General features: G+C 44.1%; 1 protein-coding gene across 2 annotated transcripts; it reads left to right on the top strand.

Annotated features, from left to right (window-relative positions):
• The first annotated feature begins 57176 nt into the window (after positions 1-57176).
• On the top strand, positions 57177-139928 carry NPY (neuropeptide Y). 2 transcript variants are annotated; one of them, XM_073581403.1, is made up of 4 exons: positions 57177-57311; positions 57839-58026; positions 63782-63862; positions 139421-139928. In XM_073581403.1, exons 2-4 carry the CDS (start codon positions 57839-57841, stop codon positions 139443-139445), a joined length of 294 nt encoding a protein of 97 aa, XP_073437504.1. In that variant the 5' UTR covers positions 57177-57311; the 3' UTR covers positions 139446-139928. The 2 variants fall into 2 exon arrangements, with proteins under 2 accessions (XP_073437504.1, XP_073437505.1); XM_073581404.1 differs by lacking the exon at positions 57177-57311 and adding an exon at positions 57366-57384.
• Positions 139929-144179: the final 4251 nt, after the last annotated feature.

The raw sequence follows: 144179 nt of genomic DNA, 5'->3' as shown, positions 1-144179 counted from the left end.
TGTACACTGCCCAGCCATGACTCAGTTTGTCGCTTCAAGTACTCGGCCAGCACCTCGGCGGTGTGTCTGTCGCCCAAACACATCATCTGCAACACAGCCTGCTGACGCTTTCCACTAGCTGCTCGATAGGGGGACACCTCGTGTGCAACAGTGGCAGCTGCAGATGGAGTGCTCGTACGACTGCGCTCTGTGGACGAGCTTTCACTTCTGGAGGAGGAGGAGGAGGGTCGAACGCCTACAGCCAACTGTTTCCTATACCGTGGGCTAGGCAGCACTGTCCCACCACCGCTGTCCCCTGTGGACCCTGCATCCACCACATTAACCCAGTGCGCAGTGATGGACATGTAACGGCCCTGGCCATGCCGACTGGACCATGCATCAGTTGTGAGGTGCACCTTTCCACTCACTGACTGCTTGAGTGCATGGACAATGCGGTCTTTTACATGATGGTGGAGGGCTGGGATGGCTTTGCGAGAGAAGTGGCGACTGGGTAGGTCATAGCGTGGTACTGCATAGGCCATGAGTTCGCGGAAAGCTGCGCTTTCCACCAACCGATAGGGCATCATCTCAAACGAGATTAGTTTGGCAATGTGGGCGTTCAAACCCAGTGTACGCGGATGAGAGACTGAGTACTTTCTTGACCTACTCATTGTGTCTGGGAGGGTGAGCTGGACTTGAGAGCTGCATATGGTGGAAGTAGCGGTGGACAGGGCGGACTGAGAGAGGGTTGATGATGGTGATGGAGTTGGTGTTCTTTCTGATGGCCTATATTCAGTATTTCGTTGATATAACAGTGGGATTCCCTGACTGCTGTGGCCTTGCAACGACACCTCAACATTTGCTGCTGTGCTAACCGGTGGGCTTACAGTGGGGGAAACAATGTAGCGTTGTTGACTACCTTCTTTGTGATCAGTTGCACATGTGGCACTTGAGGTTTGGTGTTGTGTCCACGCTTGCAAGTGCATGCTGGTTAAATGTCTAAGCATGCAACTGGTATTCAAATTTTTCAGATTTTTCCCTCGGCTAAAGGTCTTTGCGCACTTCTTACAGATAACCTTGGCCTGATCATGAGGATTTTGCTCAAAAAAGTGCCACACTGAACTCTTCCTACTTTGGCAGACCCTCTGGACAAGCTGTCCAGCAACTCTTTTGATTTTTGGAACCTGTCTTTGGAGTGCTCCGGGCCTGCCAGATAACAGCTGTTGCGATGTCGATGTCTGTTGTGGATGCTCCTCCTCATCTGAGCTATTGGAAGCAGCACCCTCTTCCCCCAATGGATGCCAATCTGGGTCAACAACTGGGTCATCCATCACCTCCTCTTCAATGTCATGTGCACCTTCCTCTGTGTCACCGTGTATGGTGGTATAGTGTGCGGGAAGGGGCACCTGAGTCTCATCAGGGTCAGAATCTGGCTCTGTACACTGCGAGGACAATGTAGTGCTCTGAGTGAATGTACCAGCAGAATCATCTATCAGCGACTGTGCATCAGTGCACTCCATGTCAGATTCATCTTGGCCTGGGTAATTCACCATTTCACTTTATAATCCAGGCATGGTATGTGAAAACAGCTCCATGGAGTAATCAGTAGTATGGCCTGCGTCATCCTTCAATCTTGGTTGGGGTGAAGGACACAAGGAAAGGTGTGGTTCATGAACATCAGCCTCCAATGACGACTCAGTGCTTTTATTTTTTACAACTTCAGAAGAGGAGGCGATAGAGCTGGAGGCTGAGTCAGCAATGTAAGACAAAACTTTTTCCTGAAGCTCTGGCTTTAAAAGCGGTTTGCCAACTCCTAGAAAACTAAGCCTTCGAGGCCTTGTGGAGCCAGACGATGACGCAGGCTCAACACCTCCTGCATTCGGTGCTATTTTGCTTTTGCCACTACCATCAGATCCACCACCAACACCATCATTACCAGCTGCCAACCCCCGCCCAATTTCACGGCCTCTTCCACCAGCCTTCCTCATTTTTGGTAGAAATGTAGACAAAATCCAACAAACTATATAGTAATGTAAAACAAGGTACAAGGTGTCTATAGGACAGGGGAGATTTTGAATTTCTGCAGACACTTGTGGACACTGGACACTTTTGGATTGTGTGAGGCCCACTGAATATCAGAGCGCTATGTCACAGGCTCGATGGCACAGGTGTGAAAAAAGTGACTACAGGATAAGGGAGATTTTGAATTTCTGCAGACACTAGTGGACACTGGACACTTTTGGATTGTGTGAGGCCCACTGAATATCAGAGCGCTATGTCACAGGCTCGATGGCACAGGTGTGAAAAAAGTGACTACAGGATAAGGGAGATTTTGAATTTCTGCAGACACTAGTGGACACTGGACACTTTTGGATTGTGTGAGGCCCACTGAATATCAGAGCGCTATGTCACAGGCTCGATGGCACAGGTGTGAAAAAAGTGACTACAGGATAAGGAAGATTTTTAATTTCTGCAGACACTAGTGGACACTGGACACTTTTGGATTGTGTGAGGCCCACTGAATATCAGAGCGCTATGTCACAGGCTCGATGGCACAGGTGTGAAAAAAGTGACTACAGGATAAGGGAGATTTTGAATTTCTGCAGACACTAGTGGACACTGGACACTTTTGGATTGTGTGAGGCCCACTGAATATCAGAGCGCTATGTCACAGGCTCGATGGCACAGGTGTGAAAAAAGTGACTACAGGATAAGGGAGATTTTGAATTTCTGCAGACACTAGTGGACACTGGACACTTTTGGATTGTGTGAGGCCCACTGAATATCAGAGCGCTATGTCACAGGCTTGATGGCACAGGTGTGAAAAAAGTGACTACAGGATAAGGGAGATTTTGAATTTCTGCAGACACTAGTGGACACTGGACACTTTTGGATTGTGTGAGGCCCACTGAATATCAGAGCACTATGTCACAGGCTCGATGGCACAGGTGTGAAAAAAGTGACTACAGGATAAGGGAGATTTTGAATTTCTGCAGACACTAGTGGACACTGGACACTTTTGGATTGTTTGAGGCCCACTGAATATCAGAGCGCTATGTCACAGGCTCGATGGCACAGGTGTGAAAAAAGTGACTACAGGATAAGGGAGATTTTGAATTTCTGCAGACACTAGTGGACACTGGACACTTTTGGATTGTGTGAGGCCCACTGAATATCAGAGCGCTATGTCACAGGCTCGATGGCACAGGTGTGAAAAAAGTGACTACAGGATACTGGAGATTTTGAATTTCTGCAGACACTAGTGGACACTGGACACTTTTGGATTGTGTGAGGCCCACTGAATATCAGAGCGCTATGTCACAGGCTCGATGGCACAGGTGTGAAAAAAGTGACTACAGGATAAGGGAGATTTTGAATTTCTGCAGACACTAGTGGACACTGGACACTTTTGGATTGTGTGAGGCCCACTGAATATCAGAGCGCTATGTCACAGGCTCGATGGCACAGGTGTGAAAAAAGTGACTACAGGATAAGGGAGATTTTGAATTTCTGCAGACACTAGTGGACACTGGACACTTTTGGATTGTGTGAGGCCCACTGAATATCAGAGCGCTATGTCACAGGCTCGATGGCACAGGTGTGAAAAAAGTGACTACAGGATAAGTGAGATTTTGAATTTCCGCAGACACTAGTGGACACTGGACACTTTTGGATTGTGTGAGGCCCACTGACGCTGTATGGTGTGAAAAAATGCACGCTCAGTACCTCAGCAGGAAAAAAAAAAAATTGGGATTGCTTTTAAAAAAGCAGTTTGCAGAGCAGTGGGTAAACAGCAATGCAGCTGTCAGGAAGCCTTAGAAGGCAGCCTAACAACCAACACCGCTGACCCACCACAATATAGCCTCCCCTTGCACTGCACACACAGTGACTGGTGTGTTGTACAGGCAAAATCGCTAGCAGCAGAAGCAGTTTTTTTTTCTTCTTCCCTGCCTAACGCTCTCCCTACAGAATCAGCAACCTCTCCCTATGCTAAGATCGGCAGAAGTAAGATGGCGGTCGGCGTGCACGCCCTTTTATAACCCCTGTGACGCCCACCAAAGCAAGCCAATCACTTGCATGCCCTTCTGAAAGATGGTGGCGACCTCTGCCTATGTCATCACGTTTCCCACAGTGTCCGTGGATCCTGATTGGCTGAAAAAGAGCGCAAAACAAACTTTTGAAACGCGACTTTGGCGCGTAAGTCGCCGACCTCGTGGCCGACCTCATCCTAGGGTCGGGTTTCGTTTCATGAAACCCGACTTTGCCAAAAGTCGGCGACTTTTGAAATTTTTCGACCCGTTTCGCTCAACTCTATTCACCACTGTTGTCTTCCATGGACGCCCAGGCCTTTTTGAGTTCCCAAGTTCACCAGTGTGATCTGTTTTTACAGAATGTACCAAACTGCTGATTTAGCCACTCATAACATTTCTGCCATCTCTCTGATGGATTTCTTCTTTTTTCAGCTTAATGATGGTCTGTTTCTCTTCCATTGAGAGCTCCATTGAGCACATGTTATGGGTTCACAGCAATAGCTTCTTAATGCAAATGCCACACATGGGATAAGCTTCAGACCTTTTACCTGCTTAATTGATGATGGATTAATGCGGGAAGAGCCCATGCATCGAATTAAAGAGCTTTGGAGATAATTGCCCAATTAGTTTTGGTTACTTTGTAAAGAGGCAGAAACATATTAAAGAGTTGTAAATCCTAAACCCTTACTCCAATCAGGATGTAAATACCCTCCAATTAAAGCTCAGAGTCTGCACTTTAAGCCCACATTGATTATAAAACTATCTATAAGGGCAGCACGGTGGCTCAGTGGTTAGCGCTACAGCGCTGGAGTCCTGGGTTCAAATCCCACCAAGGACAACATTTGCAAGAAGTTTGTATGTTCTCCCCGTGTTTGCGTGGGTTTCCTCCGGGCACTCCGGTTTCCTCCCACACTCCAAAGACATACTGATAGGGAATATAGATTGTGAGCCCCATCGGGGACAGTGATGAAAAATGTGTGCAAACTGTAAAGCGCTGCGGAATATGTTAGCGCTATATAAAAATAAAGATTATTATTATCTTGAACATGTTTTGATAAATAGCTAAAATTTCAAAACTTGTGTCACTGTCATATCTTTTTGGACCTAAATGTAGATGTGATTCTTCTTAAACTCTTCAGCACAGTACAATGATCTAGCTTTTTGTAAAATGGCATGGAAAAGCATTCCTGGCATAGTGTGTTAAAATCAGTTGGGAGACAGAGGGACTTAAAGCAATATTGAGGAAATATAAAAAAAAATGAAAAAAGTCTCTAAAGTGCCATTTATATGGCTACAAATCAATACTAGTTCAAATAATCCTAGGTGAGTGAGACATTAAGTTACAGGATAGCCTTCTAGAAGGCACTTTAGACATTGCAATCCTCCTGCATAAAACCAGTTCTAACAAAAGAAATCTCAGTCATGCTCCTAGAAACCAATTAGATTTCAAGATTATTTTTTAGGACAGGGCTGGAAATGGAAGATATTATTCTGCCTATACCATCTGCATGGATTGATGACTTTTATGAGTCATAAGGATCTTCCCACTCATTCTAGAGTTGAGAGAAAAAGGAACACTGGGTCACAGAGACCAGGAGAGTTTTAAGTAAGTACTGCTCTGGCAAAAAATTAACAGACCACTTCCAAATGTTCAGATTATCTGATTTTTCTCTTTATTGGTATAGTATTGAGTAAAATGTAAATTGTTCTTTTAGTCTACAAACTTTTGACAACATGTCTCCGAATTTCCAAGCAATAAATTTATTTTTTTTTTCTGAGAAGGAAACATGGTCAAAAGTAAAAACAAAACAGTGCTTTCAGACCTCAAATTATACAAAGAAAACAAGTTTATAATCATTTAGAAACAACAATACTAATGTTTTAACTCAGGAGGAGTTCAGAAGTCAATATTTTGTGGAATAACCGTGATTCTTAAAAACAGCTTTCATGTGTCTTGGCATGCTTGCCAACAGTCTTTCACACTGCTACTAGAGCAAAATTTTAAGCAGTTCTTCTTTGTGTGATGGCTTGTGACTATCCATTATCCTCTTGATTACATTCCAGAGGTTTTCAATGGGGTTCAGGTCTGGAGAATGGGCTGCCCATGACAGGGTTTTGATATGGTGGGCTCTTAATTTTTGCCAGAGCTGTATAGTTATTACTATTAATAATATTATTTATGTTAATTAATATTAATATTGTTGTTATTTCCACTGTAGGCTTTATTTGGAAATATAATGAGAAAATCTTCTAACATAACTGTGCTATAGCAATTGTAGTACTTTTACATGGGCTGCATCAGACAATGAAAAGTAGAAAAGCAAATTAATTGAGGGAATACAACCTCAAGGCATAATAAACATTAACAAATTAGATAGCAACAATGAGTGTGGACAAAAAAAAGAAAAAATATATCAGATTATCATAATAGCAATAATAAAACAGCAGGAAGGAAATAAGTCCATGACCCTTATATGTGACTTTCTTATGCCAACTAGAATATAAATATTTTAATTATAACGGTGAGACCTAAAAATTGCTTACTTAATGTGATCACTTCCTGCACCCTGCTCTTTTTCCACACATAGAAAGTCACCAGACAACAAAAGATGAAAAGAGCAGACTAAAGAAAATAGTAAAAGGCAGCATTATGGCTGGGTTCAAATCCCACCAAAGACCACATTCGCAAGAGGTTTGTATGTTCATTGTATTCAATGGTGGTGCGCACATGTCAGGTTTTTCACATGTACCATGTTTCCGTGTAAAAAACATGCAGACATGTCAGATTTTTTTGCACAGCATGGACAAAATGCGTGCTGCACATGTGCACACTGATGACACATGGATAACATCTGTGTGCCATCAGCGTGACACGTAACAGCATCTGGGAAGAAGCTGTACAGTTTGCTCTGTTCCCTAGCACTGTATGGCTGCTGAAGACAGTGCTCATCATTGTCACCTGGTCCCACTAAGATCAGTGCAGCATCTGTGTCGCCCCTGTACAAATAAAATACTTAAATTTAAAAAATCCAGTGTAAAATTAAGAATTACCATGTATACTTGAGTATAAGTTGCCCTGAGTATAAGCCAAGGCACCTAATTTTGCCACGGAAAACAGGGTAAGCTTATTGACTCGAGTATAAGTTGGGTATGCATTGTCCCCTTATCCCTGTTCTGCTATGCGTGGCTCCCCCTGTCCTGTCCTGGTATGTGGCTCCTCTGTTTTGTCCTGATATGTTCCGGCGCTGGCAGCTCTTCCTGTGCTCATCGGTCATGTGATACCACTCATTAAGATAATGAATATGTGCTCCACGCCTATGGGAGTGGAGACACGTGCATATTCATTACCTTACTGAGCAGTACCTCGTGACCGCTGAGCACAGGAAGAGCTGCCGGCGCCGGGATGGAGATGCAGCAACGGAGATGCAGCGTTGGCACGAGAAGGGTGAGTATGATGTCTTCTGTTAGCCGACAGTTGCAGCTGCAGCTGTCTTTGTGCCACAGTCGCCGGCTCCTGCCGCTGCTCCACCACTCCCCCTCCCCCCGGCTTTCTGGACAATGACTCATGTATAAGCCGAGGGGGCCATTTTCAGCACAAAAAAGTGCTGAAAATCTCAGCTTATACACAACTATATATGGTAAATGAAAAAATGGCGTGTGCTTTGGCATAATTTTCTTAACTAGCAGAGCGAAAGCCCATGGCTGGGGGCTGATGTTAATAATTTGGGACAAGGGACAATACCACAGAAGGTTTCTAGGCTATTAATAACAGTTCACAGCTGTTTGCTTAGCCTTCCCTGGTGAATTTACAGTGAACTCTAGAGAAAAATGACTTGGGGTCCCCCTATAAATTCAAACCAGTAAAGGCTAAACAAACAGCTGTGGGTTGATATTATAAGCTTGGGAAGGGGTCCAATATATTGCCCCCACAAGCTACCAATATCAGCCCTCAGGTGACCCACTGTGGCAGTGGCAACTGGGGTAACACAGTTAGGGTTGATGTCACCTTTGTATTGTTGTTACGGTTCTAAGTAGGAACCAGAGAGTGGACCCTCTGGGTCGTGGCTCCAGAGCCCCCGAGGGCGAGCGGCCCAGGTGATGACCACCCCCTATACAGGGAGTGTTAGGGGCAGGCCCAAGGGGGGTGAGACCACGACAGCCGGAACCAAAGGGACGACCCAGGGAGTGTACAGAGGGAAAGGCCAAAGGATACTGACTAGAGTAGACCCGGAGCAGGAGGGAACAGAACGTAGGGAACCAGGACCGATCAGGATGGAGCCAGAGCAGGAACGCTGGAAGAAAGAAGGAAGGAAGGTTAGGGGGGACTGACCTAGGGGTACAGACGGAACCCTAGCTAAGGGGCTACCGATGACAGCAGCAGGGAAGGACCAGGCGAGGGTCAGGCACGGAGGCAGCAGAGGGAACTGAGCGGGGGTCCAGACGGGGCTATGGAGCGGAGAGCAGAGCGCAGACTAGGAGAGAGGGGGGACCTGAGAGTCGGGGCGACGCTGCGCAGGAACGCTAAGCGCCACAGAGAAAGACAAACAGGCGTCTTACCATTCAAGACGCCAGACAGAAATACCCGGTGGGCGCCGCCATGTTGGGGCGGAGCCACCGGGTCACGTGCTCCCAGGATGCCCCGCGGTCAGAAACGAGCGAGTGCACATGTGCGTGCCTCTGACGCGCCGTGACCCTGCAAAGCCAGACAGGGCACGGCGCGAGGATGAAGGAGGGATGCACCGGGAGGAGGGGGACCCCAGGTGAGCATCGGGGCGCGTAATAGTACCCCCTCTCTTACTCCCCTCCTTCTTCAGGCAGGATAGAAACCTTCTCATGATATGAGGAGCATTGATGTTCTCCTGGGGCTCCCATGACCTTTCCTCAGGACCGAATCCTTCGCAATCTACCAGAAAGAAGGTTCTACCTCGGACGGTCCTCTTTGCCAGGATGTCCCTGACATCAAAGACGTCCCCAGCGGAGCTAGGTTGCGGAGCGTGGGACGAGGCTGGCTGAAAGCGATTAAACACTGTGGGTTTGAGAAGCGAGACATGGAAAGTGTTGGGGATCCGCAGGGAGGCAGGCAATTTTAGTTTATAGGTTACATCATTGATGCGAGTCAAAACCTCAAAGGGGCCAACGTAACGTGGACCTAACTTATAAGAGGGGATTTTAAGTCGGAGGAAGCGCGAGGACAGCCAGACCTTATCGCTTGGATGATAACGAGGGGTGTCCAGGCGCCTCTTGTCAGCGTATCTTTTCATCCGATCGCTAGCTCTCTCAAGGGACCTTTTAGTCTCCTCCCAAATTTTAGAGAATTCTGAGGACAAGGAGTCCGCCGCCAGCACGCCCGAGGTGGGGGACACGGGAAGGGGAATGCCCGGATGCTGCCCAAAAACTACAAAAAAGGGAGATTTGGAAGAGGACTCGTTGGGGTGATTGTTGTGAGCAAATTCCGCCCAGGGAAGCAGTGAGACCCAGTTACTTTGGTGTGCATTAGAAAAATGTCGAAGATAAGTGGTTAACACCTGATTGATCCGCTCCACTTGGCCGTTGGATTGTGGATGATAGGCGGAGGAGAAATCCAGGACTACCCCCATTGAGCTAGAGAGAGCTCTCCAGAAACGAGAGGTGAATTGAACACCACGGTCAGACACGATGTGCTGGGGAAAACCATGAAGACGGAAAACATGATGCACGAAGATCTTCGCCAACTCGGGCGCAGAAGGCAGACCAGGTAGCGGGATGAAATGAGCCATTTTGGAAAAACGGTCTACCACCACCAAAATGACAGAGCAGCCGGAAGATGGAGGTAGATCCGTGACGAAATCCATGGCGATGTGGCTCCAGGGAACTGATGGAACCGGCAAAGGATGTAAGAGACCAGAGGGTAGCTGTCGTGGAATCTTATTCCGGGCGCAGGATGAGCAAGAAGCGGTAAATTCCAGGACGTCCTGGCGGAGTGAAGGCCACCAATAATGGCGGGAGATGAGGGATAGAGTCCTCTTGGCTCCGACATGCCCGGCGACCTTAGAAGAGTGTCCCCAGTGCATAACCCTTACTCTGTCATGGTCCAATACAAAGGTGCCTGGTGGTGGGTTGACCAAACTTAGAGGGGCTAGGGTGACGATCTTTGCTGGATCGATGATGTGAGCGGGGCTCTCCTCTTCATCGGTCGGGAGAAATGATCTTGATAGGGCATCAGCTCTGATGTTCTTATTACCCGGACGAAAGCGGAGCTCGAAATCAAAGCGTCCAAAAAATAGGGACCATCGGGCTTGCCGGGGATTGAGCCTTTGGGCAGACTGAACATAGGCCAAATTCTTGTGGTCGGTAAATATCGTAAAGGGATGGACAGCTCCTTCGAGAAGGTAACGCCATTCCTCTAAAGCCAGTTTGATTGCCAGTAGTTCCTTGTCCCCAATGGAGTAATTGCGTTCGGGGGGAGAAAAGGCTTTAGAAAAGAACCCACAGGTGACAGTCCGGCCAGAGGAGGTTCTTTGCAGGAGAACCGCCCCTGCTCCCACGGAGGATGCGTCGACCTCGAGAATGAAGGGTCTCTCGGCATCAGGACGGTGGAGAACGGGCGCTGTAGCGAATTCTCTCTTCAGAGTTTGAAAGGCGTCTTCTGCCTCGGGAGGCCAGAGGCGGGGATTGGCTCCTTTGCACACGAGAGCAGAGATGGGCTTGGTTATGGTGGAAAAATGAGGAACGAATTGCCTATAATAGTTAGCAAAGCCGAGAAAGCGTTGAATGGCTTTGAGACCAAGGGGACGGGGCCAGGCCAGGATCGTGGACACTTTCTCGGGATCCATCCTCAATCCAGACTTCGAAACGATATACCCAAGGAACGGCAGAGACGGTTGTTCGAAGGCGCATTTCTCCAACTTGGCAAATAGGTGGTTCTCCCTTAGACGCTGCAACACTTGCCGTACATCTCGTCGATGGGTGGAGAGATCTGGAGAGAAGACAAGAATGTCGTCAAGATAAACCACGACACAGGAGTAAAGGAGATCCCGAAAAATATCGTTAACGAGCTCCTGGAATACCGCTGGTGCGTTACAGAGGCCAAACGGCATCACCAGGTATTCATAGTGACCGTCACGGGTGTTGAATGCGGTCTTCCACTCATCCCCAGCGCGAATTCGGACCAAGTTATAGGCTCCTCGAAGATCAAGTTTAGTAAATTTTTGCGCCCCTCTCAGGCGATCAAAGAGTTCGGGGATGAGGGGTAACGGGTACTTGTTCTTAATCGTGATGCTGTTCAGACCTCTGTAATCAATGCACGGGCGGAGCGACCCATCCTTCTCCTTGACAAAAAAGAAGCCTGCGCCCGCAGGAGAGGAAGACTTCCGTATGAAACCCTTGGCTAAGTTCTCTTGAACGTATTCCGACATGGCTTGCGTCTCTGCCGGCGAGAGCGGATAAATCCTACCCCGCGGAGGGGTGGCTCCAGGGACGAGCTCGATGGGGCAATCATAGGGTCGGTGAGGCGGAAGGTTCTCAGCCTCCCTCTTGTCAAAAACATCCGAAAAAGAGCTGTAAGCAATGGGCAACCCGGAGGGTAAGGAGGGGGAAGGAGAACCACCCACGGGACGCACCGGCAGCAGACACCCAGACCTACAGGACTCCCCCCAGCGCAGGATATTACCCTTATGCCAGTCTAAGGTAGGGCCGTGGGCTCGTAACCAGGGAAGGCCTAGAAGAATAGGGTGAGAGATGCTCGCTAGGACATAAAAAGCAATCCTCTCCTTGTGTAGGGCCCCTACCTGGAATTCTACCTCATGGGTGACCAAGGTAATGGTCTCTTGGAGAGGTTTACCGTCCACGGAAGCAAGGATCCGTGGAGTTTCTAAGGTCTTGGCCGGGACCGAAAATTTAAGAACCTCTTTGAGCCTAATAAAATTTCCCGCTGCGCCGGAATCCACATAGGCTGCCAGAGAAAAACGTTTTCCACCAACGTGCAACAAGACAGACAGAGTGAGGGGTAGAGAGGTATCATACACACCTAGGGAGGCCTCTCTTACCTGACCTAGGCGGAGGAGTTTTCCGGACGTTCCGGGCAGGTACGGACCAGATGGGAGTCACTACCACAGTAGAAGCAGAGACCGTGAGTGCGTCTTTCCTCCCGGCGTTGTCCAGATACCTTAAGCCGGTCTACTTGCATGGGTTCAGGCATGGAAGCAGAAGCGGATATTCCGGGCCGGAGACAGGGTAGACTGCGGATGGTTGGGGAAGCACGGGGAAGTCTCCTCTCGCGAGCACGTTCCTGGAACCGAAGGTCGATACGTGTGGCTAGTGAAATGAGATCTTCTAAGGCAGTGGGAGTATCCCGCCCAGCTAACTCATCCTTAATTCGACCCGCGAGGCCTCGCCAAAAGGCCCCTACCAAGGCCTCGTTATTCCATCCCAAATCAGAAGATAAGGTTCGGAATCGGATGTCATACTGACCCATGGTTTGGGACCCTTGGTGGAGGTTAAATAAAGATTCCGTAGTAGAGGCCAGGCGACCCGGCTCGTCGAACACTCGACGAAACGTCTCGAAGAAAGTACTTAGCTGGGAGACTACCGGATCATCACGTTCCCAGAGGGGGTTAACCCACGCTAAAGCGTCTCCCTCAAGATGGGAGACAATAAAAGCCACCTTAGCCCGCTCAGTGGAATATTGCAGGGGCAGGAGTTCGAAATGGAGGCGGCATTGATTCAGGAAACCTCGGCACAGCTTGGGATCCCCGTTATAGCGGGGCGGCTTAGCTAAACGGGGTGGCGAGTGAGGCGCATGGGCTGGAACGGGGGCTGCAGCAGCCGACTGTAAGGAGAGTAGGCGGTCATCTATGGAGGCCATATAACTGAGGATATGGGTCTGGGTATCTCTTTGCTGGGCCAGTTCCTGCTGCAGTCCAGCCAGTTGGGAGGCATTCCCAGGGTCAGAGGACTGGAGCCCGGAAAGACGAGAATCCATGGATTTCATGAAAGCCAAGATATGAGTTTGATTCTCCCGCAAAAACAGCAACTCCTTTTGGGCCGCAGCGGCTCCAGCGGGGTCCATGGCCTGTTTGTTCTGTTACGATTCTAAGTAGGAACCAGAGAGTGGACCCTCTGGGTCGTGGCTCCAGAGCCCCCGAGGGCGAGCGGCCCAGGTGATGACCACCCCCTATACAGGGAGTGTTAGGGGCAGGCCCAAGGGGGGTGAGACCACGACAGCCAGAACCAAAGGGACGACCCAGGGAGTTTACAGAGGGAAAGGCCAAAGGATACTGACTAGAGTCGACCCGGAGCAGGAAGGAACAGAACGTAGGGAACCAGGACCGATCAGGATGGAGCCAGAGCAGGAACGCTGGAAGACAGAAGGAAGGAAGGTTAGGGGGGACTGACCTAGGGGTACAGACGGAACCCTAGCTAAGGGGCTACCGATGACAGCAGCAGGGAAGGACCAGGCAAGGGTCAGGCACGGAGGCAGCAGAGGGAACTGAGCGGGGGTCCAGACGGGGCTATGGAGCGGAGAGCAGAGCGCAGACTAGGAGAGAGGGGGGACCTGAGAGTCGGGGCAACGCTGCGCAGGAACGCTAAGCGCCACAGAGAAAGACAAACAGGCGTCTTACCATTCAAGACGCCAGACAGAAATACCCGGTGGGCGCCGCCATGTTGGGGCGGAGCCACCGGGTCACGTGCTCCCAGGATGCCCCGCGGTCAGAAACGAGCGAGTGCGCATGTGCGTGCCTCTGACGCGCCATGACCCTGCAAAGCCAGACAGGGCACGGCGCGAGGATGAAGGAGGGATGCACCGGGAGGAGGGGGACCCCAGGTGAGCATCGGGGCGCGTAATAATTGTCAGGTGACATCAAGCACAGGGGTTAGTAATGGAGAGGCTTCTATAAGACGCCCCCATTACTAATCCCATAGTAAGTTTGTAAATAAACACACAGCAACAATAAAATCCTTTATTTGAAATAATACAAAGCACCGTTTTACACATTTATCTAAAAATAAAAAACACAGTTATACTCACCTTATGCCCAATCCATTGAAGCACTTGACACCTGTAAAATATTAAAAATAATAAACAACCATATCCTTCACCTGTCCCTGATGTGAAGATAATCTTCTGATGCCCTTGTCATCTGCTGTGCTGCATTTATTTTTGATGTGCTACATATACTCATGTGATGTATAAGGTGTAATTTTTCTACTTTTGCCCTGTGTCACCTGCTTTAGCAGTGTTGTTCTATTATACAGGGAAATTCTTGTACCGCCCTTGTCATCTGTAAAAAAAAAAAAAAGAATAACCATATCCCTCACCTGTCCGACATGAAGATAAGCCATTCCCTCCCACACCGTTATCCATGTCTGCGATATGTGGTTTACAACCTGAATGGTGGCATGATACCACTATCTAGGCTGAAAACCATGAGAAAATGGGGTGCTGTAATAGCAGCAACAGTGACGAGTGGTGACGTTGTAGGGGTCACCACTGGTCATTGAAGCTGCATTCCCACACTTCACTGTGAGCGGCCCAGTGAACTGCAGTGACCTCAATGAAATCACTGCGAGCATCGGTAATTTCTGGACTAGATTACTCATCCATAGAGTATTGCATGCCTTCTGTAACATTTTAGAGGTATGGAACACTCCAAAAAAGTGTTTAAAATTTTTCCTGGGTTGCATTTCTTACCAACACACTATTCTGTGGTCTAGGGTACATTTCTATGATATACAACGGTGCAAAAAAGTTTTTGAAGGGTTAATATATACCAATTAAATGAACTCCAAATAGTAATCAAATCCTGAACTATTTGTCTATGCTTTTTATACATTTTACATGCCACTGTAATGCAACAATAATGGTGTTGCACTGTTTGAATGCATAACAACATTTTGAATTAAAGTACAGTATTTTGAAAGTGTAGTTGATGTACTTATACAGTCACAGGCTTCGCAGGCTTCTCCACATTCCAATCTTACAGTCTACACTTCAGTCCCGCACTCCTACTCCAGTCCATCCTGAGCCACCCCTCTCAGTACCAGCTACCGTGGTACTTGAACCCCTGGGCCTGCTCCTAACGGTCCCTGTATAGGGGTCGGTTCCACCTGGCAGCTTGCCCGGGGCCCCTCTGTGTCACGGTCCAGAGGGTCCACTCCTGGAGATTCTGGCTCCTGACCACCCACGCTAACAATAAATTGATTAAAGTGAGTATGTCAGCAGGTATTTCCTACCTGGTGTTCACTGGAGCGCCTGATGAGACAGACTGGACTGCACGTAGCTGCCAGGTATCACTCCTAGGCAGATCCCGGTTCTGCAACTGGTCAGGTTCATTGACACTGATTAGGGCTATGTTCAGACACACCAGATAGGGATACTGAATAAGGAAGTTGCTGCATACAGAGAGGGGAATAATGTTCAGAAACTGGCCACTCATGGACTGTAGGAAAGCACAGGAACACGGGATGCAGTGATGAGCAGGAGGCAGATCAAGTGTTAAAGGGGATTTATTACAGGGGATACTCCACGCAGCGAGATTTTTGGTGATGAAGGGGGTGAAGGCAGAACGCATACAACAGGGGAAACAATAAAGTTATCTAAGTAACCGGCAAACTTATCAGTCTGAAGTTCACAGAGCGATGCAGGCTTGTTCTTCCACAGTGGCGCCGAAGGAAGCACGTGAAGTCTCTGGCTTGGTCCTGAAGGTAGTCAAGGCACTGTCTTCTGATGAAAGCGGTGTGTCCGGGTTCCCTTGGATGATGTCCTGCAAAGACGGAACAATGTGCGGATCGCGGGGCAGTCTCTAATTCTGCCGGAGTTTCGCAGACTACAGTGACAGAGGCGGGATGCAAGCCAGCTGGCTCCGGCTGATACCACTGTTCAAGGGTAGGCCACGCGCCCATGTTGGTCTGTAGAATGGCACGCGTAGTCAATTCTGTCTCAGAGGTACGTGTAGGCATGCAATCAATGCCATCACGGTCAGAGGAGGTGTGAAGCAGCGTACGGCAGGGAGGAACGGTATCCAGGAGTCGTCTCATGGAGAGAGAGTTAACTGTCTCCTGCTGCGTACTCTGTCTACCTGCCAAGTGTCCCCGATTCCCGCGCACAGCCCCTTTTATCTCAGTCACGCCCCTTCAGTCCAGTGCAAAGGTCAGTTCAGGTCTGAATACCTTACCCCCTGCAACAATGGTGACAGTCCCTTTGGTTCCGGGACCGGCACAAGAGAGGCACCACTGGTCCGGTCCATCTTCCTGCAAAACCAGGAGATGAGGTTCAGGAATCTTGACACACCGGGACCAGGAATTAGGTGTCAGGACTCTGGTCACATCGGGACCAGGGATTTGCATTCAGGACACTGGCCACACCCAGGCCAGGGATTAGGTGTCAGGACTCTAGCCACATCGGGACCAGGGATTAGGGGTCAGGACTCTAGCCACGCTGGAACCTCACAACTTTACTGGTAGAACACCACACTACCTAATGACTAAACATGTTGCTTGGCAACTCCCTTAGGGAGAGGGAGTCTTTCATACAGGATTACTCCCAACAGTAGGCTGAGAGCCATCCAGCAGGTGTACTAATTATACTAAATGCCTCTCAGTAACAATCAGAGGGCATTTACTATAGTCTCTTGCTGCCCCTTTAAGAGGAGAGAAGTGCACACTAGATGCAACACTGGGAATTGTGGCGCGTCAACAGCATTAGACAGGGGCACACCGGGGACCACACCGATGGTCGGGCAGTGAGTAATCCAAGATGTATGCATACAAGACATGGGCTACAAGTGTCGCATTACTTGTGTCAAGCCGCTCATGACCAATAGACAACACCAGAAGCGTCTTACCTGGGCCAAGGAGAAAATGAACTGGACTGTTGCTCAGTTGTCCTAGGTGTTGTTTTCAGATGAAAGTAAATTTTGCATTTCATTTGGAAATCAAGGTACCAGAGTCTGGAGGAAGAGTGGAGAGGCACACAATCCAAGCTGCTTGAGGTCTAGTATGAAGTTTCCACAAAGGTGATGGCTTGAGTAGCCATGTCATCTGCTGGTGTAGGTCCACTGTGTTTTATCAAGACCAAAGTCAGTGCAGCCGTCTACCAGGAATTTTTACAGCACTTCATGCTTCCCTCTGCAGATAAGCTTTTTGGAGATGGAAATTTTATTCTCCAGCAGGACTTTGCATCTGTCCACACTGCCAAAAGTAGCAATACCTGGTTTAAAAACAACAACATCACTGTACTTGATTGGCGAGCAAACTTGCCTGACCTTAACCCCATAGAGAATCTATGTGGTATTGTCAAGAGGAAGATGAGAGACACCAGACCCAACAATGCAGACGAGCTGAAAGCTGCTATCAAAGCAACCTGGGCTTCCATAACACCTCAGCAGTGCCACAGGCTGATCGCCTCCATGCCATGCTGCATTGATGCAGTAATTGATGCAAAAGGAGCCCCGACCAAGTATTGAGTGCATTTACTGAACATACATTTCAGTAGGCCAACATTTTGGATTTTGAAATCATTTTTCAAGCTGGTGTTATAAAGTATTCTAATTTACTGAGATAATGACTTTTGGGTTTTCATTGGCTGTAAGCCATAATCATCGACATTAACAGAAATAAACACTTGAAATAGATCACTCTGTTTGTAATGACTCTATATGCTTTAATATATGGGTTTCACTTATTGTACTGAAGAACTGAAATAAATTAACTTTTTCATGATATTCAAATTTTGTGAGAAGCACCTGTATATCTTGTGTGCATCCTTTGATTCTATCACCTTTGAATCTACTGTAAGCAATATTTAATAAAGCATATATAATGCAGGAGTTTCTCTTTAATTGAAATTCTTTTTTTTTTTGCAAAGCTTTGTAATTATACAGCTAGTGGCAATGGAGCACTGACACATCCCGAATCCCTATATTTTAGCTCCACAGAACTGTGTGTGTTGCTACTCTAAATAGGATTAACAAGCAGACAAAGAAATTAATTATATAACATCAATATCATCAGTATTTGTGGAGCAGCAGGAATAGTAAAATCATTTTTGCCTTTTTATGTCAAACAAAACTCATGTTTAAATGTTATAAAGCATTTCTTTGGTAAGAGATTAGTTTATCTTTGATTTTAATATGACGTTTACGCATATATTTCTCTTTTTGGAGACAATGTAATTAAAATATGTTCTGGAGAGGATATCATGTTATGTAAGAGAATGAAAGGAATATCTCCCCTAGTGCTCTAATTCTGCATAGGAAATAGGCAAATCTAGAGCATGCCACATCTCACTTTTCCATTACCATCAGTTGTCCAATTGTTGAATGAGGGTATTTTCTAGTTTGGGACATGGATCAGTCTGATTAAGCTTTTCTCTTTAAACAGTATAGATAACACAATACCTAATTTTTTTAATTTACTAAGTTGTTTTTATTTTTCTAAAACAATACAAAACACCATGTAACTTGAATATTCCAATGAAAAACAAATAACAGGCAAATTGTAATTCCATTTCAAATAAAGTGTGATTACTCACCGAAAAGCTTTTATAATTCCACTTATTTATAAGCGACATGGACAATTACATAGACTAATTTCTTAGTGTAAACCTACTTTACGAGATGTACCTGAAACATCATTTCTGTCAACTCATTTTGTAAAAAGAGGTACTTTTTTTTAGAACATTTCATGTTCTTAATGATAAAATATATGCTGCATGACTAAAATGCTACTTTCTATGATCTACTACTATATAAATAATTCATTATAATAAGAGAAATTTACACTGCTACTACTGTATAGATGTTTCCTTGGATATCATTTTGTTTCATTTTTTTATTCTAATTAAGAAAAAAAATTCTGTTTTACATAATTTATTTGTATATCTTTAGAATGGTATAACTGGCCTTTTTTTCTTATACACAGCTCCAAGCTCCTTGCATACAAGAAAATGATAAGATAGCATGCTGTCTACCTGTAGTTGCCACTTGGGAGAGCTTAAGACCCCTTACACATTAGACTAAAGGCCCTTTTACATTTAGCGATGCACCAGAGATCCCGACAACGATACGGCCCGGTCAGGATCGCTGGTGCATCTCTAAATGATCGCTAGTGAGCTGCCACACAGGCAGATCTCACAGCGATGTAGCAGCGATACAGCGGACGTTACTTACCTTTCAGACGCGGCGATCCTGACGTCCTCCCGTCCGCGTCCACGCGTAGCTTGTCGGCGCCACAGGATGCCAAGCAGGAAGCGCCCAACGAGAAATGATCCAGGACCTTTTCGCGCGATCAGCGATAACCAGCGGGGGAGCCGGTCACAGGTAAGTATCAGTATTTTGTGCTGCGTCACAAAACCAGTGACGTTACAGCGATATTGCTAGTGATATCGCTATGTGTAACGGGGGCTTAACACCCGGCACTAAGTGCCTGGAGCGGTCACGGACCACTCCCGACACTTTAACCACCAGCACACTGCGAAGAAACATGATTGCAGCATTCCAGGAGCAGGCAGAGGGACTGTCAGCTGTGACAGTCCCTCTGCCTTTGGATTGGAAACCCCGCAGCATGACGCAGGGTCCTGATCACTCCCATGGTAACCCGATGTTGTTATGATGACATCCGGGTTACCAGAGCTCAGAGACTTCCTGTCATGCGCAGTGCATGTCAGGAAGTCTCTGATGTCAGTGTGCACTAAGTGCAGCGTTGACAGCTTATATGGCATGCAGATCTGCATGCCATATAAGCGATCAGCCTGCACAAAATGAGTGTCCCATAGTGGTACACAGTGTAAAAGATAGAATAAAATAAAAAATTTTTTTAAATAATTGTAAAAATATTTAAAAAAATAATAAAAAAAAAAATCAATATTTATTCTATAATTAAATCAATATTTGAATTTAAAAAAATCTAAACTATAAAAGTACACATATTTAGTATCACGGCATACGTAACAACCTGACCTATAAAAATGTCCCTCTAGTTAACCCCTTTAGTGAACACCAACCATTAAAAAAAAACAAGGCAAAAAAATGCTTTATCTTCATACCACCGAACAAAAAGTGGAATAACACACGATCCAAAAGACAGATATAAATATACATGGTACCGCCGAAAACGTCATCTTGTCCTGCAAAAAACAAGCTGCCATACAGCTCTATCACCGGAAAAATAAAAAAGTTATAGCTCTCAGAATAAAGCAATGCAAAAATAATTATTTTTTCTATAAAATAGTTTATATTGTATAAAAGCGGCAAAACATAAAAAAATTATGTAAATGAGGTATCGCTGTCATCATACTGACCCAGAGAATAAAACTGATTAATGTAAAGCAAGGGTCATGGGAAAGGCAGCAGTACATAAAGTTGGCCATATGTGCCAAGCTCCCTACAGCGGCACCCCAGGAGTCTAGTTGCCACAGTGTGATTGCCTCCCGGGGGGGTTATGACATCCCTGGAAGCAGAGTGGAGTTCCCTGATCAGGTAACCTCTACACACAACACTTTTCCTACTCCAGACCAGAAGGGGGAGCTCTGAACCATGTTTTAGGGGAGCTTCCAGCAAGTTCTGGGCCGGGGGAGGGTTTAGTTAGTTGAGTCTGGGAGTGAGAATGAGCAAGAAGCATGAAGGAGCTGCTCCCCAGACTAAAGTAGAGAGAGGAAAGGAGAAAGAGCTAAGGAAACCTGGGGAAGTGGAGTTGTATGGAAGCTCACCCCAGGTCAGTGCTCTGGACACTGGACACCGGAGTCCATGGCTGTCTGAGAACAACAGTCTCAGTAGCTAAATCCGGAGGGCAGGAGACTGCAGGCCTCCTTGCCCCACCAAAACCCTGAAGACACAGCAGCATTCGAGAGCCTGGAGCTGCCACAGATGAAGAGGCTTGAGCTGCCTGCCATAAGAGCAAGTACCAAGGACTGTAGAGAACAGAGGACCGAGTATAGCTTCCAGCTGCAGGGACCTCAGACATTAGCGCAGAAAGGAGGCCTCCAACAACACCTGGTTCAGGGGACCCTGATCTGCTTTCAGGCTGCTGGATCTCCATTTCCATCTGTACCAGTGCTCTGGTCTGCACCTCAAGCCTTCAGTAAAACATAAAAGGAACAGTAACTCTTGTGTCTGCAGTTATTGATCACACATGCAGCCCTGCACTACAGTTATCCACCATCCTGCACTTACAACTGCCCTGGGGTTAAGCTATGCCTGTGGAGAGCTGAACCAACTCTGCTGCATAACCACCAGCCCCAACGGTGTGTACAAGCAGCGTCGGTTAACACCTTTATTGCCGAGTACCACAGGTGGCGTCACAAACTTATCTACAAATAGACTTTATTCCTCATAGAATCATAGAATCGTAGAGTTGGAAGGGACCTCCTGGGCCATCTGGTCCAACCCCCTGCTCAAAGCAGGATTCGCTAAATCATCCCAGACAGATGTCTGTCCACCCTCTGTTTGAAGACTTCCATTGAAGGAAGACTCACCACTTCTTGTGGCAGCCTGTTCCACTCATTGATCATTCTAACTGTCATAAAGTTTTTTCTAATATCTAATCTGTGTCTCCTCCCATTCAGTTTCATCCCATTGCTTCTAGTCTTTCCTTGTGCAAATGAGAATAAAGATGATCCTTCTACAATATGACAGCCCTTGAGATATTTGTAGACAGCTATTAAGTCTCCTCTCAGTCTTCTCTTTTGCAAGCTAAACATTCCCAAATCATGCAACCTTTACTCATAAGACAGGGTTTGCAGACCGGTCACCATTCTGGGCGCTCTTTTTTGAACTTGCTCCAGTTTGTTGATGTCTTTTTTAAAATGTGGCGCCCAAAACTGGACATAGTATTCAAGATGAGGTCTGACCAAAGAGGAGTAGAAGGCAATAATGACTTCACGTGATCTAGACTGTATGCTTCTGTGAATACATCCTAGAATTGCATTTGCCTTTTTTTGCTGCTGCATCACACTGTTGATTCATATTCAGTCTGTGATCTATTAGTATAGCCAAGTCTTTTTCACATGTGCTGTTGCTTAGCCCTATTCCTCCCATTCTGTATATGCTTTTTTTATTTTTATTGCCCAGATGTAGTACTTTGCATTTTCCCTTTTAAAAAACATTCTGTTAGTTGCTGCCCACTTCTCCAGTTTATTTATATCTTTTTGAATCCTCTCTCTCTCTTCTCTAGTATTAGCTATCCCTCCTAGCTTTGTGTCATCAGCAAATTTAATCAGTTTACTCTCAATTCCTTCATCTAAATCATTGATAAAGATGTTGAACAATACAGGGCCCAGGACCTTATTTTTCATGGACACTCAGGGCCACGAACCTGGTCACTGCTGCCGTGACACGTCCCTTTAAGACACCAGCCCAGTACTGACTAACCTACAGCCCTGAGGGGGTACTCCATTTTGGCATCACAAACAGGATTGCAAGCCCGGCATCGCCGGGTACTGTGTGCCAGAGACTTTGTTAAATAGTGAAACCGTCGCCATTGTAATAAAACGCTGTGCGCGGGAAGGGAGGGGTGTGTCATTGTGGGCGGAGCCTGAGAGCAGCGTGTGAAGTAAAGCGTGGGCCACGCTCCGTGATCAGAAGGAAGAAGCAGGAAGCCAGATGGGAGAGGCCGGAAGGAGAATAGTCGCTACTGCAGGTGGAGCAGCCGTGCACCAAGGTAACGACCCGCAGAGCCTGGCTGAGATTCACTAGGGGAGAAGAGGATGTCTAGCACAGATGGAGATGCAGCGGCGGACGCAGCCGCAGGCCCCATAAGCCAGCCAGAAGCAGCGGTAGGTGCAGCCATATCCTCTGTAATACCGCCAGTCACCGCGGCAAGAGCAGCAACAGCCCCCATCAAGCCGCTATTAATGCCCTACATCGCAGGAGCAGCCTGGTTACCACAGTACTCAGGGGAATCACACGCCCTGAAAAATTTCAAGGAGAGACTATGCAGTTTGTTTACAGTATACCCCTGTCTGAGAGTCAAAAAGTCAGCATCCTCAAAGGCCAGTTACAGTTGGGCAAAAAAGTATTTAGTCAGTCAGCAATAGTGCAAGTTCCACCACTTAAAAATATGAGAGGCATCTGTAATTTACATCATAGGTAGACCTCAACTATGGGAGACAAACTGAGAAAAAAAAATCCAGAAAATCACATTGTCTGTTTTTTTTTCATTTTATTTGCATATTATGATGGAAAATTAGTATTTGGTCAGAAACAAGCAATCAAGATTTCTGGCTCTCACAGACCTGTAACTTCTTCTTTAAGAGTCTCCTCTTTCCTCCACTCATTACCTGTAGTAATGGCACCTGTTTAAACTTGTTATCAGTATAAAAAGACACCTGTGCACACCCTCAAACAGTCTGACTCCAAACTCCACTATGGTGAAGACCAAAGAGCTGTCAAAGGACACCAGAAACAAAATTGTAGCCCTGCACCAGGCTGGGAAGACTGAATCTGCAATAGCCAACCAGCTTGGAGTGAAGAAATCAACTGTGGGAGCAATAATTAGAAAATGGAAGACATACAAGACCACTGATAATCTCCCTCAATCTGGTGCTCCACGCAAAATCCCACCCCGTGGGGTCAGAATGATCACAAGAACGGTGAGCAAAAATCCCAGAACCACGCGGGGGGACCTAGTGAATGAACTGCAGAGAGCTGGGACCAATGTAACAAGGCCTACCATAAGTAACACCCTACGCCACCATGGACTCAGATCCTGCAGTGCCAGACGTGTCCCACTGCTTAAGCCTGTACATGTCCGGGCCCGTCTGAAGTTTGCTAGAGAGCATTTGGATGATCCAGAGGAGTTTTGGGAGAATGTCCTATGGTCTGATGAAACCAAACTGGAACTGTTTGGTAGAAACACAACTTGTCGTGTTTGGAGGAAAAAGAATACTGAGTTGCATCCATCAAACACCATACCTACTGTAAAGCATGGTGGTGGAAACATCATGCTTTGGGGCTGTTTCTCTGCAAAGGGGCCAGGACGACTGATCTGGGTACATGAAAGAATGAATGGGGCCATGTATCGTGAGATTTTGAGTGCAAACCTCCTTCCATCAGCAAGGGCATTGAAGATGAAACGTGTCTGGGTCTTTCAACATGATAATGATCCAAAGCACACCGCCAGGGCAACGAAGGAGTGGCTTCGTAAGAAGCATTTCAAGGTCCTGGAGTGGCCTAGCCAGTCTCCAGATCTCAACCCTATAGAAAACCTTTGGAGGGAGTTGAAAGTCCGTGTTGCCAAGCGAAAAGCCAAAAACATCACTGCTCTAGAGGAGATCTGCATGGAGGAATGGGCCAACATACCAACAACAGTGTGTGGCAACCTTGTGAAGACTTACAGAAAACGTTTGACCTCTGTCATTGCCAACAAAGGATATATCACAAAGTATTGAGATGAAATTTTGTTTCTGACCAAATACTTATTTTCCACCATAATATGCAAATAAAATGAAAAAAAAAACAGACAATGTGATTTTCTGGATTTTTTTTTCTCAGTTTGTCTCCCATAGTTGAGGTCTACCTATGATGTAAATTACAGACGCCTCTCATCTTTTTAAGTGGTGGAACTTGCACTATTGCTGACTGACTAAATACTTTTTTGCCCCACTGTAACTGGTGCAGCTCTGAGGGAAGTGAAGTCCTAGCCAGACACTGATAAAAGAACTGTTAAGCAAATATTAATCAGGCTGAAGGACACCTTTGACACCCGCCTGCAGCAAAAATAAAAATGAGATTCTTTGGGTGCAAACAAAGGATGCGGGACAGTATATGGGACTATGCCCTTAACCTACAGGAGGCGCTGTGAGCTGTAAAGCAGGTTGATCCTGACAGTGTGCAAGATGAGGACAGATTGCTAACTGAGCAGTTTATTGAGTGTCTCCTGTCTGACAATCAAAGGACACAACTGCGCATAATGGCCCTCCAAAATCCTCACTTGGACTTTGCCCACTTCAAGGATAGAGCCATCCGGGTGTTGTGTGAAACAAATAGGAGCCTCACAGCGCCCTCTAGATGTCCAGTATTGACATATCGACAAGAGGCAGCGTCCTATTCCCAGAATTCAGTTGGGGTCATCATGCCAACCAAGGAGGATTATTCTTTCATAGACCTACTTTCCACGTCCAGGAGCTGACCAAAAGTGTGGCTGCACTAACCAAAACTGTGCAGTCTATGCAAGTGTCCCGAAAGGAGAAGATTCAGCTTGCTTCCAGTCCAGATGACATCCCGTGGCGACGGCAGAGGAGAATCCCACCTATCAGAGGGAGAGACAGTGATTGCTACAATGAAGACGGACAGCCCATCTGTCGCCGCTGCAGAAAGGCGGGACACATCGCAAGGCGCTGTCATTTAAACGAGCAACCCCTGGGGCGGAGGGCCTCTTCCACACGATCCAGTCTCACCAACGTAAAGTCTGGATCACTTAATCCTCACCCTGATCCTCCTGCCTCCCACCATGTTGAGACCCAGGAGACTAGTGATCCCACACTAGGACACTATGAGGAACTGTTTACCACAACATTTCTTAATTGTGGCCTCTCAATCTGCCTGCTCCCAGAGGGACAGGACGACATGCTGTTTAGTGATGCACAAAACTTAGAGCAGCCATGGCCATGAAAATATGACTGGCATATTTGGGATAAGGTGGAAGCTGATTAATAGACACAGTTGCCGCTAAGTCTTGTTGTTGTTAAGTCACAAAGTGAAGAGGATCAGGGTGCGGTGGTGGAAGACGAGGGGATGGATGACTAAGTTCCCAGCCACACACCCACAAACCCCAATTTTAAACTGGCACATTTCCAGGCTGCTTGCTGTGGAAATTTTGTCTTTTAGGCTGGTAGACACGGAGGATTTCTGTCAAGTCATGGTGGCAGCCGTCCCTTGGTACTCGGTCCACAGCCACCACTTTTCTCCCGGTGTGGCATCTCTGCCTTGTAACAGCAAGTGTCCAGGAACATCACCCATGCCCTTATCAACACACTTACTGGCATTGTCCACTTAATGACCAACAAGAGGACAAGTGCTTGTGGCCCACATTTTTCTGATGGCACCCTGGGTGAACATTGTGTAGGCTGGGGCCACGTCACACGCTGGCACGGCGTATGTGCTCTGGACGCCAAGGACTGCTGGCCCTACTTCTATCAGGGTTTACTCCACCTCCTACAGCAGTTCCTGCACCCTATTCTGCTCCTCCTCATCCTCCATTACCATTGTGTTATCTCAGAGCATGTCATTCACATCAGCCTGAAGCTGGAAGCCCTGCAGCACTGCATCAGCGAAGCGGCAACAGGCTCTGCAGAAGCTAATTTGTCTTGGAGACAAAACACACATCACGGCAGAATTACTTAAAGGAATAACAGGCCAGACAGATCTATGGTTTTTGCCGCTGAACCTCCAACCAGGCATGGTCATGTGTGATAATGGACGAAATCTGGTGGCAACTGTGAAGCTTGGCAAGCTCACACATATACACTCAACTTGGTAGTTCAGCAGTTTCTGAAAACATGCCCAGATTTGCCACAGCTTCTGGTCAAGGTACGCTGCGAAGGCTCCTATTTTATCAAGTCGGTTACAGCTGCCGCGGCTCTGGCAGTACTGTGGCAGCAAATACAAGAAGAGGGCAGTGGTTGAGTACCAGCTCCAACAAGTTCGTAGGTATTCTGGTCAGCCTCTACACATAACGACTGAAGAGGCGGCATGCATGTCTGACATTTGTTTGGTTCTCCAAGACTTTGAGGACTCCACAAACATTGTGAGGGGCAATGACGCCATAGTCAGTGCAACTATGTTGCTTATGTCCTTAAAGATATCCAAAAACATATCATAATGGTTGTAGGGGTTATAAGTTTATATAAATTAGTCTCCCCATCATTAACAAATTGGTAACTGGGTGAGTTACTGACATATACAACCCATAGAAGGATACAAAGTATCTAAACAGCATGACTCAAAATCATATATGGTATTAAGATAAAGTGTGAATTTTGTTACAAATTAATACGTATCAAAAAACATCAAAAAGTTTTTGACTGATACATGTTTGAGGGATCAAAGAAGGAGGTTAATCAAATATGAGAAGAGTTGTAAAGTGAAGTGAGGTCAGACTGTGGGTAAGAATAGCATATTTACAGTATATATAGTGTGGCACCCCTGAGGCTCAGTTGCCACAGAGGTACTGCACCTCCTCCTGAGGTGTGCTATCCCACCATCCAGGTAAGGTGGAGACTCCTGACCATGCTCCAACACCTGCACCCCACACCACAAAGTAGTGTAGCAAAGCACTTTCGGCGGCTCCCTGCTTGGAGTATAGCAAGCACCCCTTGGTGTCTCCCTGCTTGGAACACGAAACGTGCTGGGAGGTGGGTGGAGTTAGATTACATTTCAAGGAGCGGGAAGAGTTTAAGGAGTCAGTCAGTAGTTGGTTGGAGAGAGAAGAAGATCCCTAGAGAGAGGGATAGATGGATGGAAGTGCTGCAGCAGATCCCAGGGACCTGGGTCTGCTGGCATGGGAAAGGAAGAAAGAGAGCAACATAGACTGAAAGCCTGACTCTCCATAGAAAGAAAGGATTAGTATGTAACGTGAGGAGTAAAAGAGAACAGAGGATGTGGGTGAAAAGAGAACCCTTCCTAGAAGTTCTAAGCACAAGGCCGGGGCCCGGTCCCCAAGGTTGTATGGATACTAATGGTCCTGCAGCAGACACCGGAGGAATAGAAGTAGTGACCACTTTATTCCCACATAAGACTTGGGGGCACAATAGCAACTGGATAGTGAGCCGGGGCTCAGTAGCAAGGAGTCCCCGAAGCCGGCTACAGCTGTCTGCCGTACAAGTAGGGTTCATAGGAATATCAGACGAGAGGAACTCCAGTGTAACTCAGTACTAGGAGTACTTCATCTAAAGGCGCTATAAGAGGAGACGTTCAGAAAGGCACAAGTTGGCTGAGTGTTGGAAAGGAGTGCTTCATCTTGCCTGGAGGTTGACTGAGTCCCAGACCCGGAGGACATGGCGCGGAAGCAGGCACCTGTTTGTACAACAGACTGTGAGTAAAGCTTTGGAACAACATGCTCTGGTGTCCTCCACTTATTCCTGCGTCAACCTGCCCGGCACTGCTGCATCCCCTGCGCCTGACACTACACCACCTAAGTGTCACCATACCTACTCTGCCCTGGGACAACAGCCCTGCCTGTGGAGGGCTATACCATCAATGCTGCACTACACCATCTGTCCCAGAGGATCTGTCTGCAGCGTCAGCCTAACATCTACATTGCCGAACACCACAGGTGGCGTCACGACTTATTCATTGACACTGAACATTTACAGTGGGCACCCAGGGCCACGGGCCGGGCCACAGCTACCGTGACAACTCCCATTGAGATCCACAGGGCCCGGTACCGAGCACCCCACAGCCCTGGGTGTGAGGGTGTCCCAAACTTGGCATCACAAACAGGATGACTGTCATGATCCAGGATGGGCTTTGTCTTTGGCCCGTCCTGGTCAGACAGGGGTTAATTGTTTCTGCCTCTCTCTGGCAGAGGGCGGCTATTTAATGCTCACTTGACCTAGGTCCGGTGTCAGTTATACTCCTGCCCACGACTGAGTTAGTTGACCTTGTGCGTACGTATGCCTTGTGCCTGATATCTTGCTTGCTTGTTTGGTTTTGACCCGGTTCTGTCCCTGTTATGAGTTCTGCCTGTCTCTCTTGTACTGCGCTACCTCTCTGTGTATGACCCTCTGCCTGTGACTTGACTATTCTTTGCTCGTCCCTCTGGTACCGCACAGCCCTCTCCGTGTACAAACCCTCGCTTGTCTGACCTGTGTTTTCCTCTCCTCTTCTACAGTTTCCCTGCAGTAGGTACATTATATCATCTGCAGCAGTAGGACGCTAAACCACGCCCCCTGCAGTCACATGATCTAGGTCCTGGGACCCCTTACTATTTTCAGTGCCGCAGGTCCTGTCTGCTTGAACCGTCACTACTGTATTGGACCCCGCGCTCTCCCATAGTGTGAATAAGTCACCCTGCTCGGTGTGGCAGTTTGCCGACACTGACAGGGTCCTGACATTAGAGTCCTGACATTATAACTGACCGTTACCATTTTTTTTTCTCTGCTCCCTTTCTCCTGTGTGTGTGATGGATCCTATGCATGCTCTTTCTGAGCAGGTAAAGCACCTGACTCAGATGTCTCAGAGACTCCTGGGGGAACAACTCGCCCTGGCTCAGTCTCAGCAGTTGATCGCTGACACTGTGCTCGGGGTTTTATCATCGGGGGCTCGGGATGTTATGTTAATTTCCCCTGAGTCTCCGGTTGAGTTACCAGATACCTTTTCTGGAGATAAAAGGGAATTCAAAGTGTTCAAGGAGGGCTGTAAGCTTTTTTTTTCATTGAGACCACACTCTTCTTGGGATGAAAGTCAGAGAGTGGGGGTCATTATGTCTCTGTTAAGGAGAGCTCCCCAGGCTTGGGCTTTCTCCCTTCTGACCACTGCCCCTGAGCGTATGACTGTGGATGCATTTTTTGAGGCCCTGGGGCATATTTATGATGAGCCTGATCGGATGCGTATGGCTGAGGACAGGGTGATGAGTGTGTTCCAGGGGAAGCACTCAGCCGAGTGGTTTTTCTCAGAGTTCAGACGCTGGGCTGCTGAGGTCTGCTGGAATGATGCCACCCTCCGGGGTTTGTTCCGTAGAGGCCTGTCTGAATGTCTGAAGGATGCCTTGGATCTCCACCCTCCGCCTGATTCCCTGGAGGACGCTATGACACAAGCCATCCGAATGGATCGCAGGCTACGGGCCAGGGGAGTGATGCAGATTGAAACCCCGTTATTTTCCCAAGGAAGGGGAGCCAGTCCTACATTGGAAAGCATGGAGATGGGAACCATCGACGTTAAGGAGAAAGAAAAGAGACAACGGCGCTTGGAAAAATGCTGTTTTCACTGTGGTGCTTCCGGACATTGGAAAAAGAATTGCCCCTCCTGTTCACTGACCAGCAAGCGACTGAGCCCGGGTGATTGTCATGGAGGTCACCCAGACTCTCAGGTACCTTTTTCTCCATTTTCAAAAATGTTGTTGCAAGTGGAACTTTGTTGTGGGAGTGCTTCTGCTTTCGTGGATTGCGGATCATCGTTGAACTTTATTGACTCTGACTTGGTGTCCAGGTGTAAGTTAGGGACAGTTAGGCTGGAGACTCCTATCCACGTTGTTGCCATTGACAAAACACCACTGGCTAAGAATGACGTCATATTTCTTACAGAGGAGTTTCTCCTTAAAGTGAGTTCCTTACACCAGGAACATATTTCATGCTTTGTTATGGAAAACCTGCCTGCAGGACTGGTGTTGGGTTTCCCCTGGTTACAATTACATAATCAAGTGATTAATTGGGAATCTCGGGATATTGTTATATGGGATCCCTATTGTTCTGAAAAATGTCTTGCTACTGTGTCTGTGTCATCCGTGGGTCTGGAAGGTATTCCGGAGTACCTAAAAGACTATACGGACGTTTTCTCCAAAAAAGAGGCTCAGGTTTTACCACCACAACGCCCATTTGATTGTGCCATTGACCTGGTTCCAGGTGCTAAATTGCCCAAGGCCCGCTTGTATAACCTTTCGGGTCCCGAACGGGCTGCTATGAAGGAATACATTTCCGAGAGTCTCCGTAAGGGACACATTCGTCCTTCTGTCTCTCCTGTGGCGGCGGGGTTCTTTTTCGTAAAGAAAAAAGACGGTGGTTTACACCCATGCCTCGATTTTCGAGAGTTAAATAGGATAACTGTGAGAAATATGTATCCCCTCCCACTTATTCCTGATTTGTACAACCAGTTGTCCGGAGCTAAGTGGTTTTCGAAATTAGATCTACGGGGAGCGTATAACCTTATCCGAGTCCGGGAAGGAGATGAGTGGAAAACTGCTTTTCTCACTACTGAAGGATTGTTTGAAAATTTGGTCATGCCTTTCAGTCTGACCAATGCTCCAGCAGTCTTCCAAAATCTCATAAATCACGTGTTCTCTGATTTTATTGGACGTTTTATGGTGGTGTATTTGGATGACATATTGATCTACTCTCCTGATAAAGAGGCTCACATTGGTCATATTCGAGCAGTCCTCCAAAGGCTTCGGGAGAACTGTCTCTTTGCTAAACTAGAGAAATGTTTATTTTTTGTACAGGAACTGTCTTTTCTGGGGTTCATTGTGCCTGCTGAGGGATATTGCATGGATCCTAATAAGGTACAGGCCATTGTCGATTGGGTCCAACCTCGTGATTTAAAAGCTCTGCAGCATTTCCTAGGATTCACCAATTATTATCGCAAATTTATAAGGGGGTTCTCACAGGTGGTTAAACCCCTCACAGACATGACTCAAAAGGGGGCGAATATCAAGAATTGGTCAGCCGCAGCGATACGGCGATTCAGTTTTTAAAAAAAGTTTCATGTCTGCTCCGGTTCTTATTCAACCGGACCCGTCTGAACCATTTATTGTTGAGGTGGACCCCTCAGAGGTGGGGGTGGGGGCAGTATTGTCCCAGGGACCTGCCACTTTGACTAATTTGAGACCTTGAGCCTTTTTCTCAAAGAAATTCTCCCCTGCAGAGAGAAACTATGATGTTGGGAATCGAGAACTTCTGGCCGTGAAGTTGGCCTTTGAAGAATGGAGGCATTTTTTGGAGGGGGCTGTCCATCCTATAACCGTAATTACAGACCACAAGAACCTAGCTTACATTGAGTCAGCTAAAAGGTTGACTCCTAGACAGACTAGATGGTCACTTTTTTTTTCCCCGATTCCACTTCTCTATCACTTTTCGGCCAGGATCCAAAAATGTCAGAGCTGATGCCTTGTCACGCAGTCTAGATTCGGTTCCCCCCCGAACCTCCATCCTCCATTCTTCAGCCCGGGGTGGTGGTGGCAGGTATTTCTAATATGTTGGAATTCGGAGATTCGGGAAGCCCAGTCTCTTGCACCTCCGGCTAAGCCGGTGGATAAACTTTACGTACCAGCTTAGTTTCGTCTCAAGGTCCTCCGGGAGTTCCATGACTCAGTTCTGGGTGGACATCCAGGTATCTCGGCTACCCGGAAGGCCATTGCTAGAATATTCTGGTGGTCTTCTTTAGCCTCTGATGTTGGGGAATATGTGTCTGCATGTGATGTTTGTGCCCGTGCGAAAACCCCCATAACTGGCCGGCCGGGGAATTGTTACCACTGCCAACTCCTGAGAGACCATGGACTCATTTGTCCATGGATTTCATCACCAACCTTCCTTCCTCCAAGGGTAATACCGTAGTTTGGGTTATGGTGGACATGTTTAGTAAGCAGGCACATTTTGTACCTTTGGCAGCTCTACCTAATGCGGAAACATTGTCCAGATTGTTCGTTGAGCATGTGGTGCGGTTGCATGGGGTACCCTTGAATGTGGTGTCTGATAGAGGAGTACAATTTGTTTCCAGATTTTGGAGGGCATTTTGTATGAGGTTGGGTATTGGTCTGTTTTTTTCATCAGCTTACCATCCAGAGACTAATGGGCAGACCGAGCGGACCAATCAGTCTCTGGAGCAAATTCTGCATTGCTTGACCTCAGCCCGACAGGATGATTAGTGTACTGCATTACCTTTGGCCGAGTTTGCGTTTAACAACCGCATTAACCTGTCTACGGGAACATCTCCCTTTTTCTGCAACTATGGGTTTCATCCTCATTTCGGAGAGTTTTCCCGTTTGGACTCTGGGTGTCCTGGGGAGGATGAGACTATCCAGCGGTTGGGGGAGGTATGGCGGGAGGTCCAGAGTAACATTACGAAGGCCCAGGATAAATATAAGCTTTTTGCAGACAAAAAATGGTCCGCGGGGCTGGTGTTCCAGATTGGGGATAAGGTATGGTTATCTACCAAGAATATAAGGCTCAAGGTCCCCTCTGCGAAGCTTGGACCTAAGTTTATTGGTCCCTATGAAATTACTGAAGCGGTTAACCCGGTGGCTTTTCGGTTGCGTCTCCCGCCATCTCTACAGATCCCCAATGTTTTCCATAGGGCCCTTTTGAAACCTGTGAGGTCCTGTGGGGAGGGATCATCGTCTTCCCCTCCACCGGTTTTGGTAGACGGTCAGTCTGAGTACGAGGTGGAACGAATTGTTGACTCTAGGTTGGTCCGTCGTGCCCTTCAATATCTTGTATATTGGAAAGGCTATGGTCCTGAAGACCTGTCGTGGGTTCCTGCTCGATCAGTTCATGCGGATCAGTTGGTCCGGGCCTTTCACGCCAAGTATCCTGAGAGACCCAGGGGTCCAGTGGCCCCCCATTGAGAGGAGGGTACTGTCATGATCCAAGATGGGCTTTGTCTTTGGCCCGTCTTGGTCAGACAGGGGTTAATTGTTTCTGCCTCTCTCTGTCAGAGGTCGGCTATTTAATGCTCACTTGACCTAGGTCCGGTGTCAGTTATACTCCTGCCCTCGGCTGAGTTAGTTGACCTCGTGCGTACGTGTGCCTTGTGCCTGATATCTTGCTTGCTTGTTTGGTTTTGACCCGGTTCTGTCCCTGTTACGAGTTCTGCCTGTCTCTCTTGTACTGCGCTACCTCTCTGTGTATGACCCTCTGCCTGTGACTTGACTATTCTCGTCCCTCTGGTACCGCACAACCCTCTTCGTGTATGAACCCTCGCTTGTCTGACCTGCGTTTTTATCATCTGCAGCAGTAGGACGCTAAGCCCTGCCACCTGCAGTCACATGATCTAGGTCCTGGGACTCCTTACTATTTTCAGTGCCGCAGGTCCTGTCTGCTTGAACCGTCACTACTGTATTGGATCCCGCGCTCTCCCATAGTGTGGGTAAGTCACCCTGCTCGGCGTGGCAGTTTGCCGACGCCGACAGGGTCCTGACATTAGAGTCCTGACAATGACAAGACCTGATGCCATCAGGTTCTGTGTGCCTACAATTTATTGAACTTAAGAGTTTGCGGAGATGTGCAGAAGACCCAATTTGATAGACTGCAAAATGAACGCTAAAAATGACCGCTGGTGCGGTGAAGAAGGGCGTGACAAAATGGGTGGTCCTAAGAAAAGACCGCGAACTGTCCTGAGACTCCCCTGTCTGAACTTCTATGCAACTTCAACATGGCCCACCCCCCGAGGGGTTCGTATACTGGCTTGGTATGGAGGAGTAGGAAAAAGACGCCACCCTCAGAAGGAGGGGCGAAGGCCAGTGGTGGGAAAAGAGCTCAGGCAGGAAGAAGAACGCCAGAACACCATCTTGGAAGGAGCAGGGAGGAGGCCTGTAGAGCACTCGGAGGTTGAGTTGGATCTCCCCGGCGCCATGGCTGAAGGCTCCAACCCCATCTCCGGGATGAACTGCCAACAGCTGGAGGACGAAATAACCCAGCTGATGTGCCATCTGCGACTGAGGCAGGAGGCCTTACGGAAGTTGGGCAGGCAGCACGCCCAGGAGGGGCCTACACCACCGGCACCTCTGGACCCGGTACCTTCACCGGCGGTACCTGCCGCCGCTGCACCGGACTACCCTCAGGCAGCGCGAGTATACACCTCCACGCTGTCTATACGGCTGGGTGCGACCTGTCTGGAAGAGTCACCGCAGACCCCAGGAGCTGAGGCTGTGCTCCTGCCTGGACCTGACGTGGCTGCGCAGGTCCCATCGGAGGCCCCTGCAGACCCGGAGCTGCCATCTGCTCCACCACCGCCGGCACCCGGACCAGCCACTCCGGTGGATATCCCTGCAGCTGCCCACCGTCTCAAGCCTGCATCGGAACACCGCCAGGAGGCCCTAGGTATGTCTACTGCCCCTGCACCTGGGAAGGCCCTGGGGTGTACCCCCGTGGCAGCGTCAGGACAGGTCGTGCTGGACCTTGTCTGGGACCGGGACGCTGAACCCTGGGGGGAGACATCCGAACACCCAGCAGGGGCACCCTTGTCAACAGTGGGTGAAAGCAGGTCCCGGGAGGAAGAGGAGGAAGAGCCTTATTATCAGCAGACCCTCCGCAAATTGGCAGCGGAACAGAGGGAGAGGGGACAGCAGAGACTGGCTGTGTTGGGTCCTGATCTGAACCGAAAGGAGAAGGTACGGGCTGGTCACTATGATCCCCGGGATGCAGCTGGTTGGGGGCAAGTCATAAATGTGAACCACGAGAGAGGTTTCGGGTTCATTGCAGACCCCAAAAGAATTAGTGACCTTTTCTTTAATCGGCAGGATGTGGAGTCGCACCTGAGGAAGGGGCACCCTGCTAGAGACCTGCAGTCAGGGGAGTACGTGACTTTCACTTGGCATGAGGGGTTGAGAGGTTGGTACGCAATGAATATCCGCCGCATACCTGAAGAGCTACTGGCAGCCTATACAGGAGAGAAGCTATATGTACCCCCAGGTACCACCACTTTGTATCATGTGAATCCAGCAGCAGGAAGAGATCGTCAAGAAGTTCTTCCATGGAAGCAGCAGCCCAAGTCAACAGCTTCCAGTACCCCAGGAAGGGACAACTAGCCATAACCTGCAAAATAACTAACTTTGTTACCCAGGAGGGTATTTGCACTGTTGTGCCTTCTTCTATTTTGTTCATCATGTTTTTCTGTTTTCCAGTTTTGTTGCCCAGTTGCATTGGCAGCATATTTTTCATTTGGAACTGTGGAGATCATGGACGCTGAATGATCCAGGACTGTTTGTAAATAGTTTGCACCTCTTTAGGTGCCCTCTCTTGGTTTTACATAGACACTTTGCGAAGATAAGGTCTACCTCATCTGGAGCATGGCTCCAATCAAAGGACACTGCAAGAGATCCCGGCTGGGAACGGTGTCCAGCACTTGATGTTTTAATGTGAAGTATTTGATAATGTGTTTTATAATAGCTTTTATATAGGATTTAGGAATGTTTTAATAAAGAGATGAGAGATTTGAATAAAGAATGAAGATTTGGAAGATGCAGGTGATGAACCAGGTATCAGTGGTTGTCACTTTAAGCTAATGATAGAAAATGTAGAAAATGTGAACAAGAAAGGTGATGAAGAAATGTGTTGATGATGAAACTTGCACTTTTGAATTAAGACTTTAAATAGTTAATTTAGAATTGTTTGCAACGTTCAAGAATGAGTGCCTCTCACATTGAGAAGATTAGATAAGAACTGTTTACTAAGCAGTGCAAAAATTTTGTATGTTCCTGTGTTTGTCAACTTTGTTTGCCTTGCAGCCCGCGGACGTGCTGTGTTTAACGGGGGGTATGTGCCGCCCCTGAGGCTCAGTCGCCACAGAGGTACTGCACCTCCTCCTGAGGTGTGGTATCCCACCATCCAGGTAAGGTGGAGACTCCTGACCACGCTCCAACACCTGCACCCCACACCACAAAGTAGTGTAGCAAAGCACCTTCGGCGGCTCCCTGCTTGGAGTATAGCAAAGCACCCCTTGGTGTCTCCCTGCTTGGAAAACGAAACGTGCTGGGAGGTGGGTGGAGTTAGATAACATTTCAAGGAGCGGGAAGAGTTTAAGGAGTCAGTCAGTAGTTGGTTGGAGAGAGAAGAAGATCCCTAAAGAGAGGGATAGATGGATGGAAGTGCTGCAGCAGATCCCAGGGACTTGGGTCTGCTGGCACGGGAAAGGAAGAAAGAGAGCAACATAGACTGAAAGCCTGACTCTCCATAGAAAGAAAAGATTAGTATGGAACATGAGGAGTAAAAGAGAAGAGGACGTTGGTGAGAAGAGAACCCTTCCTAGAAGTTCTAAGCGCAAGGCCGGGGCCCGGTCCCCGAGGTTGTATGGATACTAATGGTCCTGCAGCAGACACCGGAGGAATAGAAGTAGTGACCACTTTATTCCCACATAAGACTTGGGGGCACAATAGCAACGGGATAGTGAGCTTGGACTCAGTAGCAAGGAGTCCCCGAAGCCGGCTACAGCTGTCTGCCGTACAAGTAGGGTTCATAGGAACATCAGACGAGAGGAACTCCAGTGTAACTCAGTACTAGGAGTACTTCATCTAAAGGCGCTATAAGAGGAGACGTTCAGAAAGGCACAAGTTGGCGGAGTGTTGGAAAGGAGTGCTTCATCTTGCCTGGAGGTTGACTGAGTCCCAGACCCGGAGGACACGGCGTGGAAGCAGGCACCTGTTTGTACAACAGACTGTGAGTAAAGCTTTGGAACTTCATGCTCTGGTGTCCTCCACTTATTCCTGCGTCAACCTGCCCGGCACTGCTGCATCCCCTGCGCCTGACACTACACCACCTAAGTGTCACCATACCTACTCTGCCCTGGGACAACAGCCCTGCCTGTGGAGGGCTATACCATCACTGCTGCACCACACCATCTGTCCCAGAGGATCTGTCTGCAGCGTCGGCCTAACATCTACATTGCCGAACACCACAGGTGGCGTCACGACTTATTCATTGACACTGAACATTTACAATGGGCGCCCAGGGCCACGGGCCGGGCCACAGCTACCGTGACAACTCCCATTGAGATCCACCGGGCCCGGTACCGAGTACCCCACAGCCCTGGGTGTGAGGGCGTCCCAATAGACACTCCAAACCAAGGGTGCTAGTGTAATCCAGAATCATATATAGACAAATACATGTATCTATAGACAAAGTTTAGTCAATCCATATGGGGAGGAGTGCATTGTAGTGCTTACCCATGGTGTAAACAGTCGACCATACACAGTACCATGAATGCCCCCATGTGCATTTCGCTGATCTGCTTTCTCAAAGAGAGTGTGTCTGATCTATTCTCATGTTACTCTTTTATATCCTATACTACCTACTTGTGGGCCACTCATAGGTAGCGCCCTGCGGTCCACAGGTGTATCACGTTCAAGCACTCAGCTCCAGCTTGCATGAGAAGGAAATACCTCTGACATCAGTGACAAACCGGTAGTTAAAAGAGGCCTTTAAAGATACACGGACATTGGTGGTGGTGAGTGTGGCGCCCCTGAGGGATCATTCGCCACAGAGGTACTGCACCTCCTCCTGACGTGTAGTATCCCACTTCCCAGGTAAGATGGTAAAACCTGACCAGACTCCAGCACCTGAATCCAGCACAGAGACCTTAGAACAGCAGAGCCCCCTTTACAGCAGCTGCTTTGGTTCATGAAGGGTGCTTGGTGGTGGGTGGAGCTTAGAAACACTAAGAAGGGAAAGCTGATAGGAAGTGGGGAGCAGAATCCCCTGAGAGGGGGAGGAAGGCAGAAGTTCCCCGCAGGTGGGAGCTGATTGCGCCAAGGCCAGGCGCCGGTATCCGAGGCTGTTTGTGATACTGATAATCCTGCAGCAGAAACGGGAGGAATAGGAGTTGAGACCGCTCTATTCCCACCAAAGACTCGAAGACACAGTGGCAACTTGTGCGTGAGCCGGGATGCGAGTGTATGGTTTCCCCGAAGCAGGCTACCGCCACCAGTCATACGAGTGGAGTTTAATAAGGAGACACTTGAGTGTAATTCAGAATTGCAAGTACTTCAGATTAGCGCTAGAAAGGAGACGTTCGGAACAGGCACACGAAAGGGAGTGCTGGAAGGGTTAATTCCATCTGCCTGGGAGTTGGCTGAGTCCCTGACCTGGAAGCTGCAGCATTGAAGCGGGCACCTGTCTGTGCCAGAAACGTGAGTAAAAGAATTGGAACTGCACTCAGCTGCGTCATTGCCTTTCTCCTGCCCCAACCCACTCAGCACTGCTACATCTCTGTGCCTAACACTACACCATCTACCTCAAAACCTATTACTACTTCCCTGGGACTACAGCTCTATCTGTGGAGATCTATTACATCTTTGCTGCGCCCCACCATCTGTCCCAGAGGATCTGCACCGCAGCGTCGGCTTAACACCTTCCTTGCTGAGCACCACAGGTGGCGTCACGAATCATCTACAAATAGATAAACTTTTTTCAGCTACATTTCACCCATTTTACATTGGACACCCGGGGCCACGGACCGGGTCACCGCCACCGTGACACGTCCCTCTGAGACACCGGCCCGGTACCGAGTGGCGGTCCCATTCCTGCTCTGGGGGTGATCCATGAGCATGCGCATATGAGGCGCCATTTTTGTGAAGTCTGTTGGGAGCGGCCATTTTACGATGTATACACACGGCGCACTGTCGGTATTAGAGGAAAGGGGATATACATGGTAGAAACTAAATCAGTGACAAGGTGCAAACAGGTATGTATGTAAGTGTACGATGGGAGTGAAAAAATAATAAGTGATAAATGGAAAAATGGAGGTGAAATAGTGAGAGTGACAGGGGAGGAGGATATGAAAAGACAATGAGAGGGGAGGTGAAAAAATTAATGAATCAGTAGGGAGGGTATCACTACTGTACAGATGCATGTAAGAGGATAGAATAATGAAAGTAGAAGGTGTGTAATGAGAGGGACTGAAGAAGCTGCCAGCTGTCACCTGCGGTCAGTAGTCAGTGTAACTATGTTGCTTCTGTGCCTGCTTTAACAGTCACTGCTCAGAAATAAAAATAAAGCTTTGCATGCGGACCAGGTGGGGATGGAGGAAGACATAACACAGAGAGATTGTAGCCAGTTCAGCCTCATTTCATCTGCTCAGCGCGGAATGGGTAACAATGAGGAAGTGGACGCTGAGGTGGACGCTGAGGAGGAGCAAGCAGAGGAAAAGGAGCTGGTGGCTAGCGCAACAGAGGCCAGTAGCCACTAAACCTTTGTCCCGTCTCTCCTAAAGGAAGAACAAAGACAAAAGAATCTAATTAATAAAAAAATTGGAGAAAGAGAAACCAATCACAAACTAAAATGTTTCTATACTAATGCACAAAGCATGGGCAACAAACAAGGAGAATTGGAACTACTAACACAGGAAAAGAAATATGATGTCATTGGAATCACTGAAACTTGGTGGGATGATACACATGATTGGAATACAAGACTAGAAGGATACAACTTATTTGCAAGAAACAGACTTGATAAACGAGAAGGAGGTGTCGCAATGTATGTTAGAAACGCGTATATCTGCACAGAGATTGAAGCTTCAGAGACTGGGAGTTCTGTGGAAACTGTTTGGGTAAGAATACAAGGACAGAACAATGGAAAGGACACCATTGTAGGCATTTACTACAGGCCGCCTGTGCAAGCTGAAGATATGGAATAACTCTTTATGCATCAAATGGCCAAGTTCTCCAAAAAATATGACATAGTTGTCATGGGAGATTTCAACTATCCAGACATTTGTTGGGAATCTCTCTCAGGCAAAACTAACAGGTCAAGGAAATTCTTATCCTCTCTTGCTGACAACTTTATCTTCCAAAAGGTAGGGGAGAAAACAAGGGGAACTGCTACCTTGGATCTAATCCTTATAAACAGGGAGGAAATGGTTGAGGAGGTAAAAGTGGCTGGGACCCTAGGAGGTAGCGACCATGCTATTTTAGAATTTTGGATAACTAGAGGAGGAAGACCTGTGAAGACTCAGACGTCAAGGTTAGATTTCAGAAAGGCAGATTTTAAGGGATTCAGAAAGAGAATTGGAGGGATCCAATGGCTGGATATCCTTAAAGACAAAAATGTCCAGGAAGGATGGGAAATCTTGAAAAATGAAATTCTCAAAGCACAATTGTTAACAATTCCGAAAAGAGGGAAGAATAGGAAGCATTTAAGGAAACCAGGATGGATGAACACAGAACTTAAGCACATGCTAAAAAGGAAGAAAAAAATGTTTATAAAATGGAAAGAGGGAGGCATATCTAAAGAAGAATATAATGCTGTCTGCAGAACCTGCAGGGCACAAATCAGATTATCTAAAGCTGAAAATGAATTGAGGCTTGCAAGAGATGTCAAAAGCAATAATAAAGGATTTTGGTGATATGTCAAAAGTAAAAGAAAAGTCAAAGATGCTATAGGATTTTTACAGGATGAAAATGATGAAATGGTAAGACAGGATGTTGAGAAGGCCGAACTTTTAAATTCCTATTTTGCATCTGTTTTCTCTCAGAAAGGAAACGTAACATCAACTGTTCTTCACTGTCCTATTAAGGGTATAAAAGAATCCAGGATATCTATAAACAGAAAGATAGTGAGGAAATACTTAGCTAACCTAAATGAATTCAAGTCTCCAGGTCCAGATGAATTGCACCCCAGAGTACTGAAGGAGATAGCAGAAGAAATTTTTGAACCCCTCTCCATAATCTTTGAAAATTCTTGGAGAACAGGAAAAGTCCCAGAAGACTGGAGAAGAGCAAATGTTGTTCCTATCTTCAAAAAGGGGAAGGTGGACCAGGCAACTATAGGCTGGTGAGTCTGACTTCTATACCAGGAAAGATCTTTGAACAAATTATTAAACATGTATGTCAGTACCTGGATAAGAATGAAGTGATTAAACAGAGTCAGCATGGGTTTGTAACTAATAAGTCATGTCAGACTAACTTAATTTCCTTCTATGACGGAATCACTGATTGGGTGGATCAAGGAAATGCTGTAGATATAGTATATCTTGACTTCAGCAAAGCATTTGACAAAGTATCTCATACTATCCTTATTGAAAAAATGACTAAGTATGGAATGGACAAGGCAACTGTTAGGTGGATTCATAACTGGCTTAGTGATCGGACCCAAAGAGTGGTCGTAAATGGCTGCACATCCAGTTGGAAGAATGTCTCAAGTAGGGTACCACAGGGCTCTGTCCTGGGCCCTGTATTGTTCAACATCTTTATCAATGATTTAGATGAAGGAATTGCGGGTAAACTGATTAAATTTGCTGATGAGACAAAGCTAGGAGGGATAGCTAATACTAGAGAAGAGAGAGAGGATTCAAAAAGATATAAATAAACTGGAGAAGTGGGCAGCAACTAACAGAATGGTTTTTAACAGGGAAAAATGCAAAGTACTACATCTGGGCAATAAAAATGAAAATAGCATATACAGAATGGGAGGAATAGGGCTAAGCAACAGCACATGTGAAAAAGACTTGGGTATACTAAGAGATCACAGACTGAATATGAGTCAACAGTGTGATGCAGCAGCAAAAAAGGCAAATGCAATTCTAGGATGTATTCACAGAAGCATACAGTTTAGATCACGTGAAGTCATTATTTCCCTCTACTCCTCTTTGGTCAGACCTCATCTGGAATATTGTGTCCAGTTTTGGGCACCACATTTTAAAAAAGACATCAACAAACAAACAAGCAAGTTCAGAAAAGAGCGACCAGAATGGTGACCGGTCTGCAAACCCTGTCTTATGAGGAAAGGTTGCAGGATTTGGGAATGTTTAGTTTGCAAAAGAGAAGACTGAGAGGAGACTTAATAGCTGTCTACAAATATCTAAAGGGCTGTCACTAGTGTTGAGCATTCCGATACCGCAAGTATCGGGTATCGGCCGATACTTGCTGTATCGGAATTCCGATACCGACTTCCGATATTTTTTCAATATCGGAATTCGGCATCGGAATCGGAAGTTCAGTTGATTGACGGCCTGACGTCATCATGATGCGCGGTGTGTGCGCATCATGATGCGCCGTCATTTCGGGCCTGCCGGGGGGCTGTGCCGGCCTGCCGGGGGGCTGTGTGGACTGCCCGGGGTCTGTACCGGCCTGCCGGGGGGCTGTGCCGGCCTGCCGGTGGTCTGTGCACCCTGTGGGGGTCTGTACCGGCCTGCCGGGGGGCTGTGCCGGCCTGCCGGGGGGCTGTGCTGATGTCCGGGGGTCTGTGCAAGCATCGTCCGATGGGACTACAAGTCCCATCGGGCGATGCCTGCTACCATGACAGTGATTGACACATTAGCCAATGATGGGACAGTAGTAGTCCCATCATCCGGCTAATGTGTTAAATGTTAAAAAAAAAAAAAAAATACTACATACATACTACATGCATGCTACATGCATGCTACATACATACTACATACATACTACATACATGCTACATACATACTGCATGCTACATACATACTACATACATACTACATGCATGCTACATACATACTACATATATACTACATACATACTACATACATGCTACATACATACTGCATGCTACATACATACTACATACATACTACATGCATGCTACATACATACTACATACATGCTACATTCATACTACATAAATACTACATGCAACATACATACTACATATATACTACATGCATGCTACATACATACTGCATGCTACATACATACTACATATATACTGCATGCTACATACATACTACATATATACTACATACATACTACATACATACTACATACATGCTACATGCATGCTACATACATACCACATATATACTACATGCATGCTACATACATACTACATGCATGCTACATACATACTACATGCTACATACATACTACATATATACTACATGCATGCTACATACATACTACATGCATGCTACATACATACTACATGCATGCTACATGCATGCTACATACATACTACATGCTACATACATACCACATATATACTACATACATACAATACATTCATACAATACATACATAGACATACAGTACATATAACATAGAGTAACATACTTACCAATACTTGTCACATTGTTCCCCGAAGCCATTGTCTTTTCCGGGATAAATATTAACATAACAAACCACAAAAATACTCACCCACAATCCGAAGCAGTCCACGAGTGTGTCCCACGACGATCTTGGGTAGAGAACGGCAGCATCAGATGATGCTGCCGTTCTCTACGGGCTGCAGGAATCCAATGACGGAAGGTAGGTATCCTTCCGCACTGTATTCCTCCGCCACTTTAAAAAAAAAAAAGTCCCTAGTCTCACTTTATGCCATTGCTGTGTGGGAATTTCCCACACAGCAATGGCATAAAGTGAGACTAGGGACTTTTTTTTTTTAAGTGGCGGAGGAATACAGTGCGGAAGGATACCTACCTTCCGTCATTGGATTCCTGCAGCCCGTAGAGAACGGCAGCATCATCTGATGCTGCCGTTCTCTACCCAAGATCGTCGTGGGACACACTCGTGGACTGCTTCGGATCGTGGGTGAGTATTTTTGTGGTTTGTTATGTTAATATTTATCCCGGAAAAGACAATGGCTTCGGGGAACAATGTGACAAGTATTGGTAAGTATGTTACTCTATGTTATATGTACTGTATGTCTATGTATGTATTGTATGAATGTATTGTATGTATGTAGTATATATGTGGTATGTATGTAGCATGTAGTATGTATGTAGCATGCATGTAGCATGCATGTAGCATGCATGTAGCATGCATGTAGTATGTATGTAGCATGCATGTAGTATGTATGTAGCATGCATGTAGTATATATGTAGTATGTATGTAGCATGTAGTATGTATGTAGCATGCATGTAGTATGTATGTAGCATGCATGTAGTATATATGTGGTATGTATGTAGCATGCATGTAGCATGTATGTAGTATGTATGTAGTATATATGTAGTATGTATGTAGCATGCAGTATGTATGTAGCATGCATGTAGTATATATGTAGTATGTATGTAGCATGCATGTAGTATGTATGTAGTATATATGTGGTATGTATGTAGCATGCATGAAGCATGTATGTAGCATGCATGTAGTATGTATGTAGTATATATGTGGTATGTATGTAGCATGCATGTAGCATGTATGTAGTATGTATGTAGTATGTATGTAGTATATATGTAGTATGTATGTAGCATGCAGTATGTATGTAGCATGCATGTAGTATATATGTAGTATGTATGTTGCATGTAGTATTTATGTAGTATGAATGTAGCATGTATGTAGTATGTAGTATGAATGTAGCATGTATGTAGTATGCATGTTGTATGTATGTAGCATGTAATTTTTTTTTTTTTTTTTTTACATTTAACACATTAGCCGGATGATGGGACTACTACTGTCCCATCATTGGCTAATGTGTCAATCACTGTCATGGTAGCAGGCATCGCCCGATGGGACTTGTAGTCCCATCGGACGATGCCTGCACAGACCCCCGGAGCCTGCACAGCCCCCCGGCAGGCCGGCACAGCCCCCCGGAGCCTGCACAGCCCCCCGGCAGGCCGGCACAGCCCCCCGGAGCCTGCACAGCCCCCCGGCAGGCCGGCACAGCCCCCCGGAGCCTGCACAGCCCCCCGGCAGGCCGGCACAGCCCCCCGGAGCCTGCACAGCCCCCCGGCAGGCCGGCACAGCCCCCCGGCAGGCCGGCACAGCCCCCCGGAGCCTGCACAGACCACCGGCAGGCCGGCACAGACCACCGGAGCCTGCACAGACCCCCTGGCAGGCCGGCACAGCCCCCCGAAAGGCCCGTACAGACCCCAGAGAGGCTGTACAAGGGCAGGAAAGGGTTTTTCTTATTCCGATACCGGAAGTCCCATAGACTTGAATGGGACTTCCGGTATCGGAATCGGCGATACCGATACTTTTTTTAAAGATCGGCCGATACCATCCGATACGATACTTTGAAGTATCGGACGGTATCGCTCAACTCTAGCTGTCACATTGTAGAAGGATCAACTTTATTCTCATTTGCACAAGGAAAGACTAGAAGCAATGGGATGAAACTGAATGGGAGGAGACACAGATTAGATATTAGAAAAAACTTTTTGACAGTTAGAGTGATCAATGAGTGGAACAAGCTGCCACGAGAAGTTGTGAGTTCTCCTTCAATGGAAGTCTTCAAACAGAGGCTGGACAGACATCTGACTGGGATGATTTAGCGAATCCTGCTTTGAGCAGGGGGTTGGACCAGATGGCCCAGGAGGTCCCTTCCAACTCTATGATTCTATGATTCTACATGAATGGGTTGAAGATGGGAATGAGAAGGAAGAGAGGGAGGAGATGGATAGTTATCATCATGGTGGAGACGTGGAAGTGTTGGCACATATAGCCATTTTCATGTACCACTGTCTTTCCCGTGACCCTCGTGTTACATTCATCTTGGCAAAAAAGATTACTTGTTGTTCACCCTGCTAGTCCCATGCTACAAGGAGAACTTTGCATCTCTTCTTCCTGAGGTGGTGAAATCTTTTAAAATGGTGCCATACCTGTAGGTCATTGTTGAAAATTCCTTGAAAAAATTGCCACTAAACAAAGATAGTGGCATGGGGCAAGCTTCCTTGCCCAACCAAGGAAGATAGGCCAGGGAGACACACAGCAGAGGAAGGGGTACACTGTTGAAGGCGTGGGCCAATTTCATGACAACAGCCAAGCTCCCATGTCCTGATGTTTTTGACAAGGAGAGAAACATTTTTAAAGACGGTCAGCAATACTTGTCCAACAAAATCAGCGTATTCCCTAATTCCGCTGTGACTTTAAACTAATGAGTCTCAAAGCTGGACACCTGGCATGAGCTGTCCCTCTATGCCTTGGAGGTGTTGTGCTGCACTGCAGATAGTGTCTTGCCTGAGCGGGTTTTTAGTGTCGCCTGGGGGGGTCATAACAAATAAGCACTTTCACCTGTCAACACAGGATCCATACAGGCTCATTCTTATAAAAATGAACTAAGCCTGGATTAGCCCACACATTTCCACACCACCAGATGACATCAGCAGATAAAGTGTTTGTTATATTCAATATTTTAATCAGGCCTGCCAGTTATCTTTCAGGGGTCTATGGATGACCTTAATCATATTTTATGTCTGGCATTGCACTTTCTGCAAAGTGATGGCCGCGAGCCTGTCAGAGGTGACCGCCGTGGCCGTCGGGTGGCGAGAGGCTGTGGCGTGGGATCGGAGGCCGGGTGAGTATGTCGGAGCGGTGTAACATTTATTTTGCAGCAAGACTGGATGCAAGATTTACATATCCCAATTCCTCCAACACAAACATTGGTAATTTTGGATTTAACAGTGACACCAGCAGTGCGTACTTGTCATCTGGTTACACTGTGCAACTGATGCGAAAATACAGGAAAATTATGTTCATGCATGGAAAAGTGAGTAAGGGCTTACGCACACGACCGTGGTTTCTGTCCGAGTGCAATCTGTCAAAACATCGGATCACACTTGGTCCAATATTATTCAATGAGGCTGTGCACATGCCTGATTTATTTCCTGGGACTGAGCGGTCTGAGGAAAAGACTTGCAGCATGCACAATTTGCCTCTGATATCAGATTGCACTTGAATTTTCAAGTTTATGGGTCCATGAAAAATATTAGACCACATTTGGACGATATCTGAGTGCAGTCCAATTTTTCACAAACTTTCAGAAAATTTTTTTTTTACTCTCTACATCCAAGAAAAACGGATCCCACTCTGATCAAACTCTGGGAAGGACAAAGCACTTCCACTGCCTCGACTCAAAGCTCCGTTCTGAGAATTATTCTGACCTTCATTGGATGAATGCTGCAGCAGTGCTAACTGTCAATCACCTAGTGGATGTCAACGTTAGGGTTCGTACAGATGGCTGTATCATTTTGCACTCCGATCAGTGTTAGTCTGTGGGGCACTGCACCTGTCCGATTTTTTTTTTTCCCTTGGATAGAGGCTGGTCCAAGAAAAAAAGATTGCAGTTTGAGACAATATCTGGATTGCACCCAGTCTTGCAAGTCAATAACTCGCGTAGAAAACATTGGACTGCACTCGGATGACATCTGAGTGCTGCCCGATTTCCACTGACTGACAAAATGGAAAAATATCAAGACTTTTTTTTCTCCATCTTCTCCTCATCTGAGAGAATCAAAGCACAATGTGACCAGAGTTTGATCATTGATCATTTGATCATTTGCATAATCAACCCAATTCTCTGAGAATGGTGATGACAGCCAAGGCAGTGGAAGTGCTCTGCCTCGCCCATAGCACCTCCAATCTAATTTGCAGAACAGTTTTAAACTAGATTTCTCAACAATACAGCAGTGCTTTAGTTTAATACAGGCACAGAATTACTAATATTCTCTTAGGCTACACAGTTGCATTAGGTTGAATGACTTGCCAGATTCCCCATAATTTACATGTTACAGTATCCTTCTGAGCAGAAAGGAGAATCAATTCTGAAAATAAGCCAGGACAGCAATAAACTAATCCTGCTATAAACTAATAAAAGTACAAAATCACTTTTTAGTAACCATTGAATGTAGAACTATATATTATGTTGGATAACAAATACCAAGCTTGTACGGATTGTTAAGTAATTCTCATCTTCTCTATTCAAATTTATGACCGCTTTCAAAATTCTCCTGGTTGCCCATGGAAACAAACAAGTTACTTCAACATCTCGGCATTAACTTTGTAACAGCCATCTGAGTTCCGAACATGGACATCTCTCTTATTAAAGGAAACAGACAGAATTCTGAATGTAAAGGTCATCTCCACTTACAGGAGGTCATCTCTCAATAGTAAAGATTAGAGTTGAGCGAAACAGGTCGGTCAGATTCAAAAGTCGCCGACTTTCGCCAAAGTCGGGTTTCATGAAATGAAACCCGACCACAGTGTGAAGTCGGCCATGCGGTCGTCGACCCAAGCGCCAAAGTCGGGTTTCGCCGAATGCTTGCACGTGACTTTTTTCAGCCAATGAGAGAAACGGAGCGTAGCGCAGTGGGAGCGTAGCTGGAGTGGGAGAGAGAAAGAGAGAGATTTCGCCGCCTCTAGGGTTAAAATTCATGCCAGGTGTGTTTACAGTCCTCCACTCACAGCCGACATTTCTCCCCATTGACTTGCATTGGGTTTCGTGTTTCCCGACTTTTCCCTATAGTCGGCCGATTTCGTTCGACTCGACGTTTGAGAAAGTCGGGTTTCATGAAACCCGACTCGACCCTAAAAAAGGCAAAGTCGCTCATCTCTAGTAAAGATCCATAATTCTATATAGACTAGTTACTTAGCGGATGTTGTCAAAAAGTGGTTTAAGGAACATAATATTGTAAAGTAATGTCCATAATGTGTAATCTTAATCACACGTTAATGCAGAACAATAGCATGTAACAAAGTCATGATGCAAAGCAACTCAGAAACTTAGGGAATAATTTACTTGATTTCCACCAATATTCCACATTCATACTTACCAAATACATGGTTAAAATAATAGTCTACTGCAGGATGCAGACATGATGGCGGTAACACAGGCATAAAACACTGATAGACATCCACTCACACACCTGCAGCATCATCCATGAGGGGCGAATGCTTTATATACTAAATGCACACAAATAAAGCATCTGTAATATGCCAGTCACAGAGTTATGTGCAGGCTATCAGCCTATTCTTCACCCATGCAATTACATCAGGCGGGCTGTCCAGCACCTATGTAAGTACATCCCACAAGTAATAACATCCTTCCCGCTTCCTCCAAAATCACAAAGCTTGGATGGCTTCCCCCAAGGAGAAAAACACAAGGTATTAGTGGAAATGTTGACCAAATTATGAGTCAAAGGACCTTATTGTCTTGGTAGAAAATTAAACAGTGGCAGAAAAGAAATGAGGGTTCCGTAGTCAAGATAAAAATTAGGGGCTTTTGGGTGCAGCTTGATGCCACCTAAGACAAGAATAACTGGTAACTCCATCTCATTCTTATGACTTGAGGATATTTTCCACTTTCTTTTTTGCTGTAGTGCAGCACATCTGGAGACCATACTCCTGTGCAGATTCTCAATACCAAGTAAAGGGGTAATCCAGGACATGTATTATTTTTGTGCATGTAGCTACAAACTAACAGGCACGTAATGGTTACCTACCAGCCTGTTCCACATGGGGACAATCTCTGACAGCAATTCTGCTGCTTAATTTCACCTCTCATCAAAGAACAGCTTTTCCTCTTCGAGTCTGGTCTGTGGACGAGATGTCACTGCAGATGTCATGCTGATGGACAGCCTTCTTTTCGCAGTTAGGTAGCAGAAGCAACCCATCAACAGAGCAGAGAGGAAGAGAAGATGCCCCTGTCGACGTTACGTCAGCAGAAACTGCACAGTCGCAGGCAGGAATTGTCCATGACCAATCTAAGACAGCAGATACTGACTCCAGGAAGAATAGGCCATAGTTAGCAACTACCTGCCTGTTAGTTCTTAGCCCCATACGCAAAAATAATAAAAGTCTCTGATTACCCTTTTAAATTTGGTACTGGAAGACTTGTCTCTCTTGCTAGTAGTTCCAATGAAGTTGCATGGATTGCCTATATAGTGTAATGGTGGCTTGTTGGAATATGTTTGGTGCAATAACTCCATTCCTGTCTATGAGTGTTTAGTTGCTAGATTTGTATGCTGTTCATAAAGTTAGAAAAAAAAACTCCAAGATGCTCAAAAAGGGGAGCATGTGACTGTAGTTTCAGTTTTCCTGTGTCTGCGTATGGAAGATGAAGCAGCCTGCTGTAGATGCTGCACAGATAGAGACACACAATGATTTATTCCTGATCTATTAAGCGTATCATATATTGTTCCTGATTGCTCCTGAATAAAGAAGCTCTGTTGTCACACGCTTGGAGAGTATCCTGAATAATCCGCTGCCAACAGGCTATGGGCCAAGAGTGACACAGAACCCCAGAGTAACAGAACAACAGAAGCCCAGAGCAAAAGCAGCACAGAGCAACAGAGAAGATGTCCACTAGCAGCAATCCTGTTAAGTTCTCAGTGCCAAGCGTCACTAAAAAGAACTACAAGTCCTGGAACTTCAAGGTGAAGATACTTCTCATAAGAGAAGGTATGTGGAAATATACTCAGAAACAAGTGCCTTACCCATTACCAGATGATTGGCTAGAGAAGTATCAGCACAAATCATGATCTCCCTCAGTGTAGATGCAGTTTGCAACTGCAAAGGAGATGTGGGATGTGTTACAGAAAGTGCATGAAAGATCAAATCTCAGCTATAAGCTTTATCTCATGAGAAAGATGTATCAGTCTAAGCTAATTGATGGACAGAATATGCAGGACTATATAAGAAACACCCTAGAGATTGTGGAGCATCTCAGGGGTATTGGAGAAAAAATTAAAGATTTTCATGTTGCTGCACTTCTGTAAATTGGTCTTCCAGAGAGTTATGACACACTCGTGACTGCACTAGATTCACGGCCAGATGATGAGCTGACCAAAAAGTATGTTAAAGGCAAACTTGTGGATGAATTCAAGAGAAAAACACAGCATGTATGCAGCAGTATTGAATCTAGAGCAGAAACAGCATTAAAGACACAGGATTTCTGTAAATATAAGAGTGATCTAAGAGAAACTCATGAATGTTTTGTCTGGAAAAAGCCCGGCCACCTTAAAGCAGACTGCAGAATTTGGAAAGCAAGAATGAGTCAGCTTAAAAAGCAGGACAGTCATCAAAGGGTTAAAACAGCTGTAAAGGAAGATTTTGCATATGCTGAAGCAGCACTTAATGCCAGTACAGGCCCATCTGCAAAGCATATTTGGTGTATAGATTCTGGTGCAAGCAGTCATATGACAAATAACAAGGATTTCTTCACTGACCTCAATGAAAGCAAGTCAGAAAAGGTCATCGTAGCTAATGGTCACTATATGACTTCAGAAGGAGTAGGAGACTGCTACCTCCACTGTCCAGTTTCTTCAGCATAAAGCAGAAAGATCCCAATAAAGGATGTTCTCTATGTTCCCAGCCTTGAAAGCAATCTTTTGTCAATAAAGAAGCTCATGCAAAAGGGGAATGTAGTTACTTTTAGAGATAACAGCTGCATCATCTCAAAGAAGGGCCACACTCTTGCAGAAGGAAAAATCCAAGATGAACTTTATCAGCTAAAATGCAAAGAAAGAGTGTACAGTGCTAGACAAGATCTACATAAGAACTGTATCCATGTATGGCACAGACGTCTTGGGCACAGAGACCCAGAAGCAGTAAGGAAGGTAGCTCATCTTGCCAATGGTATTGAAATCAACCAGTGTAGTCAAATGATGACATACACTAGCTGTCTTAAGGGGAAGTGTCCAGAAAATCCTTTCCTAAAATAAGCACCACTAGACCTGCACAGCCTCTGGATCTGATACATACAGATGTATGTGGTCCAATGAGTGTTCAAACTCCCAGCAAGAAGAAATATTTTCTCACATTTATTGATGACTACTCCAGAAATAGAGTCGCCTACCTGCTTCACAGTAAGGATGAAGTTCCACTGAAACTTGAAGAATATCTTGCTGTAGTGTTCAACAAATTTGGAAGAATGCCAAAAGCCCTGCGTGCAGATAATGGAACTGAATATACAAGTGGTAAGGTGCAAACCATTTTGAAAAAAGGATGGAATCGTGTTCCAGACTACCATTCCATACAACCCAGACCAAAATGGCATTGCAGAGAGAAAGAACCGTACGCTCTGTGAAAGTGGCAGAAGTATGTTGTTTGATGCGAATCTACCTACAACGTATTGGGAAGAAGCCATCATGACAGCTTGCTATCTTCAAAACAGAGTGCCAGGAAAAGCCACAAATAAAGCTCCATATGAGCTATGGAACTGCGAGAAGCCTAACCTGAAGCACCTCAGGATATTTGGAAGCAAAACATTTATGTACGAGGGGTGATCCAAAAGTAATGATAATCGTTTATTTCTATTGCACACAGAAATTAAAATAAAATGTTTTCTTCTCTCTTCGGTACCCACTAGTCCAGGAAAAAAAAATCACTTAAATAGGCCACGATTCCCGGGAGCTACATTTATTTGAATATGAAATGCCATGGAGTGAACATCAAAATGGAAAAAACGAGCTCAGAGCTGTCATCAAATACCTCTGCTTGAAAAAAATGTCTACCAAAGACATACACAGCGACTTGGTGGAAACATTGGGGGACTCTTCTCCTCCATATTCCACAGTTGCACGCTGGGTCAAGGAATTTAAGCTGGGAAGAACATCGACGGAAGATGAACATCGCGAAGGACGCCCATCCACGTCCCTCAATGAAGAAAACGTGAAAAAAGTTGAAGAAGTTGTGTTGGCAGATCGAAGAGTGACTATCAGGCATGTAGCTGAGGTCACAGGGATCTCATATGGCAGTATTCAAAGAATCCATGCAAAAGAATTGCATATGAGAAAGGTCTCCGCGCGTTGGGTGCCAAAAATGTTAACTGACGAGCAAAAGAAGAAACGAGTTGACATTTCAATAGCAAATCTCGAAAAGCTCCAAGCAGACAAGGAGAATTTTTTGTCATGGTTTTTGACCATGGATGAGACCTGGATCCACCACTTTGATCCCGAAACTAAACAACAATCGATGACATGGAAACGAGCCGACGAACCGACGCCAAAGAAATTCAAAGTGTCAAGCTCAGCAGGGAAGGTTATGGCGTCCGTTTTTTGGGACGCTGAAGGAATTATTATGGTTGACCATTTGGAGAAGGGAGCCACTATTACGGGCTCCTACTACGCACAACAAATAAGAAGATTGCAGGAGGCTATCAAGGAGAAAAAGCGAGGTAAACTGCGGGCTGGAGTGCTGTTTCACCAAGATAACGCACCGGCTCACAAAGCTGCAGTTGCCATGGCTACCATTCAAGAAGCGGGCTTTGAACTGGTGGAACACCCCCCCCTATTCGCCAGATCTAGCCCCCAGTGACTTCTTTGTCTTTCCTTGGCTCAAGGAACACCTCCGGGGCAAGAAATTTGACGACAATAGCGACGTGATAACCGCTGTTGGGGAGTTTTTTGAGGGTCAAGATCAAGAATTTTTTTCGAAGGGAATTCTAAGTTTAGAAAAGAGATGGACTAAATGTATAGACTTGTTAGGAGACTATGTAGAAAAATAAAAATTTTTTTGACTATATTCATTGTGTTTATTATTGATTATCATTACTTTTGGATCGCCCCTCGTACATTCCCAAAGAAAAATGCTCCAAGTGGGTATCACACGCAAAGCAAGGAGTCCTGGTGGGCTATAGCAAGCTCAAAAGGGATACAGAATCCTGCACCTAGAGACCAATACAGTAACAATCAGCAGAGATGTAGTGATTGATGAAAACTCTGTATCACTCAAATTCCATGAAGTTACACCAGTTATTCAACCTAAAAGCAAGAACAAGAATCTCAGTCACCAAACCCAGACACCGAAATGGAAAATACTGAAGTGTGGATAAGCTCTGAAGCCACCAAGGAAGACACAGAAGAACCAAGTCAACCTCCAGTCAGGAGATCAGGAAGGCCAAACAAAGGTATCCCAGGTAGATGCCTTTCTTATATGGTCAGAATACTTCCTGAACCAGAGCCACAGTCATGGTAAGAGATGCAAAAACTGCCTGTCCACAAGAAGCAGAAGTGCATAAATGCTGCTAATGAAGAGATGGAGTCCCTTCACCATCTCCAGACATGGGAGCTTACTGAGCTACCACAAGGAAAAATAGCTATCAGATGGAAGTGGGTCTTCAAAAACAAATATGACTCAGAAGGTAAAGTTCACCGGTTTAAGGCAAGATTGGTTGCAAAAGGGTACTCGCAAAAGTATGGTGAAGATTATGGTGCTACATTCTCACCAGTTGCAAAGCAAATCACATTCAGAATTTTAATGTCCGTAGCTGCAGTTCAACAGATGACAGTGAGACATTTTGACATCAAAACAGCCTTCCTACATGGTGACAGTGAAGAAGAGTTGTACATGAGCCAATATATTAAAAAGGGTGAAGAGCACATTGCTTGTAAAATGCAAAAATCTCTCTATGGACTTAAGCAGTCGGCAAGAGCATGGAACTCGAAAATGAATAAAGCTTTGATGGATGAAGAATTTAAAAGATCTCATGCTGATCCATGTTTCTATACGAAAAATGTAGCAAAGGATGGATGTATGTTCTCCTATATGTAGACAATGTAATCATGTCTCAGCAAGATTAAAAAGAAGTTGCAAAGCTAGGTGAAATTCTCATCCAGCACTTTGAGACTAAGGACCTTGGAAATGTGACATATTATTTGGGAATCAAAATCCAGAGAGAGGAAGATGGGAGTTTTCTTCTCAACCAAAGTTCTAAAATTTCCGCAATCCTAAACCAGTTTGGAAAGTCAGAAACCAAAGGTGTGTCAACACAATGGACTCGTCCTACTTAAAGTTGGAAGGAGAAGATCTGCTACCCAGCAATGAGAGTTACAGACAAGCAGTGGGGGCGCTTCTGTACATAGCGACCACAACTTGTCCGGATATCACAGCCACAGTTGGAATTCTCTGCTGACGTGTAAGCAAGCCACGCCAAAGAGACTGGAATGCAATTAAGAGAATTCTTCAATATCTTAAAGAAACTCAAAGGCTAAATCTTAAGATATTTGCATCAGGAGATCTCACTCTCAGAGGTTATGTGGATGAAGATTGGGCTGGAGATTCAAGTGATCGGAAATCAACAAGTGGTTACTTGTTCAAGTTAGGAGAAAATTCAATTTCTTGGTCCAGCAGAAAACAAGTGTCAGTCGCATTATCTTCCACAGAAGCAGAATATATGTCTGCTGCTTATGCAAGTCAAGAAGTAATTTGGTTGAAACAACTTTTGGAAGATTTCGGCAAGACATTCGCTCAACCAACAGTTATCTATGAGGACAACTAAGGATGCATTAAATTTGCCAGCAGTGAGAAGATTAGTGCAAGGACTAAAAACTTTGATGTAAAACATCACCACTTACATGACTTAGTGGAACGTGGTGTACTCGAGTTTGTTTATTGCAAGTCTGACAAGATGATAGCTGATGACAAAGCCATTATCAATGACAAAGCCATTATCAAGAGCCAAGTTTGTGGACTTCAGAACCGCAATGGGACTAACAAGATAAGTAGTTGTTGAGTGGGGGTGTTGGAATATGTTTGGTGCAACAACTCTATTCCTGTCTATGAGTGTTTAGTTGCTAGATTTGTTTGCTGTTCATAAAGTTAGAACAAAAAAAAATCTCCCAGAGGCTCACACAGGAAAAGCATGTGACTGTAGTATCAGTTTTCCTGTGTCTGTGTATGGAAGATGAAGCAGCCTGCTGTAGATGATGCACAGATAGAGACACACAAATGATTTATTCCTGATCTATTATGCTTATCATATATTGTTCCTGTTTGTTCCTGTGTAAAGAAGGTCTGTTGTCACACGCTTGGAAAGTATCCTGAATAATCCACTGCCAACATGGCTCCTCTGCGCTGCTGATAAAAATCCAAAGGAAGATTCCAAGAGACAGGATTGGTAGTGATGTGGTTATCAACGCATTTCAAAGTCATCCAATTTCTTCATCAGGAAAAAAGCACAAACTTGAATTGTGGTTTTTTTCCTGATGAAGAAGTCAGATGGCTTAGAAACGTATTGGTCGTAAACCGCATCGCTACCAATTCTGGAATCTTTGGATTTTTATCAGCAGCGCAGAGAACACACTTATTCCTTCTTGGCACTTTATTTTTTTTCTAACCTGTGGATTTGCAGCAGCTGACAATTCTTAATCCCAGCAATCACTGTGTATTACACAACCGAATCGGGTGAGCACCTCATTCACCTTACTATCCTTTATCATCAGATATGACCTTATTGGGCTTCTTTGTTTCCCAGTCTCTGCTACATACTGTATTTGCTTATATATATATATATATATATAAATTAGTGTATTTAAACTAGACAATATTATAAATATAAATACAAAGTCCCTGATCACCCCTCCACCTTGCACAAACAGGTTTCTCAATTCAATACCATGCGGCAAAAGCTATAATATATAGTGCAGCTTTCTGAGAAGCCTCAGCGTCTTGAGTTTTCTGGGAGTGAATATTTTACTAAGATTTAAAAGCAAAAAGTACAAAAAATGGATATTTAGCAATGAACTCTATATCTGCTCTATTGGATGAATACAGCCCGTATTTCATCCTCACAGACACCTCCATATGAGCAAATACTTTAGAGTTCCAATCTATATACGGTTTCGACATTTCTACCCCTGTGTCACCGCAAAGTTCAAAATCAATCATTCTCTAAGTCCAAATCTTCCACTCGCATTCTCATGAGTCAGAGACTCGTCATCGGCTATATGTTTAAGTTTGTGTGAGATTTGCAATAGTAATAGGTTTTTCAACTGCTGCAGCTGCATGATATGCTAATGGTTAGTAACAGGAGGGGTGAACGCCTAGAACGGCTTTCAATTGCACACAATAGCAGCTTTTAAAATAAAATTAAAATGTACGTAGAATCAGGTTGGGGTTATGCTCAGAGGTACGTGAGGGGACGTCACTGGGGGGAGACGCATCTTTTATATTGTATTAAATATTTCCAATTTTAAGTCATAACTCATTTTGACAAATCAAACAATAAGAAGCATAACTGCCCTCCCTTTATACATGACCTATGTCTGCAAGGTCTCACCTATTTGTGACGTGCTTACTGCTCAGAGGTAGGAGGAGATAGTAGATTTTTAGTCATCCACTATTATACCCCCCCAAAGCCCCTCCTGTAGAAGAAAGACTATAAAAGCCACAGCATGGCAGAGAGTCGTATCAAGCTGGGTATTAGGGAGAACAAAGTCTAATTACAGAGAAGACACATAAGAAGACAGTCAGGCAACTGGAAGAAGACAGATCGGAGAGAAGACACATTCCCCAGTCAGTGTAAGTACTCGGCGGAGCTGTCCTCGGTGCTGATCCGGCTCCCACTCCTCATTGTCATCTCACTTTACTCTTTGTGAGTTTGATGTTATCACTTTACTTGCATATTACAAATAATTCATGTTTTTATTGCTGAAAATTACTGAAACATAAGAGAAGAAAAAAAGCGTAAGGTTGTTTTAGTGCAGATTGTTCTACTATAGTATTGTAGGTTAACAGATTTCAACCATCATCACCATATGCCAGGTCAACACATAGGAAGAGTTTTTATTCCACATAAAGTAAATACCTGTAAAGAAGGCGCAGAACTGATTTTTTTTTAGATGTAGCAGACCTCAATTTCACCTAAACTGATGTGTTTTATGCAACCTACTTTAAATTCTTAGCTCGGAAGTGTTCCTCACAAATTCAGCACTTTTACAGTAAGAAAAATGTCAGCAAATATGTATCATGCAGGGGTATTGGCAAACAATAGGAAGGGCTTGTCACTTGTTGAAGTTCTGATTCTGTGTTACTTTTTTTTTTCCCAGATGCAGGGAAGCATGAGGTTGTGGATGTCAGTGCTGACTATAGGTCTATCCTTGCTGATCTGCTTGGGGACTTTTGCAGAGGCTTACCCATCAAAACCTGACAACCCCGGAGAGGACGCACCAGCAGAGGACATGGCCAAATACTACTCCGCACTGAGGCACTATATAAACCTTATAACAAGGCAAAGGTAAAGTGTTCATTATTATTATTTTATTGTGTATGTTAGAGAAGAGTGTGCACTGAATTATAACATGTATGAGGTCTTTATAGAGTACCAACAATAGAAAGCTGTAGGTCTGAGTTTGTCATTCAGCTCTTTGGGGGCTGCATCAAGTGCGCAATGTAATGAACATCGTTATTTTCTTAAAGCACAGATTATAAGTTAGGATATGAAATATTACATTACAGTCTCTATAACAATATCACACGAGGGAGCTCCCTTGTCTCCTTGATTTTCTTTTTAAGATTTAAATTGCAATCTCGGCTCTGCTACATCTATATTTTACAACAAAGAGAATATCAGAACAACAGCAAAGATAATAACCTGCAAAAGATCTGTAACTCCATTGGCTTCTTTGAAATTGTATAGATAGATAGATATGTGATTGATAGCTAGATGGTAGATAGATAGATAGATAGATATAGATAGCTAGCTACAGTAGCTAGCTAGATAGATAGATAGACAGATAGATGATAAGATAGATAGATAGATGATAAGATAGATAGATAGATAGATAGATGATAGATAATGTGATAAGATAGATAGATAGATAGATAGATAGATAGATAGATAGATAGATAGATAGATAGATAGATAGATAGAGATGTAAAAGAAAAGTTTAAAAGCTGCACTAGCAAGCAGTACATGAAAACTGGGTGCCTGACTTTCCAGGCATAAACCAATCCTCAATATAGTATAAAAATGAAGACAGCACTCCTTTTTTAGAAAAAATAATGGTGGTTTAATAGCCCATAGGAACTTCAGCGATGTTTCGAAATGTCGCTGAAGCTGTCTTCATTTTTTTTTTAATAGATAGATATGAGATAGATGATAGATAGATAATGGATAGATAGATGATAGATAGTTAGATAGATAGATAGATAGATAGAGTAGATTGTTTTAGTTGATGGGAATAACATCAGCACAGACTTCTAAAACTCAACATAGCAGAGCTAAATTTGTCATTAATTCTCGGAGGCTATGCAGTGTGATAATCACCAATTTAGGAGTGCAGTAGGTTTACATAGAATGTTAGGCACAGATATAAGAATATGTCAAATAGAGCAGAAGTAACATGTTCACATCACTTGGCAAATATCCTGTAAAGAATTAACAATTTAGTTCTAAATGCAGCTCATGCTCTATTAGTACAACAGTGTACCCTTCTTGCCTTTAGCCATGGGCTATATATATAGTATATATATATATATATGTATATTAACCTGTATTGAATTAACTTGCATGCAGATACACTTTTGAAATATATGAATATACAATATACACTAAAATTGATGATGGAACAAATACGGTAGTATATGAGATACGAGTATACAGAGGTACAGAAAATATTATAGGAGGTGGGGACCTGGGTGTATACATTATATACTAATAGAGATGGGTGAACATTAGGGATGAGCGAGTTTACTCTTTGCTTTGTTTTCCCGAACATGCTCGGGTGTCCTCCAAGTAGTTTGGCGTGCTCGGAGATTTAGTTTTTGTCGTCTCATCTGCATGATTTGCGACTGCTAGACAGCTTGAATACATGTGTGGAATGCCTGTTTGTTAGGGAATTCCCACATGTATTCAGCCTGTCTACAAGTCGCAAATCATGCCGATCAGACGACGAAAACTAAATCTCCAAGCACGCCAAAATACTCGGAGGACACCCGAGCATGCTCGGGAAACCCCAAGCAACGAGTATACTCGCTCATCACTAGTGAACATACAAAATATGTGATAAAGGTTTGTGAATATAAACTATAGATATAGCAGGTAGGTAGATATATATGATATACACAATAACATGGTTGGAAAAGAAGGTGAATATATGTTATATAGAGGTTAAGAAAATTAAAGTATACTCTGAAAGAAGTGGGTAAACATATGGCACAAGATAAGAGATGGATGGAAACATAGTATAAACCATGAGGTGGGGGAATATATGATATGATGGGTGATATAAAGTGTATATTAGAAGAACTGGCTGGATAAACAATGTGCATTAAAACAGTTTGAATTTAAGACTTTATTATCAGAGGTGGATGGATATAAGGAATATATAGTATGTACTGTATATACTATGGAGACGTACATCCACTCCTAACACAGGTTAAGTGGATATTTGGTATATTTAATAAGAGGTGGTTGAAAGTGCAATAAAGTACATTATATAATCGGTGGATGGATAGACAGTATATAATGTAAGAGTTGTTGGCTTTATGGTGTATATTGAAAGATCTGGGTCTTACATGAGTGATTCTCTAGTACTTGCGAATATCATTATGTACTTATTCAGTATATACTATAAGAGCTGGATGGAGGTACAATATATATATAATAGGAGAGGGTGATATAATAGGTGAATAAGTATAAAGTATATGAGTTTTTTGGATATATAATATACATTATACAAGTTTGGTGGATATACACTCTATATTATATTGGGTGAATATACAGATGTGGCCAAGTTTAACTTGACAAATAACACACAACCTTGATAACCTGACACAGAAGGATATCTTGTCATCTAAGAGGATTATGATCATTTGACATTACACAAGCCATTATCTGATGTCAGGAAAGGTGTGAAATTAGGCTTTTTTGGGTTGTGCTATCTGTCCAATAGTAGATTCATAATCACCATTGACCAAACTTGTGCTTAGCTTGGCGGGGCCTCCCACCGGGTCCAAAGACGACGTAGAAATTCAGAGAAGCTGAGGCACCAAGGCAGCAGGTTCTTGATAAAAACTTGATCATTATTCCATGATAGTTAAATCCATAACAAGAGGGCAAAGCAGGCAATATGTGTAATGGTAAATGTGGCATGAACAGTAGGTGCATACAGTATATACATAAGCTCTAGAAGTGCTTACAGTAGATATCTTAAGATGTGGTTGAATATACAATGTATAAGAGTTGGGTGTATATATGGTATGACTTGTATGGAGTGAGTGAATCTACAGTTTATGCTTTAATAGACTGTCGAATGCACAGTACATAGTATAAGTATTGGGTGTACATATGGAATAGACTTTACGAGATGGGGGAATAAATAGTATATAAGATTTAGGTGGATATATGGTATATAATATAGCAGGTGAATATTCATTATCTATAATAACAGTTGGGTAAAATTAGTCTAAGCATTAGGAATGAATATGGAGTATACCCCAAGAACTAGGTGTGAATCTGCAGTATATATTTTAGGATTTAGGTGGAAATATGGTATACATGATTGGAACCGGTTGGGTATACAGCAGACACTTTAATAGCTTGGTTAACATGCAATATATTCTATATGCATTTGGTATATAGCATAATAGCTTGGCTAATACACAGCACATTCTGTAAGCATTAGCTGGACATCAGGTGTATGGGTAAGTATACAGAAAATATTAGAAGAGATGTATGCTACATATTATAAGAGGTGGGGATAAATGATATATACCACTGTATGAACAGTAGGTGGTGGTGGGATATAATAATTCCCAATCTGTACCAGTGTGCTCTTATATAATTGTTCTGATGTGATGATTTGGCACGCCATATACTTCATTTGAGTAAACTAGTTTTTCCATGATTTTTCTGAGGATCCTGAAATGATTAGTGGAAAGTGATGAAGCGAAGCAATGGACATTTATGCATTGTGACACTCCGCTAGCGAAACACTGCGATGAGCTGATTAAAAAATACAGGGGAGAAAATGGCACATTGTGGAAAGTCAGAAGTGCCTGAGAGCACTGAAACATGTAAAGAAATTGTCCCCAATTTTAAGCTAAGCTTTAGTCACATTTCTAAGCATCCCATTATGTAGAGAAAGACGCTGACAGAGCATCCAATGGATGATGATAGCTCTCTAGGGCATTTAACACCCAGACGATTATGCAAAGGCAAACTCAGAAGACATAAGAAGGGAGAAAAGTTGTGCCACTACTCAGGGATAAAAGCCAAGTGAGTCCTTAAAAGCCAAGTGAGTTCTTAAAGCTTCAAAGCAGGTAGAAATCTTTCTATAGAAATAAAAAATGTGCATTATAAATCTGTATATATATGTAATAATTCAATGACAAATTCAGCTCAGCTACATCCATAAATAAATAATTAAGACACCCCGTTTCTCATTTGTTCTCCATTTTAATCTGACAATTGGCATTGAGTCTGTGTTTGCTGCAGTCTGGCAGGTAGTGAAATATATTAACAATAGAAATGTCAAGCCTTTCACTTGGTGCATTAAATTTCTCACTTCTGAAAAGTATTCATTATCATAATCAGCTGACATTTTTACATTCCAGTCCTCTCAAATACTTTAGGTAAAAAAAAAAAACACAGCCTTTGGGTATAACCGTTATTGCCAATTTTCTAGATATTATTGCTTTGGAAAATAATATTTGTTGGTGAAAATATTAGAATTTTAGTTTATTATTTGGCACGAGTGAGCACTTAACGTAATGATAAAACAGGCAGATATATCGCTCCGCAATGGTAATAATGGGAAAAAATAACTGATGAAGGAGATGTAACTCAAACGGTTAATATAATGTCAGTGCCATGCATTCTAATAAATGTGATATGTGGTGAAGTTTAGATTATAATGATGCAAATACCCATTGCCAGACTGTATTTTGGGAAATTAATAGTCATTCAAGACTTTTTTTTGTATCAACTGCGCGACAACAAAGTATTGTCCGATATTTAGAAATTTTATATACATCATATTTATCGCAAGTTTGAAACGTTTTATTGAATTTTCATTACTACATTGCCATATTTAGAATTTTTTTTTTTTTATCATAGGATCAGTTAGGATTTAATTCACTGAAGTGTAGGTTCAGATCAGATGTAATCGGAGAGAAATGAATCTGCGGCATTAACCCTTGTAGTCTCTTTATAAAGTAATTAAATATTAGGTGTTGATTAATGATGAGCGAGTATACTTGTTGCTCAGTTTTCCCGAGGATACTCCGGTGTCCTCCGAGTATTTTGGCATGCTCGGAGATTTCGTTTGTGTCGACGCAGCTGCATGATTTGCGACTGCTAGACAGCCTGAATACATCATGTAGAGATTGCCTGTTTGTTAGGGAATCCTCACATGTATTCAGGCTGTCTAGTAGCCGCAAATCATGCAGCTGCGTCGACACAAACTAAATCTCTGAGCATGCCAAAATACTCGGAGGACACCCGAGCATGCTCGGGAAAACCCGAGCAACGAGTATACTCGCTCATCACTAGTGTTTACTAGATTTCTAGTAGAAGATTAGATTCAGATTACTGTCCTATCCAAATATCCTGCCTAAGATAGAGAGGTTTGGTGGTAAACCCCCCTGTACTGTACCCAAATGTCCCATCTGTTTTTATTTTTTGGAAAATACTATTACGTCTCATACATAATATGTGTAGTAACATATTTTATCTTTCCGATCAACGATCGATTGCAATAATACTCATATACTGTACATTTCATTCAATCAAATTACAGTAAATACATCTCATTTTCCAAAAAAATGAAGTTGCATGAATGATATTTATAAATGTATATATACAATATATTTGTTAATTTTTTTTTATTATTGTTTTACAGTAAAATAATCATTGATGATTTTATTTTATTTTCTTAGACCAGTAGAAGCGAAAACATCATTTTATTCAGTTATAAGCCTTCACATTATTTCCTTTTCACAGCTACCTCTAAACTTGTGGCATTATAACTCTGCTTTTGGTTTATCAGATATGGGAAGAGATCAAATCCCGAAGCAATGCTGTCAGATGTTTGGTGGAGAGAAAGCACAGAAAACATTCCACGATCTCGGTAAGAAGAGTTTTACATAATTAAAAGTTATTTTCAATATAAACATATTGAAATTTGGACAACAAATATGGACGACACCTTACACCAGCCCAAATATGCCCACTGCAATTGTTTGTATGCTCCTAAAAGTTTTATATATTTTTTTGGCTAATTTTTGCTAAATCAAATTGATTGTACCAATTTTACAGGGTCACATACTTTAAGGAGAGCTTTAGCATAATAATAATTTATTTTACTCATTTATATATAGCGCCATTAATTCCACAGCGCTTTACAGACATTATCGGCACTGTCCCCATTGGACGTGGGAAAACCCAGAGGAAACCCACGCAAACACGGGGAGAACGTAAAAACTACTTGCAGATGTTGTCCTTGGTGGGATTTGATCCCAGGACACCAACGTTGCAAAGCAACAATGCTAACCACTGAGCCACCGTGCTGCTAATAATAATAATAATGTTAACAGGAAACAATGATCTCATTTATCTGTTGGTGGCTAGTTTAGTAATTTTTCTTAATAATAATAATCTTTATTTTTATATAGCGCTAACATATTCCGCAGCGCTTTACTGTTTGCACACATTATCATCACTGTCCCCGATGGGGCTCACAATCTTAATTCTCTATCAGTATGTCTTTGGAGTGTGGGAGGAAACCGGAGTACCCGGAGGAAACCCACGCAAACACGGGGAGAACATACAAACTCCTTACATGTATATATATATATATATTAAATATGGGGGTCTTCCTCCCATAGGAGGTTGTGTGATACTCAGCTACTTCCAATTACTTTTATAGTAACTACATATTCCTCAGCACTGTACATTGATTAATATTATCCACTTTAGTTCAGTTGTTTGGCAGGAAGAAGCACAATCCAACTTCCCTATTATAAACATGATTGCCACATTTTCAAGTAAAATGACTTAACTGGAAAAAACCACTGATACATGCGAAGAACATACAAGCTCCATGAAGAGGTTGTCCTGGGTCAGATTCAAATCCAGGACCCAGAGCTACAAGGCTACAGAACCAACCACTGAGGCTTATCAGATGTCATCTCTAAACCCATCCTTAACCATAGGTACAGCAGAAGTAATTACAAGACTGTGTGCAAAACAAATTTTATTGCACCGTGACTATTCTAAAGTGATTGAAGAACTAATGACAAATTGACACTATTTTACTATCTATTATATAAAATATTTATATTATGCATTGCTTATACAGAGCCATTATATTCCACAGCGCTTTACAGACATCACCATCACTGTTCCCATTGGGGCTCACAATCTAGATTCCCTATTAGTGATGAGAGAGTATACTTGTTACTCGAGATTTCCCAGGCATGCCTGATTACATGTGGGGATTTCCTAAAAATCAGGCAATCTCCATATGTATTCAGGTTGGCTAGCAGCTGCGGCGACAGAATCTAAATCTCTGAGCACATCCAAATACTCGGGGATCACCCGAGCATGCTCGGGAAATCTCGAGTAACAAGTATACTCACTCATCACTATTCCCTATCGGTATGTCTTTGGAATGTGGGAGGAAACCAGAGAACCCGGAGGAAACCCAAGCAAACACGGGGAGAACATACAAACTCCTTGCAGATGTTGTCCTTGATGGACTTGAATCCAGGACCCCAGTGCTGCTAGGCTGAAGTGCTAACCACTGAGCCACTGTGATACCCAGTCCATCTCCCATTGACTTTTTTTTAACTCAAATATAATTTATATAGTTTACACCAAGAAGAGAACAAAATGCAATTTAAACTATAAAAATAAAAAATAATCAAAAAAAGTACATATACACAGTTATTTTTACTCTCATACCTTTAACTTTTTGATTTTAAAAATAAAACAAATCATAATATACGCTAAAACAATGTCATAAATAAAAAAAAAATGATGAAGACGTGATTCATTCACAGGTCCATCGTGATCCATACAGAAAAGTGCTCCAAAAGAAACAACTGAGAACACTGCAAAATGTGTAATAAGGGTTGTCCGGTCCAAATCGATAAGTCTCCAGTCACTCTACATGACTGTAGACTTATGAATCCCCCCAGTGCATTAACTGTGCGCTGCAGGGATTCGCAGGTTTCTCTTACGCATACGGTTTCTGTTATACATACTCCCGACCGGAGCCCGTCTAGTAGGCATGTCCTCGCTCCATACACTTGTATTGCCCCATCTACATACGCTCCAGTCCCGGCTCAGAAATCGGCAAATCCCCTCAACGCACAGTGTGCACGCTGGGGGGACTCATAAGCCTGCAGTCACACAGAGTGACTGGAGACTTATCGATTTGGACCGGACAAACCCTTTAACAATACAGATGATTATCTTGCACCTTTGCTGAAGGCCAGTGACATGATGTGACAGTGTGAAATGAGATTTGTCCATCTGTGCATCCTTCATGGCTGAATGGCTCATGCTGGGTGCAAACGTTAGATTAGAACCGTTCAGGCTCTTACTTTTGGAGACGAGTTAAATAGATTTTGTTTGCTGTATTTCCAAAGTTAAACTGTGTATAATCTCACTTGGTCTCCAAAATCACATATTTCTCAGCATGTAAGACATCTTTTGTATATCCTCTCTGGTTTCTAAGACTAGTTAGCTATGGTCAGCACTTAAGATTGAGTCAGAAATAAACATATCTAAGGGGATAAGGGTTATTACCATGATAAAAGAGATTGCTGGAGGTTAAAGACATATGCGAATATTAATGGAATGTGCCAGCACCATATTTACGTCAGTTCATATCAGTCTAGTTTTATAAAGCTGCAAATAGAGATAGCCAATGTGTCACACAGTTATACCCGATGTATCCTAACCGCTGACATTCCAGATGCATTCAGTCCAGAAGCCACTTGTGCAAGAAGGAAAGAAACTGGAACATTCCAGTCTCTCTAAACAGACAAAACTACAGGAAAACTGATCACGCCATTTAATTTTCTTGTTTTGACATGTAAAATCGTTCCATTTTCATAACCAAAGTATTTGCTATAATATAGATCAGAATGAGAAAGAATTTATGAAATGATGTATTGCCAGTTAACCTAAAAAGGAAGCAAGAATATTTCTACAATTTTCTCTTATCTGTTTTTTTTTTATAATACTTCTTATGAATGTAAGTACAATGGATATGCTCAGAATTCAATATGCTGAACGTCAAAAGTGTCTGTCCAGGATAAGAATGAAGGGTCTCCTTTTTAACTCAGAAGACGTGCCACTCTTATTCATGAACAGTGTCTGACGTTGCATTAGCGCTGTAATACCAGATACGGCCTTAAGGCCATGTTCACACGTTCAGAATTTGGTCAGTATTTCAAATCAGTATTTGTGAGTCGAAAGCAGGAGTGGGTGGAAAATACAGAAGTGGTGACCTGTTTCTATTATACTTTTCCTCTGATTGTTCCATTCCTGGTTTTGGCTTACAAATACTGACGTGAAATACTGACCAAAATTCTTTTTCCAGGCAAAACAGCAAAAGTGTTTTATTTATCTTACTCAGCCTTAAGTAAAAAACTAATTTATCAATTATGTCCTTTATTTACCTACTTTTTGCATTGTACCATACTATCCGCAGCCTATAAAAGAAATAATATCAAATTTAAGTCCTTTATATTTTATCTTACAAATGTGACTTCATTTCGTCCATTGCTGTCTTTTTAGATCTTCAGACTATTGCACTTGAGTACCTTCAGATTGTTTAACTTTTCATATGTTACCTGTCATTTCAGTGTAAATTGTCCTGTGTGTACATGAGGATCAACACTATTTCTGGCCATTATATGACTTGTAGCCTGCATTTTTACTAGTTTTCCTCTCTGCAGGCCCTATCTCAAACTTTTAGTAGTGATGGGCGAGCCCATGGATGTTCGGGTCCGGCCAAACAGTTAAAAAAGTTTAGTTCAGGTACCAGAACAGTACCCAAACCTGGACCCCGTTGAGATGAAAGGGGAGCCCGAGCATCCATCGTTTGCCACACTGTCATCTTCATGACAGCGCAGCAAACACTGGCTCTGTTCGGCGGTAAAATCATTACCGCTGGTCAAAGCGTTACAGTTTCCACACTGTCAGATGACAGTGTGAGCCAGCAGCTGTGATCGGAGGTAAAAAGTCTACCTCTGGTCACAGGTGTTGACTGATGGGACTACTACTCCCATCAACCTATGCCTGCTGTCACTGATAACAGTGAGAGCTGGCGCTGGCTGATGGAAGTATTCATCAGCTGGTGCCTGCGCTATAAATAAATAAAATCAAACAGCACATGAATGCTCCCATCAGCCGCTCCTGCTCTTGCTGTTATCAGCAACAGCAGACATAGGCTGATGGGAGTAGTACTCTCCCATCAGTCGGCGTCTGTGACTGAAGATAAACTTTTTACCACTGGTCAGAGCTTCTAGCGCACACTGTTAACTTACAGCATGGGAGCTGCAGTTCTCTGACCGATGGTAATAATCTTACTGCCGATCAGAGTCGCCGGTGTTTCTCGCTTTGTCATGCAGGCGACATTGTGAGAAACATCCGATGTTCGGGGTGCCGAATCCAAACAGTAACATGGACTTCCTGGAGAAGTCCATGCTTAGGATCCGTGTCCTTACAGTAGTTGTTCAGTACGGACCCCGAACTTTACTGTTTGGGTTCGCCTAGCTCTAATTTTAAGTTCTTCTAAGCTATTGGGTAGAAATTAACTGCTATGATACCTCCCATACACAAGACACCAAAAAAGAGCAATTTGTTATTCTTTCTCTGTTATAATATGTACATGAGTAGAAAAAAAAATATAAAAATACTGAGCATTGTAGCTGTGAATCCAGCACTAGGATAAGCTGAATCATTCACTATCTGCAGCACAGCCATACTGTTGTGTTTCTCCTTGATTTCTCACTCTGCTCCTCACTCTTCCTCCCTCTTCCTCTCTTCTGTAGGTTTTAAAAGCAGGTTATAACCTGACATGTCCTTGTGTTGGTAGTCTGTCTTGCATTAACCAAGATGGTTGTTTTTCAGAGTGGATAATGAGTTCAGGAGACACACGGAAGGGGAAGAAGTGTGACATAGGTGGAGAAATAAGCAGATTTGTCTTTTGTCTAATAAAATACATTACAAAGTTTACTATATTAGCTTGCGCTATTGATTTTTGCAGTTTGCTGTACAAATAGTGGTCATTATACTATTATTAAGTCATCTCCCTACATCATCACGGTGCCACAGCTGAAGTCTATGGAATTCAGCACTGTAATACTTCAATCTATAAACCTATTACAATACAAAAGCTTTTTTTCTTTTGCGCTCATTATCATTGGTCACGTGGTCTCTTCACAATGTGGAACCATCAAGCATAAAATGTTTACATGCTTTCTACAAGTCCTTTTTTCACTGCGGTACCAGTATTTTTTCAATCATGTCAGCTATTTGCAGCAGTGTAATACAAGAGGCTTTTAGTAAATGAGCTGTTTTTATATCCCATCTGGACACTGATTTTGGCTTCTGTTTTGGCTGCGGATAATTAGTAACTGTAACTTATGATTAATATATGGAATCCGATTGTTACTTATATTAGTATTGTGTTGTGCATTAAACTCCATTTTGGAAAGTTTTGATGAAACTCAAATACTACGATACGATCTTCACACGACCAGCAGACTAAATATTTATTCAGATACATTTTTAGAATTTTATAGGAACCCTAAAGTCAGAAAATACCTTAAAAAATAAATTCTATCACTTCCAACATTACTCACCTTCTTTTCTTTAAAGGATATCTGTTAGCAGGTTTTTAATATTCAATTTAAGAGCAGCATGATATAGGGACAGAGACCCTGATTTTAGTGATGTGTCGCTTACTGGGCTGCTTAATGTAGTTTCAGTAAAATTATTGTTTTATCCGCAGGAGATTTTCATTAGAAAGCTACTTTTCTCATGTCATGTAGTTCTCCTGCTCCGTGCACCCGCCCCCACTACTGATTGGCAGCTTTCTGCCTCTGCACAGTGTAAGCTGCCAATCAGTGGTGTGGGTGGGGTTATACAGAGCTCAGCATTCAGAAAATTGGTAAATATGCAGAAGAGAAAACAGTGATTTTATCAAAACTTCAGCAAGCAGCTACATTATCCCTACATTATGATGCTCTCAGATTACATAGCAGAAACATAGTGACAAAATTCACTTTTAATCCTATTTTATCTCATAAAACAAGGACTAGGAAATATATAAATAAAATCTTTGCGTCCAGGGAATTAGCCATGTCCCCAGTCTCTGCACTGTATTGTGTCTGGCTGTAAGACAACTGGCTAGGGCAGAAACTCACTTTCTCTGCCCAGTCTGTAAAATCATTAAATCATCCCCCTTTTGTTAAGCCTAAAGGCCCCGTTACATGCTTCAATGTCCCAGCGATCCCACTAACGATCTGACGTGGATGGGATCGCTGGGACATAGTTAGCTGATCGCTGGTGAGCTGTCTGCACTCACCAGCGATCAGGACCAGCGAGCACGCTGGTATCCAGGGTAAACAGCGGGTACCTAAGCGCCGCGCGGCTCTTAGTTACCTGCTGTTTACCCTGGATACCTGATCAGGACCAGCGAGCACTCTGGTATCCAGGGTAAACAGCGGGTAACTAAGTGCCACGCAGTGCTTAGTTACCTGCTGTTTACCCTGTATACCAGCTCCCAGCATCTGCTGTGTGGCGCTGGGAGCTCGCTGATCGTTGGTCTCTCGCTGTCACATGCAGCGATGTGTGCTGCCCAGCGGGAGACCAACAATAGATTTATGGCCCAGACCATTAAGCAACAATTAACGATCAGACAACTGATCATTGATCGCTGCTACGTGTCACATGCAACGATGTAGTTTCGACATCGCTGCAACGTCACCAAACTGGTGACGTTGCAACGATATAGTTCACAATTTCGTTGCGTGTAACGGGGCCTTAACTCTTTAGACATTCTTTAGCTGAAAGTGGAACAGATTAGCAGAAAATTATCCCCATTTTCTCAGCCGTCTTTCTACAAGATAATGGCCCTGATTCATCAGGACTGGAATTTTTCATGATGAAGTGTGCGCTGGAGTGTGCCCACTTTTTAAAAAATTGTCAAAGCTTGAGCATAAACCCAAAAAGTTGAAAAAGTTTTGCTCAATAAATTAGATATTAAAACATTTTAATCCGGTCATATCAATGCATAAAAATAAATTTGATTTTGAAATAATAAGATAATTATAATCAGTTACATAGAATGAAAGAATCATCCATTTATTGGCACAGCTAGCTAAATTATTAAGCTTAGTCATCTCCTAATTACCAATGAAACCACTCAATGCTCCATCACGTACTTTACCCATTTGACTTCGTAACCACATTGTGTAGTGACGTTTTTATCTTCATCCCAAACATTTTATCAAAAAGCAAAGAAAATGAATTACGTAGTGTATATAGCATTTGCAAAATTAATATTAGGCAATAATTTTACAACCGTCCAAAACTTTAGGGTTTTCGTTTTTGTAGGCCCACAATTTATTTCTTTTGTACAACCTTTCCTAAATACGTATGTATTTTCCCCCTATACATATCGATGTTCATAACATTTGGATCATAAGTGCTAGAGAAATTTGCTTACGGTCAATGGGATGAGATGGGTGGAATAAGGAATTTATGTTGTGCCAGTAACTTTAGCAAAGAACGTTATTAAAGGGCAGATGTATAACTAGGATTCCATGTACCCTAGGCTGAAATTTGTGTGTTCTTTCCGTGCCACCCCACCATATTTACGCGGGTGCCTAATGGTATTGCATGCACACTTCTGTTACCTATGTACTACATGCACATATAACTCTGCTGTCTACACGCTAGAGACACAGCTACACTGTGGACACATTACATGCATTCCCATTTCCCACCTAATGTGACAACAAATGTGTGCATAGTGGAGCGGTGTTTGCAATGTATCGACAGCAGAGATATATGAGGTTGGTTTCACTTATCCGACATTCATAGTCATAGTGTGAATTCCAGACAGTCACCGGTTTTCTGAACCAAACTCAACTGCCTCATAGACAGATATATCAAGCTGTTCTGGAGACTCTGAACATGTCGGGAGTCTCTTTTTCTCTGGACTGCATTGCACCCTTGAACCCTTAAATTGCATTCATTATGCACTGCTACAGGGTTTATATTACATTTTGAAATTATTTCCATAGGAAGGAAGATAACATTAGGATCACTTGGGGTATGACAACATGGTCTCACACCAATCTCAAGAAAAGGGCTCTGAGAGCTCCATCTGAATGGAGAGGAGATCATGCATCCCGGGCATCAACACTCCATTCATTCTCTATACAGCTACTGGACTTGCTGAGTCCTGTACTCAACTTTTCCTGGCAGTCCAATAAAGAATAAATGCAGCAGAGAAGTTTATGGTCAACTTTCGCTTTATCCAGATGGGGCTCCTCACAATTCTGTTATTGGGATTGTTGTGAATCAAATCAGTCAGACCCAAAGGGATTGTGAAATTGGCAATATTTGGCATAAAGCGGTTCTTTTAGGTAGATACCCTTAACTTGTAGGTATATAGCTTTTTAATATTCAGCTCATTTTCTTATCAACTCATTTCCTTATAAAATTGTTGTTTAAGTGACAGACTATGGACTCATGAGAAAAGTCTGTGAGAACTTCCTCCTCAATTTGATAGCTTTTCATGCATATGTTTAAATACCAGGAGAGCTGACAATTAGCAATGTATGGTCAGAGACAGCAGAACTCAATAGTTTTTTTCTAAGAATGATAAATCAAATCATATAAAATATATACTGTATTTCCAAGCTTATACTGTATATCCTGTGCTACCCTCAGATAGGTGGCATAGGAGATATGACAGAGGCTTTTTACAAAAGAAAAGGAGAGTAGTCACCAGGACGGATCCACACTTACTTCTCCCCAATTACTCTGGTTGATTGACAGATCGTTCCTTATGTGTGTATAGGGAAAGACCTATCAATTTAGGTAAGTGACCTCAGGAGGGGCTGATGGGACTCCACCTCCGTGACTTGTCTGCTCATTCTCGTCTGCTGATTAAACTTCATTAAACTGTATTTCACAGCAAAGCATAGATGTCAACAATTGAGAAACCTGTTTCCGCTTCATGCTGGTCATGCTTTGGTCAGCATGAATCACTTAACAGGTTCCCTTTAAAATAAAATGCCTGCCGAAATATTCACTTTGAACATTTCATACAGTATACCTGCCAGTGATTGGGTCAAATGTTCCCTCTATGGGTATGTGCACATGACGTCTTTTAAACCAGGGTGAACCTACTGAATTTTCAAGAAACAACAGCATTTTTTTCCGTGTTTTTAAAACTCTACAAAAGACACCATGCATCATCCATCTGTCTTTTTGGGCTCCCTAAATACTTTTTTTATTTAGTTTGTGGCATCTTCCAAAAGATTGGAAAAGTCACTTCTTTGAACCGTTTTGCGTCATTTCGACATAGAAATTTATATGTTGTTATATTGTGCTTTTGAGTATTATTGGGGACATTTTTCATGTGGGTTTCAGAGTGGACTTGCCTGAAAAAGACATTGTGTGCACATACCCTGTACAATCTTGGATGAAAATAGTTGAAAAATATATATACTAATTAGGATCAACCAGCTCAATCTTAACTATCATTTCAAGACCTTAGAGCAGGGGTCCCCAACCTGTACCTCAAGAGCCCCATGTGGCTCACGTTCCCTTGAGTTGTGGCTCGTGGCTGTCTGCGAGCTTGGTGCTTGAATTCCAGATCTACCAAACAGGAAGAGAACATCTCAAAATGGTGACTTTTGTGAGTAACCCTGCACATATACTGGTCTTAGTGGTTTAAATATAAATAAAATACTTTGGAGACAGTATGATAGTACCTGTTAGATTTGATGGTTGAAGCTAGATGCAGCAGTGTGTTAGGAGTGCTTGATGCGAGAATACTGAATGGGGACATTGTGGGAACCTCTGGATCTAGCAGGGGTGGACATATCATTGGTGCAACCTGTGCGTCTGGCTGCACAAGGACCCAAGAGGTATGGGATCCCATTTCTACCTCCAATACAGGTGGAATTGTGCATGATGATGAGTTATTGGACTGCAAAGGGCTCATATATTGTCCTTGCACAGGGGCTCTTTTCTGTCTGTGTCCACCAATGGATCTTGGTATTCTGCTTCAGGGTGATTTCTATGGAAAAGCTTTGGTTATCATTATACAAGAAATGGGGGCTTTGGTTGCCACTACTGTGAGGGGTGCTGTAGCTGGATGTGGCTCGTGACCAACTCTCGGAGCTGAATGTGGCTCGCGATTCTCTCTCTGATCTGATTTTGGCTTTCAAGATCAGAAAGGTTAGGGACCACTGACTTGGAGCTTCGAGGGAACAGTGATCGGGTCTTTCACTTAATGAGTTCAGTGCATTGTCAAAGTAAACAAAAGGTAAAATTGGCTTCACAATCTATTAAACTTCAAGATTTTTAACATATTCCTAAAACAAGTGGTCCTGTAGAAATCTTGTTACTTTCCTCAAATGCCTTCCATTGTAAACCTGTCAGAATGGTTAGCGGGATGGGGCTATGTTATGAGTTGGACTTTATATTCTCGATACCCTTTTGCAGACAAAGCATGGTGGAAGGGGCTCCATCTGCAGTCAGTTAACTCATCAGCAGTTTATATACCAGAATTATATGAAATGAGGAGGAGGAAATAGCTGCTGATCTTCTAGCAGAAGATAGAAGACAGATTTATTTATTTTTGATCATTTTAATGGCAACGTGGGACAAAATAGATTCTTAAAGAGGTTCTCTGAGAAATGTACAAAAAATAAACAAATTAATTAATGAATGCACATTTAAATATTAAACATTTCTATAAATACTATATAGCAAAAAGGTTTGATTAATCTACTGCACTCTGTCAGGAGTCCAATATGGTAGCTATCATCAATCACACCTCATTCTAGAGTTCAAAGGACATGTAATAAGAGTAGGACATAGCAGGAGTAGGACTGGAAGCAGGAGAAAGAGGTCCCATCAGAGCAGCGTCCAGTGAGGCATCATGAACACACATTCCTCTGTTCAATCAACCTGACAGGACACTGACTTGAGCCATACTAAAGGAGAAGATAAACTCCCTTCTTTAGCTGCCTGAGAATGAAAATCCATCTCAATCAGCCCGATAGTTTTAGTGCGTCTGTCTCATGCTTCATGCAGTCCATCTAAGGGTGGTTTCACATTAGCGTTTCAGGGCGCAGCGATGGCCTGCGCATGGCCGCCGCTAAGCCCCGCCCCTGCCGCGCCTCCTCCGGTAGCTCCGCCTACGGGCGCATGACGCTGCATGCGTCCTGCGTCCCCTATCTTTATCACTGGGGACGCAGGCCGTGCGCAGTATGCGTTTAGTGGCGCATGTGTCCTTTTGATGGTGCGCCGAGCGCAACCAAATTGCAACAGGTTGCGTTTGGAGCTGGTTGGCGCACCGTCAAAAGGACGCATGCGCCGCCAAACGCATACTGCGCTCTGAAACGCTAATGTGAAACCACCCTTACTGCATGTCATGGCAGCTGCCATAAGTAAATCCTGACAGAGTGCACTAGAAAAAGCATATATTTTTTGCTAAACAAAAGTATTTAAAAAAATGTTAAATATTTAAATGTGTATTATTTATTTTATTAATTTATCTTATTATATTTATTGTAGAACCTCTTTAAGAAAGAAGTGACTGAGATGTTTTGTCAATTTCCTATACTTAGTACTTTTTAACCCCTTTCTGCCATGTGACATACTATCCCATCCATGTGCCCTGGGACTTAATTCCCAGGGACGGGATAGTACGTCACAGCGATCAGCGGCGCCCACGTGGTGAGTGCCACTGATCACGGCCGGGTGTCAGCTGATTATCACAGCTGACACCCGGCACAATGTGTCACAGACCGCCCCCGACACGTTACCCCCTTGCACACCGCGATCAAACACCATCGCGGTGTACCGGGGGTTATAGGGAAACATCGGCAGGGAGGGGGCTCCCTCCGTGCTTCCCTGAGCCCCCCGCAGCAGCGCAATGTGCAGCGCTGCTGCAGGGGGCTCCATCCCTGCAGGTCCCCGAATCCAAGATGGCGACGGGGACCTTCGGGGGCCTGCAGGGAGCTGGCTTCCTCAGTGCCTGCAAAGCGCAGGCACGAGGAAGCCTTGTGCAGTGCCGGTGACAGATCGCTGATCTGTCACAGTGATCTGTGATGTGACAGATCAGCGATCTGTCACATGACAGTTACGTCCCCCCCCTGGGACAATGTAATAAAGTTAAAAAAAAAAACTGTAAAAATAATTTTTAAAAAATCGCTAAATAAATAAAAAAAAAAAATATTCCCTAATAAATTCATTTTTTGGAAATAAAAAAAAAACAATAAAAGTACACATATTTGGTATCGCCGCGTCCGTAACGACCCGCCCTATAAAACTGTCCCATTAGTTAACCCCTTTAGCGAAGACCTTAAAAAATAAAAATAAAAAACAAACTGCCAAACAAAAAGTGCAATAACGTGCGATCAAAAAGATGCATATAAATATCCATGGTACCGCTGAAAACATCATCTTGTCCCACAAAAAACAAGCCACCATACAGCATCATTAGAAAAAAAATAAAAAAGTTATAGCTCGCAGAATAAAGCAATGCAAAAATAATTATTTTTTATATAAAATTGTTTTCATTGCATAAAAGCGCCAAAACATAAAAAAATGACCTAAATGAGGTATCGCTGTAACCATACTGACCCGAAGAATAAAACCGCTTTATCAATTTTACCGCAGGCGGCACGGTGTAAACGCACCCCCCAAAAGAAATTCATGAAGCGCTGGTTTTTGTTCATTCTGCGTCCCAAAAATCAGAATAAAAAGCGATCAAAAGATGTCACGTGCCCGAAAATGATACCAATAAAAACGTCAACTCGTCCCGCAAAAAATAAGACCTCTCATGACTCGGTGGGTCAAAATATGGAAAAATTATAGCTCTCAATATGTGGTGATGCAAAAACTATTTTTACAATAAAAAGCGTCTTTTAGCGTGCGACAGCTGCCAAACATAAAAACCGCCATAAATAGTAAATCAAACCCCCCGTTATCACCCCTTATTTATTTCCATTTTTCCATTAGGGCTAGGGTTAGGGCTAGGGCTAGGGTAAGGGCTAGAGTTAGGGCTGAGATTAGGGTTAGGGGTGTGATGGGATTAGGGTTGGAGTTATAATTGGGGGTTTCCACTCTTTGGGCACATCAGGTGCTCTCCAAATGCAACATGGCGTCTCATCTCAATTCCAGCCAATTCTGCGTTGAAAAAGTCAAATGGTGCTCCTTCCCTTCCAAGCTCTGCCATGCGCCCAAACAGTGTTTTACCCCCACATATAGGGTATCAGCCTACTCAGGACAAATTGAAAAACAACTTTTGGGGTCCAATTTCTCCTGTTAGGAAAATAAAAAATTGGGGGCAAAAATATTATTTTTGTGGAAAAAAATGATTTTTTTATTTTCACGCCCGGGCGTTATAAACTTCTGTGAAGCACTGGGGGGTTCAAAGTGCTCACCACACATCTAGATAAGTTACTTAGGGGGTCTAGTTTCCAAAATGGTGTCATTTGTGGGGGGTTTCCACTGTTTAGGTACATTAGGGGCTCTCCAAAGGCAACATGACACCCGCAGTGCATTCCATCAAAGTCTGCATTCCAAAAAGTCATTACTTCCCTTTCGAGCCCCAACATGTGCCCATACAGTAGTTTTCTCCCACATAAGAGGTATCAGCATGCTCAATGCTCAGGACAAATTGGAAAACAACTTTTGGGGTCCATTTTCTCCTGGTACCCTTAGGAAAATAAAAAATTGGTGACTAAAAGATCATGTTTGTTGAAAAAATACGATTTTTTTATTTTCACGCCCGGGCGTTATAAACTTCTGTGAAGCACTGGGGGGTTCAAAGTGCTCACCACACATCTAGATAAGTTACGTAGGGGGTCTAGTTTCCAAAATTTGGTCATTTGTGGGAGGTTTCCACTGTTTAGGTACATTAGGGGCTCTCCAAAGGCAACATGACACCCGCAGTGCATTCCATCAAAGTCTGCATTCCAAAACGTCATTACTTCCCTTTCGAGCCCCGACGTGTGCCCATACAGTAGTTTTCTCCCACATATGAGGTATCAGCGTACTCAGGACAAATTGGACAACAACTTTTGGGGTCCATTTTCTCCTGGTACCCTTGGGAAAATAAAAAAATTGGTGACTAAAAGATCTTGTTTGTGGAAAAGATACGATTATTTTATTTTCACGCCCGGGCGTTATAAACTTCTGTGAAGCACTGGGGGGTTCAAAGTGCTCTCCACACATCTAGATAAGTTCCTTTGGGGGTCTAGTTTCCAAAATGGTGTCATTTGTGGGGGGTTTTCACTGTTTTGGTACATCAAGGGCTTTCCAAACGCGACATGGTGTCCGATCTCAATTCCAGCCAAAAACGTCAAATGGCGCTGCTTCACTTCCGAGCTCTGCCATGCACCCAAATAGTGGTTTACCCCTACATGTGGGGTATCAGCGTACTCAGGACAAATTGCACAATAACATTTACGGTCCTGTTACCCTTGGAAAAATAAGAATTGAGGGTGAAAAGATCATTTTTGTGGAAAAAATATGATTTTTTAATTGTACGGCTGTACGTTATAAACTTCTGTGAAGCCCTTGGGGGTTCAAAGTTCTCACCACACATCTAGATAAGTTCCTTGGGGGGTCTAGTTTCTTAAATGGTGTCATTTGTAGGGGTTTTCCACTGTTTTGGTACATCAGGGGTTTTCCAATCGCGACATGGTGTCCGATCTCAATTCCAGCCAAAAAAGTCAAATGGCGCTGCTTCCCTTCTGAGCTCTGCCATGCACCCAAATAGTCATTTACACCCACATTTGGGGTATCAGCATACTCTGGACAAATTGCACAATAACTTTTAGGGTCCTGTTACCCTTGGGAAAATAAAAATTGGGGGTGAAAAGATCATTTTTGTGGAAAAAATATGATTTTTTAATTGTACCACTGTACGTTATAAACTTCTGTGAAGCCCTTGTGGGTTCAAAGTTCTCACCACATATCTAGATAAGTTCCTTGGGGGGTCTAGTTTCCAAAATGGGGTCACTTTTGGGGGTTTCCACTGTTTAAGTACATCAGGGGCTCTCCAAACGTGACATGGCGTCCGATCTGAATTCCAGCCAATTTTGCATTGACAAAGTCAAACGGTGCTCCTTCCCTACTGAGCACTGCTATGCGCCGAAACAGTGGTTCCCCTCACATATCAGGTATCATCGTACTCAGAACAAACTGCACAATAACTTTTGCAGTCCAATTTCTCCTGTTACCCTTGGTAAAATAAAAAAAATTGAACCTGAAGTATTTTTTTTGTGAAAAAAAGTTAAATGTTCATTTTTTTTAAATATTCAAAAAATTCCTGTGATGCACCTAAAGGGTTAATAAACTTCTTTAATGTGGTTTTGAGCACCTTTTAGAATGGTGTCACTTTTCGGTATTTTTTATCATATAGACCCCTCAAAGTGGCTTCAAATGTGATGTGGTCCGTAAAAATAAAATTGTGTTGCAAAAATGAGAAATCGCTGGTCAACTTTTAACCCTTATAACTTCCTAACAAAAAAAATTTTGGTTCCAAAATTGTGCTGGTGTAAAGTAAACATGTGGGAAATGTAACTTATTAAGTTTTTGTGTGCCGTATCTCTGTGATTTAAGAGCATAAAAATTCAAAGTTGGAAAATTGCAAAATTTTAAAAATTTTCGCTAAATTTCCGTTTTTTTCACAAATAAATGCAAGTTATTTGAATGAAATTTTACCACTAACATGAAGTGCAATATGTCACGAGAAAACAATGTCAGAATCACCGAGATCCATGAAAGCGTTTCAGAGTTATTACCTCATAAAGGGACAGTGGTCAGAATTGTAAAAATTGGCACGGTCATGAACGTGCAAACCACCCTTGGGGTTTAAGGGGTTAAGAGGAACCCTAGGCAAATTTGAGTAACTAGCATTTGCGCTCATCACTAGTAATAACTCTTAGATTGCCTAACTACTATGCCAGTGATAGCATAGAATTTCCAAATACAATCTGCATAATCTCACCATATATCACATCAGATGCAAATGTGTTAACAATCTGGACAATTTCTGCTACATATGCGGCAAATACAGAACTTATGATCAGCGCAAGTATCTGACAAAGTGAGTGCATATTGCTTACAAGTATTACTTTGACTGTCAAATTGGAGATCAATTGAAACTGATGAATCCTGATGAAGAAAATGTTGATTGGCATGATGTATTTCCTGATCCAGAACAACCGGAGGGTCAGCCATACTTACTGAGCCAATCATACTTAGATGATCTGGTAAGAGATCTGTCATTATCTAAAGAAAAGCCAGAGCTGCTAGCTTCTAAACTTTTGGAATGGAATTTGCTACAATGAGGTCACACGGTCACACTTTCATCATTGACACACCAATTTGGCTGCATACTTCTCAATGGAAGGCAATCTCTGTTTCTGTACTGATGTAAATGGTCTAATGATGTAGTTAAATGGTACACATGTTCTCGATGAATGGAGGCTATTCATAGACTCTAGAAAAACAAGTTTGAAAGCTGTCTTGTTCCACAATGTTAACGAAAACCCATTTCTTCCATTGGCTAATGCAGTCGCAATGAAAGAGACCCGTGGAGTTAATTTTGAACATGATCAAATACTCAGAACATAAATGGAAAATTTGTGCTGACCTGAAAGTGGTAGCTCTGCTGCTTGGCCTACTGACCTGAAAGTGGTAGCTCTGCTGCTTGGCCTACAGTTAGGGTACACGAAGCATATGTGTTTCTTGTGTCTATGGAACAGTCGTGATGGCAGAAATCATTACAAAAAATGAGGCAGTGGTTTCTCAGAGTCATGCACACAAGTGGGTCTGTACAACGTACAACACAAATCACTGGTTGATCCATTTCAATTTTATCTTCCACCTCTTCACATTAAACTTGGTTTAGTAAAAAATGTTGTAGTTGCAATTGATCGTAATAGAAATGGTTTCCAGTATTTGAAGAAGTTTAGCACACTGAAAACTGAGTCTAAAATAAAGGCAAGGATTTTTGTTGGCCCGAAATCAACAAACTAATGCATGATGACACATCCAGAACAAAACTCAACCCTCTGGAACTTGCAACATGGGATACATTTGTGCTAATAGTGCTGAACTGCGTTGGGAACAGATGCACTGAGAACTATGCTGAACTAGTAGACGAAAAGCTTAAAGCGTATGAACAACTTGTCTGCCGAATATCGTTGAAAATGCATTTTGTAGATTCCCATCTAGACTTCTTTCCACCCAATTTGTTACACGTAAGTGATGAATATGGAGAGAGGTTCCATAAAAGTATTTCTACAATGGAGAACAGATATAAAGGCTGCTGGAATCCCAACATGATGGCGGCGGACTACTGCTGATTTTTGCAATGGGCACATATGACTGCTCACAAGCTCAAAGCCAGATGCCTGAAGCACTTTTAACAGTACTGGGCATTGCTCAAGTATGTTTTTAAACTGGTATACAAGACTTTTGGAAATGTTGCTATTCCTTTACATTTTCATATACGGCTTACTACAAAAACTTGGATGTAGATCAGGTAATTCTTGGATTAAGACTCGTAAGTTCTTAATACATTTGGGCAAACATATGGGTAACAAAATTTCCTGACGCGTTAAAACAATTCTGACTTTGGATTTGGAATATGCACACTCAATTTAGTAAGGAAGGACTCATGGCTTTTGCCCAGTAGCAGCCGAAAATTTATTTTTGGTTGTGCTGTGGGTCATGGAGTGTATTGACGCAGATAAGGAGACGAAGAGGGATGTGTAACTGGTTAATTATCTGTTGGAAATGGCTACAATGATTGGGGTCTTTGAGACCCTATAAGTTTGTAATGCTTTAGGAAAAATATGTAAACTAATATCCCATTGGAAAATGGCATGCTAAAGCATCCCATCTTTCAGAAGATGTAATTTACAGTAGTTTCAGCTAAAAGAGCATCATTATTATTCACGGCAGACTGTATAATCTTTTCTCAGAACTTAACATATCAATACTTTTCACTATGAGTGCTTGGAGCCATAATTATAATACTTGTAGGAAGAATTTTTGTAACAGGTTAATGGAAAACAACCTATAAAACCATTCCTGATGTAATTTTTTTTTACATATATTTGTTACGTTAAAGCCTATTATTATGTTATTCTGGTGCTGCCTTCTCTAGGTTGTTATATGCTACAGCACAACTCTTAATTATTAATCATCAGTGAGGATTAGACAGCTTAATGGACACTTTAAGAGAGGTCCGTGCATTCAAAGGTCAAGATCAGTGCGAGAAAAACCCAAGGTTTATTATATGCTCATGTGGAAATCTGGAGGATCTGCAGATATTTGTAGATTCTATGACACATTCATTTGTCTTTTAATCAGAAACATTCTGGTGAATGTTTTTTTCTGGGGTCAATGTCAGTGCTGAATGATGATGATGATGATGATGAACTTGATGATGACGATTCACGAATATTATGATGATCATAATGATGATGGCAGATGTAGCTTCAAATAATTTTAGGAATCTAACATCGACATTAATGGGAATCTGTCAGTAGGATCAACCTCTTTTAGCCATCTATATTGGCACACAAGTCATAGAAAGTTGAATAAAATGATACCTTGATATCTGTGATCCGATGTTTCATTCAAGAGAAATCCACGGTTTTCTTTCATGCAAATGAGAAGTTAAGATTAATGAGCTGAACTTAGATCTGCCTGAGAATCTGCCTACAAAGATTATTTTAGCTGAAAGTGAACGTTACTAGTGCGAGACATGTAATGACTGACAGCCTGCTGTCATAATCACACACAGATCTGCAGTGAGATCAGAACTAACGCAGTACAAAAGAAGTATCACTCATTACAAAAACATTTTCAGCTGCAGTCCTCTCATAGTGCTTCAGCTTCCATCTTACTGGCAACCAGTGTGGGAGGTGGGTGGTACAGCAGAGCTGACAGTTCTGTGAGAAGACAACTGGAAATGTGCTTGTTGTGTTTGTAATATTACAAGGTTCAACTCTTCTGTAGTGTGTTAGTTATAATCAGGCAGACCTCTGCAGCAGAGATGATAGCACTATGAGAGGACAAGTACTGCTGCAAATGTTTGTAATGAGATACACTTCACTTGTTACTGTGTTAGCTCTGCTGTACAGTGTTAGCTCTGCTGTACTTTAAGAGTACGAGCCGGAACGTGGGATGCAGTGACGGGACGCAGGCAGAGCAAGGGTTAACAGGTTTATTTTCCAGGGCAATACTCCACGCAGGGATGTAAAGAGCTAAACAGTATTGAGGGAAACAGTATTAAAGGCACAGTACAATATTACGGTTCAAATATTAGCAAACATATAAGGAAGTCAATACTGCAGCTCCTGCTGCGAACTCAATGGTGCTGGCTAAGGTCGACGCAGTGTGCTCATTAATGGTGTTAAGCAGACAACAATACCACCGTCTTCTGGTGACAGTGGTCAGTCTCCGGTACCTTCCACTGCCCCTAGTCCATATACTGTAGTTTCCTACAAAGGTATGGGCCAAGACTACTGTCTAAGCTCGATGAGACTCCTGCACAACTCTCGTCACAGTCTCGGTCAAGCAAGCCCAAAGTGGCTGATGGTAAAAGGGGTCACGATCTGGTATGGGCCCCACATGGCTCAGAAGTTGTTTAAAGGCATGCATGTCACTTCTTTTGTGCGGTTTTCCACCTGCTCCATTCTCCAAATCCGCAGGCGGAAAACCGCAGTGGAAAACCGCACAAAAACCGCTGGAAAACTGCAATAAAAAAGGAAGAAATCCACAGGAAAAATTCAGGTCATTTGACCTACGGATTTCTTAAAATCTGCGCGGAAAAATCCACAGGACGAAAATCTACGTGTGCACATAGCCTTATCCTACATTTCCTACTAGATACAGGGTCCCAAAGTCCCCTGAGTGAGTTTAGTGACGGTGCGCATGTATGAACGCTGCTCCAATCACTTCTATAGTATTGAAGGAAAAGTTCTATAAATTCCACTGAAGTCCACAGCCTTTATAATAAATGGGTTAACTTAGGAGCTTAGTTCACATCCTGTCCTGCAGACTCTGGGCTTGTGCAAATCAGCAATCACCACAACACATCATTTATTCCACCTTTACTGTGTCTGTTCTGTGCTCTTTCCACAATGTGATCTTTCTCTTACGACCTAATTTCTCATTGCATCAGATTATGTCAGGACTGATAATAAGTGGCAGTGTGCAAAGTTATGACACTTTTCTTGTTTTCTGACAAACTTTTTGATAATAATGTAGCAGGGCATGGTAATTGGCAGCATGAGGATGAAATAGATGAAATAGAAGAATTCGAAGGGCTGCAGATGACCAATCTCCCCTTTTTCTAATATGATAAACAATAATGGAAAGGCTAATTGGTATGTTTATAATGTGAAAATAATGAACTAGGATAATAAAAAAAATGTAAATCTATTGATCAAACAATTCTTAGACATAACAACTTCTACTATTTAAAATGAAGGTGTCCTGCAATCAGTCATCATTAGATTTTTGCTACCCCATCTGAAAGCAACAAAATGTGGGGAAAGAGGTCCTGACTACAGTGATGTGTCACTTACTGGGTTGTTTGCTGAGACTGATAAAATTGATTTCAATAAAATGATTTTTATCTGCTGCAGATCTAGCAGTTCTCTAATACTGAGCTCTGTATAACTCCGACTACACAACGGATTGACAGTTTGCTGTGCACATTGTGCATAGGCAGAACAATGGCAATCGGTTGGGTGGGGTTATACAAAGGCCATAAATATGACGGACTACATTACATGAGGTTTACTGGTCCTCTGAGGCTATGTGCACACATACGGAATTCCCGCGGAAATTTCCGCTGTAATTCTGCAACTCCCTGCTCCGGGAAATACTCTAGAATTCCGCATGCGTATTTCCCGCGATAAACTAGCGTTTTGCAAGCGTAATTAGCTTGCAGAATGCTAGCGTTTTCCAAGCGATCAGTAGCATCGCTTGGAAAACTGATTGACAGGTTGGTCACACTCATCCAACATATTGTTTGACAAATGTGACCAACTTTTTACTATTGAGGCTGCCTATGCAGCATCAGTAGTAAAAAGGTATAAAGTTAAAAATAATTAAAAAAATAAAAAATTGTGTTATTCTCACCTTCTGGCGTCCCACGCAGCGTCCCCAGGCTTCAGTGATCCTCCCGGCAAGTCCCGTTCCCAGCAATGCCTTGCGACAATGACCTTTCATGACGTAGCATCTCGTGAGACCGCTACATCATCCAAGGTCATTGTCGCAAGGCATCGCTGGGAACGGGACTTGCCGGGAGGATCACTGAAGCCTGGGGACGCTGCGTGGGACGCCAGAAGGTGAGAATAACACGATTTTTTATTTTAATTCTATTTTTCACAGGGATATGGTACCCAGGGCCTGAAGGACAGTCTCCTCTCCTCCAGACCGTGGGTACCATCCGCACATTTTCCGCTTTCTTTGTGCATGGTGGGCATAGCCACATGTGGAAAGTAAGCGGAACAATGTATTCCTATGTGTGCGGAATTCCCGCGATTCCGCACAAATAATGAGCCTGCTGCGTATTTTTCCGCGATGCGATTTTGCCGCGGAAAAATAAGCAGCATTAGCACAGCATTGCGGAATGCCATTGAATACAATGGGTTGCTTATTTTATGCGTTTTCACTGCAAAAACACATAAAATCCGAGGGAATTTCAGACGTGTGCGCATAACCTGATGATAATGTCCAGCGGATAAAACAGTAATTTTAGCAAAACTACAGCAAGCAGCCCAGTATGTGGCACATCGCTAAAATCTCAGTCTCTGTCTCAGATGCTCTCAGTCTCTGTCTCAATGCTGTTCTCAGATTAGGTGGCAAAGAACTGGATACAGATTCCCTTTAACCCTTTTATGACCTTGGATGAACTGAGTACATACAGGCGATTTTGCGCCCACAGAAGCTGTGCGTGCACGATCACCGCCGGGTAATCTGCTGATATCCCAGCTGACACCTGGCACTAACTGCCCCTAAAAGTTGCAATCGATATTGATTGCAGCATTTAGAAGGCAGGCAGAGGAAGGGCGCCCCCTCTTACCTCTGATTGGTGTCCCCGTGATGCCATTGGGGGAGCCCGATCGTTACCATGGTGATATAATGATGTCATGACGACATCCGGGTCACCAAGCTCTAGCAAGTTAGTTAGATCATGTGCAGAGCATGATCTAACTTGTGTCTGTCTGCAGTACTGATAGTTATAAACAATTGCAATGCTAGTTTATAACAACGATCAGAGCTGTAAAAGTGAAGGTCTCATAGTGGGCAAAGTAAAAATGTAAAAAAAAAGCTTAAAAAATTGTAAAAATATTTTAAAAAATCAGAAAATAAAGTTTTATATATATATATATATATATATATATATATATATATATATATATATAGTGGTGTGACGGGTGGTCGCGTGGTTAATGGAAGGTATGTGTCATGGGGATGGCAGCTCCCTGTGATGTAGCCCGGAGTGTTTTGTTAAGTAGTTGTTGTTCACATTTGGGTCTGGGCTACGGGTAGCTATGAGAGATGGGAGGGTCTGGCTACCCATGTACCTCACACCGTGGTGAGGGGGTTCACTGTACCCAGTTTTGTCTGAAGATATGTGTGTGGTTGTGAATCTGCATGTAGGTAACTGGGAGTGGTTACAGGCTATCTAATGAAGGTGTGTTGCAGGTGTGGGGGAGAGTGTGTTGGAGTCTGTCAGTGTGGACAGAGCTCCCATGTTCCAGGCTTGGACGTCGCATAGCCTGGGGATGCCGTGCCGGCAATTCTGAGCCAAAAGGAGTAGACGGTCTCGAAAACCGCGTGATACTGACCGGGGTCAGAGAGAAATGTGTACAGGATGCATCTGCGGTAAGAGGGATCGGGGAACCTGCGTGGCCAACAGGTAACGGTCTTGAAAACCGTATGATACTGACCGGGGTCAGAAAGAGACTTTGTGTGAACTGATATCTATCGGATGCCTCTGAGGACAAGAGGGATCCACGAACCTGTCTGGGTGATCCAACAGGTAACAGTCTTGACAACCATGTGTTATACTGACCTGGGTCAGTGGAAGACTGTGTGAGAAGTGGCTATAGGGTGCCTCTGTGGCTAAGAGGTACCCAGGAACTTCTATGGCCGACAACAGCAGGTAACGGACAGGTGTCCGTGTTATACTGACTGGGGTCAGTGAGAAGTATTTTTAGTGAAAGACTGTATCTGTATACATGTGCTAAAGCTGAATGTTTAACAGACAGTGCAAATGGCTGCTGGAACTGTCTTAGTAATTAACTGAATGGCTTCATTTTAAACCCTGAGCGTGCCAGTGTTTACCTCAAAGACCAGCAAAGCGAGTAATCCTTGTCCACTCACATGGTAGAGCGTTACAATATATATATATATATATATATATATATATATATATATATAGTACCGATATATTTCTATTTCTATTACAAAAGAAGCACACATGCTTGGTATCGCTGCATCTGGAACAACCTGCCCCACAAAACTGACATGTTCGTTAACCCCTTTAGTGAACACCGTAAAAAAGAACCGGAGCAAACAGCTATGCTTTTTCATCATACCACTGAACTAAAAGTGGAATAAAATGCGATAAAGAGACAAATGTAAATAAGAATGGTATCTCCGAAAGCATCACCTTGTCCTGCAAAAAACAAGCTCCCAAACAGTTCCATCAGTGGGAAAATAAAAAAAAAGTTATGGAATAAAGTGATGTAAAACTAATTTTCTATAAAATAGTTTTTATTGTGTAAAGGCGCAAAAAAAAAAAGTGGTTTCGTTGTAAACGTACAGCCTCAAATAATAAAGCCAAAAACAAATTCCTGAATTGCTGTTTTTTACTCATTCTGCCTTCCAAAAATTGGATTAGAAGGTGATCAAAAAATGTCATGTGCCTGAAAATGGTACCAATTAAAACGTTAACTCATCCTGCAAAAAACAAGCTTTCACAGGACTCTATCTGCCATAATATGAAAAAATTATAGCTATCAAAGTATGGCAATGTGCAATAAAAAGTGTCTATTAGTGGGTGACAGCTGCCAAACATTAAAAAAATCTAAATCTGGTATTTCTGTAATCGCACCGACCCGAAAAATAAAGTCGCTTAATCACTTATACCGCACAAGGAATGGCGTAAAAAATAAATAAAACCAATTCTTCACCTGCTGTTGATTTTTTTCATTCTGCCTCCCAAAGATTGTTGTAAGGCTCGGTGCACATTTATCCTGCTCTCTGTACTGAGCGCTTACATCGTGGTTTCCGTTTAAATCTCTAATACATGATTCAGTATGAACCCCCAGCAGAAGATTCCCTATAATGAGGCAGATAGAGGCACTGTGAACACAATCTGGCCTATGATACGGTGGTGTAGGTCTTTTTAGGCTTGCATAAAAGCGTGGTTCCCCACAGTTTTGTGCCCTTATGAAAAGAAGAATACTGGTGAACACAGGCCAACACACTCCAGAGGAACTCTGCTGTCTTATTTTAGTGAATGGATCCGTCGGTTTCATGTGAATCATGTCAATGAGAGATATAGCTGGAAACCCCAAAGTATGTGCTCAGAGTACAGTGCCAGATAAATGTTATCTAAACTCTTATATAAAATGTTCCCAACAAAAGTTTTAAATCAATTCACAAAAAAAGAAAATCCCCAGTCAGGTCCATCACGTGTTAATGGAAATATAGGGAGCTTCCAAGTTACTGGCAGTACAAAGGCTCTTGAAAAGCTAAATGGCTACTCACCCGCCAAAAGAAATTCAGAGAATTCTGAACTCCCAAATCCAAATGCCCCCCTCCCTTCTGGGCCTCAATGTGCCTAAACCATATTTAGCATCCACATGTTTGGCATTTCTGTAGCGATGAGAGCCTACCTAATATATGGATGCTGGTCTTCAGATGTACAAGCTGGGCATAGTGTACAGGACACTACAACGTACTGGGCACTACAATGGAAGTTTGTAATTTTAACTCAGCAACATCTACTGCTGCCTGTGTCTGTAAAACACCTATGGAGTCAAAATCGTCACTACACCTGTAGATAAATTCCCAAAGGGTTATAATTTCCAAAATCGCGTCTCTTGAGCGTGGATTCTGCTCTTCTAGCACTTAAGGGCTCTGAATATGGAGTCTGCAAAGTATTCTAGGAAAATCTGTATTCCAGTAGGCAAATAGCGTTCCATCCTTTCCAAGTTGCTCCGTATGGCTAAGTAGTACTGTACAGCCACATATGGGGTATTTCCACATTCAGCAGAAATTGTGAGAATTTTCGGTGCTCTTTTACCCATTTCCAAATGAGAAAATGTAAAATCTGTAAAACAAAATTTTGGTGGTAAAAATGTAATTATTTCTTCTTCACTGCCCAATGGTATAAAATTCTTTGAACCACCTGTGGTGTCAATATGATCACCGCACCCGTAAATTAATTAATTGAGAGGTGTAGTTTGTAAAATGGGGTCACTTATTGGGGGGGGTTCTGCTGTATTGGCACCTTAGGGGCTCTCACAGTGCGTCATGGTACCCGCAAACAATAACAGTAAAATCTGCACTATAGTTTGGTGCTACGAAAAAGCAGTCTCAGAATTATAGGGATCTGATGAAGTGTCCCAGAGTTATTACCTCATAAAGTGACACTGGTCAGAAATTTAAAATTTGGCCTGGTCATGAAGGTGAAAACAGGCTTGGGGAGTGAAGGGGTTAATGTTGGATTGATATGCAGCTTTTTATTTAGTTTTTAGTGTTTCTTTAATTTTCTTACTATTGCTCAGGTGCTACCAAAGGGAAGGACTTACATCTGTGTTGTGGCATGTCCACACGTTGACTTTATTTTTACATTTTTAGAGCGGTTCTGCTCAAAATAATGGTGGGAAAAATGCTAACAAAACAATCAAAAGAATGGTTCTATTAATTTGCACATGAAAATGGCTTACTGTTCCTATGTTCAGACTTTTAAATGTCTTGTAAATGCTTCAGTCTTTCATATATGCCAAGTGTTTAAATGAAGTGATGTACGGTACATTCTTTTGGTGTTTTCCGCTAAGAAGTTGTAATAAAAATCAATGGGAAAGCTAAAAAGATGCCAGAAGAAGCCCATGCATCTTTTTGAGCATTTCATCAGTGTTTTTGTTTAAAAAATTGGTAATAGTTTCTTTGTTTAGTGGATTTATCAAAAAGTCTGAAAAATGTCAATAAAAATACACTCAAAAATCACTGAAAAAGCACTGGGTGGAGAAAAAAGTAGTAACATCACTCAGAAAATAACAAAACATAGCAGTTCTTGAAGTGTCTTATGCTTGAAAAACAGACTTTTTGGTCCAGACAAACATGCAGTATGAACATACCCTAAGGTTAATTTCACACATCCCTTTTTTTTCCTGTGTGTTGGATCCATGTTTGGTATATAAAAATAACAAATAAGTACATGTAACAGAAAAACTCATGTGTAAAACCAGCCCTAGAATAAAAAAATCTGAATGTGAAAACTAATACATGGACACTTTCACAGAAGAGTAAATGTGTACTTATTCATAGCAAGGATCATTTAACTGGAAATCAAAAGGGCACCATATCTTTTGTACTTTTCGTTTTTATCTTTTTTATGTGTAATTGTAGATGGCATTTTAGTGTGTGTGTGTGTGTGTAATTTTATTTTCCTTTATGACAGTAAAGATTTTCAGAATTTTCTATTCATAAATGTGAACATTTTAAAGGATGATAAAATACCCCATCTTAATGACCCAACATCAATGAAGGACATTGAAGGCAGGGTTGCAAGCAAGGGCATCTTTTTCAAGAAGAAACAATTAACTCAAAATATGTTATCCCTTATCAGATTTTAATTGAAATATATGACACAACTCAGCAAAAATACAAACAAACCTACCTAAATGCTAAACCAGCCTGGCCTACTGCTCTTCCCATTTTATCACAGATATACCAAAGTTCCTAGATCTCATAACAAAATATGGGAGACCCTCAGATTTTTCCAATAAGGTCAGAGTCACATTAGTGTATGGCATCCAATGCGATATGCTAGTAACATTTGGCTCCAGCTCTGCTCCGAACGTGACCCAAGTGTCATGCTATGGTGTGCCGATCCTCTCACATGCGAGAATCGGAGCACAGGTGCGGATTAGACTCAGAAATTTTCTCCATCTCCTCCATTGACGGCATCGCACTGAAGTCGGGTGATATCCGAGTGCAGTGCGATGTATCACATGCACCCATAGACTTTTATAGGCGCGTACAATCCAATTCTTGGATGCAATTGCAGCATGTTACGATTGTTTTCGTATGCTGAATCAGCATGAGAGAATAATCACAGATTTGAGCTGCCCCATAGTTTTACATTGGGCTGAGTGCAATCCAATTTGGTTATCGGATTGCACTCGTCCGATCTCATCGCAAGTGTGATGAGCCTTAACTCAGACAAAATCAGAGGTTCTTCTTCTGTAGGCCCAATGATACCAACCTGATTTCATCCTCTTAAATATTCCCAATCTCATATTAAGTACCTGGGAGAATGAATACCTTGTAATCCACAGGATCTCTACAAACTAAACATTTCACTTTAAGTTGCCCCTTTGACTTAAAGCTGCATAATCTTTGTAGTGTGTCTGTTATCAAATTTAGGTAGATCTAATCCTTTGAAAATGATAATGTTTCCCAAGCTATGGAGTTATTCACTTCAATAAAGCCAACAGTCACTTTGGACACTAGACTCTGGCCTGGAAGTTTCTGCCTTTTTGGCCAGGGTCACACTTGCGAGAAACTCGCACGAGTCTCGCGTCTCAATACCCGGCACTGCCGCTGGAACTCGGGACCGGAGTGTGCGGCTGCATGTATTTCTATGCAGCTGAGTGCTCCGGTCCGAGTGCAGGCGGCAGTGCCGAGTATTGAGATGCGAGACTCGCTTGAGTCTCTTGCAAGTGTGACCCTGGCCTTTCAGAAGTGCACAATAGCATGGAAAAGTTGAATTCTGCCAAGATGGAGGCCATACTTTGTGCAAAGTGACTCCATCTGTTTTATTGAATTGAATGGCTCTATTGAGCTATGTCTGGTTTCCGTCAGAATCCAGTTTTTCTGGAATTAGGGCTCATACTCACTTGCAAGAGACTCGCAGATTTCTTGTGTGAGTCTCTCGCATGGAAACCCGGCACTGCCGCCGGCACTGGGACCAGAGCGTGCGGATACATTTATTTCTATGCAGCCACACGCTCCGGTCCCAGTGCCAGCGGCAGTGCCGGGTTTTCATGCGCGAGACTCACACGAGAAATCTGCGAGTCTCTCACAAGTGAGTATGAGCCCTTACAGCGGAAACCACAATGCAGTGATCAGCACAGGGCACACTATATGTGAGAGCCACAGTTGCCAACTTGACTTTCTATTTTTTTATTTTTTTTTTTGGACAGTTTATAAAAAAATCACGGACAGACAATATATATTATGCACGCGCTGGAAAACCATAATAAATGATTATGATTATAAGTGATACTCCTCTACAGCCCCTAAATTCTGATATGAAGACATCTGCTGCATGCACTGTAATCAGTGAAATGATAATAATTAAAGTAAAAATAATCTGTATAAGTTTCTTCAGCTTCAAACAACTCATGATTGCCTTATTTTTTTAATTTACATACAAGGCAAAAATGTGCCCTATTTTTAAGGACTGTCCAGGAGTTTCTGGACTGTTGGCAATCCTGGTGAGAATCTAGCCCACTAAAATAAGGAGATTCTTCTCTGTCACACATGAAAGTACCTTTCTATCTATTCACTAATGATTTTGACTTTTCCATATGAATGACTATCATTTTAAAGATTTTCCTTTGCTCCTCTATAGACTACCCACAATCACGGTAAGGAGTTTAGAGGTGGCTACAACACTTCTCCATTTTGTCTTCCAAAAATCTAACTGATATCACTTAGAAGACAATCAGAAGTGTCCCCTAAGGCTACTTTCACACTAGCGTCGTGCGACGTACGTCGCAATGTGTCGTTTTGGAGAAAAAACGCATCCTGCAAAGTTGCTCGCAGGATACGTTTTTTCTCCATAGACTTGCGTTAGCGACGCATTCCGACGTATGGACACACGTCGCATCCGTCGTGCGACGGATGCGTCTTATTTTGGCGGCCGCGACGCACACAAAAACGTTACATGTAACGTTTTTTGTGCGTCGTGTCAGCCATTTTCGACCGCGCATGCGCGGCCGAAAGGCTACTTTCACACTAGCGTCGTGTGACGGCCGTCGCCCTGTGTTGGGGCGACGTACCGTCGCACGTTGTGAAAGTTTGGCACAACGGGGGCAGCGGATGCGGTTTTTCAACGCATCCGCTGCCCCATTGCAATGTCCGGGGAGGAGAGGGCGGAGCTTCGGCTGCGCATGCGCGGTCGAAAATGGTGGACACGACGCACAAAAAAAGTTACATGTAACGTTTTTGTGTGCGTCGCGGCCGCCAAAATACGACGCATCCGTCGCACGACAGATGTGACGTGTGCCCATACGTCGCAATGCATCGCTAACGCAAGTCTATGGAGAAAAAACGCATCCTACGGGCAACTTTGCAGGATGCGTTTTTTTCTCCAAAACAACGCATTGCGACGTACGTCGCACGACGCTAGTGTGAAAGTAGCCAAACTCCGCCCCCTCCTCCCCGGACATTACAATGGGGCAGCGGATGCATTGAAAAACTGCATCAGCTGCCCCCTTTGTGCAAAACTTTCACAACGTGCGACGGTATGTCACCCCGATGCAGGGCGACGGCCGTCGCACGACGCTAGTGTGAAAGTAGCCTAAACCATATAGTGGTACACATCATTAAAATCAGTTGGTAGAGAATACATTTCCATTCAAATAAATACCAAATGGTTCACTTAATTACTACAACCCGCCTTTCATTTTTTACTTTTTTAGCTTTTGGCATGTCTGGTCAGAACTTTTAGCTGCAAATGGAAACATCTGCTACAGAACACCTAACTTCATTGCAATAATTATCTCATGCAAAGGCTCGGAGCCTTTTATACTTAACTAGATTATGGCCCGATGCTATAGCATCGGGAGGATGCGATAGCATCACACCTCTTGCCATGTTAACCCTCAACACACACACTCCTCAACACACACTCCTCTCACCTTTCACCATCTCCACTCACTCTTTCACTCCACATACGACCCCTTCTCTCACTCCGTCTCTCATACTCACGCCGTCATCGCCGCTGCTCCACGATCCTCGACATCTTCTTCCGCCGGCGCCATCCTGGATCCAGACGTTGTCCACGCCGGCGACATGTTCTTGCGGCGACGCCATCTTGAGTATCATGAAATCCCGCGATAGTCAAGATAGCGTCGCCGGAAGAACATGTCGCCGGCGTGGACGACGTCGGGATCCAAAATGGCGTCGGCGAAAACTCTCGCGAGTTTTCGCCGACGCCATTTTGGATCCCGACGTCGTCCTCGCCGGCGACATGTTCTTGCGGCGACGCCATCTTGACTATCGCGGGATTTCGCCGATCCAAAATGGCGTCGCCGCAAGAACATGTCGCCGGCGTGGACGACATCGGGATCCAAAATGGCGTCGGCGTAATCTCGCGAGATTTCGCCGACGCCATCTTTTTGGATCCCGAGTCGTCCATGCCAGCGACATGTTCTTACGGCGACGCCATCTTGAATCTCGCGGGATTTCACGAAATCCAAGATGGCGTCGCCGCAAGAACATGTCGGCGGCCTGGAGAACGTCTGGATCCAGGATCGCGGCGGCGGAGGAAGATGTCGGGGCAGCGACGATGACGGTGTGAGTATGAGAAACGGAGTGAGAGAAAGGAACGTATGTGGAGTGAAAGAGTGAGTGGACGTGAGTGGAGGTGAAAGGTGAGAGGAGTGTGTGTTGAGGCGGTGTGGTGTGTTGAGGGTTAACGTGTGTGTGTGGTGACGTCACCGGTTACAACTGGACGGAAGTTGTTACAACCGGAAGCTGGTTAGGGCATTTATTATTATAGATGATGAGGAAGAAGCCGTCTGTTGTTGGCGGTGATGGCGTGTAGAGGCTTCTTCAGCCAATGTAATAGATTTAGAGTTAGGGGATTCATGTGTGAGACGACGGCGTTTATAAGCCTTAATCTTGTCAAGTCGATGCTGTTTTTCCTCAGGAGTCTCATTAGCACAGCGTTGTTTTTGTCGTAGTGCTAAAGCTGCTTTCCTTTCACTGGCATTGGCATACTGTGCATCGGTATTGAATGGTGGTATTGATAGGGCAGAAACAGATTGCTGATTAGTTATGTCAGTGAACGGCATATGGGATGAAGTGTAGCAGTAAATTGTTCCACATGCTGATGTGGAAGCATCCTGTTGTGAGTCTTATAAGCCTTAATCTTCTCAAGGCAATGGTGTTTTTCGTCAGGAGTCTCATTAGCACGGCGTTGTTTTTGTCGTAGTGCTAAAGCTGCTTTCCTTTCACTGGCATTGGCATACTTTTTGTTATGACTCATGTTGGCACAGGTAAAGGAGTCTATTTGGCAGTTATCTGGCAGTGAAGAAGGCGTCCTGGAGTATTGTAGAGTAAACAGATACTAATTGACCCTGTAATTGCCCAGCAGTAGTTATGAAGTGGTAGTGGCAAATTGGCCCTGTAGTTAGACACCGGCAGAGGAGCAAGGCAGCAGTAGTTATGGCTGTAGAGGCAAATTGGCCCTGTAATTAGACACCAGCAGAGGAGCAAGGCAGCAGTAGTTATGGCAGTAGAGGCAAATTGGCCCTGTAATTAGACACCGGCAGAGGAGCAAGGCAGCAGTAGTTATGGCGGTAGAGGCAAATTGGCCCTGTAATTAGACACAGGCAGTGAACAGTCAGAGGAGCAAGGCAGCAGTACTTATGGCGGTAGAGGCAAATTGGCCCTGTAATTAGACACCGGCAGAGGAGCAAGGCAGCAGTAGTTATGGCGGTATTGGCAAATTGGCCCTGTAATTAGACACCAGCAGAGGAGCAATGCAGCAGTAGTTATGGCGGTATAGGCAAATTGATCCTGTAATTAGACACCGGCAGAGGAGCAAGGCAGCAGTAGTTATGGCGGTAGAGGCAAATTGGCCCTGTAAATTAGACACCGGCAGAGGAGCAAGGCAGCAGTAGTTATGGCAGTAGAGGCAAATTGGCCCTGTAATTAGACACCGGCAGAGGAGCAAGGCAGCAGTAGTTATGGCGGTAGAGGCAAATTGGCCCTGTAATTAGACACAGGCAGTGAACAGTCAGAGGAGCAAGGCAGCAGTACTTATGGCGGTAGAGGCAAATTGGCCCTGTAATTAGACACCGGCAGAGGAGCAAGGCAGCAGTAGTTATGGCGGTATTGGCAAATTGGCCCTGTAATTAGACACCAGCAGAGGAGCAATGCAGCAGTAGTTATCGCGGTATAGGCAAATTGATCCTGTAATTAGACACCGGCAGAGGAGCAAGGCAGCAGTAGTTATGGCGGTAGAGGCAAATTGGCCCTGTAAATTAGACACCGGCAGAGGAGCAAGGCAGCAGTAGTTATGGCGGTAGAGGCAAATTGGCCCTGTAATTAGACACCGGCAGAGGAGCAAGGCAGCAGTAGTTATGGCGGTAGAGACAAATTAGCCCTGTAATTAGACACCGGCAGAGGAGCAAGGCAGCAGTAGTTATGGCGGTATAGGCAAATTGGCCCTGTAATTAGACACCGGCAGAGGAGCAAGGCAGTAGTAGTTATGGCGGTAGAGGCAAATTGATCCTGTAATTAGACACCGGCAGAGGAGCAAGGCAGCAGTAGTTATGGCGGTAGAGGCAAATTAGCCCTGTAATTAGACACCGGCAGAGGAGCAAGGCAGCAGTAGTTATGGCGGTAGAGGCAAATTAGCCCTGTAATTAGACACCAGCAGAGGAGCAATGCAGCAGTAGTTATGGCGGTAGAGGCAAATTAGCCCTGTAATTAGACACCGGCAGAGGAGCAAAGCAGCAGTAGTTATGGCGGTAGAGGCAAATTGGTCCAGTAATTAGACACCGGCAGTAAACAGGCATAGGACCAAGGCAGCAGTAGTTATGGTGGTACAGGCAATGCCAAGCGTCCGTACAGCAAGTCGGCGTGAGGTAAATGACGCAATTTCACGAATGCAAGATGGCGTCGGCGGACGTCGTTAACACCTCTTGCCATGTTAACCCTCAACACACCACACCGCCTCAACACACACTCCTCTCACCTTTCACCTCCACTCATGTCCACTCACTCTTTCACTCCACATACATTCCTTTCTCTCACTCCGTTTCTCATACTCACACCGTCATCGTCACTGCCCCGACATCTTCCTCCGCCGCCGCGATCCAGGATCCAGACGTTCTCCAGGCCGCCGACATGTTCTTGCGGGACGCCATCTTGGATTTCGTGAAATCCCGCGATATTCAAGATAGCGTCGCCGCAACAACATGTCGCTGGCGTGGACGACATCGGGATCCAAAAAGATGGCGTCGGCGAAATCTCGCGAGATTACGCCGACGCCATTTTGGATCCCGATGTCGCCCACGCCAGCGACATATTCTTGCGGGACGCCATCTTGGATGTCGTGAAATCCCGCGATATTCAAGATGGCGTCGCCGCAACAACATGTCGCTGGCATGGGCGACATCGGGATCCAAAATGGCGTCGGCGTAATCTCACGAGATTTCGCCGACGCCATCTTTTTGGATCCCGATGTCGTCCACGCCAGCGACATATTGTTGCGGTGACGCCATCTTGAATCTCGCGGGATTTCACGACATCCAAGATGGCGTCCCGCAAGAACATGTCGGCGGCCTGGAGAACGTCTGGATCCTGGATCGCGGCGGCGGAGGAAGATGTCGGGGCAGCGACGATGACGGTGTGAGTATGAGAAACGGAGTGAGAGAAAGGAACGTATGTGGAGTGAAAGAGTGAGTGGACATGAGTGGAGGTGAAAGGTGAGAGGAGTGTGTGTTGAGGCGGTGTGGTGTGTTGAGGGTTAATATGTGCGTGTGTGTGTGGTGACGTCACCGGTTACAACTGGACGGAAGTTGTTACAACCGGAAGCTGGTTAGGGCATTTATTATTATAGATAACGTAGTTCTGAATGACACTCAATGGCCCCGATTCATCAAAAGTACAGCAGAATTCTGGCAGAAATCACGTGGAAAATTAGCTACATTTTTGTGCAATGTGCAGTAGCAGAAAATTTTTGTGGCTTTTTTGTAATTTTCTTTCCAGTTTTACCAAAGTGGGATGGAACGGAGTAATGACACCACAGCCTAATGTAATTTATAAAAAGCTGTATGTTACACCAGAAGTTTGATTCTAGCCTCTGACTGGAGTAAGATTTGTGGTGCAGTGCACATAAGCGCACAACACTGAACGTGAACAACGCCAGACTTGATCATTTAGACCAAGATTCCCAACACTGAACCCTGTTGCACACTACCTTCCCTTACTTCCCTATCAGGAAGCTGGAAAAAAAAACATTCAGAAATCAGATGACTACCACCTACCATTCTGTTTTTACTGACTGAGGTGTGTAAGCAATTTTCATTACCAAACTTTCTGACTCTTTTTTTCATCCATTTTTAAGTGCAGCAGATGTGACTGGCTGTGTTTGCAGCCACGTGCTCATTCACATATCGAACAAGTGCAGGAGCTGTCTACCATATACATGCACAAGTGTGGCCCGAAAATCAGACCAGAGTAGTGTTTGCGGCAATTTTTTCCATGCAATCCGATGGTCCGTGTGGAACATCGTACATGTATAGTAGCATATTGGGTATAATGGATGCAGCACACTAATGTTTAATAAACTTGTCTGAATGAGTCCTCAAGATGATTGAAAAACATTTTGTAATTCAAAAATTTCAAGAAAACAAGGAGATTCCTGAAGAGAAATCATAAGCATTTTATTTTGGACAGACTTTCTTAAGTTTTTAATACAAGTCAATTATATATACTCCTCTTTTACTGTAAAATAATGCAGAATATTTTCAAAATTTTTCTACTCTAGTTACAAGTTACATCTTTGCATTTTGATAGAAGAAATGCATAATTTAATGCTGACAAAATGCTGCTAAGTAATAATGAAATATAGTGCCTTAGTAAAATTGAAGTGGTGTTATCATGTTATAAAATTGCTTTAATTAGTTAAACAGCATGAAAAAAGTCTAATTTGCAATTGACTTGCTTTTTCTATGTGCTGTCACTCTCTTGCAATGAGAGCTTTTACCTTCCCATAGTGTATAGCTAGTTTCTAAGTGTCTGTCTGTGGATCATCCCCAGGGCTGTGGGGTTACTTTGTACCGGGCCGGTGTCTCAGAGGGATGTGTCACAGTGGCGGTGACCCGGTCCGTGGCCCTGGGCGTTCATGCAAAAGGGATGAAACATAGCTGAATAAAGTTTATAGGTAGATGATGCGTGACGCCACCTGTGGTGCTCGGCAATGAAGGGGTTAAGCCGACGCTGCGGTGCAGATCCACTGGGACAGATGGTATAAGGCAGCAAGATGTAATAGCTTCTCACAGGTAGAGCTGTAGTACCAGGGCAGTAGTAATAGGTGTTGAGGAAGAGGGTGTAGTGTTAGGCACAGAGATGTAGCAGCGCTGAAGGGGTTGTAGGAAGAAGGCAATGACACAACAGAGTGCAGTTTCCTTTACCTTTACTTTGCTTTGTAAGTGCAGTCCAGGATCCAGATTACAGGTGGAACAGGAGTTAATCAGCCTGGAAGCAACTTAGGAATCTCTCGATGCAGATGGGTTGTGTAGTCTCCTTTCTAGCGCTTATCTGAGGTACTTGCAGTTCTGAGTTACACTGAAGTTCTTCTTGCTTGCTTTCTTTTAGAACTCCACTCATATGGCAGGCAGCTGTAGCCTCCTCTTTCTGGCTCACACACGTTGCTGCTGTGCCTCCGAGTCTTATGTGGGAAAAGAGCATTTACAGCCTCCTGTTCCTCTGGTTTCTGTTGCAGGAACATCAGTATCCATACAACCTCGGATACCGGACTCCAGCTCAATCCTCCAGCTCATCTCTCCCACGTCCACACACTTCGCCTTCTCCACACGAACTCCACTAACTTCCCTTTCCTGGCCACAGAGAGCAGCTCCTCAGCAGTTTGGGTTCAGAGCTCCCTCTGCTGGCCTGGAGTGGGAACTGTGCTGTGTGCTGGATTTACCTGACAGAGAGATCCTTCATTGCTTCCAAGCATGACATCACCCTCCCTAGGAGGAAGGTAATGCCACTGTGGCGACCATACTCCTGGGGGCGCCACATTTGCGGAATAGAGAGGCATCAATTCCTAACATCTGAGTTAACTCTCTTCAGTCCATTGAATTTGATGCAGACGTTAGCTCCTCATCTACTCCTCCCCTTCCCTCTCAGCTCCCAAACGAGATGTTCATATTCGTAATGTAGAATAATAATCCCCTGGCACCCAGAATCATTTCCAGAGCAGTTCTCCTAAACATGGGTCTCACTTTCCTAAGTCACGTGATTGTTCAAATGTACAGTGATCTACATATGTAAACACAGTGATAACAGTGTAGACTTCGAACAAAATCTTCCAGACCATTGATGTGCTGTAGCACAATGGAGCTTCTGACCACAACTGTCACTCAAGAATCAATTCCCACTCCCCCCATCATTCTGATAGAAATACCTGCCGTGGACACAATTGTCCTCCTCCAATTTCCAGACTGCTTCGACTTGTCTGTCTGCGGAGGTAGCACGTACTTGGGAGGTGCAACTTCACTCGGTGGTGCCTCGTGTGTGGAAGTAGTGAGCAATGTGGGAACACAGGACACTGTGCTTCCCACTGGTTTCACAACCCAGGAGACATGGAACACTGTGTCTCCCGGTTACCAGGCAACGCAGGTCGGTGCCTTGCCTGGTGTAAGCCAATGGTGGGAATGTGTTTACCCTCCAGTACAGGTGAGCAGAGAGTGGCTTCCTGGACATACTGTAACTAGGAGGAATACATCACCTGATCGTTATCCACAGATTTGGGCTGACTATTTAAAGCCTACCTCTAATTCAGTTCAGTGCTGCTTGTACAGCTCTCCTTCATAGGTGTATGGTGAGTGCTTCCTGGTTGAGCTCTGGTTGCGTCTCAGTAATTGATAAGGGTCGTTATTGGTTCTTTATTAGCTATTGTCCTGAGGATTCCCTTTGGTTTTTATTTGGGTTTTTGCTAGCTTTGGATTTACTGTTGTACCTGACTCCACATCATCAGCATCACCAGATGCCAGCTATCCTGTCACAGCAGTCTGGGAAGGGCTTTGTAAAGCACCCCCCTCCCTTTGAAAGTGGGTTAAGAATATCCTGGCCCTTAAGGACTTGCCTAGTAGTGGTGGCTTTCACAGAGTGCACCTGTGACTGTGCTTTTGCTGGTCCGATGCGAGTTACTACAAAGTAGCTATTCCTGCGCATAACATAATAAAATAACAGCCTTTTTAAAGAAAAAAATTAACCCAGTCAAGCAGCTTGCTGACTAATTGCAAGCTCTTGAGAATGTTCCAGGATCTAGCTAATACTGTGGGTCAACATAGTCAAACCCTTACTCCTGGGTTCCCCACAGCACAGCAGTTTCCTAACATAAGGGGCTTCCCCTTCCTGATTATTTTGGGGTTGATCGTAAGCAATTTTCTAATTTTGAGAAAATGTGTAAACTCTGTTTCCAACTTCATTCGGTGTCCTTCGGGGATGAAAAAACTTGAGATGGTGTCATAACTTCTCTCCACAGAGGTGACCCTCAGTCATGGACCTTTTCATTACTACCAGACTCTCTTACTCGTTCATTGGCTAATTAATTTTTTGAGGCCAACATGTTGGAAGCCAGAATCAATGCAATCCTTGGTACACACTGTAACACACATGCGCAGCTCTGATAACGTGGAAAGGATGTACACCTGTGGTAAGTTCTGTTTATATGCGCTTAGACACACGGTATGCCACAGTTCCCATAGGAAGACAATGCAAAACATGCGTTGGGGCTGCTGCTATGATATCCCACATGGGCCAATTATGGGTATCAGATTTTCTTGTGGTGTTTCTGTGACTGCATGTGGTTTAAGGGTACCGTTACACCTAGCGATGCACCAGCGATCCCGACCAGCGATATGACGCGGTCAGGATCGCTGGTGCATCGCTAGGTGGTCGCTAGTGAGCTGCCACACAGGCAGATCTCACTAGCGACATCGCTGGGGACGGGGGTTGCTACTTACCTGTCAGACGCGGCGATCGTGCGTCCTCCCGCCCGGCTCCACGCGTCACTCGTCTCTCCACAGGAAGCGCCGCAGGAAGTGACCGACGAGGAATGGTCCAGCAGCTTCTCGCGCGATCAGCGATAGCCAGCGGGGGGAGCCGGTCGGAGGTAAGTATCACATGCAGCGATATCGCTAGCAATATTGCTGCAACATCACAAAATCGGTGACTTTACAGCGATATTGCTAGCGATATCGCAGTGTGTAACGGGGGCTTAAGATTATCTTTATCACCAAGCACTAAGCGATTTGAGATTTGAATATCTTTTTGGATATACTATGTAGACTATAGAAATGGCAGTTAAGGCCCCGTCACACTGATTTTGTGATGGGGATCAGCGACCAGCCCCCCTGCCGGTTATCGCTGATCGTGCTCGAGCAGCCTGGGCCGTTTTTCGATCGGTGGTCTCCTGCTGCCCAGCGCGCATCGCTGCGTGTGGCAGCGAGAGACCAGCGATCAGCGACGCTGGTTGCTAATGTAAACGTCGGGTATCCAGGAGCCACGGCTCCTGGATACCCGCTGTTTACCTTGGAAACCGGCGTACACACTGGTTTCCAAGGTAAACGTCGGGTATCCAGGAGTCGCGCGGCTCCTAGATACCCGATGTTTACCTTGGAAACCAGCGTGTACGCTGGTTTTCAAGGAAAACAGCGGATATCCAGGAGTCGCGCGGCTCCTGGATAGCCGACGTTTAGATTAGAAACCAGCGTCCAGCGTCGTTAGTCCTGATCGCTGGGGCTGTCTATGTGACAGCTCACCAGCGATCAGCCTAACGATGTCCCAGTGATCCCATCATGTCGGATCGTTGGTGGGATCTCTGGGACATCATTTAGTGTGACGGGGCCTTTACTGTGACTGTGAATACATCTAGCACTAGCACTTTACAGTAACATAGTAACATAGTTAGCAAGGCTGAAAAAAGACATTTGACCATCCAATTCAGCCTTTATTCCATCAGAATAAATCCCCAGATCTATGTCCCTCTAAAGAACCTAATCACTGTAAGATACAATATTGTTATGCTCCAGGAAGACATCCAGGCCTCTTTTGATCCCCTCGACTGAGTTTACCATCACCACCTCCTCAGGCAAGGAATTCCAGATTCTCATTGCCCTAACAATAAAGAATCCTCTTCTTTGTTGGTAGAAAAACCTCGCCTCCAGACACTGAGAATGCCCCCTTGTGACCGTCACTTTCCTTGGTATAATCATATCATCGAAGAAATATTTGTATTGTCCCCTTATATACTTGTACATGGTTATTAGATCACCCCTCAGTCATCTTTTTTCTAGACTAAATAATCCTAATTTTGCTAATCTCTCTGGGTATTGTAGTTCCCCCTTTCCCTTTATTAATTTTGTTACCCTCCTTTATAAAGTACTCACTCTAGTTCCATTATATCCTTCCTGAGTACCGGTGCCTTAAACTGTACACAGTACTCCATATGCGGTCTAACCAGGGATTTGTACAGAGGCAGTATAATGCTCTCATCATGTGTATCCAGACCTCTTTTAATGCACCCCATGATCCTGTTTGCCTTGGCAGCCGCTGCCTAGCACTGACTGCTTCAGGTAAGTTTATCATTAACTAGGATCCCCAAGTCCTTCTCCATGTCAGATTTACCCAGTGGTTTCCCATCCAGTACAACACAGCAGTACAATTGGTTATGTTCTCATCCCATCGCAATTTACAATGGACAGTGGATGTGTAACGTTCGTCTGCAAGTCTGGGCAGCGAAAAGACAGCGCCCCGAGTAACCCCGATACCCTTTACCCCTATACAGGGATCTGGATTTACTGCAGAGCCCAGGAGGCGCTGTCTGAATAGGAGCAGTGCGTCAGAGCAGGACGGTCGCCAATAGAAAAGCAGGAAGAGAGCCAAAAACGTAGTCAGAAACCAGGTGATCAGTAGAGGTGCAAAAACGGCAGGCAGTAGCAGAGTCGAATATCCAGACCAATGTCACAAACCGGGAGAATAGCAGAGGTACAGAATCAGCAGGCAGAAGAGAGGTCAGGGAATCCAAGCCAAGGTCAGCTTCAGTAGTCGGGAGTAAGGCAAAGGAACGAAAACGGCAGGCAATAGAATAGTCAGAATCCAGGGTGAGGTCAGACTTAATTACAGAATCACAAAGTAGCATGCAGGGGAACCAAAAATATATCCGGCAGCTTGCAAGCCCAGTCCCAAAGTATTTGAGGGATCAGGTCATCTCTCACAGGCTCCCGGCCTGCTGATGTCATCAGGACCGCCCCCAGGACCAGACCCTATGATGATGCACCAACCCCTTCATGACTGACATTGGAGCGGAGTCTGCGTCCACTAGACGTCTGCGCAGAAGCCCTTTCACTGTTGCCGCCATCACTCGGGCGTGAACCACGGTGACTTCCAGTGACCGAGGCAGGAACAGCAGGCCCCGAGTTCGATGGCGATGTGTCAGTCCGGCGCCTCCTGGTGGCCGAGGCCTGGACAGCATGCCCCGAGCCCGAGGGCGGCGTGACAGTCCGTCTCCTCCTAGTGGCTGAGGGTGGAACAGCAGGCCTCGCGTCTGATGGTGACGTGACAGGATGCCATGGTTTTAACATCTGACTCGCTACTGATCATGTCTAATTATAGATTGATTGTGTTTGCCTACGTATTATGTTAAGCTAATAAAAATTGTGATGATTTTTATATGGACGGTTTACAGTTTTTTGGTATTTCAGCCTGGGACCAAAACTGTATGGGCAGGTGCTCTCTCTCAGGGTCTTAGCCCCACCCAGTCTGAGGTCATTGAGCCTGAGCTCATTCTTCCCAAGGAGTTTGTGGTGTCATCAGTCAATGTGGCCTGAGAGGTGGTTAAGACAAAGGGATTGTCTCTGTCTTGTACACCCCATCACAAGTTGTTTGTTCCTGTGCACCTGAGGTTGGGGTTGCTCAGAGAGTGTCATGACTCCGTCACTGCGGGTCACCCCGGCATCAACGGTACATGTCATCTTTTAGACAAGGAGCACTGTGTCTCACGGTTGCCAGGAAACACAGGACGCTGCCATAATGATGGAAAAATAAACATGTTATTGCTCTGGGAAGAAGGGGAGTGAAAAACGAAAACGTAAAATTCAAAAAAGTCGGCGGCATGAAGGGGTTAAACTATGACAGAGTTTGATCCAAGTGACATTAGCATAATCGGCCCGATTCTCTCGCATGAAAGAATTGTCAGCTGTGTGAACCCAGACTTAGAGAGTGAAGTCCTTTCTCTATTGGATGATCACCTCAGCACCCGGACTCTCCCTCTAAGGCTAAGTGCACACGTACCGGAACTCTCGCGGAAATTACTGCGAGAATTCCGGAATTCCATTCCGCGGGAAAATCGCATTTTAAATTCCCGCGATTTTCCCGCGGAAAAACTAGCATTTTGCAAGCGTATTTAGCTTGCAAAATGCTAGCGTTTTCCAAGCGATCTGTAGCATCGCTTGGAGAACTGATTGACAGGTTGGTCACACTCGTCAAACATAGTGTTTGACGAGTGTGACCAACTTTTTACTACTGATGCTGCCTATGCGGCATCAGTAGTAAAAGATAGAATGTAAAAAAAAATAAAAAATGGTTTTATTCTTACTTTCCGACGTCCCGCGCATCCGTTCCCAGTAATCCTTTGCGAAAATGCCCGCAATGACGTCCGTTCTCGCGGGATCGCGATGTCTCGCGGTCATTTGCGATGACGTCGCGCGAATGACCGCGAGAACGGGATTACTGGGAACGGGAGCGTGGAGAGAGGCGGAATGCTGCGCGGGACGCCGGAAGGTGAGAATAACAATATTTTTTTATTTTAAATTCTATTTTTTACAGGGATATGGTACCCAAAGCCTGGAGGACAGTCTCCTCTCCTCCGGACCGTGGGTACCATCCGCAATTGTTCTGCTTACTTTCTGCATGGTGTGCACAGCCACATGCGGGAAGTAAGCGGAACAATGCATTCCTATGGGTGCGGGATCACCGCGATTCCGCAAATTAATGAGCATGCTGCGTTTTTTACCGCGAAGCGATTCCGCCGCGGTAAAAACTGCAGCATTAGCACAGCATTGCGGAATCCCATAGGAATGCATGGGATGCTTATTTTTCACGTTTTCGCGGCAAAATCGCGCGGATAAAACCGCCGCGGAAACGCAAAAAAAAGCCACGTGTGAACTCAGCCTAAAACTTATGAAGTTTCTCTGAGATGGCAAAAATTTCTAAAAGTGCAACAATGCTTTAAAGTGGATTGGGTGATAGAGGCCTTTACATAAGAATTACCAATCTCACACATATTTGCATATATTGTACCATATTAGTCAATGTGATTTCAACATTCATATTTTTTTCCTTTTTAGAAATTCCCTGTTTTATTTTTTTTTCTTCTAGTAATCCATTCCCATTAACTTTTATTTGCCCTTCTCTGCTCAAGCTATTTTTTTAACTCAATATAAGATGCTTATTGAGGAGTAATTTATTTATTTTTTATTATTATGATTACTAAGTACTAGAGTTGAGCGAAACAGGTCGGTCAAATTAAAAAATCGCCGATCGAAACCCGACCATAGCGTGAGGTCGGCCATGAGGTCGCCGAGCGCCAAAGACGCGTTTGAAATAAGGCTTCCAGCGCCTTTTCTCAGCCAATGATGGAGGACGCACACTGTGGGCAGCGCGATGACATGGGCAGCGGCCACCACCATCTTAGAGAAGGGCATTGAAGTGATTGGCTGGCTTTGTGTGGCATCACAGTGGCTATAAAAGGCCGTGACCGCCGACCGCCATCTTACTTCTGCCGATCTTAGAATAGGGAGAGGTGCTGCTGCTGATTCTGAATAAGGGAGAGCATTGGGCAGGGAAGAAGAAAAAAAAAGCTTCTGTTGATAGTGCTTTTCACTGAACAGTTAGTGTGCAGTGAAAGGGGAAGATTTTTGCTTTTGTGCAGCAGCGCTGGTGGTGATTAGCCTGCCTTTTAAGGCTACCTGATAGCTGCATTGCTGTGTGCACACTGCTGTTCAAACTGCTTTTTTCAAAGCACTCCAACTTTTATTATTTTGTTCTTGTGAGTTACCGAGCGTTCATTTTTTCACACACCGTATAGTAGTGTACGCTCCTCACACGCTACCGTGTACTGGCTGGTATCACGGACAAATACAACCTATCTGGGTGTGACTCTGGAAAAACAAACCGAGGAGATTTTCCATTTTTCCAGACCTACACCTTCTCGAGCTGTCCGCTTTTCAAACAGTTTTGTATGTCTGCTGTTTGATTACACTCAAAACTATACAGAGACAGCGTGTGTCACTGAGTATAAAAATAGACGGAGATTAACAATTTTCCATACAGACACCGTATAGCGGTGTACGCTCCTCGCACACTACCGTGTACCGGCTGGTATCACGGACAAATACAAGCTATCTGTGTGTGACTCTGGAAAAACAAACCGAGGAGATTCTCAAACAGTATTGTATATCTGCCGTTCGCATTACAGTCACATCTATACAGAGTCAGTGTCTGTGTGTGACATTCTGTAAATACATATACAGAGATTGTTAGTTACACAAAAAACTTATACAGCTGTACACTTCTGATACAGTTCCATATATCTGCTTGTTGGATTACGGTCAAATACATACTGGGAGAGCATCAGTGACTAACAAAATATATACGTATATTTAATTTTTTTAATACACCTTACACAGCTGGACGCTCCTCATACAGTACCATCTCTCTGCTGGTATTTTTGGTACATTTTCCCAAACATGAGGAAGTATGGTGGAAGAGGCCGCGGACGTGGGCAGGGGGGCGCAGCTGGTACTGATGGTGGTGGTGCATCGGCTGGTTCTGGCAAAAGCACAATAGCAGCTAAGGCAGGAGGTGTGGAGCCTGTGTCATCGTCTGGCCCAAAAAGGCCAGTAAGGTTCCCTTTTCTTGGAGTAGGAAAACCGCTTTTAAAGCCAAAGCATCAGGAACAGGTTTTGACGTACATTGCCGAAACAGCCACCAGCTCTATTTCCTCCTCTTCTGAACGTTCGAAAGCTGCAAGCATGGAGTCGTCAGTGCAGGGTTCTGGTCAGGAAAAACACCTTTCCTTGTGTCCTTCACCCCCACCAAAAGCTAAGGATGCGGCAGCCCACACTTCAGATTACTCTATGGAGCTCTTTTCACATACCATGCCTGGGTTATCAAGTCAAATCCTGAATTCCCCAGTCCAAGATGAATCTGACATGGAGTGCACTGATGTACAGCCACTGCTAGATGATTCTGCTGGTACATTGACCCAGAGCACTACATTGCCCTCGCAGTCTACTGAGCCAGAGTCTGACCCTGATGAAACTCAGGTGCCCCTTCCCGCATACTATAACCACCTTACATGGTGACACAGAGGAAGGTAAAGAGCAAAGTGCAGATGACTTTGAAGAGGAGGTGATGGATAACCCAATTCTTGACCCGGATTGGCATCCATTGGGGGAGAAGGGTGGCGCTGGCAATAGTTCAGATAAGGAGAAGGACCCGCAGCACTCATTGACATCGCAGCAGCAGTTATCTGGCAGGCCCATAGCTGTCCAAAAACGTGGACCAAAAACTAAAAGAGTTGCAGGACAGCTTGGCCAGACAGTCAACTTAGCACAGCGTGCAAGGCCAGAAAATGTATACCATAGTAGGAAGAGTGCAGTGTGGCACTTCTTTGTCCAAAATCCTACTGATGAGGCAAAGGTTACCTGTAAGAAGTGCGGAAGGACCTTTAGCCGAGGTAAACAACTCAGAAATTTGAATACCAGTTGCATGCTTTGACATTTAATCAGCATGCAATTGCAAGCGTGGATGGACCACAAAACCTCAGGTAGCACATGTGCACCTGCTCCGACTGAAGGTAGCCAGCAATGCTCCATCGCTTCCCCCACTGTAAGACCACCGCCACCATTAAGCACACCACCAGCACTAAATGTTGAGGTGTCGTCACAAAGCCAAAGCACTCAGGGAATCACAATGGTTTTGCAACACATCACTGAATCTAGGCCATCACCACCAATACCATCACCAACCCCCTATCACTCCGTCTGGTCCACCGCCACTACCCCCATATGCAGCTCTCCAGTCCAGCTCACCCTACCAGACACTCTGAGTAGGACAAGAAAGTACTCATCCTCTCATCCGCGTACACTGTGTTTGAACGCCTACATTGCCAAACTAATCTCATTAGAGATGATGCCTTACCGTTTGGTTGAAAGCGAGCTCATGGCCTACGCAGTCCCACGCTATGACCTACCCAGTCGGCACTTCTTTTCTCAAAGTCATCCCAGCCTTCCACCTGCATGTGAAAGACTGCATTGTCCATGAACTCAAGCAATCAGTGAGTGGAAAGGTGCACCTCACAACAGCTGCATGGTCCAGTAGGCATGGCCAGGGCCGTTACGTGTCCATCACTACACACTGGGTTAATGTGATGGATGCAGGCTTCACAGGGGACAGCGGCGGTGGTACAGCGCTGCCTAGCCCATGGTATAGGAAACAGTTGGCTGTAGGCTTTCGACCCTCCTCCATAAGCGAAAGCTCGTCCACAGAGCACAGTCGCATGAGCACTCCATCCCCAGCTGGCAGAGTTGCACACGAGGTGTCCCACTATCGAACAGCTAGTGTTAAGCGTCAGCAGGCTGTGTTAAAGATGATGTCTTTGTGCGACAACAGACACACCGTGGAAGTACTGGCCGACTACTTGCAGCGACAAACTGAGTCATGGCTGGGCAGTCTACATCTTGAGCCAGGCAAGGTAGTCAGTGATAACGGCCGTAATTTTGTGGCAGCCATAGCCCGTGCAATACTCACACACATACCTTGCCTGGCTCACACTTTGAACCTGGTGGTGTAGTGCTTCCTTAATAATTATCCAGAGTTAACATCCCTGCTCCATAAGGTGTGAAGACTGTGCTCGCACATCCGTCGCTCAAACGTCCACTCCAGTCATATGCAGAAGCTGCAGCGATTGCTCCACCACCCCAAGCACCGCCTAATCATAGACGTTGCAACAAGGTGGAACTCCACCCTGCACATGGTTGAGAGGCTGTGCGAACAGAGGCAGGCTGTAATGCATTTGTGGGAGAATACATGGGCAGGCAGTTTGAGGGAAGACATGGAATTGTCGGGTGTGCAGTGGTCAAAGCTAAAAGACCTCTGTAAAGTCCTTCAGTGTTTTGAGGAATGCACACGGCTGGTAAGCGCCGACGACGCCATCATAAGCATGAGCATCCCACTTATACTTCTGCTCATGCAAAGTTTGACGCACATTAAGGATATGGTGTCTGCAGCGGAGGAGGAACAGGAGGAGGAGGTGTGAAGCCTTGCTGACAGTTAGCCATTGTCTGGTCAGGGAACTGTCCCGGACAAGGTGGAGGAAGAAGAAGAGGAGGAGGATGAGGGGGATGATTATTTTGGGCAGGAGGATGCTTCTCAGGGGGCAAGAGAAAATGTTGGCATTCCAAGGTCAGGTACAGTGTTTGTGCGTGACTGTAGGGATGTGGATTTGCCAGAAAGTGCTCCTCCACCCAGCAGTGGCAGTGCATTATTGACACCTGGAACATTGGCCCACATGTGCGATTATGCCGTGCGGATCCTAAAAAGGGACCCCCGCATTGCCAAAATGATGAAGGATGACGACTACTGGCTGGCCAGCATCCTCGATCCATGCTACAAAGGCAAATTACACAACATCATGCCACAGGAGAACCTAGAGATAATATTGGCTAACAAACAAGCAACTCTGGTAAACCGTTTGTTTGAGGCTTTTCCAGCACACAGCAGCGGTGCTGGTTCTCCCACAAACCATAGTGGGCACAATGGAAGATGGTCGTGGTGCACACAGCCAAAGTGGCGTTGGAGACAGGAGTTTAATGACCATGTTGTGGAATGATTTCTCAAGTAACGCTCACACGACTGCTAATACTGCATCGATTACAAGTGACAGGAGACAGCAGTTGTCAACTATGGTTACAAACTACTTCTCTTCCCATATCAATGTTCTCCCGCACAGGTCATTCCCCTTTGACTATTGGACCACTAAACTGGACACCTGGCCTGAATTGGCACACTATGCCTTACAGGAGCTCGCTTGCCCTGCTGCTAGTGTGTTATCTGAAAGAGTCTTCAGTGCTGCTGGATCAATCCTGACAGAAAAAAGGACCCGTCTGTCGACCCAAAATGTTGATGATCTAACCTTCATTAAAATGAACCATGCATGGGTTTTAAAGGATTTTGTCCCACCTTCCCCTGATGACACATAGGTTGCCAGAAAACTGCCTCGCTTTTGTCCTCCTCTTCCTCGGTCTTGCCCAATTCCGCCATTTGCAGCAGCTGAATGTCCAGCCTACACATCAACATATGCCATTTTTTAAACCTCCCTAACTGGGCTGCTCACCCCCCCCAAGGGCTTGGGTCAACATCTGGTGCACCCGGGCAAGTGCTGTTACTCTGAACAGGTGGATGGGCCCACTGATGGTTGACGGCACTAGCACAGGGCCCCTCAAAGTACAATACAGTGTCTCTGATGGTGGGGGGGGCCCACTTGCCATCAGACACACCAGCGTACTATGAGGGGTCCTGTGCCATTACCATCACCCACGAGTGTGCCCCCCCTGCTTGGTCATGGCCACAGCACTTGCAAGTTGCAATACTTACCTCTCCCTGCTCCACCGCTGTGCAGTCTGGCCAGTTAAATCCTTCACAGGGACGGCCACTAGAAATTTGGTGTATTGATCGATGATGGTTAAGATGTAGCTATGGCCTGTCCTGCTGGCCTCTACCTTCAGATGATCAATGGCTACCATTTGTAATGGACGTCAACTTACAAGCAGATGCAGTGGTGCTTTATGATCACCTTTCACAGTTGTGATAGTCACAGACGTTTGACATTCCTGCCACCATTTTTCAATGTCTCCTCTCATGCCAATCCAATAGAATCACCTACGGCCTGTGGCTTCTGTCTTTTTCACTCCAAAATGACCAGACACATCATGATAGGCAGTGAGGACCATGTCTACATCTCTCCCTGTGATCACAATTTGATGGAGACGAGTAACGGTGATGTGATCCACGCTACTGCGATAAAGCAATCCTTTCTTCACAAAGAACCGTTTTCGCTGTCTCCACAGACACAGTAATTAAGGATCTGCATCGCCTCTGCAACATCTACCGGGAGGTTTTCTCGCGATGAGTAGTTCCCAAATTTCGGCTAACACTCGACTTTCCATCTGTACTTGTATCCATGTAGTTTTCATTAGCGGAGAGTCTGGACTGGCTTACTGAGATTGAAATATATACGAAGATTTAAAAGTACTCAACACTGTATACTGTTGTACGCTTCAAATACCTTTCCCTTTTTCTACTTTTTAAATTCTGGTGTAATACATAGTGAGCCTGTGAGTGTCTGTGTCTGACTCCGGAAGTATAGACGGAAATTTACAATTACCCCTAGACTGGATACACCTGGTATGTGCTGATACAGTACCTTTGTTCAAAGTTTTTTATTATGGTATCATCCATAGTGAGTGAGCATGTGTGGTTTACGCCTTCTATATATACGGTAAATTGGAGATACCAATTTTTACCCTATACTCGATACAGCTTGTATCTTGTTATACAGTACCTTTGTTCCACATTTAGTATTACGGTCAAATCCATACTGAGTAAGCGTCTAAGAGTGACTACGGGACTAAGTATACGGAGATTTCAATTGTACCCTATAATATATATACTTGCTATCTTGTTATCCAGTACCTTTTTTACAACATTTTTTTATTATGGTCAAACCCACACTGAGTGAGCGTCTGAGGGTGACTCCAGAAATATATACCGAGATTTCAAATTTGGCCAACACTGTATACAGCTGAATACTTCTGATACAGTAACCTTTTTTGCTATTTAGATTCTGGTGTAATCCATAATTAGCCTGTGAACGTCTGTCTGTTACTCTGGAAATATATTAGGAGCCTTAAGATTACCCCAACACTGTATGCAGCTGTACACTTGTTACATTACCCATTTACAGCTTTTCATATTCTTGTGTAATCCATACTGGGCCTGAGAGCATTTGTATCTGCCTCCTGAAATATATACGGAGATTCATAATGTTTACACTATCCTATGTATACCTTGTATCTGGTGACACTGTACCCTTTTTCAACTTTTTATTTTATTATGTAATCCATACTGAGCATGTGAGCGTCTGTGTATGACTCATGAAATATATACGGAGATTTACTGTTATCCCTAGACCGTATAGAGCTGTACACTTCTGATACAGTACCATATATCTGCTGGTATTTTGGGTCCATTTTCCAAAACATGAGGAAGTATAGTGGAAGAGGACGTGGACGTGGGGGGCCACCTGGTACTGATGGTGGTGGTGATGCATTTGCTGGTAGTGCCAAAAACACAATAGCAGCTAAGGCAGGAGGTGTTGAGCCTGCATCATGGTGTAGCTCTGGAAGGCCTGTAAGGCTCCCTTTTCTGGGAGTAGGTAGACTGCTTTTAAAGCCGGAGCATCAGTAACTGTTTTTGGCTTACATTGCTGAAACAGCCTCCAGCTCTAGCGCCTCCTCTACTGAAGTTTAAAAAAATGCAAGCACTGAGTAGTCAGTGCAAGCTTCTGGTCAGGAGCAACCCCTTTCCTTGTGTCTTTTACCCACACCAAAAGTGAAGGATGCGGCAGCACACACTTCAGATTACTCCATGGAGTTCTTTTCACATACCATGCCTGGGTTGATTTAAAATGGGGCCCATCATATATTGGAGCATTCCAAATGGGGGACATCAGACACTGGAGCAGCATTTATGGGGCCCATTATACACTGGGGCAATAGAAATGTAGCCCATTATATATGGAGCATTATTAGGGCCCATCATACACTGGAGCATCATCCATGAGGCCCATCATATACTGGAGCATTCCAGATTGGGGACATCAGACACTGGAGCAGCATTTTGCAGGGCCCATTATACAGTGGAGCATTAGAAATGGAGCCCATTATATATGGAGCATTATTAGGGCCCATCATACACTGGAGCATCATCCATGAGGCCCATCATATACTGGAGCATTATAAATGGGGCAGATCAGACACTGGAGCAGCATCTATGGGGCACATTATACACGGGAGCATTAGAAATGGGGCCCATTATATATGGAGCATTATTTGGGCCCATCATACACTGGAGCATCAATCATGAGGCCCATCATATACTGGAGCATTACAGATGATGCAGATAAGACACTGGAGCAGCATCTATGGGGCATATTATACAGTGGAACATTAGAAATGGAGCCCATTATATATGGAACATTATTAGGGCCCATCATACACTGGAGCATCATCCATGAGGCCCATCATATACTGGAGCATTGAAAATGGGCAGATCAGACACCGGAGCAGCATCTATGGGGCCCATTATACACTGGAGCATTAGAAATGGGGCCCATTATATATGGAGCATTATTAGAGCCCATCATACACTGGAGCATCATCCATGAGGACCATCATATACTGGAGCATTATAAATGGGGGGCATCAGACACTGGAGCAGAATTTAGGGGGCCCATTATACACTGGAGCATTAGAAATGGGGCCCATTATATATGGAGCATTATTAGGGCCCAACATACACTGAAGCATCATCCATGAGGCCCATCATATACTGGAGCATTGAAAATGGGCAGATCAGACACTGGAGCAGCATCTATGGGGCACATTATACACTGGAGCATTAGAAATGGGGCCCATTATATATGGAGCATTATTAGAGCCCATCATACACTGGAGCATCATCCATGAGGCCCATCATATACTGGAGCATTCCAGATTGGGGACATCAGACACTGGAGCAGCATTTACAGGGCCCATTATACAGTGGAGCATTAGAAATGGAGCCCATTATATATGGAGCATTATTAGGGCCCATCATACACTGGAGCATCATCCATGAGGCCCATCATATACTGGAGCATTATAAATGGGGCAGATCAGACACTGGAGCAGCATCTATGGGGCACATTATACACTGGAGCATTAGAAATGGGGCCCATTATATATGGAGCATTATTTGGGCCCATCATACACTGGAGCATCAAACATGAGGCCCATCATATACTGGAGCATTACAGATGATGCAGATAAGACACTGGAGCAGCATCTATGGGGCATATTATACAGTGGAACATTAGAAATGGAGCCCATTATATATGGAACATTATTAGGGCCCATCATACACTGGAGCATCATCCATGAGGCCCATCATATACTGGAGCACTGAAAATGGGCAGATCAGACACTGGAGCAGCATCTATGGGGCACATTATACACTGGAGCATTAGAAATGGGGCCCATTATATATGGAGCATTATTAGAGCCCATCATACACTGGAGCATCATCCATGAGGACTATCATATACTGGAGCATTATAAATGGGGCAGATCAGACACTGGAGCAGCATCTATGGGGCACATTATACACTGGAGCATTAGAAATGGGGCCCATTATATATGGAGCATTCTTTGAGCCCATCATACACTGGAGCATCATCCATAAGGCCCATCATATACTGGAGCATTTCAAATGGGGGACATCAGACATTGGAGCGGCATTTACGGGGCCAATTATACAGTGGAGCATTAGAAATGGGGCCCATTATATATGGAGCATTATTAGGGCCCATCATACACTGGAGCATCATCCATGAGGCCCATCATATACTGGAGCATTATAAATGGGGCAGATCAGACACTGGAGCAGCATCTATGGGGCACATTATACAGTGGAACATTAGAAATGGGGACCATTATATATGGAGCATTATTTGGGCCCATCATACACTGGAGCATCTTCCATGAGGCTCATCATATACTGGAGCATTATAAGAGGGCAGATCAGACACTGGAGCAGCATCTATGGGGCACATTTTACACTGGAGCTTTAGAAATGGGGCCCATTATATATGGAGCATTATTTGGGCCCATCATACACTGGAGCATCATCCATGAGTCCCATCATATACTGAAGCATTATAAATGGGGCAGATCAGACACTGGAGCAGCATCTATGGGGCACATTATACACTGGATCATTAGAAATGGGGCCCATTATATATGGAGCATTATTTGGGCCCATCATACGCTGAAGCTTCATCCATGAGGCCCATCATATACTGGAGCATTCCAAATGGGGGACATCACACACTGGAGCAGAATTTATGGGGCCCATTATACAAAGGAGCATTAGAACTGGGGCCCATTATATTTGGAGCATTATTTGGGCCCATCATACACTGGAGCATCATCCATGAGGACCATCATATACTGGAGCATTCCAGATTGGGGACCTCAGACACTGGAGCAGCATTTGCGGGGCCCATTATACAGTGGAGCATTAGAAATGGAGCCCATTATGTATGGAGCATTATTAGGGCCCATCATACACTTGAACATCATCCATGAGGCCCATCATATACTGGTGCATTCCGGATTGGGGACATCAGACACTGGAGCAGCATTTTCAGGGCACATTATACAGTGGAGCATTAGAAATGGAGCCCATTGTGACGACTGCAGCCTCAGACACGGACCAGCAGGCACCTCCACGCCGATGGCGAGGGGCGAGCATCCCCCAGGGAAGCAATATGGACCCTCTATACCAAAGAGGGGGACCCGGGCCTACCCGAACTAGGGAAGGGCAGCGACCAGGATTCTGTGGCAGCTGAGCATGTGGACAAGGACACGTAGGACTTGATGACACCGCACAACTTCAGGTATAAATAAAGTAAAGTTTACTTAAAGTAAAGTCACAGTACATAGACAAAACCAGGACACACGAGGTCATCAGGACATCAGCACACTCGAGGTCATAAGGACATCAGGACACACGAGAACATCAGGACACACAGGGTCATCAGGACATCAGGACACATGAGGTCATCAGGACACACAAGGTCATCAGGACATCAGAGTCACCCACAGGACATCAGTGTCACCGGCAGACATCAGACAGGAGTCGTTTGGTTCTGGACATCCAACACGACCTACAGGCACCATTGCAGTCATCAAGCTCCAGGCTCCAGGCAGCGGTCGTCAGGTTCCAGACTGTGGTCGTCAGGCTCTGGGCATCAGACCTAGGAAGGAACTCAAGCGTGATGGTGCTAACACCGCAGGATTGCTGGGCCTGCATGGCGCTAGCACCGCATGGTAGTCAGAGCACAGCATAGTAGGTGCTCAGCAGGAACACCGATTACAGGAGTCTCAGAGTCACTGGGTGTAGGGCTCCAAACACAGAGGGATTCCAGGAACACAACATAGCAGACAGTTCAGACATGGTCGTGTACAGGATACGTACAGGATCAAGGATTCAAGCCCGGATATACCGCCTCCAGGGCAGGGTGAGGGAACAGGACAAAGCAGGAATCAAGGCAGGGAATTTGGTACCATAACCAAGACAGACGAGGTGCACAGACATGAGACACACATGGCAAAGTTCAGCTTTGTGAGTAGCTCTGGCCCCGCCCATAGGGCAGGGTAAGATTATAAAGGGGCTGCCCCTCAGTAATTGGCTGGGGACAGCATTTCAAGCACACACACTAACCCTGATAAAAGCAGGGAAGGTGTGGCTGCGCACGCCCTAAGCACACACAGAGACCACTGCAACACAATCAGTGCAGGAACTGCAGCTTAGAGCACCTGGCCATGGCTGCCAGCCAAGACACACGTGGAAAGTCATGCACCAGCTGCAAGTGACCTCACAACCCGTGGACAGCTTCCACAGCGATGACCAGGGACCGCACATGTGAATGGTCAAGTAGCAGAGCAAAGACCTAACACCACATGTGCAGCTACGCAGCAGAGCAGGGAACTGAGCAGGCTCCATACAGGTAAAAGCCAGCAGTATCCCAGCTCGATTAGGGGGAAAGGAGTAAGTGGTTAAATCAAAAAACATGCATTTTCACGCTAACAACCAAATACAAACAGAATGGCGTGACACCCATTATATATGGAACATTATTAGGGCCCATCAAACACTGGAGCATCATCCATGAGGCCCATCATATACTGGAGCATTATAAATGGGGCAGATCAGACACTGGAGCAGCATCTATGGGGCACATTATACACTGCAGCATTAGAAATGGGGCCCATTATATATGGAGCATTATTTGGGCCCATCATACACTGGAGCACCATCCATGAGGCCCATCATATACTGGAGCATTATAAATGGGGCAGATCAGACACTGGAGCAGCATCTATGGGACACATTATACACTGGAGCATTAGAAATGGGGCCCATTATATATGGAGCATTATTGGGCCCATCATACACTGGAGCATCATCCATGAGGCCCATCATATACTGGAGCATTCCAAATGGGGGACATCAAACACTGGAGCAGCATTTATGGGGCCCATTATACACTGGAGCATTAGAAATGGGGCCCATTATATATGGAGCATTATTAGGGCCCATCATACACTGTAGCATCATCCATGAGGCCCATCATATACTGGAGCATTCCAGATTGGGGACCTCAGACACTGGAGCAGCATTTACGGGGTCCATTATACAGTGGAGCATTAGAAATGGAGCCCATTATATATGGACCATTATTTGGGCCCATCATACACTGGAGCATCATCCATGAGGCCCATCATATACTGGAGCATTATAAATGGGGCAGACCAGACACTGGAGCAGCATCTATGGGGCACATTATACACTGCAGCATTAGAAATGGGGCCCATTATATATGGAACATTATTTGGGCCCATCATACACTGGAGCATCATCCATGAGGCCCATGATATACTGGAGCATTCCAAATAGGGGACATCAGACACTGGAGCAGCATTTACGGGGCCCATTATACAATGGAGAATTAGAAATGGGGCCCATTATATATGGAGCATTATTAGGGCCCATCATACACTGTAGCATCATCCATGAGGCCCATCATATACTGGAGCATTCCAGATTGGGGACCTCAGACACTGGAGCAGCATTTACGGGGTCCATTATACAGTGGAGCATTAGAAATGGAGCCCATTATATATGGAGCATTATTTGGGCCCATCATACACTGGAGCATCATCCATGAGGCCCATCATATACTGGAGCATTATAAATGGGGCAGACCAGACACTGGAGCAGCATCTATGGGGCACATTATACACTGCAGCATTAGAAATGGGGCCCATTATATATGGAACATTATTTGGGCCCATCATACACTGGAGCATCATCCATGAGGCCCATGATATACTGGAGCATTCCAAATAGGGGACATCAGACACTGGAGCAGCATTTACGGGGCCCATTATACAATGGAGAATTAGAAATGGGGCCCATTATATATGGAGCATTATTAGGGCCCATCATACACTGGAGCATCATCCATGAGGCCCATCATATACTGGAGCATTATGTGGAGCTCATCATATACTGTATGGAACATTAAATGTGACCAATTATTCTGTATGGAGAAATATATGGCGCTCATTATTCTGTATGGCGCACAATGTGGTGGCCATAATACTGTATGGAGTAATATACTGTCCTTTTTTGAGCTATTGTACAGTTTAAAATAAATCAGCCATGTCATGTAAGCAGTGAAGTATTTTTCATTGTACTATACCTATATTTCTGTGCCGTATCGGAGCATCAAGAGTTGTGGTATGTGTTAAAGGGGCGCACTGACACTCTTTGGCCCAGGGCACACGAAAACCTGGAGCCAGCCCTAACCCCCAACAACTTTAGCCAAATAACCCTCAGTTTTCAATGTGTAACTATTATTATGAAGTAAATTAAGGTTGACAAGCTTCAGTAATAAGAATTGATGTTTTTGGCATTGAAATGGGCACTGTATGTGGGTTTACTGTCCTCCACTCCCTGCCGACTTTGCTTCCTCATTGCCTTGCATTGGGTTTCGTGTTTCAGTCGGCCTCCGACTTTTCCCTATAGTTGGCTGATTTCGTTCGACCCGACTTTTGCGAAAGTCGGGTTTCATGAAACCCGACTCGACCCTAAAAAAGGTGAAGTCGCTCATCTCTACTAAGTACTTATTGGATTCTCATTTCTAAAATTCTTCCCACTATGCAATACAATGCACTTTTAAAATCAGAAATAGTGGGGTTGGGAGAGCTATCAAAACTGGTGCAAGAATAAAGTAGAAACCGAAGGTCAATTTCTAAAGAAAATAAAGCTTTTTGTAGGATTCATTGAAATGTTGATCAGTGTAAATTTTAAAACATAGATTCGGATTTGAATAAAACATTTCATTTTACAAGGAGATCAAATCTACCTAAATAAATTTGAAACTTAGCAGGTCCATTGACCATTTCCGCTAGTTGTTGACAGACACAGCACAAAAGCTGGACATTCCTTAGGTAGCTTCCAGCCAAATGATTGTTCAGCCGAGCAGCCATCTTTCCAGACTTCCCCATACACATGAACATTAAGGTGTTCTATATGAGAGAACACAGTAAGCCCCTAAAAATCATCTAGCAGTGGCTTATTAACCTGCAGAAAAAAAGGATTGGGCAATTGCCAGAGGTGATTATCCAATATGTATAGGGGGAATTGAACTGAACCTGTCACCTCCAGAAACACAATTTTCTAACAGCAGGCATAGGGGTATTCTGTAAGTAAGTAACGTTTACACTCTGCCTGGCTGCATTACTGGAGGAGCAGCAACAGGGAGAAAATTATCTTTTATCCTCCCTGCAGCCGCTTGCTTCCAGTGATCGGGGCAGTGCAGAGAACCGTAACAGTTACTGCTCACTACGCAGTGAGAGTACTGTAATCCCTTCCTGGCACATTGATTAACAACCAGCTATACAACACGTGTTTGCAGCATGATGACAAAGTGGCGGGGAGTGTTTCCAGTGCACTCACAGAGTAGTGAGTGGGGACTGTTACAGTCCCTGCAACCCCCCCCCCAATAACTGGAAAACAGTAGCTGCAGGGAGAATATAACTTAATTTTCTTTCTATGGCCATTGCTTCAGTAAACTGGCTAAGCAGGGTTTATAAGCTATTTACTTGCAGATTACTATACCTGGGGTGACAGGTTCCCTTTAACACTTTAACATGTTATCTTCTGTAGTTCTGCACCAGATTATCACACACTGCCTGCTGTAAAAGCTACGCATTACAGAATTTAATTCCTCAGAACAAGTGCAATGTAGACACTAGTCGAGTGAAGAAAGCTAAGCAATAACCCTGCAGCTATAAGAATTGTGACTGCAACTCTGGTCCATAATACAAATGGTGTGTAGGAATAGCTTGCAGACCTGTAGAATCTTTCACTAAATTTTTCATGTTGAACTGGACAGTGTGGACACTGGATGTAATAGTGGCTGCAGAGCGGAGAAAAACATTTCTGTTTGTTCTTTATTTCACCCCTTTGTTTTGGAGATATTTGCAATCAAACATTTGGTACCCAGTGAGATAACATCCACTTGGATTTAACAAACTTTAAGAACAACTCATTCAGGGTGAAAGAAATACACCCCCCAGCTAAAAGTATCTGATAACACCCACTTGGACATAGAGTTAACTTATGATGACAATTACTTGGATTGCCATTATCTCTGCAACGGATAAAGAATAAACAAAACAGTTTTATTCTGCTCTGCAGCCATTATTACATCCTGTGTTCAACTCAGCAAGAGCAATTTGGTGAAAAGTCCTATTTAATACCAATGGAACTTCATATAGTAACTCTAGCCTCTTTCACACATCAGGTTTTCGCCGTCAGGCGCGATCCGGCGCTTTTGACAGAAACCGGATCCGGCGAAATGCAATGCCGGATCCGGTTTCACCCCCATTGACTTGCATTTGCGCCGGATCGCGCCGGATGGCCATGCGTTTCATCCGGTTTTCGCTGGATCCGGCAATGTGTCGCAATGTGTCGCGATCCGGCGTCTGGAAAAAACGTCTACTGTAACGTTTTTTGTCTCCGGCGAAAAAGCCGGACACGCCGGATCCGGCGCGTCCGGCTTTTTCACACAATGAAAGCCTATGAGCGCCGCAATGCGCCAGATCCGGCGAAAGCCGGATCCGGCGGCCGGATCCGGTTTTTTGGTCTGAGCATGCTCAGTAGCTCTGCCCACAAGACATATATAAAAGCAAGACAGTGGGACCCACAGCCACACCCAACATGCCACCCAAGAAAGCAACCAAGCGAAGCAGGAGAAGGCAGGAGACCACTGCAGCACCATCAGCACCACCACCACCCCAAATGGAGCAGCAAATAGAACATGCTGAGGAGGGGAGGCCAGCAGCAGATGAGAGACGGTAATTATCAAATCCCCCATTCCTCCAAACTAGGGCCATGGAATATCAAGATATTCATTGGCCCTTTGTTTCTCTTTAATCAACAGCCGCCAAAGAGATGCAGCAGCAGCACCATCAGCACCACCCCAAATGGAGCAGCATGCTGAACGGGAGGGGAGTCCAGAAGCAGATGAGAGACGGTAATTATCAAATCCCCCATTCCTCCAAACTAGGGCCATGGAATATCAAGATATTCATTGGCCCTTTGTTTCTCTTTATTCAACAGCCGCCAAAGAGATGCAGCAGCAGCAGCAGCAGAAATGGCATCACTGGCAGCAGCAATACCCACAGCCATGGAGTCTGGCCATCAACAGGACAGCACATCTTCTTCTGGGAGCCCTCCCTCGCATCGTCAGCGTTTGACGGTAAGTTTTTATTTCCAAAATCCATCATCTCTGTAATATATGTCTATTCATTGCCTTTTATTTCAAAACAGGAATCACAAGATGAAGAGGAGCTCCCAGAAGAAGAAGGAAGGGGTGGACAGACGCTTGGAGTGGGCTCACAATTCGTAAGTTTTTTGCATCAAACGCAGAAACACAACATCACACTACACACAACACATAGAAAACAATGTTCTGCAGACCACACACAGCAAACAAATGCCTACATCCAAACTCATAACATTTTTTGTTTTCTTCTCTAGTCTTCCCAATCTGGTGCTCGGCCAAGAGGTCCTCGCAGTGCCTCCCAGGGTCGTCGGCGACAGCAACGCGGCGGTCACCAGCGTGTAAGTATAAATATTTTTGCTTTGTTTTTTTGCACTTTTTATTTCATTTCTTTTGTGGAGGCTAATTATGTTATTTTTGTCTTTTTCTTTAACAGCCTTCACAGCGTGCTCCCGACTCTGACGGTGAGGATGGAGGGATTGATGTGGACCGCCTCATCGATCTCGTCAGAGAAAGGGAGCCGCTCTGGAATATGGCTGACCGCCGCCACGCTGACCTGATCATTACCCGACGACTCTGGGAGGAAATCTGTTCTCTCCTTGTGGGCCGCTGGGAGGACCTCGAAGCTCGGGACCAGATTAAAGAGCGTAAGTATATACAGTAACGGTTGCTTGATGTAAACCAGTGTTTCCCAAACTCCAGTCCTCGTGGTCCCCACGGATCATGTGTTCAGGATTTCTATTTACTATTGAAATCCTGAAAACATGACCCCTGGGGACCATGAGGACTGGAGTTTGTGAAACACTGATGTTGTATACTAACCACTCCTTTCTCGTTTCAGGGAACAGAATTGTGAATCGGTGGCGGTCTGTGAGGGATCGTTTCAAGAAGGAGTTCAATAAAGAGATGCGGGCCCCGAGTGGATCTGGAGGACGCAGGAGCAAGTACAAGTACGCACAAGCCCTGTCGTTCCTCCGGGAAACAATGCTCACCAGAAGGTAAATATTACACACCACATGTGAAAAAAATGTTAGATGTAACTTTTTTTTTTCAGCCAGGGCCATACCATGTCAGTATTTTAATTGTTTTTTTTTCTCTTTATTCCACAGCATGGTGAGCAGCACTCGGGAGCCTGCACGATTGGACCCTTCTGAGGCGATCCCTGAGGAGACCGGCACCGAGGGACACTTCGACCGCCCCGGTACATCTGCACCTTCCCTGCCTTCCCACACATTCGACCCATCTGTCCCATCCACCAGCACAGGAGCATCGTGGCCGCCTACATTACATGAAGCTGCTGGTGAGGAGATCGCTTTCCCTTTACCCCACCCTTCTGCCCCTGCCGCCTCTAGTACACCTGCGGGTACTGGGCGACAGCGGCAGAGGGGTCAGGAAAAGAGTTATGCGCAAGAGTTATTGCATCTGAATGCATCTTTCCAGAACTGTCTCAAAGTCTTGTCAGAGCAAATCTCCGCAGGCTTTCAGCAGATCAACTCCAGCATTCTGGAGGTGAAGACACTTCTGCAAACCATGCATTCAGAAGCAAGATCTTCGCCAAACCACACCTTTTTCAGGTCTGTTGTGGAGCGCATGGAAACGCTCTCTCCTGCCCAGCAGATGCATGTAATGCATTCGTGCCACGGTGCTCTACAGCAGGTTACCTCCCAACCTCCACCTCCCACCACTGTAGTTCCTCCACCTGCACCCCCTCCAGCCACTTTCCATCCTCCCCCTCCTATTACATCTGCACCCCCTCCAGCCACTTTTCATCCTCCCCCTCCTACTACATACCAGCAACCTGCCCAGTACCAGCAACCTCCCCAGTACCAGCAACCTCCCCAGTACCAGTCATCTCCCCACTTCCAGCAACCTGCCCCGTACCAAACTCCTTCCCCGTACCAAACTCCTTCCCCGTACCAAACTCCTTCCCCATACAACTTTCCATCAACATCATCTGCTCCTACAGTCCCTGCCCAACCCTCCACTCCACCACCCACCACCTCTTCTGCTTCCCACATGTCCACCCATTCTGTAGTTTTTTCCACACCTTCACCTCTAACTGTTCCTTCCCCACCAAGATCCCAGTCCTCTCTCCACACACCCAGTGTCGAAGTGTCCCGCAGCCCCTCCAGCAGTATTTCCACCCCACAGTACACAGAATTGTAATGTGTGTTTTTTGTAATAAAAATGCCCATTGGGTTTAAAACCTTTCTAAAAAAGTTTTTTTGCACTTTAAAAACATTCTACAAAAAAAAAATTTAAATAAAAGTTAAATTATCGTTTCACAATGGTTGTCTGTCATTTCTTTCTGCGGCGAACTATGTTTTAAAAAAAGGTTAAATACAGGGTATTTCAAAGGTAAAAAGGTATTCAAAACCAGGTATAACTGTGGGTAAATTTTAGCTTTTTGCCACAGTTGTGTTCCTGGTTGTGTTTGAAGCAAAGTATTTCACTTAAAAAGTTGTGTTTATTGTTGGTGATTTCCTACCAATGTACACAACTTTTGTTAAAAGGTGAAATACTTTGCATAAAACACAACCAGGTACACACCTGTGGCCTAAAGGTAAAAATAGTAAGACCATGACAAGATAGCCAACTTTGGTTGGCAAAGGTATATACTGTTGGTCCAGAAGGTACACAAGTTTAGGGCAAAAATCTCTCACACTCTGTCATCCCAGTGTACTCTGCCTTGAGGTGACATAAAGTATAGTGGAAAATTGTCCCTGAAACCGTCACAGAACTTCTAGTGGTAATATTTCCAATGACAACATCCATCTTTGCCAGTAACTTGCTCTTCTCTCCAACCTGCACTTTCTTCTCTACAACCTGTCAAAGAAGGGCTGTAGGAACATGCTATATCTAGTGTTCCAGTAGCCAATCCCGTTCGGAAGGCCACAAGGGTCAATTTTAAAAACCGGATCCGGCGTAATCCGTCGAAAAACGGATAGAAAAACGGATGAACCGGATGAGACGGATCCGGTTTTGTCTGTCAAGAAAAAGACGGATCTGGCAGAAAACCGGATCCGTCACATCCGGTTTTACTAAACATTTGCCGGATCCGGCGTTCCGGCACGACGCCGGATCGCGCCTGACGCCGAAAACCTGATGTGTGAAAGTAGCCTAAGTAAAGTAAGCCAGTGTAATTAATGGTAGTTGTTAGGCATGGCATCTACAGCAAACTTTTTGTGCATACAGGGGTCACATATTTATTTCCAACTATGGGACTCAATCTCATACTAAAAGTTCATGAATGACCTACAAATCATACATACATAGCATTTTTTTTTAGAGAAGTAAAAACTGTCTTGGTCTCTGATGAAGGGAAACAATACAATCTTGTTCTCAGAGCTAAATATACCGTTCATAATAACAATAGGTACATGCAGTGGTGTAAATAAAATCCGATGGGCTTTTGTGCAAAATTTGGACATGGGTCCCAACTGCTTGTTGGCCAGATGTATGGACCCTTGTAGCGATTTAAATCCTCTGAGGACATAAGTTTTCACCCCTCATGTAATAACGTCCTCCATGTTGGATCCCTTCCTGACATAATGTTCCCCATTGTGAGCCACTTGCTGGTATACTGTCCCCCATCCTGGGCTCCTTCCTGAAATTATTTTCTTCTTTCATCTCAAACATTAAAAAAATTAACAATTCTTCTTACCTTTCCCTGATCTCACAACATAGCAGGTGGAAAGGGCAGCAACTGACTTTGTTGTACCAACCATGAGTTGTGCATCACATTACTGCCGTGCATCCTTCGTGGCAGACATGCCATTGTCAGCTTCCAGCCTCTAATTGGCCAGTGGCTTATATTGCAGTTCATGTAGTTGGCACATCCAACTGAAATAAGGTCTGGTGTCGGCTGGCCACCCTCCCGCACAGGCCCAAGATCGTTATACCCTGTGTACATGAGTTGTAATAGCAGAGAACAAAATCCAATACAGTGTTAAAGGTAACTATATTTTTGCTGAAATCCCAACAGAGTTGTTTTATATAGGAGAGAGATCAATTTCTAAGTGGTATTCTAAATAATACACTTGGGGTCATGAGCAGAATTCAAGATCTTATAAATATCTTCTTATTATAAAAATAAAATATCCTTACTTTTAATGTACACATCTGTGAACAGTTGAATAATTGCTGAGCATAAAATATGCACTCTTCATAGGTAATACCATGGACAGTGTGTTTGCAAATGCAGCAGCTTCACACCTTCTTAGTATTATGTATTTACAGCTTTAACATGGAATATTCATTTCTTGAGACCAGAGCGGTGGTACTGTCTGTGGTCACCGGCACTGAATCCGATTGGCATCACTTACTTGGCGCTCACTAGCGTTTTACTCTAAAACAAACATGTGAGGAACTGGTCACGGACTAAAGACTATTGGACCAATGCCCGTAGAGTGGAGTCCACTGCTCTAAGGGATGCAGACTTTTTCCAGCACGGAGGAAGCAGTTGCGTCGATATTGTTGTATTCTATTAGATTTTTGCTTGCTGTGTTTTATTAGTGATTAGTTTGCTCGTCAGTTCATCCTCAGGAATCAAAGTTTCCATTCAGTGACTGCAAGCAGAGGAGGACGTGTAGGCTGGATTTTATGTATACCTAAGGCCAGACATGAGATTGCTAAAGGTAAATGTAAAGCAATCATTCTATAAATCCTCTCTGTATTTCAAGGTCTCAATCCATTGTGCTGCCAGTAACTAGGCCCATTGTGTGGATGGGGATAGTAGACCCAGGGGAGCTGTTACCACAGGGGATTTCACATGCAAGCCCAGGTGATGGGGCTCAGCTTGAGTGAGACAGCCCCACCAATGCACAATTAGCTTTGGAAAGGGAGTGTTTCCCAAGGGCCGGGCTCAATTCCTGGGGGCGGCTTGGGGCATTGGGGACTGACGAGAAAATGCTGTTGTTGTTTGCTGGAGGGGTATCCATGAGCTATGCTTGTGATATCCATTGTCTGGAGGAACATAGGCTGTGACTGCACACTATACCGGCTGAAGATGCCAAAAGCTGTGGGCCAACCAAAAGTTGGGAAACAGTAGGTATCTCCTGCTACGGGGGCAGTGGAGCAACCAATCTCACATTGGTAACTTGTGGACTGAGGACATTGTATGTTGGCCATCAGCGTGGATTTGCTGTATAACCATGGACGGAAGAAATAAATTGAACTGCGCCGTTAACCTGAGTAGGTGTTTATTGCAACCCACAACCTCAGATCTTCTCAAAACATAAGGTCAATAACACAGGTCTACAAAAATGTATTTTGTATTCATTGCAGGTGACTTTGTACTTTTCTGAATCATCTTTTCGTCCTGATTTCAAAAATGTATATAGTTTTTCTGTAGCACGTATAGTTTCCATGCAGCAGCATCATGATTATAAGGTATAGGAAATATACTGGTGACATTAAGAAAACAGTAATCTATATATCAGAAAAAAATGCTTCACCTTACAAAACAGTTTTTATTGAACCAAAATAATTTCACATGCAAAACAGAAACCAAAATTTGAGCAGAAATTCAAAGTGCTTGACATTAGACTGTCGTTGATTTGATTTTTCAGGGTTGTCCCTATATAATAGTAATCTGCATTCACTGAGTCATTACAAAAACCCTGGTAGCGGAGTTCCATTACTTTAATGTCCTGGTGAAGCCGCTCGCCTTGTTCATCGCTTACATCCCCAAGATTTTGAGGGAAGAAGTCTAAATGTGAATGCAAAAAGTGCATGTTCAAAGACATGCGACATCCAAGACACTGGTATGCATTTAGTAGTTCCTCAACACCTTCAACATATACTGGAGATTTTTGTTTTCCTAAGAAGTTTTCACAGATCCACTTGAAGCTTTTCCAAGATCTCAATTCCTTATCATTTAGAGTTCCTTCAAACACATCATCTCTCATAAGCTCTCTGATCTGAGGACCAACAAATACACCTTCCTTCAGTTTTGCTGGTGAAATGCTGGAGAATTTCTGTGAAATGTCCTGGAACCCTTGTGAATTTGTCTTTGCCATGGCTTTCACAAAGTTTTTAATCAATCCCAACTTTATATGTAGTGGAGGAAGAAAGATTTTTGTTGGAGCAGCTAAAGGATTATGCTGAACATTGTCTCTACCTGGAGCCTAGATGTTTCTCTGTCCCCAATCATATTGAACATAATGCTCTACTGTATTTCTACTGTCCCATAAACACAAGAAGCAACAATATTTTCTGAAACTTCCTTGCATTCCCATTAGCAGACCTATCACTTTCAAATCTCCACAGATATTCCATCGATGATGCTTATATTGTATAGCATCCAAAACAACTGACAGATTTTCATAACTTTCCTTTAGATGACATGAGTGAGCAATAGGGATTGATGGTTTCATATTTCCATTGTGAAGCAACACTGCTTTCAAACTTCTCTGTGATGAGTCAATAAACAATCGCCAATCTGCAACAAAATACTCGTGATTCAGTTCTTCAAAGAGGCCATTCACATTGTTACAGTACCCCATTGGTCCATCAACTGTAAAAAATTGTGTTAAATTGTTATTTCTGTTTCAGTAATAACACACTTTGACATTCTCATGAAGAAGATTCTTCTATTTCAAACTAGATGCAAGAAGTTCAGCTTTATCTTTTGACAATGCAAGGTCTCTGATTTGATCATTTAATTCATGTTGAGTAAAGCGTTCTGGCTGCTCGGCTTCTCCATCAGGTACATACTCATCTTGGCTTGAGGTCTCCATGTCTTTGCCAGTAGCTTCAGCTCCATAGTCTTCATATTCTACTTGATTTTCATCCAATCCAGACAACGGTGGTACAGGAACTGGCAAGGTACCATCATGTGGAACTGGCCTAATCGCAGATTCAAGTTCAGGTTAATTAATCTTATGTTTGTTCTTTGTAGAAAAGAAAATTTGTCAGTTTAGCAAATCAAAAGTAGCAGTCATCACTATGATTTCTGGGTTCTCTCCAAATCATGGGAACAGCAAATGGCATAGCCACTTTCCTCATATTCAACCAGTCGCGAAGACCATTTGAACAACTTGAGCAGATCACATGAGGGGCCCAGCTTTTGTCTTGACACTTAAAGTACATCTGGTGCATCTTTTTAATATCATGACTGATTGAACCTACTTGGCCTTTTAGTGTAAAAGAACCACACACATAGCAGAATCTGTTTGCATGATTGATACACTGTCGGGGCATTTTTCTTCTTTAAATCAGATCAAACGGTAGAGTAAGTTCAGTTCAATGGTGGTGACAAACTAAAAAATAAAAAAAAAAACATGCGGTGAGCCGACCGTCTATATGTAGATATTTCCCCAGAGATGACAAAGGAAGTTTATATTTAGAACTGATTTTACTGGAGGTAATCTGGTAGATAACTAGATACAGTTGTGAGGTAAATGGGTCAGCCTATTCCTTACAGATGAACATTTGCAGACAGGCAGTTTCTCATTGTGATAGCTGATTTCAGGTTCTCTGTGGAAACCCTCACTCAGTTACACCTCAGTGGCCGAGCTGTTTCCTACCCTCTGAGGCGACTTGCCCTCCCAGAAATGCAGTGAAAATCCTCTCACAATGGCGGCTGTCTGCTGCCTTCCCTTCTGTCTCGCGGTGGCAGGTCTCAGATCCCTGTAAAGGCCTGTCTCCTGTCAGAGTGTCACATACCAGTCCTTACTGCCATCCCCATCCTTTTCAGACTGACTCAGATTTTACCGCCTCATAACAGTTAGCTCCTCCTCATAACATGTGACTTTCTGAGAAGCAATTATTGGCTGACTGCACTGTCACTGCTCCTTCCCATAAAACGCACTAAAACCTTCACTGATGTCGTCCCTGTAAGAAAATTCACAATTAAGTAAGACAAGCAAAGAAATGGGAATAACATAGGAAAAACCACATACTTTGAAAATGCAGAAATAACATAATAACAAAAATACTTTTATCTCAGAAACGTTATGTGAGAGAGCAAAACTGTAACCAGCACATCAAACTCCATAAAACAAACATATTACCTTTTCTGATGATTTTTTTGTGTTGACCATATATGGGATGAGTGTTCACCCTTGAATGATTTACTGCATTAATCACTGTATCACAGCCATTAGGCTAAGGCCAAGTTCACAGGCTTTTTTTCCTGTACATTATGAAATTTTTCATAGTACTATAGTTTCCCCTTGAAAAATAATACAAAACACTACAAATCTTATGTTGAATATGATGACTTATAGAGTTTACTGAATATAATTATATGCCAGAAAAAAAACTACTTGCCTCTTTATAAATTTGTAGGTAGAGTATGAGCAAAGCAGAGGCTGTAGACACTGCGTTATGTATCTGATTAAGAATCCATAAATTAGTAGTGTGCATAAGGCATTGCAATGAGTTGAAGGATTCATAGATTTCAATGAGAGTATTAACGATATACATTCCTAATATATTGTATAATTATGTACAGACCAATTATTTTTCCAATCTGAGATAAGCTAGTAAGACATTTATTTTATAAAATAATATATAGTATCTTTTTATTACATCTTTTTCATGCTGCACCAGTTCTCTGGATTGCACTACCCCCAAATAATTACATTACAAGATAGATTGGTGCATAGCCACTTCTTACCACCCAAATCGGAGACTTGGCTAAAATCAGATACCAAGGGTTGTTTCAGCTGTGGAAAATGTGTCGTGTGTCCTTATATACAGACAGGTAAAACCTTCATGAGTATGAATACAAAGGAGACATTTACCATAAGGAGCTTTATAAATTGCCGGACGGAAGGAGAGATTTATAAAGGAACATGCCAATGTGGTCTGGCGTATATTGGCAAGACCAAAAGGGAATTAAGACGACGAATAGGGGAGCATCTTGGGGATATTGAACACAAGAGGGACACCCCTATAGCAAGACATGTAAATGATTTTCATGAGGGTAAGAAATTGGTGATAAAATTCATTGGAATTGAAAAGGTGAGAAAACCAATTAGGGGGGAGACTGGGACTATTTAATTTTACAAAGGGAGACAAGATGGATTTTCCATCTTCATACGGTCTCTCCCCTAGGTCTGAATGAGCAGTTGACTTTTGCTTTTTTTTTATCTAAGGATGCTCAACTGTGAGGGAAATCTGCTAAAATACTCAAAAACCACGATTAATGTGTGACATGGTACAATAGTATTGTCTCCTATTTTTTCTGGAGAGAAAATTCCCCACTGACATGTGAATGAAATATTAATAGTGTTCCTCTAATTATACTGGTAGAGCAAGGAAGTGTGGATAATCTTGCTGTACTGCATTCCAATATGGTAATGTTTTCCGTCCCCTTTTTTAAAAATTTCTATTCATATGCATAGTGCACCTTTATAGATGCCCTTGCAGGGTATGGTGCTTTGGCTGTATATAAGAGATAAAGCAATGATACCAACACTTATTAGTGAGCGCTATTGAAATCTTACTCATATGCATAATGCACCTTTTTAGATGCCGCTGCAGGAGCCTTGGCTGTTTATATGAAGAAAAGTAATGATACTGTCATATTTGGGTGCGCGCTATCTGGCAGAGACCTCTGCTGTATATATGAAATAGAGTAATGATATCACGATTTTGGTGGGTGTGACTTAGTGGAGGTGTGCGCTCCCTGCGTTTGAGAGGGAGGAGAATGCTCTGATGGAACGCTATGCGCTCCATATACCAGGAAGGGGGAGATGTGCTGGTGATGTGATTGTTTTGAACCCCCCCTCGGGGAACCAGGATTGTGAATTTGGTTCCACTGCAAGAGGGAAGGTTCCTGCTTGGGGACCTGGATTAGATGTAACACAAGCTGGAGACCGGAAGTGGCTACAGCGTCTCACAGACCGGAAGGGGGATGGGGGACACACACGTGGCGATAACCAAGAAGTGGCTGCTTCCATGTGGTGCCTCAGTTGCTATACAAACTGTGAGTAATGGATTGAAATACATCTGTGGGGGATTTTGTATAATAAGACAATTACCATGTCGTCATTCCTCATGCCCTAATGAACGCTAGGGAGGTATTAAGAAAGGATTTACTTCCCTCTTGACAACCTGTGATTACAATCAGGTGTTTGGACTATAATTTGTTGATTTGATTTAGTATATAAGAGGTGACTGGGGATAATATGATTGCTATTGCCATTACCTCTATGCTATCCCTGGTGGGATATGCTGCTCATTACTCCTGACAGAAGGAAAGATATGTGCCATTCCCCTGATGAATCAAGCAATTGAGGTAACACGTCAGGAGGCACACAGGGTCAGTCCAGGGCTGGCTAGTGACAGGGCTAGCTGTGGATTGTCCTTGTAAGGGCAGGAGTCTTGGGGTATCAGGATTAGTCCATGATAGGGACTGGTAGGGATAATAAGGACCCCGGCTCCATGAATGGGATAAAGGACGACTAACACCAACCAAAAATGGGTGAGATTGTTCCTTTTATCTTTTTTGAACTGCTTATTTGGACAGTTTTAGTGAGTTCCACATGAGATATATAGAAATTTGGTGGGCTGAATCTGTCCTTTTGAAGAAATCATTGAAACAGAGTGTCTTCCCATACAGGGAGTTGATGGCTTTGTAAAAAATATCCTTGACAGCGATGTAAACCAGTTTTTTATAGTATTGTTTATGTATGTATTTTTGTGCACCGGTGTATTGGTTCACTTTGGATAATGGTGAAAACCGTTTTTATGAAAAACTAATGATTAAAAGTTGCATTTTAGATTACCACTTTTGCTATATTTTCCTGATCATTGTGATGTGGTAAAATTGTGGAAGGAGATTGTTGTTGCTTCTCTAGCTATATTCTACTAGCACTACCCCAAATAATCAGGTTAATTCCTAATGCTCACTATTTTAACTTTGCCTTAAAAACACATCTTTTTAGACAGGCCTATCATGTCACTAACTTACCTTCTGTTAGTTTTGCCCTCCTACATTCTTCCTCAGAAACTAGTTCCTTCTATCATATATTTCCCACCCACAGCATGCATTTAGTAGGACTTTATATCTGTACATACATAGATAATGGCAGGTTCATGCAACTTTACAAGTATATTAGAGATTAATAATTTTTTTATTTTTGTCTGGAAAATTCTATTTGAATTTGCTTCAATTACCATAAAAAATGGTTTATTACTGGGCAGCATGGTGGCTCAGTGGTTAGCACTGTCCCTTGCAGCACTGGGGTCCTGGGTTCAAATACGTGCACAGAGTTTTTATGTTCTCCCATGTTTGTGTGGGTTCCCTTCCACTCTTCAAACACATACTGATAGGGAATCTAGATTATGAGCCGCTATGGGGACAGTGATTATAATGTCTGTAAATCTCTGCGCTATTAATGGAGCCTTCTCTTCAATCTTCACTTGGGCTTCCAGCACCAACTAGGCCTCGATGCACGTTATGACGCCATGCCATGCGTCGCTCCACTAGACCAACTAAGTCAATGCATGTTATGATATCATAATTATCACTATAATTAACAAAAGTAAATTAATATTTTGAAAAATTGGTCACCAAAAATAAGAACTCCATATTTTAAATATAATTTATCAAGAAACGCATAAACATACAGTATATACACAAATGGCATCCCCATAACCATAACAAACAATAGCAAAGTATTGATCTCCATTCCCATTTATGTCATGGTTTCCTTTTATAACAGATCCATGATATACAGCAGGTTAAATGCTGTACGTATTTATCATGTCACCAATTTTCTAAAGGTGCTATTGACGTAAAATTCTCACCCAATGTCGGTAACAACTCATTCAATCCACACAGGCGAAGAAATCAACCCATAGATGTCCATAAACTAATTTATGTGTAATAATGAGAAATGACACGGGGAAAATGTATTGAACATATGAAAAAAGAGAGGTTCAAAAAGCCATGGAAAGTCATGACACCAGTTGAAATCTATCAGTAATTAGAAAGCAATGATAGTTGTGAGTCAGAAGTCAAGAACTCAATGCAATTTGAAAGTATAGAACTTGTATTAAAGAGAATCGAACAGCTGATACATGTTGCATGTACAATGGGGATCATGTATAAGACCATGTCTGTATGATTTCAGCCAAGTATGTTTAATGCTGCAGCATTTCAGAGAAAAACATATTTTAAAAGCAGTTCGGGAGACAAGTCAGACAGGCAGATCCCCAGCGGCTTCTTCCCTCCCACTGCCCTGGAGTGACAGGTTTCTTCCCACACAGGCATGCAGAGAAAGACCTGTCACTCCTGTCACGACAGATGTCGCTGAGGACCCACATGTCAGGCTAATCTCTCATGTGGTTCGGTGCTCGGCAGCTTTTACTGTATGTTTTTCTCTAAACTGTAGCGTTTATAAGTTAAACATATATGGATGAAGTCATAGTCAATCTGATGCAGTAAGGAAAATAGGTATTTGATACACTGCAGATTTTTCAAGTTTCCCCACCTGCAAAGAATGGAGAATTCTGTAATTTTTATCTACAGTGAGAAACAGAATGTAAAAATAAAACCATAAAATCACAATTATTAACTTTTAAATAATTAATATGCACTTTATTGTATGAAATAAGTTGATCAACTACTAGCCAGCAAGAATTCTGCCTCTCACAGACCTGTTAGGTTTTCTTTAAGAAGTCTTCCTCCTCTGCACTCATTACCTGTATAAATTGCACATGTTTGAACTCGTTACCTGTATAAAAGACACCTGTCCACACACTCAATCAATCACGCGTCAACTTCTTCACCATGGCCAAGACCAAAAAGCTGACTAAGGACACCAGGGACAAAACTGTAACCCTGCACAAGGCTGGGATGGGCTACAGGACAATAGGCAAGCAGCTTGGTGAGAAAGCAAGAACTGTTTGCTCAATTATTAGAAGATGGAAGAAACATAAGACGACTGTCAATCTTCCTCGGTCTGAGGCTCCATGCAAGATATCGCCAAATGGGGTAAGGATGATTCTGAGAAAGGTCAGGAATCAGCTTGGAACTACATGGAAGGACCTGGTCAATGACCTGAATAGAGCTGGGACCACAATCTCAAAAATGACCATTAGTAACACACTATGTCGTCATGGTTTAAAATCCCACAGGGCACGCAAGGTCCTCCTGTTCATACCAGCATATGTCCAGGCCCATTTGAAGTTCACTAATGACCATTTGGATCATCCAGAGGAGGCATGGGAAAAAGTCATGTGGTCAGATGAGACCAAAATAGAACTTTTTTGGCATCATCTCCACTTGCCGTGTTTGGAGGAAGAACAAGGATAAGTACAACCCCAAGAATACCATCTCAACCATGAAGCATGGTGGGAGAAACATCATACTTTGGGGGTGCTTTTCTGAAAATGAGACAAGATGACTGTGGGTCGCCCTCCCAGGGCTGTGGGGTACTCGGTACCGGGCCGGTGTCAGCGGGATGTGTCACAGCGGCGGTGACCCAGTCCGTGGTCCTGGGCGCCCAAGTAATGGGGAAATTGAAATGGTGGAATGTAGATAATTTAATGAATAGTTCGTGATGCCACCTGTGGTGTTCGGCAAGTGAGATGTTAAGCCGACGCTGCATGCAGATCCTCTGGGACTGCTGGTGTGTTGCAGCCAAGGGGTGAAGCTCCCCACAGGTGGAGCTGTAGTCCCAGGGCAGTGTAGATGTAGGGGTAGGTGAGAGGCGCAGACAGTGTAGAAGCTGGTACCACATGTAGCGGTACAGGGTGTGTTGGCGCAGGAATAAATGGAGGACACCAGGGCTTGTAGTTCCAAAGCTTTACTCACAGTCTGTAGTACACACCGGTGCCTGCCTCCGTGCTGTGTCCTCTGGGTCAGGGACTCAGTCAACCTCCAGGCAAGATTGAATGCTCCCTTCCAACACTCGGCCAACATGTGCCTTTCTGAACGTCTCCTCTTATAGCGCCTTTAAGTGAAGTACTCCTAGTACTGAGTTACACTGGAGTTCCTCCTGACAGATGTTCCCAAGAGCTTTCCTTGTACTGCAGACAGCTGTAGCCTGCTTTGGAGACTCCTTACTCCTGAGTCCCGGCTCACTATCAATGTTGCTGTTGTGCCCCCAAGTCTGAGATGGGAGTAGTGCATTTACAGCCCACTACTCCTCCGGTATCTGCTGCAGGATCATTAGTATCCATACAACCTCGGGGACTGGGCCCCAGCCTTGCGCTTAGAACTTCTAGGCAGGGTTCTCTCCTAACCCACGTCCTCTGTTCCCTTTTACTCCTACGTTCCGTACTAGTCTTTCCTTCTTATGGAAGGTCAGGTTTCTGTTCAATGTCTTTCTCTTTCTTTCCTTTCCCGTGACAGCAGACCCAGGTCACTGAGATCTGCTGCAGCACCTCCTTCCTCCATCCCTCTCCCAGGGATCCTCACTCCTCACTGACTGACTGACTGACTGCCCGACTGAAATTCTAAACCTTCCCACTCTTTTATGTATTCTAACTCCACCCGCCTCCCAGCAAGTTTCGTGTTCCAAGCAGGGAGCCACCAAAGGTGCTCTGATACAATCCAAGCAGGGAGCCGCAATGTGGCTTTGCTGAACTACAGTGTTGTGTGGGATGCAAGTGTTGGAGCGTGGTCAGGTGCCTCCAACTTACCTGGATGGTGGGGCACCACACCTCAGGAGGAGGTGCAGTACCTCTGCGGCAACTGAACCCTCAGGAGCGCCACAACTGCACCTTATTGAAGGGAAGATGGATGGGGTCATGTATTGCAAGATTTTGTCCAACAACCTGCTTCCCTCAGTAAGAACATTAAAGATGGGTTGTGGCTGAGTCTTTTAACAATGACCAGAAACACAAAGCCAGGGCAAAAAAGGAGTGGCTCTGTAAGAAGCATTTCAAGGTCCTGCAGTGACCTCGCCAGTCTCCAGACTTGAACCCAAAAGAAAATCTTTGGAGGGAGTTGAAACTCAATGTGGCCCAGCAATAGCCCAGAAACCTAAAACATCTGGAGATCTGTATGAAGGAGTGGGCCAAAATCCCTGCTGCAGTGTGTACAAATTTGGTCAGGAAGTACAGGAAACATCTGTCCTCTGTAATTACAAACACAGGTTTCTGTACCAAATATTAATTTCTGTTTTTCTATGGCATCAAATATTTATGCAATAAAATGCAAATAAAAAATCATACAATGTGATTTTCTGGATATTTTTTTAATTTTGTCTCTGACTGATGAAGTGTACCTACTATGAAAATTACAGACCTCTCCATTCTTTTTAGGTGGGAAAACTTGCAAAATTGACAGTGTATCAAATACTTATTTTCCCCACTGTACATGTAACCGTGGATCAGGCAGCTGTCAGGTTCCCTTTAAAGATAGAGACTTTCAAGCTAAGTGGGTTTCTCTTTTACCTTGACCGATTTCTTTCTAATTACCCTGGCCAAGGCACAGTGGCTGGTTAGCACTTCCCTGCAAGTGGTCATATCAAAGCAAGTATTTTGTGCCCCCCAACTCTAAACGTAATAGATAACTAGATTGATATGCTGAGTACAGTAAACATTAGCTGTACTGCACATGAGTACTCAGCGTGCCCTGAGTTTATTACCCCTATTGAATATAGTACCACTGGCAACCCCAGTGTGCCCTGACATTAGTTCTCTCTGCCCCACTCATTACTTATTACAGTCTTTACTCTTAGGGCCTGGTTCATCAACGCTTCTAAGACAGAGTTCTTTTACAACTTTGGACATTCTCACATTATTATCACCTAGCTCCATCAAAATGGGAGGAGCTGGGGTGAGGCGTGGAAGTGGCAACACCCACTTGTCAAATTCATGACGAGTGGTGGCATTTGTCACTCCACAAATCTTACTCCTGTCACTGACTGGATTAAAATTTGTTGCGAGTAACAGATGCAGGCACATGCCACTTTCAGACGCACCTTTTAATGAATCAGGAGTCTCTGACTCCAGAATGCTACCTCATCAAGACCGGCGTGAAAACACTGGTGTTTATTTACTAAAAGACGCATTTCCTATTATACAGCATCTCTGTTGCTGCCTAGGCAGCAGCACAGCAGAACGCTCTGCATAGTTCAAAGTGCTCATTGTTAAGCTCTATATAGGTTCTGCACTTGTCGTCCTGGAGGTATGTGTGTGGGGGGGGACAAAATTATGTGCATCAATTGAATTTTTGTGCCGTGAGCACCCGTCCCTGTGTGCTTCCAGCACCAATTCTCTGGGGGTACATGCACTGCTCTCCTGTGCTATGCTCTTGAATTAATCTGAAAAAGTTCTAAAAGATGTCAAGGTGGTTCCAAATTTTTGACTCACCTTGTATTGAATAAATGGTGTTACACAACTCAATTCAGCAATAAAAAAATGTAATGCTGTTTTTATATGTTTCAGGTTTGAAGATCCTCCTATGTGGTGATGAAAATGGAACCCCATCATGAATCTTTTTCAAAGTTTTTTGATTCATATTTCATTGCTATATGACAAATCAGACTTTTATCAACCCTCCAAAAATAAGACCAATGCATGCAGACATTTGCTGAATTCTGTAGAATTGTTTTATTCCTCCACTACATTTGTATAAAGATATCTATTGTTGAAATAAAGATTTTGTGCTCGGAAAGTGCAACAAAGAATTTAGAAAGACCTATCTCGTGTGTGCTGGTGCAGACAAAGTACTTCAATGGGATGTTTGCTGTTACTCTTCTGGCAGTGAAAAGGTTAAATGAATCTACAGATGTGATCAAATATCATCCATTTCAGTCCACATATGTAACATCAATGACTGGATTTCCTCCATCATGTGTATCTTTTCTGTGGAACAAAGTAAGATACTGTCTGTTAATGGTAATTATGTCAAACAATTTAGCAAAATAAAAACCTTTAAAACCCTTTTCAAAAACTGCCTAAAAATAAAGTGTTTCTTATGTGTAAGATCCTTTGAGATGACATTAAGCTTGAAAGTCACCAAATCTGTTTAATAAGTATTTTACTTTTTACTAATATTTGTCTTTGAGATTTCATGCAAATTATTGCTGTTTACTTTACATGTGAAAAATACTAATATAGTTTATGTATTTAAATATTTTTTTTCTCTCTCTCTCTATATATATACTTTCTTCTCACCCCCAATGGGATGGTCTTTGCTGTCCTTTCTCATTCTCGGGTCCTCTACCAGAGGACTGGGAGTTTGAGGGTTCTGCGCAGGATCTTAGTTGTTCCCAGCATTGCACTTTTCTGGACAGAGAGTTCAGGTGTTGCTCCTGGGATCTGTTGTAGCCATTCTTCCAACTTAGGGGTCACTGCTCCAAGGGCTCCTTTCACCATTGGAATCACTGTTGCCTTCACCTTCCACATCTTCTCCAGTTCTTCTTTGAGGCCCTTCTTCTTGGACAAGGCAAGAGAACCTGGATCTGATATATATAGCGATACAAATATCATGTCACTACTTAGTGGCACATAGATCAAGAGTGAAAAAATTTTGAATAAAAACTCAAATTTTATTAAAGAATAAACAAACATATATACCCGTTGCCTCAAGCCACAAAATACATGAGCAGGGAGAACAGCAATAACAGAGGTATACGTAATTTATATTATCCCTATATACCATATTTTGTTCATAAAATATTTTAATAGAAACCAATTGCACAGACCTATTGTAGTATAACTTATTTAAAAAAAGAGCTACAAATATCCTCCACAGTGCAACAAGAGAAAATTACTAGGTAAAATGCTCAATACATAACAATAGGTTTCATATATAGTATATATGATTCAAAAAGATATTATAGCAACCATAAATAGGAGAACAAAATATCCTTGTGCAAAAATATATTCCTATATAACTGTGCCATATAACACTAATGCCACATGGGGAGGATAAGCTTCTATAACCAATTAATTTAACCCCTTCACCCCCAAGGGTGGTTTGCACGTTCATGACCGGGCCAATTTTTACAATTCTGACCAGTGTACCTTTATGAGGTCATAACTCTGGAACGCTTCCATGGATCCCGGTGATTCTGACATTGTTTTCTCGTGACATATTGTACTTCATGTTAGTGGTAAAATTTCATTCAAATAACTTGCGTTTATTTGTGAAAAAAACGGAAATTTGGCAAAAATTTTGAAAATTTTACAATTTTCCAACTTTGAATTTTTATGCCCTTAAATCACAGAGATACGGCACACAAAAAACTTGATAACTAACATTTCCCACATGTTTAATTTACATCAGCACAATTTTGGAACCAAAATTTTTTTTTGTTAGGAAGTTATAAGGGTTAAAAGTTGACCAGAGATTTCTCATTTTTACAACACCATTTTATTTTTAGGACCACATCACATTTGAAGCCACTTTGAGGGGTCTATAGGATAGAAAATACCCAAAAGTGACACCATTCTAAAAACTGCACCCCTTAAGGTGCTCAAAACCACATTCAAGAAGTTTATTAACCCTTTAGGTGCATCACAGGAATTTTTTTGAATATTTAAAAAAAATGAACATCTAAGTTTTTTTCACAAAAAAAATACTTCAGGTTCAATTTTTTTTATTTTACCAAGGGTAACGGGAGAAATTGGACTGCAAAAGTTATTGTGCAATTTGTCCTGAGTACGCTGATACCTGATTTGTGGGGGGGAACGACTGTTTCGGCGCATGGCAGAGCTCAGAATGGAAGGAGCGCCGTTTGACTTTTTCAATGCAAAATTGGCTGGAATTCAGATCGGACGCCATGTCACGTTTGGAGAGTCCCTGATGTACCTAAACAGTGGAAACCCCCTACAAGTGACCCCATTTTGGAAACTAGACCCCCCAAGAAACTAATCTAGATATGTGGTGAGAACTTTGAACCCACAAGGGCTTTACAGAAGTTTATAACATACAGCGGTACAATTAAAAAATCATATTTTTTCCACAAAAATGATCTTTTCACCCCAATTTTTATTTTCCCAAGGGTAACAGGACCCTAAAAGTTATTGTGCAATTTGTCCTGAGTATGCTGATACTCCACATGTGGGGGTAAACCACTATTTGGGCGCATGGCAGAGCTCGGAAGGGAAGCAGCGCCATTTGACGTTTTTGGCTGGAATTGAGATCGGACATCATGTCGCGATTGGAAAACCCCTGATGTACCTAAACAGTGGAAACCCCCCACAAATGACACCATTTTGGAAACTAGACCCCCTAAGGAACTTATCTAGATGTGTGGTGAGAACTTTGAACCCCCAAGGGCTTCACAGAAGTTTATAACATAAAGCCGTACAATTAAAAAATCATATTTTTTCCACAAAAATGATCTTTTCTCCCTCAATTCTTATTTTTCCAAGGGTAACAGCACCCTAAAAGTTATTGTGCAATTTGTCCTGAGTACGTTGATACCCCACATGTGGGGGTAAACCACTATTTGGGCGCATGGCAGAGCTCGGAAGGGAAGCAGCGCCATTTGACATTTTTGGCTGGAATTGAGATCGGACACCATGTCGCGATTGGAAAACCCCTGATGTACCTAAACAGTGGAAACCCCCCACAAATGACACCATTTTGGAAACTAGACCCCCTAAGGAACTTATCTAGATGTGTGGTGAGAACTTTGAACCCCCAAGGGCTTCACAGAAGTTTATAACATAAAGCCGTACAATTAAAAAATCATATTTTTTCCACAAAAATGATCTTTTCACCCACTATTCTTATTTTTCCAAGGGTAACAGCACCCTAAAAGTTATTGTGCAATTTGTCCTGAGTACGCTGATACCCCACATGTGGGGGTAAACCACTATTTGGGCGCATGGCAGAGCTCGGAAGGGAAGCAGCGCCATTTGACGTTTTTGGCTGGAATTGAGATCGGACACCATGTCGCGATTGGAAAACCCCTGATGTACCAAAACAGTGGAAACCCCCCACAAATGACACCATTTTGTAAACTAGACCCCCCCAAGGAACTTATCTAGATGTGTGGTGAGCACTTTGAACCCCCCAGTGCTTCACAGAAGTTTATAACGCCCGGGCGTGAAAATAAAAAATTTGTATTTTTTCCACAAACATGATCTTTTAGTCACCATTTTTTTTATTTTCCCAAGGGTAACAGGAGAAATTAGACCCCAAAAGTTTTTGTCCTGAGTATGCTGATACCCCATATGTGGGAGAAAACTACTGTATGGGGACACGTCGGGGCTCGGAAGGGAAGTAGTGACGTTTTGGAATGCAGACATTGATGGAATGGTCTGCGGGTGTCATGTTGCCTTTGGAGAGCCCCTAATGTACCTAAACAGTGGAAACCCCCCACAAATGACCCCATTTTGAAAACTAGACCCCCTAAGGAACTTATCTAGATGTGAGGTGAGCACTTTGAACCCCCAAGGGCTTCACAGAAGTTTATAATGCCAGGGCATGAAAATAAAAAAAATCGTATTTTTTCCACAAACATGATCAATTAGTCCCCAATTTTTTTATTTTCCCAAGGGTAACAGGAGAAATTGAACCCCAAAAGTTGTTGTCCAATTTGTCCTGAGTAAGCTCACACCCCATATGTGGGAGAAAACTACTGTATGGACACACGTCAGGGCTCGGAAGGGAAGTAGTGACGTTTTGGAATGCAGACATTGATGGAATGGTCTGCGGGTTTCATGTTGCCTTTGGAGAGCCCCTAATGTACCTAAACAGTGGAAACCCCCCACAAATGACCCCATTTTGAAAACTAGACCCCCTAAGGAACTTATCTAGATGTGAGGTGAGCACTTTGAACCCCCAAGGGCTTCACAGAAGTTTATAATGCCAGGGCATGAAAATAAAAAAATCGTATTTTTTCCACAAACATGATCAATTAGTCCCCAATTTTTGTTTATTTTCCCAAGGGTAACAGGAGAAATTCAACCCCAAAAGTTGTTGTCCAATTTGTCCTGAGTACGCTGACATCCCATATGTGGGAGAAAACTACTGTATGGGGACACGTCGGGGCTCGGAAGGGAAGTAGTGACGTTTTGGAATGCAGACTTTGATGGAATGGTCTGCGGGTGTCATGTTGCCTTTGGAGAGCCCCTAATGTACCTAAACAGTGGAAACACCCACAAATGACCCCATTTTGGAAACGAGAACCCCTAAGGAACTTATCTAGATGTGTGGTGAGCACTTTGAACCCCCAAGGGCTTCACA

Source organism: Dendrobates tinctorius, unplaced genomic scaffold (genome assembly GCF_039654945.1).
Source record: "Dendrobates tinctorius isolate UK_male_01 unplaced genomic scaffold, ASM3965494v1 ptg000070l, whole genome shotgun sequence".
NCBI classification, from domain to species: domain Eukaryota; kingdom Metazoa; phylum Chordata; class Amphibia; order Anura; family Dendrobatidae; genus Dendrobates; species Dendrobates tinctorius.
The sequence above is the reverse complement of the archived record's forward strand: the minus strand, read 5'-3'. Positions and strand labels throughout refer to the sequence as shown.

Excerpts from the sequence above, each read along its gene's own strand:
- NPY (XM_073581403.1), top strand. The coding sequence starts at position 57,839 with ATGCAGGGAAGCATGAGGTTGTGGATGTCAGTGCTGACTATAGGTCTA. Across the intron at positions 58,027-63,781 it reads AACCTTATAACAAGGCAAAG|ATATGGGAAGAGATCAAATC; the intron begins GTAAAGTGTTCA and ends TTGGTTTATCAG. Across the intron at positions 63,863-139,420 it reads GAAAACATTCCACGATCTCG|GTTTGAAGATCCTCCTATGT; the intron begins GTAAGAAGAGTT and ends TATATGTTTCAG.